The following is a 144,179-nucleotide window of genomic DNA, read 5'->3' on the forward strand; positions in this document are numbered from 1 at the left end:
TTTCTCTCTCTCTCTCTCTCTCTCTCTCTCTCTCTCTCTCGCTCTCTCGCTCTCTCTCTCGCTCTCTCTCTCTCTCTCTCTCTCTCTCTCTCTCTCTCTCTCTCTCTCTCTCTCTCTCTCTCTCTCTCTTGTATTTTCCAAGTCCACCCCTGGCAGGTTGTGATTTCCACTGTCAGAAAATTGCTTTTTCAATATCTGTCTCTCTAATTATGAGGCCTGCTAAAGGGGTCGTGCCACCAGAATACCAATAAATGTCTCAGGGTTTTTCCTCTTTTAAATACTATTTTTGATTATTTAAAGTTTAAAGGAACAAACAATATACACTGAAATATGCAGGTGCTTGGCTATAATCACCATCGTATTACTCACTGGTTCATCAACAGTGCAAGTCTCAATGCTGTGTTGTTTTCAAATCAACAACAACAACAATGGCAGTGTGTTTTAAAACATTTTTACAGCTTACAGCTATAGGTTTCCTTCTATACCCTACTTGCAATATCAACTAATTATGAGATTAAATACATTCGTTTGTGAGGTGGGATGCTCTCTTTACTCATGTTCATTGTTTATTTGAGATGTCCAAAAATGAACATTACTCAGATTTAGAATATAATTTTCTCATAGGGCCTGACAATCTTTTTTTCATTTTTTCAGCGTGAATACAATTATATATATATATTATGCAACATTCAATATTTGTGCACCAATATACCATTTGTGGGAAGAGGAAATAAGCTATATGGACACTGTTCTGTAGGTCTATCACAACTCATCTTTTTTCATCACTATCACGTCGAAAGGGTTAATTGTCCTCTCAGCGGTTTCGGACTACTTGATTGACGTTTGGAGCGGTATAATGACAGTATCCTCCAATAAACAAACGGTCAGTGTACCCCACGTGGGTGTTCTGAATACTCATTGGTTACTTGCACCAGCGTTAATTGTGACTGGGTCGAACCCCACGTGGAGATTTCATTCAATTGTTGAACAATTCCATTGTACCCCCACGTACTATTGAAACATGTAGGCTACACTTAGTGTATATACAATTATAACATGGTTAATGTAGGAGTGTCAAACATATATATATATTAAATACAATGGGGGCTTCAACTGCACTGCTACACGAATGAACCGAACTGAGTAGCAAATGTACAGTCACGGTGAGAAAATCAACAAGGGTGTTTATTTTACTAATATCATTAGACTATTTATACAAGAGGAATGGGAAAACTGTGTATGTCATTGGTCTGAAATGTTTTAGCACCAGCAAACAGCTTTGACCTTCTTTCGTTAGACTGGGTAGGCTAGATGCGTTGTTCATAAATAAGGACAGAAAGGCGAAACCTTAGCTCCAGTCCTATGCTGGCTTGATCAACGAGAATAGCGAGATACTCCCTTCTCATTCTGTCTAGCAAATGTCCCTTTAGTTTCTCCCTCAAGAAAACAACTCCGCTATGTCCTGAAGATCAGGCGAGGATCAGAAAAGACGGTGGGAGTGAGAGGAGAGCAGTGTTGTAAAAGAGTAGGGCAACGAACGAGACAAAAGAGGCTGCGGCTGCATTGAATGTGGTAGTGTCCGTCTCGGAACCCACATAGTATAACCTAGCCACATTTGCTCTTTATTCTAGGTGAGAATACCCCGGGGAGGGGAGTATTTACGAGAAGAGAAGGTGAAATTTTACTCATTCGAAGTGCGTAGTCACGAGGACTCTAAACATCTAGTCGTGGACTGGGTGCATCTTTACTACATCGAATGTAATTTTTCTGTGAGTTGAACATAGACCGGAACAAAGGGAGTCTTGAGCAAGGAATGAGCGAGCCGAGACTAGCTTTGCCATTACCGCCTCTGAAACCAAGCCAAATGCGTCTCTGAAACCGACAATATAACGTCTTCTCCATTTCTGTCGGAATCTTTTTGACCATAAGAAAGGAAGAAGATAAAAAAAAAAAAAAAGAAATCGGCGCCCAGAATGTTTCCTCAAAACCGACCTCCGGTAAGTAGGCTATACGATTAGCATGTAACGTTCGGTAATTGTTCTGTTGGAGCTATTCTATAAAACCACTGCGATCGAGAAATTATTATCTAATCTTTCTCTGTCTATTGAAGTGAATTTATTTGAAATCAAGGAAACAACTTGAGCAAGAATGCATACAGAGGTAGGTCCATAAACTTGCAACATGAGGAATTGTTACATTTTATCTCTTTGTCATTGTGTCCATGCTATTTGTATCCGGAATTTCTTTGTGATCATGTTGGTCAAAAAGTAACACATGCGGCAACATTGCAAACCCTTTCTCAATCTACGTGTAGTACTTGAACGATGAGAGAGGTCAAATATGGGTCTGTTATTATCCACACTAAGCAGAGGGGATTTATACCGCCAGAATCTGGCAAAACATGATAACTTGAGTGAACCTCATTTTGTGCAAATTCTGGTCTTCTGTCGTTGGTATTAACTTTCAAGTATCGGATTAGAACGTTGTACCTCGAGTTATCCAAATGGTAGGCTGTATTGGCCTAGACCTAGATGATGGAGTGTATAGGTTTGTTTGTCCTTTCCACACTCGGCAGTCAATTTGAGGGGTGAGTCAACTATAGGCAAGGGCTTGGGTTATTGACACATTTACTGAATTATCTACCCCAGTGAAGTGTCACTCATTGTTTTCAAGAATTTGTTTTTCTCTCTGGCATTCATCTCATTGATGATGTATGTGCTTTTGATTTGTTTGATTTGAACAAAAGTATCAGGCAGTCCATAAATGAGGTTTTCTAGACACCCAGTACCAGGAACTGTACTCTGAATTGACTTTGAACTGTTAACTAAATATTTGTGCTATAAACTTTACTCATGTCACGTGTAATATTGTTTTTTTATGTACCTGTTCTGTGGAATCAATACATAATTTTTGCGCAAAAATACATTACATTACTTTTATATGAAGTAGCCTATCAATTAAGTTTCTATTTGAAACGGAGTAACCCTCGTCTCTCCTCCATGCCAACCATACACCCCACCCTGAGAGTGCTTTCACATCCATGTCCTCCTAGGAATGGCGATTAGGCCCTAATGCTGAGTATGACGCCATGATTCATGGTCGGAGGCAGGGTGGGGAACAGAGGTTAATGGGGCACCTTTGTCCCTAGAACACATACAGTGCCTTCAGAAAGTATTCACACCCCTTAACTTTTCCCACATTTTGTTGCGTTACAGCCTGAATTAAACATTTATTAAATTGAGATTTTGTCACTGATCTACACACAATACCCCATAGTGTCAAAGTGGAATTTTGATTATAGAACATTTTAAAAGCTGAAATATCTTGAGTCAATAAGTATTCAACCCCTTTGTTATGGCAAGCCTAAAGTTCAGGAGTAAAAATGTGCTAAACAAGTTGAATGGACTCATTCCGTGTTCAATGATAGTGGTTAACATGATTTTTGAATGACTACCCCATCTCTGTACCCCACACATACAATTAGCTGTAAGGTCCCTCAATCGAGTAGTGAATTTCTAGCACAGATTCAACCAAGACCAGGGAGGTTTTCCAATGCCTCGCAAAGAAGGGCACCGATTGGTAGATGAGTAAAAATAAAGCAGATGCTGAATATCCCTTTGAGCATGTTGAGTAGGCTTTGGATGGTGTATCAATACCCCCAGTCATTACAAAGATACAGGCGTCCTTCCTAACTCAGTTGCCGGAGAGGAATGAAACTGCTCAGGGATTTCACCATGAGGCCAATGGTGATTTTAAAACAGATTTAATGGTTGTGATATAAGAACTGAGGATGGATCAACAACATTGTAGTTACTCCACAATACTAACCTAAATGACATAGTGAAAATAAGGAAGCCTGTACAGAATAAAAAATATTCCAAAACATGCATCCCGTTTGCAACAAGGCACTTAAGTAATATTGCAAAAATGTGGCAAGGAAATGAACTTTTTGTACTGAATACAAAGCATTATGTTTGTGGCAAATTCAACACAACACGAGCATGGTGGTGGCAGCATCATGTTATGGGTATGCTTGTCATTGGCAATGACTAGAGAGTTTTTCAGCATAAAAATAAACGGAATACAGCTATAAGCACAGGCAAAATCCTAAAGGAAAACCTGGTTGTCTGATTTCCAACAGACACTTGGAGACACATTCACCTTTCAGCAGGACAATAACCTAATACACAAGGCCAAATCTACACTGGAGTTGCTTACCAAGACAACGTTGAATGTTCCTGAGTGACCTAGTTCAGTTTTGATTTAAACCGGCTTGAAAATCTATGGGAAGACTTGAAAATGACTGTTTGCAGTGATAAACAATCAACTTGACAGAGCTTGAAAAAAAAAAATGAAAAAAGAAAGAATAATGGGCAAATATTGTACAATCCAGGTGTGCCAAGCGCTTAAGAGATTTACCCCAAAAGACTCACAGCTGTAATCGCTGCCAAAGGTGCTTCTACAAAGTATTGACTCGGGGTGTGAATACTTATGTAAATTACATTTCTGTATTACATTTTCAATACATTTTGCTAAACATTTCTAAAAACATGTTTTTACTTTGTCATTATGGGGTATTGTGTGTAGATGGGTGAGACAATAAATCTGTTTAATCCATTTTGAATAAGTCAAGGGGTACTTTCTGATGGCTAGGACCAGACATTACACTGTTTTTAATCAATAAACCCTTGTACATGTAGTTGAATTGGGTTCAAATGGATTCTGCTAGTAATTTTGATTTCAACTTATATTTGCCACTTCCTGAGGAAATTCGACCTCTTCAGATTCTCTCTGTTCTATCCATACCATGCCCATAGTACCCTGACAAACTACACAAACTGAATGCGCCCCCAGCCCAGCCAGCTGTCGGACTAGAGGGAGAACAGAACGTGGCGCTGTGGTTACAGCTCTTAACCCAATCCCTCTCATCCACCAACTCCACACTACATCCCCTGGGGAGCTAGCTACCAACCACAGCTCAAATGTATGGTTATGCATCCTGGATGGAGTGGGGCGCTGGGTCGGGAAAGAAAGCACAGGTTCTGTTTCAGTTTAACCACAAAAGACTTTAAACACTGTGAAAGCCTGTCCCTCCAAAGTAATCGGCTTTCATTAAGGCTTGTTTGGAAGACCCAGGGAACAATTTATCAAACTATGCTGAACAAAAATATAAACGCGACATGCAACAATTTCAATATATTTAATATAAGGAAATCGGTCAATTGAAATAAATTCATTAGGCCCTAATCTATGGATTTCACATGACTGGGCAGGGGCGCAGCCATGAGTGGGCCTGGGAGGGCTTAGGCCCACCCATTTGGGAGCCAGGCCCAACCACTGGGGAGCCAGGCCCAGCCAATCAGAATGAGTTTTTCCCTACAAAAGGGCTTTATTACAGACAAATACTCCTCAGTTTCATCAGTTGTCTGGGTGGCTGGTCACAGACGATCCCGCAGGTGAAGAAGCCGGATGTGGAGGTCCTGGGCTGGTGTGGTTAGACGTGGTCTGCGCTTGTGAGGCCGGTTGGGCGTACTGCCTAATTCTCTAAAACAACGTTGGCGGCAGCTTATGGCAGAGAAATTAACATTACATTCTCTGACAACAGCTCTGGTGGATATTCCTGCAGTCAGCATGCCAATTGCACGCTCCCTCAACTTACGACATCTGTGGCATTGCGTTGTGACACAACTGCACATTTCCGAGTGGCCTTTTATTGTCGCCAGCACAAGGTGCACCTGTGTAATGATCATGCTGTTTAATCATCTTCTTGATATGGCACACCTGTCAGGTGGATGGATTATCTTGGCAAAGGAGAAATGTTCACTAACAGGGATGTAAACGAATTTGTGCACAACATTTTAGAGAAAGCTTTTTGTGTGTATAGAACATTTCTGGGATCTTTTATTTCAGCTCATGAAACATGGGACCAGCACTTTACATGTTATTTTTGTTCAGTGTATATATAATCCTTTTATGGAACATTTGTTTCTCAAGTTCCCTTTAATGTGGAAAGCATGGTAGAGTGGGTATACTAAACTGAGTATACATTCACCTGGTCAGTCTGTCATGGAAAGAGCAGGTGTTCCTAATGTTTTGTACTCACTGTATATGTAATAGAATATAAAGCCAGAAATGTGCTATTGCTAGAGTCGTTCTTACGATTTATTATACTTTTTTTCAAAACCCTGGGATGCCATGAATGAAGTTCAATTAATGTTTAGGTAAACACCTTACATGCAGATGTCTGAAAAACATCCTTCCTCATTTGGTTACATAGCAGTGATCCATTGATTTGATAACCTTTGCTGAGGCAGGCAGACTACTTAGTATAGCCTGACCAAGGAGACCAGCTCCACCTTACAGTTCCTGGAAATCAGCATAATGCGGACTAGTAGTAGATGTGTCAGCACTGCTGTTCTCAATGCTTAGCATCCAGTTCCCTTTACCAGTAGTGTTTGCCGGCCAAGAGTACTTAGCACCTCTGAGCAGAGTGCTGGACGTAATTTGCGAACTGATTCTACATGTAGAATCGCACAACAATGTCGGCAGTCAGACATCCTGAAACACACCACGCTAGACAAACGGCAGATCAACATTCGGTGCGTGTGTGTCTGGTCCCTTAGGTCAGCTCACCTAACCAAACTCTGCTATGGAAATGCACCATAGGTAGATCTACAGTCACACCTAATGATTAAGAAATCTGTCACTCAGTCACCGGAGAGGAAGTCCCAGCCTCCCGGTGATTTGAAATCTGAAAAACATCACCACCTACTTCCTTCTTAACAAAGCCCCAAGGTTAGAAGCTTCAAGGCTCCCTATAGTGATTCATAATCAGTCTTTTTGTGCATGTATCCATTCCACCCCCACCCCCTGTCCTCTGAGGTCCAGTAATGCCAGCAGGCTCCTGGAGCTCCATTGGCCCAGTCAGCAGACCCCCCTGCTCTCCCATCAGGCCCTGATTGATCCAGGACTCCCACTGGGCTGATTCTGGAAGGGTCCACTTCAGCAGGGCTGGGGAGTGATGGGCTAGGAGAGAAGGGCTGGGGAGTGATGGGCTGAGGAGGGAGGGCTGAGGAGGGGAGGGCTGAGTAGAGGATGGAGGCAGAAGGACAAGCGGAAGGGAGACCTCACCCCGTCGCCCCCACAGACCCAGCGTGTGTGAGGCACTTCCTGTAACCCAGCTTGCTTTAGCTCTTTATTTCCAGTATTCGATTAGATGGCCGCCTGCCTGCCAGAGGAAAGGTTTTTGGGCCAGGTTTGCACCAGCTCTGGAGGTGTGGCGCTTAAGTCTGAGCCATGGAAAGAACAAACCGGCTGTGGGTGGGTTACCTAAAAACGGAAGGCCCTTACAGCAATTAACACAGCTGACATCCAAACAGTTCTGGCCCGCTTATATACACTGACAGCGGGGAAATTTGAATAACAAGCTTTCAGGAGGCGAGAGGGGAAAAAAGAGCAGGAAGGTGTAGCGCTAATGAAAGCAGTGCCTAGCAGCCCTCCCCTTACTGAGAGAAGTGAGAGACAACTGGGACATTTCTCTCACTTATTCACTCCCACATAACAGCAGAGATCCTGGAGGTTGTGATCAATTGTGTGTGCGTTTGTCTACATGTATTTGTGTGCGCATGCGTGTCTGTTCGCATGTCATCCACCCACTGAGGTGCTTTAAAATGCAAATAACTGGTTTGTTGTTGACTATCGTGTTTGAGTAATTTGATATGAGGCTTGAACTTCAAACGCTTTCTGCAAGGACAATATATTGCCATGTTTCATGGTTGTTGTGTTTAGTCCTTAGGGGAATGCTTGTGGGAGAGCGGAGGGGGGCAGGGGGCTGTTACCCTAATAAGGTCCTCACCTGATGGATGGGGTTAGGTCTGCCATGCCCTCCTCCTCACTACTAGGTCCCCAGAGACAGGCAGGCAGTGCCCCAGCAGAGAGGGAGCATGGTGGGTGTTTACTCGTAACGATCGGCTCTGTGGGAAAGCACAGTGTAATTCGCAGGATGTTTCGTTGGCTAGGTTGGTTTCCAGTTATTCTGTTGTTGGAGACTGGGAGGAAGACTGCTGGGCCTAGAAGTGCAGGGAGCATAAAGAACTGAAGTCCTCAAGGGGCTTCACCTTTGGTTTGTGTGTGCGCATGTGGTTTGTGTTTTTGGGAGAATCAAGGAATGTGAGGTCATAGTGGTTTGGTGGTATTTTGTTTAATTAGAAGGGAGTAAAAGGAAAACAACCTTGATTGCATGCAGGGAATGCCACACTCACAGTTCCTTAGAAGGGTGTGTGTCTGTGCATGTGTGTGCATGTCTCGCGCTCTCTCTCACTCTGTGTGTGTGTGTGTATATGTGTGTGTCTCTTTCTCTGTGTGTGCTAACATGTAGGACTTTAATAGCAGCCAGACTCTCTATATGAAGCATCAGTCATTTGCAGCAGCAGGCTGTGTGTGCAGCCCTGCCAGCCTAGCTCCAGCCCAGCCCCCAGCGGTAGTCTTCCCTGGCTGGGGATCACGTGATCCCGGGTGGCCCTGTAGGCCTTCCTCCCGCCTGTTTTTAAAGGCACATTAAAGACAACTTAGGCCTGATTAGAGCTATTACTGTCCCGGGATGCCACTTCACCTCTCCTCTCCTTTCCACCTCTCCACTCCTCCTTTCCACCTCTCCACTCCTCCTTTCCACCTCTCCACTCCTCCTTTCCACCTCTCCACTCCTCCTTTCCACCTCTCCACTCCTCCTTTCCACCTCTCCACTCCTCCTTTCCACCTCTCCACTCCTCCTTTCCACCTCTCCACTCCTCCTTTCCACCTCTCCACTCCTCCTTTCCACCTCTCCACTCCTCCTTTCCACCTCTCCACTCCTCCTTTCCACCTCTCCACTCCTCCTTTCCACCTCTCCACTCCTCCTTTCCACCTCTCCACTCCTCCTTTCCACCTCTCCACTCCTCCTTTCCACCTCTCCACTCCTCCTTTCCACCTCTCCACTCCTCCTTTCCACCTCTCCACTCCTTTCCACCTCTCCACTCCTTTCCACCTCTCCACTCCTCCTTTCCACCTCTCCACTCCTCCTTTCCACCTCTCCACTCCTCCTTTCCACCTCTCCACTCCTCCTTTCCACCTCTCCACTCCTCCTTTCCACCACTCTACCACTCCCAGCCTGGGCCCGATTTAATCACTACAATTTATTCCTTGCTGAGCTGGACCAGGGCAGATTACTAGGGGACTCAGGGAGGAAGGTGGCTGATCAGATCACTGCCTAACTGCCTATGGTTCCTTTCCCCTGATGATGCTCTCTAGCCTCTGGCTCTTCCTGGCAGGATGGAACATGGCTGTTTGGAGCTTGGCACATTCCCTGACTTCCTATAGGGACAAACAGGATTAGTTGGAGTAATCAGAGGGATTGCATTGTACTGGAGAGTAAATGTTGAGTTGAAGTGATCACTGTCCCTATCTGCCTGGCTGGCTGGATGCCTGGGTGGGTGATTGGGTAATCCAATGGTGATCAGGTCAGCAGTGTGACCTCTGACATCACACACTTAACCAGAGCAGCTGACCAGTGAGGTAGAGGGGTCAGAGAGTCACCTGACTGCTAATGAAGGGTCTGCTCTGCAGCACTCCACTCTTTCTGCAGGCACCTACTCTGACGTTGGCCTGAATCATAACAGCACCTGGGCGTCAGAGCCAGAATGGCTGATGTTAGCAGAAGCCCAGGCAGCAGTTTCCTCGGTCTTCATAAATCTCCCCCATCACCGAACGTAACTACTCTCAACTACTGGTCCAGCCTCGATCCCACACTCCCCATTTCTTTCTCAGAAAGGCTCTCTCTGCACCTGTTCTCTGGAGCACACACCGAGGTGAAAAACAAGAAAAAAGGGAGTGGAAGGTGGAGAGAGAAGGGCAGCAGTATGCCCCCTCCCCCTCCTTGCCTCTCCTCCTTCCACAAAATGGCCTTGGTGCTCTTGTTCCTGAGGCGTCTTTCTCTGGCCTGTGAAGAGTAATTTGTGTGTGTGTGTGTGTGTGTGTGAGAGAGAGAGACCCTGTGTGTGACCCTGCCTGTGCTCAGAGGGAGGATCTGGCCAGCAGATTGAGTTGGAGCGCAGGCAGGCAGAGGAGCTCATTAGAGGCTGGAACAATGAGCAGCCCCTCTCCTGAACCTCAGTGGACCTGAGGGGGTATACTACGATTAAAGCTAGATCTACTCAGGGATTTCTAAAGCTAGCCAGCTTCAGTTAGCTTCACATTCCAGCTCTGGCTTCATCCTTACTACGACACATGCTTTTAGCGGTGCCGTGCAGATCCACACTGCAGTCACATGCAGGACCGAGCGCTGAATTCATTCAATAAGTCCTCTCTCTCTCGACCTCTCCCTTCCCCAGTTATCCCTCTCCACCAGGGAATCCAGCAGAACGAACAAACCATCTACTTAATGTGACTAAAATCACTTTATAAACCAATAACATGCTTCTGCATAGGGCCCATGAGTGGAGCTATACCCACTCAATTATTTCCCCTAGACACACACACACCACCTCTGTTCTCATTTAAAGACAGCAGTGGTGTGAACGGCCTGTCCTATATCCTTCACTGTAGCTTTAGCACCAGGGCAGAGGGGTGGGCCTCCATTGACAGAGACCCAGAGAGACAGACAGACAGTCGCTAGCCCAAGGTCCGGCCCATTGTCTGGCTGTCCTGCATCATTTCCTCTGAGGCCCTGCTAACTAATTGCTCAAAGTCCCGCAGAGAGGGACTAGAGAGGAGGGCCAGGCTGCTTGGGGTGCTACTCCAGAGAGGAGGGCCAGGCTGCCGGGGGTGCTACTCCAGAGAGGAGGGCCAGGCTGCCGGGGGTGCTACTCCAGAGAGGAGGGCCAGGCTGCCGGGGGTGCTACTCCAGAGAGGAGGGCCAGGCTGCCGGGGGTGCTACTCCAGAGAGGAGGGCCAGGCTGCCGGGGGTGCTACTCCAGAGAGGAGGGCCAGGCTGCCGGGGGTGCTACTCCAGAGAGGAGGGCCAGGCTGCTGGGGGTGCTACTCCTGATGGGGTCCCCCCTATTCTCCCTCGCTCCTCTCCTTTCTTCCAACCCAGACTTAACATTAAACAAGTGTCTTAATTTGGTCAAGAGCCCCTTGTTCCCCCCTCCCTCCCGCCCTCCAGGTTTCCCCCGCCCTCCAGGTTCCCCCCTCCTTCTCGCCCTCCAGGTTCCCCTCACACATCTGGCCCTGACACTGTTTTGTCCCATCACAATGGTTCCTGTCTCCCCTGGCCTCTCCTGGTTTCCCGACAGTCTCCCCCTCATCCTCCCTCCCCTCGCTGTGCTCACACACACCATCACACACCCCTCCGTGTCTTTCAGCTTTGTCCTCCAGCTCCAGCTCACTCATCATGGCTCTCCAACTCACTCCCACTGCTCCCCATGCATACAATCACATCTCTCATAGGACCCACACACAGAGATGACTAGTGTTTGGCACACATCTGTTATTAGATTAATACGTGAAGGATGTTGACCTGACTTGGAATTTAAACATGCCGTGATAAAATGTGAACAGGAATAACATTATTACCAAATCACCACAAAATATACTGGTTATGTACAGGTAACTGTCAAAATAATGGAAACACTTGAGTAAAAGAGGGATACAAAGTATATTGAAAGCAGGTGCTTCCACACCGGTGTGGTTCCTGAGTTGATTAATTAATTAACATCCCATTATGCTTAGAGTCTTCTCTCATAAAAATGCTGGGCATGCTGTTCATTTGGACATTATTTTGTCTGCCATGGCTATGCCCCCATAGGATGACAATGCCCCCATCCACAGGGCACGAGTGGTCACTGAATGGTTTGATGAGCATGAAAACGATGTAAACAATATGCCATGGCCGTCTGTCACCAGTTCTCAACCCAGTTGAACCCTTATGGGACATTCTGGAGCGGTGCATGAGACTGCATTTTCCACCATCAACAAAACACGAAATTATGGAATTTCTTGTGGAAGAATGGTGTTGCATCCCTCCAATAGAGTTTCAGACAGTGGTAGAATCTATGCCAAAGTGCATTGAAGCTGTTCTGGCTCGTGGTGGCCCAATGCCCTATTAAGACACTTTATTTAGGTGGTTCCTTTATTTTGGCAGTTACCTGTATTTAGAGTCTGAAAGATGTTCACACTTATGACAATATATGCTCACATTGCTTGTCTTTTATGCGTAGGCACCTCTTCAGCCACCCCCTGGGTCTTCGGCGTCGGCGGCGGCAGCTGCTGCTGCGGCGGCTGCAGCCTCGGGAGCCCCCCAGGCCCTGAAGCTCACCTACCCAGAGACCCTGGACCGCATCAAGGAGGAGTTCCAGTTCCTCCAGACCCAGTACCACAGGTACACAACCTCCCCTAGTACCCAACTCGGCACTGCAGCCTTCTCTCGCTCTCTCTCTCTCTCTGTGTGTGCGTGTTTGTTTATGTGCTAGTTTACAGCTTATGTAGCTCACAGGGGCCACAAGTGTTTGGAGAGCTGCTTAACATCTTATTAGGCTTCCATGACCAGAAGCAGGAGTGGGTTGGTTATATACTATATCTGTTCTAGAACGCCCACAGGACCCAGCCTTAGCTTGTACTGAGGGGGAGGAAGAGGAATGAGAGGAGAGGTGAGAGAGATACAGCAAAGTACATTGGAGAAACGGGCCACGGAAAGGAAACGAGGGAAAACCACAACAATGGATGGAGGCTCACAGGCTTTCTTCATCCTTTTAGTTTGTAGATGAACTGGGACATGCATCTTCTGGATATCGTTAACCGTAGATGAGTCATTTTTTAATGGGTTTCAAGGCTTTGAGAGAGTTTTCCTTCTGTAGGCTACTGGGCATTGGGGGTGGGTTGGCGCTCTGTTGTTGGGGGAAGGAGTTTCAGAAGATTGAGACTCCACAACAATACGCAAACGTGTATGTGTGTCTCTCAACGTGTGTCTGTGTGTTATGATGTGTGTGTGTGTCTTCCTCTATGTCTCTGTATCTGTGTGGTTAATGTGTAAGAATGTAGCTGGCCTGACTGGCTTTGACTGTGGGACTCTAGCTGTCAGTGTCGTCCCAGCCTGCCTCGCAGCCTCAGCCTGCTCTGCCTCTCTCTGTTCTCTTGGCACACCTTCACACGGTCCCCCGCTTTGATTCCACCAGCCAGAATCAGCTATTCCACCCTCTCCCCTGGCTAACTCCTATTGTATGGCCCCCTCTCCCTCCACCCAGCTCCCAGGAACCGGCTCAAAGGCTCCCTGTACAAACAGGGGGCCAGCGTTCAAACAGGCCTGGCTGATTCGAGATATACCTTCCGGTGGCGCTGCACGGTGGTGACTCGTTTCTCTCAAACAAGCCAGCATTTTTCTTTGTTGGTTCCCTTTCTTGTTCTATTTGATACCCTAATGTGGATAATTCCCATGCCCCTTTGTGGATTATAATTGTACAGACGTGATCACCAGCAAATAAAATAAAATAAAATAAATAAATATATGTTCAGAAACAGGAGACTGGCAATCGCAACATGCTTCTTCCTTATAAAATGCGTACTGTCGGGCTCACCTGGAGGTTTACCGACAGGTGTGCGCTGGAGCTCCCTGGGGAACGGAGATGTGCTCCGCTACAACAGGGACAAGCTACTCCTGCTAAGGCACACTGTGAGGACACTGTGAGGACACTGTGAGGACACTGTGAGGACACTGTGGGGAGAGGGAGTATTTTCCAGACATACCGGATTATATTAAAAGAGAAACCAAAACGCAAACGAGGTAAGAAGGGCGGAGTCAGGCAGCCCGTCAGAGCCAGAAACAACCTCCCAGCTATCCTCCTAACTAACATACCTTCCCTGTCAAAGCATCATGATGACCTTGCTTCCAATGTCAGATACCTCAATGAATACAGAGAGAGTTGTCTACTATGTCATCAAAACCTGGCTAAAAGACATTCATGATGGCAATGAATTTAAAATAAAGGCTTTGGAACCACAATTAGAAGAGACAGAGATCCCATTATCACCAAAGTCACTAGGGGGAGGCGTTTGCATATATATTAATGACAAATGGTATAAGGATTTTACTATAAGGGAATCCTTTTGCAGTGGGGATGTGGAAGTCAGTATCGCACCACAGTGCAACAACAGTCTGAGCCAGAACACTGGCCTGGTCAGGCAGCTCGACCCCGTACTCCTACTCTCCCTGATCCCATTCTATCAGGCTTTCACCTGCTAGACCCATGGATTTTATAGACTTTATCAGTCACAAGCTTCTACTTATGCAATGCCTTAAAAATGTGTATGTGATTTGAGACCATGTGACCGTACAGACAGGTGTGTGGGTCTTCATTGGCCGACCTACACAATGTTGCACTTCAGGTCATAAAACATCTGAAGCAAATCGAACCAAATTGTATTTGTCACATGCACCGAATACAACAGGTGTAGACTTTACTGTGAAATGCGTACTCACAAGCCCTTTCCCAACAATGCAGAGTCAAAAAGTACAAAGAATTTGCAAAAAAGGAGATGGTAACACAATAACATGACAGTAACAAAACTATATACAAGGAGTACCGGTACCGAGTCAATATGCAGGGGTACGAGGTAGTAGACGTAATTGAGGTAATATGTACATGTAGGTAGGGGCAAAAGTCTGTGCATTAATAAAAACTAAATATGAATTGGCAAGAAACAAGCTTGCTGGATTAACACAATCTTTCAACTATAAATTGCATTCTGTGACAGATTCTACTATAGCATTCTATACATAGCATTGCATAACACTTTGCATAACACATAGTGTTATGCAAAGTGTTATGCAAAGCATGTTTAGGACAGACACCAGTCTATTGGATTAGGGGTGACCTGCTTAGCATCCCTCAGCAGACAGACAGGTAAGCTGCAGGTCTCTCGCCACAGAGGATCTCATGAGCATACACACCTATTACTGACAGACTAATCAGACGTACTCTAGGTAAAACACATGGCACACGGCACGCACACACCACAGCGGACAGAGACCGACAAGCTGAATGCAGCCTCACACTCAGACCTGGGTTAGAAATAGCAGGGTTTAGGTTAGTATTTTGGCTCTATTGATGGTGGCTGGAGCCTGATCGCTGTTGCTTAGATGGATTAGGAGGCAGGAAAGAGACCGAGGTAAAGGGATTAGGAGTAATGGGCTGTGTGTGTCTTTCCTGGTGTTTGTGTGTGTCTTTCTCTCTCTCTCTGTGTGTGTGTGTGTGTGTGTGTGTGTGTGTGTGTGTGTGTGTGTGTGTGACCTGCTTGTTCTGTGTGTGTGATACAAGATACAGTAAGTGGATCCCATAGAAGAGGAAGAGATTCATTAAACCTAGCTAGATGTGTGGGTCACTTGTACTGCATAAAATATACTTGTTTGTGCCTGCCAAGTTAGTTGTGTGTGTGTTCTGCAGCTGGTCTTTTAAACAACCTCTAATCAGCAGACTGGAGGGAGCTGTTGACATGGGGCTCTCATTACAGTAACCCCCCCCCCCCCCCCCAAGGGTCTGTGGTGACTGGGGAGTGTGTGACATAGAAACACAGTTTCCATATGAAGGTCGGTGTCGGCCCACATCTAACATAGTGTGTTGATGTTGTTGTGTATGGAGATCTAGAGTGAAGGAGAGGCTCTCATACTGTTAACATGCTGCCACTCAGAGAACAGAGTACCCACTTCTCTCCACTGCTCTGGCACTATCACACTGTTTTGATACCAGGACTGTGTGTGTGAGAGCTTGGGCGGATGGAACATTGGGTTTATGTCAGTCTCAGAGTTGTGTGTGGCAGAGCCTGTCTTTATGGGAGTGTGTGTGACTGAGCATGTGTTTGGTGGTGGTTACTGGTTGGTGCTTAAGTGAGCAGGGTGGGTCTGAGCATGTACTCATGAAAGGACAGTCTGTCTACAGTAAACTAGTCTCACGTGTGCACACACACTGTCTTTACAGTAAACTCATACACACTGTCTTTACAGTAAACTCACACACACTGTCTTTACAGTAAACTCACACACACTGTCTTTACAGTAAACTCATACACACTGTCTTTACAGTAAACTCACACACACTGTCTTTACAGTAAACTCACACACACTGTCTTTACAGTAAACTCACACACACTGTCTTTACAGTAAACTCATACACACTGTATTTACAGTAAACTCACACACACTGTCTTTACAGTAAACTCACACACACTGTCTTTACAGTAAACTCACACACACTGTCTTTACAGTAAACTCATACACACTGTCTTTACAGTAAACTCACACACACTGTCTTTACAGTAAACTCACACACACTGTCTTTACAGTAAACTCACACACACTGTCTTTACAGTAAACTCACACACACTGTCTTTACAGTAAACTCACACACACTGTCTTTACAGTAAACTCATACATGCTAGTTAGTACAGAGAGCAGGGAGGGCTCTGCATGTGTGTGCCCACACCCTTGAAAGGCTACACTGAGTGGGCCGCTGGTGTGTGTGTGTGTGTGTGTGTGTGTGTGTTTGTTTGAAAGAGGAGGGGGGGGGGGGGCTGAGACGGAGGGAAAATGTGCTGCGTTACTGCAAAGAGGAAAAGCTCATTAATAGTTAATTAGATGTAAAATGAACATCTACACACCTGGAGGGGGGTAAATGGCCTTAATGTACCCCGAGCACGACAATACTAACAACCATCCATCAGCCTGCCTTCCCCGGGCGCGCCTGTCCTACTCCACACCGTACGGTATTCATAAGACTTTGCACTGAACTTCATGTTACACGCATGCATCTGTCGTGTATATTATTTTCCCTCTAGCTGTCAGTGGGGTGTTTGTGTCCAAGCCTTGACGCGCTCATTGGGAACAAAGTGAAGAAGACGACCTTGACTCGTCCAATAAGAATCGCTCATTTTAATCTTATTTTGCAAGACGTTTTGAAATGTTCCATTGCGTGCCCTAATGAACTCCAGGCAGGTGTGTGGGTAGGAGAGGTGGCAGCAGAGGTTTAGCATAGTCATTAGTCACCTGCTGCTATAGCTCTGACACACAGTGGAACCATACAATGTACTCTGCAATACACTATGTTATTTTAATGAGACCACGTTTGTTACACTATGGTATTTTAATGAGACCACGTTTGTTTTGATTGAGGTATAGTGTGTGTGTGTGTGCGCGTGTGAGGGAGTGTGTGGGCACTGCAGTGCACAAACATGCCTCTGTGTGATTGTGTGTGTTAGTGTAGGTCTGGTTGTGTGTGCTTGGGGTAATGGTTCTCTGCTGACAGAGCTGTCTGAGTGCTGGCAGGCTGCAGTTTTGTAGAGCATTCCGATTATCACCTTATCTGCTGTCACGTGAGGAGAGATGGGGAGAGCAGAGCATGCTGACACGTAGCAGACTCTATCTCTCTCTCTCTCTCTGTTTCTCTCTTACTTTCACTCTCTCTCTTTCTACTATCTCTACCAGGGGTTGGAACCGGTTTAGGGAACAAACCCGAAAATAACAAAAACATTTGAGGAACAGAACCAGAACTGGGAACAAAAGGGATCTCTAGTGTTCCGGAACAGAACCATTCTTTTCAAATCTTGAGAACTGGTTAATTATGTTATTTCTCGTTCCAAAGATATTCCTAATATCTAGTATATCATTCTGTAATTCAGAGAAGTTATTTTCACTCCCCTCTACTCACCTGTGAAATTTCAGTCGCATCTCGTGCCTGCACTTAACTGCAATTAAACATGTAAACAACTACCTTACCCATTCCATAGCAAGCTGCTCTATCTGTGCTAATTGGTAGGGTAAATTCATGAGCTAAACGATGTTGATTTCACAGGTTAAAAAATGAACGAAAAGGAACTATATGAACCATTACTTTTTTGGGGGGTTCGAACCGGTTCAGAACTTTATTATGCTGGTCGGAACACTGGCACGGAACGAAAAAAAATAGGGGTTCTGTTTGGAACGGAACAATCTTTCTCTCTCAATCGACATATACCCACACACCATCCACTCTCGCCTTCTTTCTATACACTCCCTCCCTCTATACACACACACACTCTCTCTCGCTCGCTCTCTCTCCCCTCTGTCTGAATGCTGCTGAGCCAAGGACAAATTATTATAGGCAATCATTTCTACATGAAATACTCCCTCCCCCACCCCTTCCTCACTCTACTTCTCCCTCCCTTTATGCTCTTGCGGTCACTTAATGACATGGAGAAACACAAATACGCACAGTCGCACACACAAAATGAGATTCCCCCACATACACATTAGGAGAGAATTGTGCCATTGCTTTTTGAATGTGATCCTATCGTCTGCACTGAATTCACAATATAAATCTATGAATATATTTGCCTGTATATGTGCGGTATATTCCTCTGCTGTTGTATGGTATAGATGGGCTGATATGAAGGTCAGACATTACTAATGAAGGGTGTATGTTGTCTGTGACCTTTGGGATTTAATTCAACATTGGCCTCAATGAATGCACTTTCCCACTGAATCCCCGTCTGGATACCACATGCCAGTCTGTCAAGGCATTGAATACAGAACCAGTCTTCTGAACTCTTGATAACCTGGCCGTATGAGAATCCATCTCTCCTGCCCCCCTCATCTGATCTGACCCCCTCCCTCCCCAGAGTCCTCTGGAACCTCAGTACGGGCTCTCCAATTCACTCAGCTCAACTGTTTCCTATACTTTAATTACATGCTGGAGATCCATTAAACATTATGAAAAAATTATAATCACCCTGATCTGAGAACAGTTATTGTCCTAATCCCAGGATCGGTGTTCGTATATGTCGCCGGTGTTAGCATGCGTTTCCATCCACACAACTTGAGGAAAGTCACCCTCGGAAATGCCCAGCCTGGCCCTTGTCTAGGTGAACGGATACGGATAGAATCGTCACTTTTCAGAAACCCTGCCATGGGTGACTTCTGCAGGGAGGCTAGTCCACTGTAATAAAATCTATTAGGGGAATGAATTTAATCCCCCAAGCTCTCACCCGCCCTCACCCATCCCTCAATCTCCTCCTCCTCCCGTCTCCTCCCTGGCGGTGATAAATGAGTCAATTATGGGTGGCAGCGCGGGCCTTCTGAAGGGGAGCGGATGTGCTGTTATTACCTGTTGTAGCTTGGTAATGTTGCAGTATTAATCATATTCTAATTTCCCAGGCCCTCGCTGCTCTCCCCCGCATAAATCTGCTACACGCAAACAAGTCGGCAGCGTGCCCGCCGGGGTGAAATACAACCCTGGGCTGGGGAGGATGGAGGATGTGTGTTATAGAGGACACGGGAGGTGTGTGTGTGTGTGTGTGTGAGAGCGTGTGTGTGTGTGAGAGCGTGTGTGTGTGTGTGAGAGCGTGTGTGTGTGTATTATAGAGGACACAGGGGAAGGGAGGTGTTGGCTAGTTCCTTAAAGGAGTGCTGTGTGCGTGCTTGGCTGAGGATTCCTGGGGTCCCATGGTGGGTCATGGTCACAGCAGGGTGACTTGGCAAAGACAGAATGATTGAGAGAGGAGGGGTCTGACAGAGGGACAAACGGACAAATGGAGGGAAGAAGAGCAGGAGGAGGGGACTGATAAATATTGAGAGGGAGGGGACAGACCGAGGGCAATTAGAAGGGGGAGGCGGACAAATGAAGGGAGGATAGATGGATGGAGGTAGAGGCGTGTCCCTGCCCTTCAATGACACCTTGGTCCTAGGAGAGACTGCAGCCATGGCTGGTCTGTTCTGGCTGGGAGGCAAGCGCTAAGTGTGAGCTCAACTATTCCTGGTGTGTTCTGAAGCGATAATGACACATTGCAGGTGTCTGCAATGCCTACTAAACGTGGACGTGTGTGTGTGTCTTTGTGGGGGTGTAGAAACTTTTTGAATTATATTGTATGAAAACATTTGAACAGGGTGTGTATTATTATATAGTTATAAATCTAACTTCCTCTTCCTTACAGCCTGAAGATGGAGTGTGAGAAACTGGCCACCGAGAAGACTGAGATCCAGAGACACTATGTTATGGTGAGACCCTCAAACACACAGACAACGCACACTCCATCCACAACCTTGGGTGTTGTAGCAAACACCATGCTGATGATTCTTGTCTGCAGGAGAAGAGTTTAGATGTATTGTGTTGTTTCCCCAGACAGAGCAGAAAGGCAGGCAGGCAGACAAGACATCTCTGTCTCGGGTTACACACAGCCAGTGGTCTGTCTGTTGACTACACTACACCACTGATGCCAGCATCTGGCAAGGGATTAAACATCACACCCACTGGAAACCACATGGACCACACATGCATGCACACGTATTGACTTGTGTGTGTGTTGTCTCCAGCCCAGATATGGGTAATCCTCCACATTCCCTTAGAGCAGGCGGTGTTCAGACCGAGGCGGTGATCAGAGAGCGCCCTAACCACAGCTGACTGTGTGGTGCCAGGCCCCACTGTTGCAAAAGGCCCCGGCGCTCTACCCATTTCTCTCTTCTTTTTTTGGGCTCAGAATTTTGGAGTCTGCAAGTCGCCTAGCAACAGCTCTGAATCTTGGCACAGCGGCAGAACAAACAGCCAGCTGTGTCTCTCTCTCTCACACACACACACACACCCACACCTTTCTGTAGAATATAGGGGGAAATAGTCCGGCCCTGCTCCCTTAAAAGCTCTGAGCTTCCATCTCTTTATTTCTTCCACCTAGCTGACAAACCACTCACTTCTTACTCCTCAACCAACCCTGTTGAAAATGACATGTTAGAATGTCACATAAGAGATGTCTGTTTTTAAAATGATTTGAGCTCTGCCCGATGATGATTTTCCATCCTTGTTCTGAACTGAGTGATTGACACATACCATCTCTGGGCTCATATGCCAGGTTGGCATAGCTTGGAGCTGAGGGCACAAACTAAATGAAACAGAACCAAACGACTCGTCCACTCATCTAGCCTTGAAATATGTATTTTTTGTAGATCTACATATATGCAAATGTTTAACCATCAATTTACGTCTCATTTTTACAGTATTACGAGATGTCCTACGGCCTTAATATTGAAATGCACAAACAGGTAAGTACAACCCCCTTCCATTGTCATCTCTCCCCCTCTCCCTCCCTCCCTTTCTAGTCAACCTGGGTCTAGAGGAGTAATGTATGCTTGTGAACTGGCCTCCAGCACAAAATGCTAATCCGCACTTGATGGACCCATGGCACTGTGCTGCTGCTGCATTAATAGGATCTGCAAACAGAATTCTTATTTCTAGACAGACAAGAGAAGAGGATAGATGTGCCCTTCCTTCCTAAAGAAGCCGGAACATCCTCTTTTGTCTCCTCAAATATCCTCTCTATTACTGCTGCTGACTTTACCCTCCTCCTCCCTCGATCCCTCTTTATAACCTCCTCCTATGTCTCTCTCTCTCCCTCATACCCCCCCCTTCTCTATAACTATCTCTCTATACTCTTCTGTCTCTATCCCCTTCTCTTTCTCATACTCTCTCTCTCCTTCTCTGCCCCTCTCTGTTTCTTTTCCTCCCTCTCTCCTGCAGGTATACAGTCCATACCGAATTTCCCTTTAAATCAGGTCACTGCCTTCAGAGCGTCTGCTCTCTCCCTTCGTTTCACCATCTCAATCGCTCTGATTTTGACAAGCCACACCAATCACCCTCCTTCCTTCCTTCCTTCTCGCTCTCTTTCTAGCTCTCCCTCTAGCTCTCCCTTCTCCTCCTCATGCATCCTGCCTCATTGGCTGTCATTTCCTCAAACGCACAAGAGCCTCCCCCGCCTCCTCCCCTCTCCCCCCTCCCCCTCCTCCTCCTCTTCTATTCATTTCCCTCTCCCATTTTGTTCTCCCCTCTTTATCCTCTTTCCCTTGCTCTCTCTCTTGTTCCCCCACCACCCTGCCCTTCTCTCCAATCTCCCTGGCTCCCTCTCTCCTGAAGATGACATTTAGTAGTTGGCATTCTCCAACAAGAAATCATTGTGTTTCCCTGGGGAGGGCGCTGATGGATTTATGGAGGAGAGTGCTGAAGGGTGGGCGCTGCCTGTCTGCACAATAGAGGGAAGAGGTGGAGGTAAGGGGGGGGGGGGAGAAGACGAGGGGGAGAGGAAGAAGAGTGTGAAGGAGGATGTGGGTGGGAGTTCACCACAGCATCAATAAATCACTTAGTAGAGAATGGTGTGTGGCTGGCTGGCCGGCCGGAGCGAGAGGAGAGAGGGAAACGGTACAGCAGAGCCTTGCTGTCAGCAAGACTAATGACCCCCAGTCATAATGATGTTGTCATCATGATCTCTGCATTCATATCATTACTGGCTTTAACCGGCTTGTTGGGGTTCACCGCTAAATGAATGAAGGGAGGTAGGAAGGGAGATGGGGAGAGCTGTGTGGATCAGAGAGGCAAACGCCCATGGCTAAGCCCACTGACCCCCAGCAGGTAGGCATGCACACACAGATGCTGGCCATGAATATTTTAGCCGGGCTCCCTGGCAGTGTTTGGATTTGCATGGACCAGATGTGAGGTGCTGAAATATTTACCACACTGGCCCTTGCAGCCAGACCTGCTCAGGTTTGGGGGTGTGTGTGTTGCTTTGATGAGCACACACAAACACATAGTGTCCTCCCTCACACACACTCTCCCCCTCTCTTTCTGCAGACGGAGATCGCCAAGCGCCTGAATGTGATCTGTGCCCAGCTCATCCCTTTCCTGTCACAGGAGGTGAGACACACACACACACGGTCATGCATATTAACACATCAGTAACACATTCAGTATCTCTCTGACATCCACCCACAGACTCAGGCGTGCACATGCATGCTCCTAGTAACCAAGAACTCACAGTATAACATTCAGACATACCGCTAGGGAGCAGGCACACACACATTAAAACAAATGCTGTAACACAGAGTAAAAACATTAATACAAGTCCCATGATGGTAGTGACTGCCCATTAACTGCTTATCACTTATTAACCATCATTTATTCACATTACTTTTAATAAAATAATTATTTCATTCCAAGTCATCATCTAATCTCTATATGCTGTCTGACAAAATCACTATTTTAGTAGTTCTTCAAAGTAAATAAAGCATACTTTTATGACAGAAAAAAAACGAACAAAATGGAATTCAAATAATTAAACCGTTGTCGGTCAATAAGTTGTTAAAAAACAGAAACATTTCGGTTAATCACTTAGCACTAGCTTCAAAGTAAAAAAGTAATTCCTTCAAGACTTGGTCCTCCTAAACATTTGGAACCAAAATTATTTTCCAATCATTTCATTCTGAACAGAACTATAATATTTTTTGTTCCGACCAGCAAAATAATTTTCTCAACCGGTTCGAACCAAAAAAAAAGTACTGGCTTATATCATTCCTTTTTTGTTCCTTTTGAAACCTATGAAATATACACTTTTTTACATTTAGCTCGTCATTTAAATGACTTCACCAATCAGTGCGGATAGAGCAGACTACTGTGGCGCGGGTGAACGATTTAATCTGTATAGGAAAGTCCTTGAGAGCAAATTGTATTTTGCCGTAACAGCATGGTTTAATCATAATGAAAGACAACTACACACACTGTGCTGCCAGTCAGTGTAGGGCGCGAGATGCAACTGACATTTTGAGAGTGAGGAAAGAGGATCGAGGAAGCTTGCCTTGAAGTACACAGTTTTCATGGGCCTTGTTTCGTGTGCACCTGCCGACTTGACATTGTGTTTTATTTTTCCCGAGTGGGAGCTGTGGTGCTTGGGGAAGAGGGAGTGCAGGACCTGCTGCCTTGGCGGCCTGCTTGGCGGCCTGCTTGGCGGCTGTAGCTTCTTTCTTGACGTTCATGTGGTTCTCACAAAGCTCACATGCTAGATCCAGTGGGATGCATTGTGCTGAGGATGAATTGTGCAAACACTCTTATTTATTTTACATCTGTACACCGTGAGTGTTGCTTTACCACTCTCTCTCCATCACTGATGTGGAGTACAGCTCCGCTGGTATGTTGTATTGCGGAGAGTGGGGCAGCTCCCGCGTTTTCACTGTTCTGAGCAGGCTAGTCTTCTTTGCAATCAACTTGTCTGCCAGGGAAATTGATGTGAAGAAGTTGTCCATGGTCACATTTCTGCCTTTGCCCATGTAAGGCTCCACGAGTCTCAAAACCGCAGTCTAAGACAGTCGCTCACCCGCTGGCCTGGTTTTATTTTCCCCTGAAATGGAAAGCCATTGAGCCAAGTACTAGGTTTCGACATCACTGGCTAAAACCAAAACTTAACTGAAGTCACATGCACCATTATCAGTTTCCAACTGGTTTATATCACCCATTCATCCATTGATGACAGAATAGCATGTTGTAATTTTACGTTTATGTTACTAGTTTTTGCTTAGTAGCCAAAGCAATGTTGCCGCACGAGTGGTCATGTGCTGAATGCATGGACAGCACAGATATTCTTGGGAAAAGAGCTGCACTTCTTGGATTTTGAGAGTTATCTGACAAAGGTAAGTGTCATAGAAACGGCAGAATATGCTCTTTCAGATACTATATAGAAATCACAATGTTTTACCTGCATGTGACTCTGAAGGAGGATTTGATAAAGTGATGCTCCTTTCCCTTCATCTTACAAGCTGCACCCATCTCTTCATGTACAATTTGACAACTCATAGGCCTAATATTGTCACTCATCAGATTATTGTCAATGTAATCTTGTCTATAGACTAACTCTTATTATGTGTGAAATGAGTTTAGGTGTAGTTTCGAGGGGCCGGCTGTGAAGCTGACTGGCATCGTTTGTTTCCCACTCATCAACTTGGATAGAGTCAAGGATATGTTTTGCATTATTCTAAAGGCCTGCTGCAACACACAGCATGTTTTCGTTTCCCTTACAATACATTTGATCAGTAATAGAGTTACAGTAAATAAAACAGTCCTGTAACAGGTCCTTTTTACAAAGTAAAACGTAAAAGAGAATGGTATCAACCTGCAAGCCATGCGGTCATACAATTACGCCTAATTTAAATTTGATTGTGAAGTAACTTGCACAAGTATCGCCCATCCATCCATTTGTCATTCATTCAGAGGTCAGGCATCATTTGCTTTGCTGGATAGACTCAATGATATGTTTTGCATTATTCAAAAGGCATACTGCAACATGTAGCATGTTTTCATTTCCCTTACAATAAATTCAATTAGTAATAGAGTTACAGTAAATAAAACAGTCCCATAACAGCTTATTTTTACAAAGTAAAACGTAAAAGAGAATGGTATCAACCCGCAAGGCGTGCGGTCAAATTATTTGCTGCTGATAAATAGGCATAAAACAAACTCATCATTACACTATTGTCTTTCTAAATTAAATCAACCTCTTCACCCTCCTCATCATTCAGTTAGGTCTTTAAATTCAATTGTGAAGTAAGGTGCACAGTTATCGCCCATTCATCCATTTTGTCATTCATTCAGTGAGGAGAGGGAGACGCATTAGCGCCTGGCTGGGTACCAACGTCCTACAGTTAGGAATAGGTGTGGGGGGAAAAAAGGCTCTAAATACGTTTTTGTTTTTTATTTCAAAATTCTGACAAATGAGCAGTGTAAAATACAAATATTTAGGAAGTCAGGGAAGGAGCAAGACAGCTTTTTTTGGGGGGCAGTATTTTATTTATTTACAAAATCAAACGTGGGTGGCCGTTGGCCTATGGCGGTTCTAGTGTTAACCGGTTCCCATGCTGTTCCGGAACAGTATAGATCACTTTCGTTTTTGGCTCGGCTTCTGTTCCTAAATTAATTTAGTTATTTTCTGGTTTTCGGTTCTGTTCCCTGGACCATTTCCAACCCTTGCTATATATACCACATGCTGTAATGATGCTCTTTGAAGTTGTATTTTTATTGAATGTATTTGCATTTTGTTAAAATGCACACTTTTATCTTCAAGTTTCCCCTCTCCCCATCTCACTGTTACCTTGGCTTGTCCCACAGCACCAACAACAGGTGGTCCAGGCCATGGAGCGCGCCAAGCAGGTGACTATGGGGGAGTTAAATGCGTCGATAGGGGTACGTGGACTCCCTCCTCTACCTCATACAGTGTGTACCTCCATCCTCTCATACGTCTCTATTTTGGTTATTTTGTTTGTGCTCTGTGGGTAGCCAATTCCCCCTCCTCCCAGCATGCACACAGGCACATACATTCACGCACGCACGCACGCACACACACACACACACACACACACACACACACACACACACACACACACACACACACACACACACACACACACACACACACACACACACACACACACACACACACAATTGGTCACTTAGTGCGGGTTTGACTGGAACAGGCTGAGATGAGTCTGCTAGGAAATGGAGAGGGAGAAGAGAAAGAGGGATGAAAAATGACACTGCTGTGTGCCAAGCGACAACTCAATGGCCTCACCAAACCAGAGGACTTTCAAATGACACATCAATTTTTACAGTCTGAGAAAGGTTCTCCCCCCCAATGTATTTTAGTGTTATGTGAAGAAATACAATTATTTTAATTAACTGAAAATAATAAAATTATTTGAGAGATTATGATTTTCTTGGCATTTTTACATCACATCTTTTTAACAATCATGCACTCCATGGCTTGAGTTTGTGGCAGTCTTCTCTCTCCTAGGGAGACTCTCCTCCCCTCCACTCTCCCTCCATCTTGCAGGAGCCCATGCATGGTGCCATCCATCACTGGAGACACACCTCTCTCTGTATACCTCTCTCCCTTCAGCCCCTGTCCAGCCCCCATCCAGTCTACCACTAACCCAGTAGACCAACTCAACCCCTGCATTGTCCCCCCCCCCCCCCTCCTTTTCTCTCCTCCCTTCAGCAACAGCTGCAGGCGCAGCACCTCTCCCAGCACGTGGCCCAGGGTCTGCAGGGTCTGCACAGTATGCAAATGGGGCCCCATCCTGGGGGCCTCCCTCACCCTGGCCTGGCGCTGGGCGGAGGGTCTGGCCTCTTGGCTTTGTCTGGGGCCCTGGGGGCCCAGCTGGCTGCGAAGGAGGGCCACGAGAGGGCCCACCTGGAGGCTGCCGCTGCTGCAGCCGCCGCAGAGCACCACAGAGGTATGGGCTGGGACGGGGACAGGATGGGGAGCAGGATAGAGAAGGACGGGGCTGGTAGGGATGGATTAGACTGAAAAAGAATGAGATGTGTAGGGTTTGGTCTTGGCTTGGCTAGATTGTTGGAGCTGGTTGGGTTGGGCTAATAATGTGTGAAATTCATAGTGATATGCTAAAGAAAGAGACATTTCATGAAAAGACCATGTGTGTGAGAATGGTGATAGTCAAGTTGTATTGTGTTTGCTCTGTTTTGGCTGGCTGCGGGGACGCGGGGCGATGCTGCCCATCATGGACGTAGACCGTGAGGCTGGACCGGTGAGAACGCTACACCCAAGTTCCCTACACCCAAGTACACTGCAATATTGTACAGTTCACCATATTACACTTCACATCGATGCTCTATCTCCCTCATGGACACTGAGCCCCAGTCGATGATGTGTGATTTGTCCATCAAATTTAGCCGTGGTGGTTATGAAGTTGACATGGTTTATACAGTTCCTCTCACCTCATTATCGCCTTCTCCTCTCTTCCTCCTCCCTCCCTTAGAGCTCTATGTCCAACGGGGATAAGGGCCGTTCAGCAGACTACCTCAGCAACGGGAAGAAGAGGAGGGCAGATGAGAAGGAGTTCATGACAGACTATGTTAGTATGCTGCCACGCTGAGAAGTTGATTAGCAATTGTGTGTGTTTGTGTCACATTAATTCAGTAATTAGGTGTGTGTGTGTGTGTGTGTGTGTGTGTGTGTGTGTGTGCGTGCACATTTTTTAACTAATACCCCACATCCTGATTGCAGGGCAGTGACGCAGATAAGAGTGATGATAATTTGGTGGTGGATGAGGTGAGTTGGCCTATCTTTGCATCTCGGTTCAGATCCCCTAAATCACTCTGATAATTGACTGATTCAGATTGATGCGAGAAACACTGTGGGGCCATGGCTGGTAGACTAACCCCCCCACCCATCTCTGTGCCCCCTCGTCCCCCCTCCAGGACCCCTCGTCCCCCCGCAGTGTCCACTCCTACTCGTCCAGAGAAAACGGCCTGGACAAGTTGCCCCCGTCCCGTAAAGACGCCCCTCCCCAGGCCAGCCCCGCGTCCCTGGCCTCCTCCAGCAGCCAAGCCTCCCCCTCCCGCAGCAAGGACCGGGAGCCACCGGTATGCTCAGGATCAGTCCATTACATGCCTTTATTGTGAGACACACACACACACAGCTTCATACAGTTATGCTCAGGGTCAGATGAGTGCTTGTACAGTGAGGGGAAAAACGTATTTGATCCCCTGCTGATTTTGTACGTTTGCCCACTGACAAAGACATGATCAGTCTATACTTTTAATGGTAGGTTTATTTGAACAGTGAGAGACAGAATAACAACAAAAAAGAAAAAGAAAAACACATGTCAAAAATGTTATAAATTGATTTGCATTTTAATGAGGAAAATAAGTATTTGACCCCTCTGCAAAACATGACTTAGTACTTGGTGGTAATCACAGAGGTCAGACGTTTCTTGTAGTTGGCCACCAGGTTTGCACACATCTCAGGAGGGATTTTGTCCCACTCCTCTTTGCAGATCTTCTCCAAGTCATTAAGGTTTCGAGCCTGACGTTTGGCAACTCGAACCTTCAGCTCCCTCCACAGATTTTCTATGGGATTAAGGTCTGGAGACTGGCTAGGCCACTCCAGGACCTTAATGTGCTTCTTCTTGAGCCACTCCTTTGTTGCCTTGGCCGTGTGTTTTTGGGTCATTGTCATGCTGGAATACCCATCCACGACCCATTTTCAATGCCCTGGCTGAGGGAAGGAGGTTCTCACCCAATATTTGACGGTACATGGCCCCGTCCATCGTCCCTTTGATGCGGTGAAGTTGTCCTGTCCCCTTAGCAGAAAAACACCCCCAAAGCATAATGTTTCCACCTCCATGTTTGATGGTGGGGATGGTGTTCTTGGGGTCATAGGCAGCATTCCTCCTCCTCCAAACACGGCGAGTTGAGTTGATGCCAAAGAGCTCGATTTGGTCTCATCTGACCACAACACTTTCACCCAGTTCTCCTCTGAATCATTCAGATGTTCATTGGCAAACTTCAGACGGGCCTGTATATGTGCTTTCTTGAGCAGGGGGACCTTGCGGGCGCTGCAGGATTTCAGTCCTTCACGGCGTAGTGTGTTACCAATTGTTTTCTTGGTGACTATGGTCCCAGCTGCCTTGAGATCATTGACAAGATCCTCCCATGTAGTTCTGGGCTGATTCCTCACCGTTCTCATGATCATTGCAACTCCACGAGGTGAGATCTTGCATGGAGCCCCAGGCCGAGGGAGATTGACAGTTATTTTGTGTTTCTTCCATTTGCGAATAATCGCACCAACTGTTGTCATCTTCTCACCAAGCTTCTTGGCGATGGTCTTGGAGCCATTCCAGCCTTGTGTAGGTCTACAATCTTGTCCCTGACATCCTTGGAGAGCTCTTTGGTCTTGGCCATGGTGTAGAGTTTGGAATCTGATTGATTGCTTCTGTGGACAGGTGTCTTTTATACAGGTAACAAACTGAGATTAGGAGCACTCCCTTTAAGAGTGTGCTCTAATCTCAGCTCGTTACCTGTATAAAAGACACCTGGGAGCCAGAAATCTTTCTGATTGAGAGGGGGTAAAATACTTATTTCCCTCATTAAAATGCAAATCAATTTATAACATTTTTGACATGCGTTTTTCTGGATTTTGTTGTTGTTATTCTGTCTCTCACTGTTCAAATAAACCTACCATTAACATTATAGACTGATCATTTCTTTGTCAGTGGGCAAACTTACAAAATCAGCAGGGGATTAAATACTTTTTTCCCTCACTGTATGTATGGTGAGGCATGCTCAGCCCACATACTTAGTTCCAGTGATGGTCCTTCCATTCAGCCTCATTCTGTGTCAAGGATGCTCACATCCCATGTGACCCTAGCCTTACTGAATTACTGCATTTCTACACACCCACACTTTGACATGACCTCGCTTCAGAATAGATAGATCCTAGATACATAGAACAGCAGTGATACAGAAGCCATCTGTTAAATATTCCATTCCAAATGGTTTCTCCATGTGTCCTTCATGTAACTCCACAGCATTAGCACCTAGTGTCTCTCTGGTAACTGTGGTGTGATGAAAGGATATCTCACATTCACATCACACTATCTCTCCTCTCACACTCTCTCTCGTTCTCTTTCACACTTCTCGCTCTACCTCCCTCCTCCTCTCCCCCATCTTTCTCTACCTCCCTCCTCTCCCCACCTCTCTCTACCTACCTCCTCCTCTCCCCATCTCTCTCTCTACCTCCCTCCTCCTCTCCCCATCTCTCTCTCTACCTCCCTCCTCCTCCCCCATCTCTCTCTACCTCCCTCCATCTCTCTCTCTCTCTCTCTCTCTCTCTCTCTCTCTCTCTCTCTCTCTCTCTCTCTCTCTCTCTCTCTCTCTCTCTCTCTCTCTCTCTCTCTCTCTCTCTCTCTCTCTCTCTCTCTCTCTCTCTCTCTCTCTCTCTCTCTCACACAGAGGGAGAAGTCCAGTACCCCAGGTATGAAGCCAGGCACCCCCCACGGTTCCCAGGACTCCTCCACCCCCGGCCCCAGTGCCCCCCCACAGTTCCGCCCCGTCCCTGGCAAACCTGGCATTGACCCTCTGGGTAAGACCAACCACAAGACCATCATGGATCACATGTGTATTGCAGTTTTCACTAGGTTTTTTAAGTGCCTTCAATACCAGCCTTGATCATTGATTATCAGATGATTTTATCTGAAGCAGCCTACAGTTTCCATCTACATTCAGTATTTGAGTCCATGCATGAATCAAAATGGTAAGCCCTGTTCTAACCAGCTGAGCTATACAAACTGCCCTTGACGTGGGTTAACTGATGTGCCTGCTGCTGCCTGTGATTGTGAGAGAAGTGGATTTTCAGCAGGGAGATTAAGAGAGGTGACGGACTGTGACGCTGAACTCTTTCATCATTAGGCTGTTTCAGTCTATTGCAATGCATCAAACTCCCCTCCCATTCAGTAGTCAAGTGGCTCCACCCATAGCTCCATACTGCTGTGTGGCAGACCAGCCAGCAGAGTGCAGTAGTGCTCTGGTGATGTTCTCGCTACTGTGGCAGAGAGCAATGTGTTTGACCCTGTTTGATGTGGAACCCTACATAGAGGGTCAGAGCTGGCTCCCAGGCTGGCTGTTTACACAGGGTCTCCTCTGTCTTATCTAACAGTGTTAACTCTATCAGCCACACTAATTGGAATGGTAATCATGGCCTTTCCCAAGACAATTAATAGACCCAAGATAGGTAATAGAATGAGAATAGAAAAATTAAACTGGATCAATTCAACCTGATCAACTTTTTTCGTACTGGTCCCCCATAACCCTGGCGTTGCAAGCGCCATGCTCTACCAACTGAGCCAAACTGACACTTATTTGTTTTTGTCGTTGATTATTGGAACAAAGCAATACAAACTTCTCTTTGTGCCTCCTCTCCATCTCTGTATTCATAGTTCTAAGGTGAACATCAGCTACTGGTCTCTGTTGGATTCTAGCTTTCTAGGTTAATTTGCTTTGTCGCTTTCTGCATTATCGAATCTTAATTTCCTCCCCAATTTTGATCTTGTCTCATCGCTGCAACTCGAGTCATTCATCCTCCAAAACATGACCTGCCAAACCGCACTTCTTAACACCCGCCCGCTTAACCCGGAAGCCAGCCACACCAATTTGTCGGAGGAAACGCTGTTCAACAGCCTGCCGGCACATGGCCCGCCACAAGGAGTCGCTAGACTAACCCGGATGAAGCTGGGCCAATTATGCGCCGCCCTATGGGACTCCCGATCACGGCCGGTTGTGATACAGGCCAGGATTGAACCCGGGTCTGTAGTGACGCCTCTAGCACAGCGATGCAGTGCCTTAGACCGGGAGGCCCCTGATTCTTAATCTTATCTTCTCTCTCCCTCCCGCCCCCTTTCTCCTCTCCCCATCAGCTCTGGGTCTGAGGAATCCTCTGGCGGTGCAGGGAGCGTACCCCCCCGGGGCGTTTGGCCTGCCCCCTCCAGGGGTGAACGGGGAGCTGGCGGGGGCAGCAGCAGCCTATGGGGCGGGGCTTCACCTGGTCTCCCCCCAGATGAACGGCTCTGCAGCCGCCGCCGCTGCAGCCGGATATGGACGATCACCAGTGGTGAGAGGGGGATGGGGTAGTGATGATAAACGGAAAGAGAGGGAAGCGGAATATATACAGTTGAAGTCAGAAGTTTACATACACTTAAGTTGGAGTGATTAAAACTTGTTTTTCAACCACTCCACAAATTTCTTGTTAACAAACTATAGTTTTGGCAAGTCGGTTAGGACATCTATTTTGTGCATGACACAAGTAATTTTTCCAACAATTGTTTACAGACAGATTATTTCACTTATAATTCACTGTATCACAATTCCAGTGGGTCAGAAGTTTACATACACTAAGTTGACTGTGCCTTTAAACAGCTTGGAAAATGATGTAATGGCTTTAGAAGCTTCTGATAGGCTAATTGACATCATTTGAGTCAATTGGAGGTGTACCTGTGGATGTATTTCAAGGCCTACCTTCAAACTCAGTGCCTCTTTGCTTGACATCATGGGAAAATCAAAAGAAATCAGCCAAGACCTCAGAAAATAAATTGTAGACCTCCACAAGTCTGGTTCATCCTTGGGAGCAATTTCCAAACGCCTGAAGGTGCCACGTTCATCTGTACAAACAATAGTACGCAAGTATAAACACCATGGGACCACGCAGCCATCATACCTCTCAGGAAGGTGGCGCGTTCTGTCTCCTAGAGATGAACGTACTTTGGTGCGAAAAGTGCAAATCAATCCCAGAACAACCGCAAAGGACCTTGTGAAGATGCTGGAGGAAACGGGTACAAAAGGATCTATATCCACAGTAAAACGAGTCCTATATCGACATAACCTGAAAGGCCGCTCAGCAAGGAAGAAGCCACTGCTCCAAAACCGCCATAAAAAAACAGACTACAGTTTGCAACTGCACATTGGGACAAAGATCGTACTTTTTGGAGAAATGTCCTCTGGTCTGATGAAACTAAAATAGAACTGTTTGGCCATAATGACCATCGTTATGTTTGGAGGAAAAAGGGGAAGCTTGCAAGCCGAAGACCACCATCCCAACCGTGAAGCACGGGGGTGGCAGCATCATGCTGTGGGGGTGCTTTGCTGCAGGAGGGACTGGTGCACTTCACAAAATAGATGGCATCATGAGGAAGGAAAATTATATTGAAGCAACATCTCAAGACATCAGTCAGGAAGTTAAAGCTTGGTTGCAAATGGGTCTTCCAAATGGACAATGACCCCAAGCATTCTTCCAAAGGTGTGGCAAAATGGTTTAAGGACAACAAAATCAAGGTATTGGAGTGGCCATCACAAAGCCCTGACCTCAATCCTATAGAAAATGTGTGGGCAGAACTGGAAAAGCGTGTGCGAGCAAGGAAGCCTAGAAACCTGACTCAGTTACACCAGCTCTGTCAGGAGGAATGGGCCAAAATTCAACCAACTTATTGTGGGAAGCTTGTGGAAGGATACCCGAAACGTTTGACCCAAGTTAAACAATTTTAAAGGCAATGCTACCAAATACTAATTGAGTGTATGTAAACTTCTGACCCACTGGGAATGTGATGAAAGAAATAAAAGCTGAAATAAATCATTCTCTCTACTATTATTCTGACATTTCACATTCTTAAAATAAAGTGGTGATCCTAACTGACCTAAGACAGGGATTTTTTACCAGGATTAAATGTCAGCAATTGTGAAAAACTGAGTTTAAATGTATTTGGCTAAGGTGTATGTAAACTTCCGACTTCAACTGTATCTGTGTACATGCACTTGCACACTGAGTAGGCTTTTATTGACAATCCAATTGTATGACCTCATAAACCAGTCATATCTCTTCATGGTATGGACTTAGTATTCACTGTGGGAAAACAGTAGAAATCTACTGTGGTTTTGAGAAGGCTTTCTGGGACTGCTCTGTCAGATGCCTGAGCTAACATTCTTTGTCCTTGTACTCCAGGTGGGCTATGAGTCTCCTCACCCCCACATGAGGGTCCCAGGGTTACCCGCCAGCCTGCAGTCCGCTGCCTCAGGGAAACCGTGAGTACTGTTCTCTCTGCCTCTGCTACCACAGCCTCTTATACGGTCATCACACCCTCTTATTCTCTGACCACAGCACAATTTTACTGTTATGTCTTCATACTCATTTGTTGCTATTGTAGGCTTTTATTGTCTTGAGGGTAACCTCAAGTTTCAGCCTTGTTAAATGCACAGTCCAGTCAAAAAACTTGATTTTCCTGTGTTTTTATATATATTTTCACATTATGAGGTTGGAATAATCAGGGGTGTGGACTCCAGTAACATGACTTGGACTCGATTCTGACTCCAGTCACAAATTTGAAGACTTGAGACTCGATTTGATAGAAAATAAAATTACTTGACTTGGAGCCTCAAGACTAGGGACTCGTCTTTGACTTGAGACTGATGACTTGAAATTCTGGCCAGGTTTTGTCACTCATTTTGTGGCACGGAGTCTCTGTGGATTACTCTCCTCGCAGCCAGAGACAGTAGCTGCTGCATCGATTACGCAAACTCTGCCCTCTGATTGGACCAGCTAACTGTTAATCAACACAGGTCAGGCGAGGCAGCGCAGTGGTTCTCAAAGTGAGATGGTTTTGGTGGGTCGCGAGTGTGAAACTGAATGGGAAAAAATATATATTTTAATAGGCTACCATTTGTATTTTCTATCTTTGTCCATTTGATCTGATTTATAATATAGGCCTACGGTATTGCACTAAATTGTCTCAAAAACATCTCATCTGTGTTTCAGAACAAAAAAATTGCACGTCTTGATTGTTGACCAATGACCAGTCATCAGCAAAGGCGAGTGCGCATAACCAGAGATTAGTGACCAGAAAGCTCTTGCTTACTTTTCTCTGGTTGGCAAAAACAAAATATGTTTATATTATTCATATAAAATACAGTTTAGAAATCTACTACTGAGGCATCTTTGCCAGAACAATAATAGGCTACCTGGCGATTTCATTGATCATTTTCATATTTCAGATAGGCCTAGTTTGGGTGGCTACTGGCTGTATGTCTAAAGGTAGCTGTAACATCGCACTTCCTTCAATATTATGGGACGAAGATGTAACATATTCTGGCGAATTAATTATGGTATTTGTGAGGAAGAAGGGCTACCCAGTTGGCAATGAGCATTCTGCGGGCAGGCGGCCCTCCAAAGTGATACCACGAGGCGCAGACAGACCATGCGTTCCACCCTATTACAGTTAGGCCATATGATTCTGCTTGCTCTGGACAGAGAAGTGACACGATATCCCTAGTTAATATTGGCAGCTAACATGAATGACTTTCAGATAAACTGCATTTTACACCTGCATTTGTAATTCTATATCTTGCGTTTTGTAAATGCATTGCCATTTATGACTCCAATGACAGGCTACATTTGCGCGCACTGCTTTTTGGGGGTCGCGGGTCAAAAAGTTTAGGACAGCTATAGGGTCGGGTGCAGCGCAAACATCAAATTGTAGGGAGAGAAGGTTGCCATAAACATCTAGCTCCAAATATTATTTGGTGACAATATTAACCTCTTAAGGATCGGAACCTTTTTTCAATTTGTGCCCAAATCTAACTGCCTGTAGCACAGGACCTGAAGCAAGGAAATGCATATTCTTGATACCGTTTGAAAGGAAACACTTTGAAGTTTGTGGAAATGGGAAATTAATGTAGGAGAATATAACACATTATATCTGGTAAAAGATAAGCAGCAGTGTGTGTGTGCAAATTTTCAGATCGATCCAGTGAAGCATTGCAATACTGGACTATTTTGTATCAAGTCTGCCCAAATGTGTCGAATTGGTCAATTAATACATTTTCAAGTACATAACTATAGAGAACATACATTTTGTATTACCATATCATTTTTGTAAGTTTACACACTCCCAGGAATGTCATACATGATGGATCATTAGCTTATACACCAACTTTCACACAGCTAGATGGCCGGGCGGGGTGGGTGTGGAGCCAGAGACAGCATGGGTTTAAACTGTAGAACCCAATTCCTACATTTGAATATAAAAATTGATTTGATCAAACAAAACAATGCTACGTTTTATCTCTGGGACCCTTAGGATGACAAATCAGAGTAAGATTACTGAATGGAAGTACATTATTTACCTTCAGAGGTGAATGTATCAAACCAGTTGCCGTGATACGTTTTTTATTGTTGTGCACTCTCCTCAAACAATAGCATGGTATTTCTTCACTGTAATAGCTACTGTGAATTGGACAGTGCATTTAGATTAACAATAATTTAAGCTTTCTGCCCATATAAAACATGTCTATATCCTGGAAAGTTTGCTGTTGTTTACAACAGTCATGCTAATCACATTAGTGCACGTTAGCTCAACCGTCCCGTATACGGGATCCAGTAGAGGTTAACTGGTTACTTTGCACGCTCACCGGCAATGGAGCATCAAATCAAATCAAATTTTATTTGCCACATGTGCCGAATACAACAGGTGTAGACCTTACAGTGAAATGCTTACTTACAAGCCCTTAACCAACAATGCAGTTAAAGATTTTTTTTTTTAAGTGTTAAGAAATAGATAAGTAAAAACATTTGAAAATAGCAAATAATTAAAGAGCAGCAGTAAAATAACAATAGCGGGGCTATATACAGGGGGTACCGGTTCAGAGTCAATGTGCGGGGGCACCGGCTAGTTGAGGTAGTTGAAGTAATATGTACATGTGGGTAGAGTTAAAGTCACTATGCATAAATAATAAACAGAGTAGCAGCAGCGTAAAAGAGGGTGGTGGGGTGGGCAATGCAAATAGTCCGGGGTAGCTATGATTAGCTGTTCAGGAGTCTTATGGCTTGGGGGTAGAAGCTGTTAAGAAGCCTTTTGGACCTAGACTTGGCGCTCCGGTACCGCTTGCCGTGCGGTAACCGAGAGAACAGTCTATGACTAGGGTGGCTTAGAGTCTTTGACAATTTTTAGGGCCTTCCTCTGACACCGCCTGGTATAGAGGTCCTGGATGGCAGGAAGCTTGGCCCCAGTGACGCACTACCCTCTGAGGACCCATGCCAAATCTTTTCAGTCTCCTGAGGGGGAATAGGCTTTGTCATGCCCTCTTCACGACTGTCTTGGCGTGTTTGGACCATGATAGTTTGTTGGTGATGTGGACACCAAGGAACTTGAAGCTCTCAACCTGTTCCACTACAGCCCCGTCGATGAGAATGGGGGCGTGCTCGGTCCTCCTCTTTTTCCTGTAGTCCACAATCATCTCCTTTGTCTTGATCACATTGAGGGAGAGGTTGTTTTTCAACTATTACTAGCATAGGCCTAGCTACTGGTCTTATGGTATGTCAAAATTGCTTGAAATTGATCATTTACTTATGAAGCTTACATTTGGAATTTGTTGTTAAACTTAATTCTTACATATCAAAATGTGTTAGACAAAATAATGAAAAGGGCTGTCTGGTAACCTCAACAAATAGACAAATATTTGTAGTTGAACAAGTCATTGTATGTATAGATTTTTTTTATTTCTACTTGACATGAAACTTGCCTTAAATAAACTTGTCTTGACTTGACTGACTCTTAGAATGCACGACTTGACTCGAGACTCGACCCGTTCTACTTGGGACACGATTTGAGACTCTTGTGACTCGAGACTTGCTTGTGACTCGAATAATAGTGATTTGGTCCAACTCTGGGAATAATATTGTAAAAATTATGATAATGCCCTTTTCGTGTAAGAGCTGTTTGAAAAGATCACCTGATGTTTTTGGTCTGCCTGGTGCCATCATCAGGCGGTAAATTAGTTAATAGACCAATAAGAAAGAGCGTTCCAAACCTCTCTGCCAATAGCAGCTAGTTTTGAATTTTCCCCTCCCCACTCAGACCACTCCCAGAAATTACTCTTTGCTAAGAAGCTATTTTTGTTTCTTTTTGACAATTATAATTGAAAACAATCACAGTAAGGTACTTAATTGTTACCCAGAAATGATTTGATATCGAAATAAAAATGACTGCATTGGATCTTTTTAAAGTAACAACTACTGTAGAACAGCACATTTCACTGCACCTATCCAGTGTATGTGACAATAAAATGTATTTATTTATTTTCTTCTTCTCCTCCCACCTTCCTTCCTCTGTATTCTCACTCTCCAGTGCCTACTCTTTCCATGTAAGTGCGGATGGACAGATGCAGCCGGTGCCTTTCCCTCCAGATGCCCTGCTGGGCCCGGGCATCCCGCGGCACGCCCGTCAGATCCACACTCTGAACCATGGAGAGGTGGTGTGTGCCGTTACCATCAGTACTTCCACACGCCACGTCTACACCGGCGGGAAGGGCTGTGTCAAGGTGTGGGACATCAGCCAGCCTGGAAGCAAAAGTGCCATGGCCCAGCTCGACTGTCTGGTGAGTGGACACACACACACACACTGTGCATAGAGACACAAACGCACTGACACCAAAGAGATAGCAGAGGACGGAGAGAGTAAAGGAAGGACGCACTCAAACAGTGGTCATGAAGGGACAACTTAAAATGATACAGAGACGGGCAGTTTAAAAAAAATGCTTTCCAGTGTACATGAAAAATGTATGTACCAAGTTGTCTTGAAGGGAAATGTTCCTGGGTGGAAATGTTTTACTCTGGTGGTACTGCTGAGGCTGCACTCCTTAGAGGACTTCATTATTCTGCTGTCATATTATTAATACACTGCTCAAAAAAATAAAGGGAACACTTAAACAACACAATTTAACTCCAAGTCAATCACACTTCTGTGAAATCAAACTGTCCACTTAGGAAGCAACACTGATTGACAATACATTCCACATGCTGTTGTGCAAATGGAATAGACAACAGGTGGAAATTATAGGCAATTAGCAAGACACCCCCAATAAAGGACTGGTTTTGCAGGTGGTGACCACAGACCACTTCTCAGTTCCTATGCTTCCTGGCTGATGTTTTGGTCACTTTTGAATGCTGGCGGTGCTTTCACTCTAGTGGTAGCATGAGACGGAGTCTACAACCCACACAAGTGGCTCAGGTAGTGCAGCTCATCCAGGATGGCACATCAATGCGAGCTGTGGCAAAAAGGTTTGCTGTGTCTGTCAGCGTAGTGTCCAGAGCATGGAGGCGCTACCAGGAGACAGGCCAGTACATCAGGAGACGTGGAGGAGGCCGTAGGAGGGCAACAACCCAGCAGCAGGACTGCTACCTCCGCCTTTGTGCAAGGAGGAGCAGGCGGAGCACTGCCAGAGCCCTGCAAAATGACCTCCAGCAGGCCACAAATGTGCATGTGTCTGCTCAAACGGTCAGAAACAGACTCCATGAGTGTGGTATGAGGGCCCGACGTCCACAGGTGGGGGTTGTGCTTACAGCCCGACAGCGTGCAGGACGTTTGGCATTTGCCAGAGAACACCAAGATTGGCAAATTCGCCACTGGCGCCCTGTGCTCTTCACAGATGAAAGCAGGTTCACACGGAGCACATGTGACAGACGTGACAGAGTCTGGAGACGCCGTGGAGAACGTTCTGCTGCCTGCAACATCCTCCAGCATGACCGGTTTGGCGGTGAGTCAGTCATGGTGTGGGGTGGCATTTCTTTGGGGGGCCGCACAGCCCTCCATGTGCTCGCCAGAGGTAGCCTGACTGCCATTAGGTACCGAGATGAGATCCTCAGACCCCTTGTGAGACCATATGCTGGTGCGGTTGGCCCTGGGTTCCTCCTAATGCAAGACGTGTGTCAGCAGTTCCTGCAAGAGGAAGGCATTGATGCTATGGACTGGCCCGCCCGTTCCCCAGACCTGAATCCAATTGAGCACATCTGGGACATCATGTCTCGCTCCATCCACCAACGCCACGTTGCACCACAGACTGTCCAGGATGCTCTAGTCCAGGTCTGGGAGGAGATCCCTCAGGAGACCATCCGCCACCTCATCAGGAGCATGCCCAGGCGTTGTAGGGAGGTCATACAGGCATGTGGAGGCCACACACACTACTGAGCCTCATTTTGACTTGTTTTAAGGACATTACATCAAAGTTGGATCAGCCTGTAGTGTGGTTTTCCACTTTAATTTTGAGGGTGACTCCAAATCCAGACCTCCATGGGTTGATAAATTTGATTTCCATTGATAATTTTTGTGTGATTTTGTTGTCAGCACATTCAACTATGTAAAGAAAAAAGTATTTAATAAGATTATTTCATTCATTCAGATCTAGGATGTGTTATTTTAGTGTTCCCTTTATTTTTTTGAGCAGTGTAGTTGTGAATTTTATGTTGCTCACCTCACACAGTCACATTTGCACCCTATAATTACTGGAGTTATTTTCTGTTACCCAATCAGAATAGGGATAACTACATCCGCTCCTGCAAACTCCTCCCCGATGGGCGGACCCTCATCGTTGGAGGCGAGGCCAGCACACTGTCAATCTGGGACTTGGCCACACCCACTCCCCGCATCAAGGCGGAGTTGACGTCGTCTGCCCCGGCCTGCTACGCTCTGGCCATCTCCCCCGACAACAAGGTCTGCTTCTCCTGCTGCAGCGACGGAAACATCGTAGTCTGGGACTTGCACAACCAGACCCTGGTTAGGTAAGGAGAGGAGAGGAGGAGGAGAGGGGGATAACGAGGAAGATGAGGAGAGGGGGGAGAGGAGTAGGTTAGGAGGGGTAGAGGGGGGAAATATTGTGGTCTTGGACCTTCACAACCAGACCCTGGTCAGGTTAGGAGAGGTGAGGAGGTTAGGAGGGGTAGAGGGGGAAAATATCATAGTCTGGGACCTGCACAACCAGACCCTGGTCAGGTAAGGAGAGGAGTAGAGGGGTAGGGCAGGAAAGGAGAGTAGAGGTGAAGAGGAGGAGGATAGGGCAGGAGAGGAGAGGAGGAGAAGGAGAGAGCATGGCCATGGGCTATATGACTATGGATCACATCTGAATGGCTGGGGGTTGATGTTGAATGTGTCTGCTCCCCAGGCAGTTCCAGGGCCACACTGACGGGGCCAGCTGTATTGACATCTCCAACGATGGGACCAAACTGTGGACGGGGGGGCTGGACAACACAGTACGCTGCTGGGACCTGAGAGAGGGACGACAGCTGCAGCAGCACGACTTCACCTCACAGGTACTGACACCAGCTGAGACTAGATCAGGGCCAGTATCCACAAAGTGTCTCAGAGTAGAAAATTGGTTCTAAGTGCTGAGAATATACATTTGACTCCTACTCTTATGGGTGAAAATAAAAGCTATGCATGAAGCCTCTTTAGTCATGAGGCCCACCTAGACGACAGATATTTAGGACACCTCATGAGCTGTCCTAACCAGGTAAGAGTTACCAGCAGGTGCCTTGATAATAGAAAAATGCAGCGAGTCAGTGGTTCCTGCGCCACATGCAATTGCTTTGGAGTTGTTGAAACAATGTTTTGATATGATCAATCCATATACAATCTAGGCCTACCTGCAACAGTAGGCCTATCTCTTGTGCTTTTGACAATGATTTCACAAGGCCTATTTCACAAGATATACCTAAATACTTATAACTAATAAATAATCACATTTTTCTTTAGATGATTTAATTAAACTATGTACATGTTATTTCAAGTTATCCCTTTGGAGCTCAATTTCACATTGTAAAAAAAAAAAGCCTACATTGGGCATGCCTAGAAATTGGCATCGAAGGCTTATGTTAACTTTGTTTGTGTTCGATGAAAATGATAGACCTTTCAAATGTTTTATGCAACATTATCAGCAAGTGACTTGATGCCTACTGTGCCAAAGCGATTTAGTTGTGTGTTTAATATAATGGTAATATTATAAAAATTCCACTTTTAACAACCATCAGTTGGTTTTAAAAAAAAGGTTATGCATGCCAACGTACGGTGCCGTGACAGTATTTCCCCTCGTTCTGATTTTCTCTATTTTTAAATATTTTGGAAACTAAAGGTTATTAGATCTTCAATCAAAACCTAATATTAGATAAAGGGTACCTGGGTGAACAAATAACAACCAATTGCATAACTTTGTTTATTAAATACATTTAAAAAGTATCAACACCCAATGCCCCTGTGTGAAAAAGTTATTGCACCTTTACACTCAATAACTGGTTGTGCCACCTTTAGCTGCAATGACTGCAACCAAACGTTTCCTGTAGTTGATCAGTCTCTCACATCCATGTGGAGGAATTTTGGTCCACTCTTCCATGCAGAACTGCTTTAACATTTCAATCTGGTTTAGGTCTGGACTTTGACTAGGCAATTCCAGAACTTTAAATGTGTGGCTTTTCAGCCATTCTGATGTAGACTTGCTTTTGTGTTTTGAATCATTGTCTTGCTGCATGACCCAGCTGCGCTTAAGCTTAACCATGAATTCTACTCTGTATCAATTCTCTGATACAGAGCAGAATTCATGGTTCTTTCAATGATGGCAAGTCGTCCAGGTCCTGAGGCAGCAAAGCATCCCCAAACCATCACACTACCACCACGCTGGACCCATGTCATCCAAAAAGTTAAAATGTTGAATCATCTGTCCATAGAACATTCTTCTAGGAGTCTTGACGATCTTCCAGGTGCTTTTTGGCGTTTTGGACGACATGGGTCTGGTGAAAACCAAACACTGAATTCCATAGTAAGAACCTCCATACCAATGGTCAAGCATGGTGGTGGTATTGTGATGGTTTGGGGACCTGGAAGACTTGCCATCATTGAAGGAACCAGGAATTCTAGGCTATAGTCACATTCACCGTATAAGTTTTGAAACATGCTATAGAGTTCACAGCTGGCGATGCCTTATCGCGATTGGTTATTCCCAATAATTTGCAACCATGTCAATGAGCGTCATCACTATCTTTCCTTTGCAGTAACTGTTGTGATTACCAGCTGAGATAAACCTTTGTGTTGATTTTACTCCTGGCTCAGAGTTTGTCTGAGCAGTGTCTTAACATCATCCTAAAACCTACTTTGAGCTGGGAGTGTTTTTTAGTGTTGAAAACGGTTTCAACAGGATTCCTAAGACTTTTTCTGAGATGCTATGTGGATACGGCCCCAGTAATGTATTTCACTTGTTAATATATATGGAGTGGCTGCGGTTCCGGATTTTCTGCAACCCGATTTGCCGTAGCTAAAGATTTCTGCGCATGTGCAGGATGTTTTTTACGTACTGCTGCCAACTCCTCTGCCTCAGTAGTGATTGGAAGTTCAGCTCTTTTTACTGACTCTTTTTTTACTGAACTCATTCAATCAAAATAACAAATCTTTCGACTCATTTGATTCAGTAATGCCAAGAGCACGCAGGACCCCCTACCGGCAAACAATGAACTAAAAACTTGAATCATGATTCTACAAGCTTCTTGTTCACCAAAGGGGGCTTATTGTAGCTGACATTTGTGACTGATACTTCTAAAAGTGTGCTTCAAACAATGTACATACAATTATTTATTGATGGCTTTGAAACAAGTTCTAGTTGTGGCCACAAAGGACTAGATTGTGAATGACTCTTGACGGAATGCTCTCTGCTTGACTGCCGCGAGGGAGATTAGCACAATATAGTTTGAACTGCAGCAGCCCCCCAAACGATTCGTTCTTGAGTTCCAGTGTTGAGCAGAGGCATGTGTTTGTTTTGGTTCTACAAAGCTGTGTCCATCGATAACATTCGCTAATCAATTGCATTCAATTATCAGTTCTAAACAATTATTTTTCTTTGTCTAACTGTTTTCACAGCCACAGCCTAATATATAAGACCTGTCGCTCCATTCTGTATCACTTCACACATGATGCTGCTGATGGTCTTTGTCAGATGAGCTCCATTCAGTCGTGTAATGAGCTTTCTCTCTCTCTCATCCTCTCCCTCCCGCCAGATCTTTTCTTTGGGCTACTGTCCTACAGGAGAGTGGCTGGCAGTGGGTATGGAGAGCAGTAATGTAGAAGTGCTGCATGTCTCCAAACCAGACAAGTACCAGCTGCACCTCCATGAGAGCTGTGTGCTGTCACTCAAGTTTGCCTACTGTGGTACGTACCACACTCCTAATTGTTCCATTCAAATGTTTTCTTGTGTAATCTTGAGGACAAAATACAATTTTAGCCATTTAGCAGACGCTCTTATCCAGAGTGACATACAATTTAGTGCATTCGTCTTAAGAAAGCTAGGTGGGACAACCACATATATCTCAGTCATAGTAAGTACATTTTCCTTCAATAAAGGAGCTATGAGCAAAGGGCCAGTAGGAAAATAAGAAAAAGGGAGGGAGGGAGGGGGGGATTGGGATTATTTAAAATACTATTTGAATGGGTAGGGTTAGCCTGAAATTACACTCTCACAAAGCATAAGTCTCTTTCTCCTTGTATGCAACAAACTAGCCATCCCTCTCTGTCATGCTGCATCTCCTCTGCCCAGAGTATATCTCTTCATCTCCCATTGTGTGTGTCTTTGGTTCTGCAGGTAAATGGTTTGTGAGCACAGGCAAAGATAACCTTCTGAACGCATGGCGGACACCCTATGGATCAAGCATATTCCAGGTAGGTCCCCGCTTTGATTTACTAACTGGTTTGTCTCTTACACTTTGTCGCTAGTGAAATGCTATTTCAAGTGCATTTGTTGGGTTTCTAGTTATTTAAGCCATTTATACTATTTATTATATAAATCCCTTTTGTGTAATGATGGTATTGTCTCTGTGATTATGGTTGGTTTGTGTAATGATGGTATTGTCTCTGTGAATATGGTTGGTTTGTGTAATGATGGTATTGTCTCTGTGATTATGGTTGGTTTGTGTAATGATGGTATTGTCTCTGTGATTATGGTCGGTTTGTGTAATGATGGTATTGTCTCTGTGATTATGGTTGGTTTGTGTAATGATGGTATTGTCTCTGTGATTATGGTTGGTTTGTGTAATGATGGTATTGTCTCTGTGATTATGGTCGGTTTGTGTAATGATGGTATTGTCTCTGTGATTATGGTCGGTTTGTGTAATGATGGTATTGTCTCTGTGATTATGGTCGGTTTGTGTAATGATGGTATTGTCTCTGTGATTATGGTCGGTTTGTGTAATGATGGTATTGTCTCTGTGATTATGGTCGGTTTGTGTAATGATGGTATTGTCTCTGTGATTATGGTCGGTTTGTGTAATGATGGTATTGTCTCTGTGAATATGGTTGGTTTGTGTAATGATGGTATTGTCTCTGTGATTATGGTTGGTTTGTGTAATGATGGTATTGTCTCTGTGATTATGGTCGGTTTGTGTAATGATGGTATTGTCTCTGTGAATATGGTCGGTTTGTGTAATGATGGTATTGTCTCTGTGAATATGGTCGGTTTGTGTAATGATGGTATTGTCTCTGTGAATATGGTCGGTTTGTGTAATGATGGTATTGTCTCTGTGAATATGGTCGGTTTGTGTAATGATGGTATTGTCTCTGTGAATATGGTCGGTTTGTGTAATGATGGTATTGTCTCTGTGATTATGGTTGGTTTGTGTAATGATGGTATTGTCTCTGTGATTATGGTCGGTTTGTGTAATGATGGTATTGTCTCTGTGAAATATGGTTGGTTTGTGTGTAACTGGAGTCTTCTTTTTGTTTCTCCAGTCAAAGGAGACGTCTTCGGTGCTCAGCTGTGACATCTCTCCTGATGACCAGTTCATTGTGACGGGCTCGGGTGACAAGAAGGCCACTGTGTATGAAGTCATCTACTGAGGAGGGAGTGCTCTGATTGGATAAAGTGGGGGTGATGCTCCCCTGGCGCACCAATGACTGTAAAGAGTGGTGGAGACAAGACACACATTGTACTTTGTTGTTTTATTTACTTTTGTAAAGGATGCAGATGAGGGCGTGGATATCTGGAACTTTGACCTTAAAAAAAAATGCTCAGAAAAAGCTGGTAGTCTAGCGACACAAAAAGTGGGATTCCTCCAAAGAACTCTTTGTTTTTTCCCCACCTTTTTTTATTTTCTTTTTTTTTAACAAAATGAAACCTCTGTAGTGAACAAAAAATTAGCAAAAATAAATGCATTATTTTTTTAGCCTTAGAATTCTTGACGAGCGGTAGGACCATGGTGTGTGCACAGAGGGAGATAAGGGGGTTGTAAGTGCTGGAGGGGGGAGGGGGGAGGGGGGAGGGAGGGGGGGGGGGGGGGGGTGACCACAGTTTTGTGTGTAGCCTAGCCCAGTCCCTGCTCTGCTCGTATCACTGTGAATGTCTGTACTCATCTAGCAGATGGTATGGCGGACAGACAGTTTGCTGTGAGATTCCAATGACTAAACGTGGTTAGATTCAGCAGCAATATGATTGTATTGTAATACATGATAAAAGGACAGAACACTATCCAGGATATGAAACGAAAATATGTGTTCACAGTATTCTGCAATTTCAGGGAAATGGCTACTTACTACATCAACACTCAACAATGACATGTTTTCTATTGTATTTGTTAGGGCACATAGACAGGTATTTTCACTACTGCATCGTGACCTTTGAACTCGGTATATATCAACTGTAAATAAAGCTCTAAAGGCAAAAAAGGACATGGGTCGGATTTGCTTAGAGCCGGGGAGAAAAGTGGTATGATTCATTTGTACATTGTAGTTTTGAGTATCTCTTTAAGTGCATATTCCCAAGAGAAACAGGACTGTGACTAACCACCATACAGGGCTGATGGGTCTGGAAAGGTTGGTAAGATGTCTGCAGCCACACAGCTCAGTGGGAGCTTTGATAAGAGTCTGGCTGACTGTCTGCTGCTTTTAATGTCATTGTGTCCTCAACTGGAAGTGAGCCCAAGGAGGACCTGCCTCCAACTTCAGTGTCCTCTCAACCCTTCCCTACACACACCCTGTGTACTCTCACTCTCTCTATAGAGTACAGTTCTGCTCAGAACAAAGCCTCAACCATGAGTAGGACTTATATCCAAAGGTGGACATGTTCCAGGAGTGGGCAGTTCTGCCTGTGTACAGATGGATAATGATAACACAATGTGTTCAAAGCTACTGAGTGCCCCCTGTAAATCTGAACGGTCTGAAGAGTACATGTTGAGAGAGTATACCAGCTATGTCATGGAGGCCCCCCAGGGCCATGTCTTCTAATGGACTCTCATTAGGAGTGGGATGAAGTGGCCATGGCCTAGACAACATTTACCTGGAGGAGCTGGGGATTATGGGATGGTGGAGGTACCACATTCTCTCTAGCTGGGGAGCTGGTGTGTACTGACCAAGGAATGGACCTGTGGGGCAGGTGAAAGATGGGAGGGTCTGGGGGAATGATGTGGGCAAGAGTAGATCTAGGTGATGTAATGAGACCAATAAAATATTTTGTATGGTTCTTGGTGTTTTCATACTGTACTGCACGTCTCCAACATTCAAAACTGCATTCTTTAAGAAAAATAAATACTCAAATGGTCAGCGGCACTTGAAAAAGATGAACACTTTATTTTTCTTTTCATATGGGAAATTTGTCAGGAAGGAAAACAATGCTTTTTTTTTTTTGTTCCTTGGCATTAAATGTAACTAAGCTCTAGAGCTCCATTCAATCCGTAGCGCTGAAGACCTGTGCTACAGTGCGGTATAAATTTAAAGGCAATGTTCCCACTTTTGCGCAGACTTCATTCACAGTAAACACTGCATATGTCGGCTCGATCGAAAATGACCTTTAAATTTCAATTGCGCTACGGCTTGAATAGAGCACTTAAAACAAAAGTAATTAACTGTCGAAACAGAGAAAGGAACAGAGAAAGCAGGGGCTGTGAAGGTTTTAGTGACCACGTTTACATGCACTCCAATATCCCATTATTATTCTGGATACTCAAGTATTGTTTTTGAGTTGACACACAAACATCATATCCCGTTTACAATAACCCAAAAAGGCTTGTATCCCGGTTATGAGAAACCCGGATAAGATGCCTGGGATATGCTAATCTTAGACGGGCTACTGTGGTATATAAACATCTTATCCTGTTTACTGTTGTTTTTCGCGGTCTGCACAGGCTCCATCGTAGTATTTCTTGTACAACATATTGGAAATTTGTCAGGAAGGAAAACAATGCGTTTTTTTTTTTGTTCCTTGGCTTTAAAAGTAACAAAATAAGAGCTCTATTCAAACCGTAGCACTGAAGACCTGTGCTACAGTGCGGTAGACATTTAAAGGCAATGTTCCCACTTTCGCGGAGACTTCATTCACGGGAAACACTGCATATGACCTTTAAATGTAAATCGCGCTACGGCTTGAATGGAGCACTTAAAACAAAAGTAATTAACTGTAGGAACAGAGAAAGCAGGGGCTGTGAAGGTTTTAGTGACCACATCCTGTGGCATATAAACATCTTATCCCGTTTTCCTGTTTTTCGCAGTCTGCACAGGCTCAGTTTCACATATCATGGGTGTTGTGTGATGTTTTCATCTGATTGTCAAACAAATCACTTCAAAAAGTAGGCTACCTCTGCAGTTCTTTCCACCATAATTCCATAATTTATTTTGCTGATATTCCGTACATGAACGTATAGCTTACTGGCTACTTTCACCCCTAATTTAGACAAGTTTCTGCTTATTTCTGACATTTGGTAGGCCAGATTATAATTTCTGACATTTGGTAAGCCATTTGTTTGTCAACTAGTTAGGAGAAGCTGCATGAATCTGTCATAACTTGTTGCCACAGAATACTAAATAAAGTAGTGCTCACCAGAATAATGTCTTACTTACATCAATAGAATGAATACATTAGTAATCTAGTTAACACCGGTAAAGTTGTCTTTCGTTTAGGGACCGGGGAGAAAACGCAATAACTCAAACAGTGGAACGATTGGTCCTGTGCAAAATGTCTAAATGTCATCAGTTTGACAAGTTTTAAGGAATTGAAAAGCTGAGAAAATGAGGAAACGCGTTTCTAAAAAGAATTCAGTTCGTCTTGGCTACATATTTTATGTGGTTGAAATACTGTCTGCTTGCATAAGTGTCAAAGATAACACTACACGTGCATTTGCATTTTCTCAAGAGATATTTCTCACTCCTGTTCCTTACAAAATTAACATTTGTTATATCATTTTACTGCAAGAAATGCATAATTCTGCAGGAGTTAATATATTATGCTACATGTGAGAGGTCATAGGCCTACAGTCAGTGTCCAGATTTCAGTTGCTATTCCATTTAACCCATATGAACTTAAATGAGGAATATTCTGTTTATTCATGGTTACAGGGATACTCGTGAGTGGGCTATCAAAGGTGCATGTAAACAGCTTATCCCAAATAAGACCTTTAAGCGGGATATGAGCTACTATCCGGAATATATGTATGCATGTAAACGTGGTCAGTGAGCTGAGAGACTGTCGCCCGCAATTACATCTGGTAAATATGTGTGACCAATAAAATGTGATTTGATTTTGGGTTGAAAGAGACTGTCTATGGCTGACAGGCAGTGAGAGTGGGAGGCAGGCATCATATACTGTAGACTTCCCAATGTCTCTTCACCTTTCCCCAACACAGCCACATGACCTAACACCTGCTGCTGTATACTAACTGACTACAGACTGAACAGAAACACTGAAATAGCATTACACACTAATGACTGAAAACATACATAAGTACGGTTATCACTTCTGCTTGAAACGGGAACAAAAGCAGGAGTCAGAACAAGCCTTCCCCAAAATGGTGGGCCAGTTTCAGAACCCCTGTGTTGTTGTGAAAGGGTAGTACAGTCCACTGCCTGTCACCATCACCAAGGAGGACACATCAGATTTAAAAAAAGAATAAACAAAGACATAAATATATTTCCCTCAACCCCCTTGTGTGTTCCACTAGGTCGTGGAGTGTGTGTATCACTTCCTCTTGCTCTCCAAGGCCAAAGTACAGGCGTAGGCAAACATAGCTTTCTCTTAAAACATAAAGCAACCATTACTGCAACAAAACGACTATTAAAAGTAGCTTGAGCGTGACTTAAAACAAATCTACACATTAAGCTCTGTGACAAGTTCTATTGAAGCAGGGTTTTGCAATATACATGGATATCATCAATTTCCTTATTTGCTACACGTTGAAGCATGTAGTATTAAACAGGGAAGTTAAATGAGCATTAAGTTGTGAGCGGTGTCAGGAGAACAATCCATTGGTACGCATTAAGATGAACAGCACAGCACAGCACAGCACAGTGTTGCTCCTGTCTGTTTAGTGTTTGTGGCACAGGGGCCCGCTGAGACTCAGATTGACTCTGCTCCTCATTAAACGTGGCCTTTGTGAGACGAAAATAAAATAGATATTAGGGGAGTGAGACGGGGAGCGCTGCTATGAATATTTAATTGGGTGCAAGGCTGTGTGTGTGTGTGTGTATCTCTTTGTGTTGTGGGTATATCTCTGGGGCAGAGCTCCAGCACTTCTCCAGCCCGGCTCACAGTGCTAGCTCTCCCAAGCTCCTGACACACTTGGCTGGGGAGCTGTGGCATCATTAAGGGTTCCACTGTCTGACTAATGAATCGATTGTCTGGTATTAGTGCTCCTCGCTGCAGCTCCCAGAGTGGCACGCTCCTCCTCTGGGGTTTCCCTTCTGCTGAGCTCTTAATCGGAAAACAGCACTAATTACCCTCCTCCTTTTCTCACTCTCTCCTTCCTTCTTTCGTTATCTCTAGCCCTCTGTCTTCCTCTAACTCTCCCTTGCTCTCTACACATCTCTCCCTCTTTCTACCCTGCCTCATCCTCAGGGCTATGGTGGGGGTGTAGGTGCTGGGATGAGCAGCTAGCTGAGATTGGGTGAAGGAGGAGGAGGAGGAGGGGTGTTGTAGTAGGGTCCTTTGGGAGCCGGAGCTGGGGAGCATTGCTACTGTACAAAAGAGCCATAGTAGCCCCCACCTGCCCTGCTGTAGGCCAGAAGTAGGTAACCCCACCACCCCCCCTTATTTCCTGTTCTCAGTAGACCACCTCATACACGGTGGCCTTCTTGTCTCCAGAACCAGTCACTATGTACTTATCATCCGGTGACACGTCACAACTCAGGACAGACGAGGACTCCTTGGACTGAGAGAGAGGAAGAGAGGAGAGCGGGAGGGGGGAAAGAGAGACGGAGAGAGGAAGAAAGAAGGGAAAAAGTTGTTACACATCAGTGACTCATCCATGAACTCTGACGTGGACCTGCCAAAGCCTGGTCATTATCAGCAGGTGTAATAACACTCAGCTGCACACAGCTACATGTCTTAAACAAGAGGGTGAAACTGAGTTTAAACAGAGAGAGAGACTGATAAGGAGTCACAGACAGTATGAGACAGACAGAGAGGTACAGTAAGAGACAGATGTGTGTTTACTCAGGAACACAGATCGGTCTGGGAAGGAACACACTTCCACAGTGGTGGGTGAGTGACAGTGATTAGGAGAGATCTCCCTGAGGGTCCCACATTGCACCACACATCCCTGCTCTACTCAGGAAGCTAATGTCTCACTCGCCTCTCATGTCTCTATAGTGCCGTTTATGCCTGGTTCTAACATGCGTCCTTTGTCCTGATCCTGTCCACATTCTGATTGTGCCCACATTTTTAGACAGGTGTAGTTGATTAAAAGACGCTTTGTGATCTGATTGTGGTCAGATCTTCCTGACTACTTCCGGAGGTTGGCTCCTCATAGCTTGTATCTGGATATCAATCAAGTGTAAACCAATCTTGATGGTAAAACCATTTAAATCATCATTATGCCGGTCTCTAAAATCATTGACAGGTAGCACCATGGACTTATGGCATCAATAATTGTCTTAAAATAAATACATTCATATTATTTTGAAAGAATATCTGTCAGTTAATCTGCATACAGGAGCCCCGTTTATATCTGGTTCTAACATGCGTTCTTTGTCCTAAACGTGTCCACATTTTTAGACAGGTGTAGACAATTAAAAGATGCATTGTAAACTGATTGTGATCAGGTCTTCCTGACCATCTCCTGAGGTAGTCAGACACACGTTGTGGACAGTGAAACCAACATTATCCCGCCCTCTAAAATCATTGACATGTGGCACCATTGACTTATGGCATCAACGTGTCTTAAAATAAATAAATACATATTATTTTGAAAGAATATCTGGACAAAGGACGCATGTTAGCACCAGGTATAAACCAGGCTTGTCTCTATGTTGGTCCACTACAGAGTTGGCTCCTTATAGCTCAAAATGCCCTAATAACGCTAGCGTGTATTATCAGAGGAGGCTGGTGGGAGGAGCTATAGGAGGACAGGCTCATTGTATTGGCTGGAATGGATTATTGGAACAGTATGAATCATATGGAAACCACATGTTTGACTCCATTCCATACATTACAATCCAGGCATTACAATGAGCCCGTCCTTTTATAGCTCCTCCCACCAGCCTCACTGATTACCGCCTAGATGTATTAATTGAATCAAAATAGGGCACAAAATAAAATGTTTTTGTTTGGACACAATAATCAGAATAGTCAATAATATATTATGGTCTTTCTGATGTATTATTGACCATTCTCTACTTTACAAGGGTTTTAGATCCCCACAGTAATGGTAATTGCTACACAATACATGTTTCATAACAGACAATGGTGCCTGTAACTTTTCTTCTTCTTCATGTCTGACAGGCAGAGTGATGTCAACCCAGGTTCTTAAACAATCCACCCAAAACCACCAATTCCTATGATTTACAGGGTTAAATAACTCAAATATGTGAGAACAATATTTTTGTTGACAAATGTTTCATTTTGTCGTTATAACAAGGTTGGTAGCAACATGTGAAAATCGTTGTGGAAATCTGTTTCAGATCAAGTCGACTACAAAACCCACAATGCAATGCTCTCTCTGGGCGGCTGGCGAGCTAGGTATCAACTTGTCTGCAAACGTAGCTACACACAAATATAGCAAAGTCAATATTAGCATGTGAAGTAGCTAGCTACCTGTAAAATCGCCTAAACAAACTGCAATTTAGGAGTCTACAATCTCAACCATGTTCAACTTGCAGTTCGTCTCAGTCTACCTCAGAGCGCAGGGTGCAGACGTTGCTATGGTAACAACGGCCCTTTCCAACAGACACACAAGGTGCATTGTGTGCAGGGTTGCCAGGTCTAGCTAAATTCTACAGCGAATGACAACTCAAACCCGATCACAAGGCCTGAAAACGAGCCCAATTGATCACAAGGCCTGAAAATGAGCCCAATTATTATTATTTTTCGCAGCAAGAGAGGAGTTGCCACATTTATCCAATAGATGTATATTAGCTAGCTAGTGCAGTTGGTTGTTCTCACGTCACGACGTGCGCGCGTCCTGCGCTCCTCTCAGACTCAGCTGCCTGCTATACTGCTCTTTCAACACACTGTGAATCCCAAACCAACCCCTCGCCCCTACCAACTCGCTCACAGGGCCCTCTGTGTCACGTGTTGCTGACGAAACTCTGAGCGTGACTGCCAGAGAGTGGGGAGGGGATCAATAAACCTTTTTTATTTACGTCATTTAGCAGACGCTCTTATCCAGAGCGACTTACATGAGCAATTAGGGTTAAGTGCCTTGCTCAAGGGCACATCAACAGATTTTTCACCTAGTCGGCTCGGGGATTAGAACCAGCGACCTTTCGGTTACTGGCACAACGCTCTTAACCACTAAGCTACCTGCCGCCCATTTTTGGGACACACTCCTAATTTGAATGATGCAATTCATGTTCTACTTTTAAATAATAAAACAAGCATTAAATTCAAATTAACAAATCTCAACAGTTGTTTTGCAAGATATAGACCTCAGTAACAGCTAATAACATTTAATTTGGGAGGTATTTCATTTGTCAAGTCTCGAAATCCAACAAACAAATGCACTTGGTATATAATTAAGCACCACTCTCCATTGTGCAAACTCAAAAAATAACATGGTGCTTTATGGGATTAAATTTAGCTCTGAAGCCTTATGGGATTAAACTTCACTCTGAAACTGGCAGCGTTGCTGGCTCGGTCAAAGTGGTTATCGTAGGGTCTAATTAGCCCCTACCTACACCCGCCATCATTTTCACTCCCCCAGCTTTGGGACACTTGTGCATACAGTGGAGACACGCGGGAACGCGCAAATGGAGGGCCAAGGGGAAGAGGTTGATTTGGGATTCAGTGTCACACACCTCTCCGGCCCTCCCTCCCCACCACTCAATCAGCAACAGCCTGCCTCACTGCCTGATAGTCACCAGCAGCAGGTCGCACTGTCACAGTGAAATTCATATAAATATACAGTACCAGTCAAAAGTTTGGATACACCTACTTATTCTAGGGGTTTTCTTTATTTTTACTATTTTCTACATTGTAGAATAGTAGTGAAGACATCAAAACTATGAAATAACACATATGGAATCATGTAGTAACCAAAAAAGTGTTAAACAAATCAAAATATATTTTCTATTTGAGATTCTTCAAAGTAGCCACCCTTTGCCTTGATGACAGCTTTGCACACTCTTGGCATTCTCTCAACCAGCTTCATGAGGTAGTCAAATGGAATTCATTTCAGTTTACAGGTGTGCCTTGTTAAAAGTTAATTTGTGGAATTTATTTCCTTCTTAATGCGTTTGATCTGGCCACGGACCCCACTTTGAGAACCCCTGTTCTAGACAAGTATGCCCATACCATCTATTGGCTGACTTGGCGGTCTGGAGTGCAGGTAATTGTTTTACATTTACATTTTAGTCATTTAGCAGACACTCTTATCCAGAGCGACTTACATTAGTGCATACATTTTTTTTTAAAGCGTTATGAAATGTGATATTGTCTTATCCCCTATCTCCAGTGATGAGAACCTTATAGGTATGACAAGTTCCTAAACGATTTCCTGATTTCACAGACGGACGACTTAGAAGTGGTGAAAATAGTTATTTTACCCACTCATAGAACATAGACTATCCTCAAACTGACAGGAGTTTCATGTTTCACAGCTTTCAGAACCACAGAAACACAGGGAGCTGACTCTCTCTCCGACTCTCTCTACATTAACTGAATAAAAAATCCCTACTACTGTACCTCCATTCTCTGTCTCCACCAGGCTCAGGCTCTGTCTGTCTGCATCAGACCTCTCATCCTATCCCCAGATGGTTCCCTAGCCCTGCTCCTCTCTCAACCCATCCCTCCTTTGAACCTCTACCTCTCCCTCCTCCCACTTCTCTCCCTCCACTCTCCCTCCTCTCTCAATCTCATCCTCCTCCCTGCATCCCCTCCCTCCTCCACATGACAGGTTCATGTCACCAGGGCTGTCAATCAGCAGGTCACTTGTGAGAGAGGCCTTGTTGACTGACAGACACGCTCACAATACAGAGAGAGAGACAGGGAGGAGGGAGAGAGGAGGGAGAGGTACAAGGGGATGAGGTAGTGATGAGTGAGAGTAATTGGAGGGAGGAGAGAGGGGGGTATGTGTGTACATGAGAGAGAGAACGAGAGAGAGCGAGAGAGAACAAGAGAGAGAGAGAGAGAGAGAGAGAGAGAGAGAGAGAGAGAGAGAGAGAGAGAGAGAGAGAGAGAGAGAGAGAGAGAGAGAGAGAGAGAGAGAGAGAGAGAGAGAGAGATGAATCAGGGGAGTAAAAGCGAGCAAGAGAAAGAAAGCGAGAGGAAGTAGCAGAATAATACCCTTTACAGACATAGAACGTGTCGATAGCGACAACTGATAATCTTTAAGACAATTTTAAAAAGTGCAGCATCAGAAGCGTCTGTACTTTTTCAGACAGTAGAATTCTGCTCCGGCATAGAATGTTCTGTATTGTTTCTCTGACGACAATAAATGTTCCTGATTGCTGTGTTGTTTTTATGCAGTTTTTTATGGTAGGGTAGCTAGATGTGTTTTCTTTCGACTAAATGTCTTGGTAAGTCACGGTATTTAACAAACGTAAAAACATTTTTTAGGAGAGAGTGGTCTGCGCGCAGGCAGGCAGGAAGCGTGCAGGCAGCTCAAGATTATTTGATTGACAGTCCTGGTCACCTAATGATGGATGTTAATCCCACTTCAGAAGTGGCATTCCTTTACAGACAAGTAAAATGTCAGTTTAGTGGCGCTTCGAAACTATCTCCAGAGAAGGTTTCGTGTCTGCATTTAAAAAGCTGTAGTGTATGTACCCTTACAGACAAACAAACATGCCGTAGCCGAGGTGCTTTCAAGGTGTATCACAGTGTGAGAGAGACAGAGAGAGAGAGAGATGCGAGGGAGAGTGTGAGACGTCATGCAGAGGGAACTGAGAGGCATTTGGATAATAAAGCAGATAGCCTCTGTGCTCATCAGAGCCCTAGGGAGACACTAACCAAGGCTGCATATTCCTCCCTCCCTGCACTAGACTAGCAAACAGAGCCCTAGGGAGACACTAACACTAGACTGCAGATTCCTCCCTCCCTCCCTCCCTCCCACACACAACCCAATATCTCCCCTTTAACTGGTCTTCCTGTAGCTCATCATCACACTCATACATACCCAGCACAGACATAGCCTAAAGTGTGTGTGTGTTGCAGTCTGTTCTTTGTCTGATAAACCCCAGTAAATCACCTTGAATCATATCTGTGATAAACAACTTGTCTTTCAACCTCTGTCCCACCCTCACTCTCTCACAGTGGGAAACAGCTAACTTTCTGCAATTCTACACATTTCATTTTGCCAGAGAGAAATGTGCAGTTTTATAGCTAATCTCATGCTATTCTATACATTTTTGCCATGTTGCAGAGAGAAAATGTTGCTGTTCTAATCTCATGTTATTCTATACATTTTGCCATGGGGCAGAGAGGAAATGTTGCTGTTCTGAAGCTGATCTAATGCTATTCTACACATTTTGCCATGAGGATGAGAGAAAATGTTGCCGTTTTAAAGCTAATTTCCTGTAATTCTACACATTTTGCCACCAGTCTGAGAGAAAACTAGGGGTCCCCCAACACCCCAGGGGGCTGCGGGGGTTTGTGCTACGCCAGTGCTCTCTCTCTCTCTCTCACACACACACACACACACACACACACACACACACACACACTCACACACTCACACACTCACACACTCACACACTCACACCATCACACTGATGGGAACAGGAGAATATTAGAAGATTGGGCTATTGATTGGAGTTGGTCGTGGGATAGGGAAAAGGAATTGAGTTGGGGTGGGATAGGGTTAGTGTTGGGTTCACTGACGGTACAATACCATATGAGTATTAGCCATAGGGCTATACTGCCTCTCTCTCTCACCTGGAAAATACTGGCTCCATATGGAGTCCTCCATGCATTCAGCAGATTGTCCTTCCCTGTGCTCACAAACCACTTGCCTGAAACACACACACACACACACACGTTATACTTCAGAGTTAGCTGATGTATGCAAGCACTATACATCTCATTAGGAGAGTGTGTGTGAGTGCCAGTCAGAGTTCTGAGCTTGTACGTACCACAGGAGGCGAACTTGAGTGAGAGCACACAGCTCTCATGGAGGTGCAGCTGGTACTTGTCTGGTTTGGAGACATGCAGCACTTCTACATTACTGCTCTCCATACCCACTGCCAGCCACTCTCCTGTAGGACAGTAGCCCAAAGAAAAGATCTGGCGGGAGGGAGAGGATGAGAGAGAGAGAAAGCTCATTACACGACTGAATGGAGCTCATCTGACAAAGATCATCAGCAGCATCATGTGAGATATGATACAATAGAGAGGAGCATAGTGACTTGTCTGATAGAGGCTGATGTGTACAGTATCATATTAAGGTGCAGTCTTCTCAGAAAGACAGTACTGAGTTGGTCTTAGCTAGTGTCAGCTAGTCTTACAACGTCTCAGGTGCTTCATCAGTACCTGTGAGGTGAAGTCGTGCTGCTGCAGCTGTCGTCCCTCTCTCAGGTCCCAGCAGCGTACTGTGTTGTCCAGCCCCCCCGTCCACAGTTTGGTCCCATCGTTGGAGATGTCAATACAGCTGGCCCCGTCAGTGTGGCCCTGGAACTGCCTGGGGAGCACAGACACATTCAACATCAACCCCCAGCCATAGTCATATAGCCCACTGCCCTGCTCTCCCCCCTCCTCCCCTCCGCTCCACTCTCCTGCTCTACCCTCTCCCTCTACTCTCCTCTCCTCCCCCACCCTCCTCCCCTCCTCCTCTCCTCTGCTGCCCTCTCCTCCTCATCTACTCTCCTTTCCTGCCCTACCCTCCCCCTCTCCTCTCCTCATTCTCTTACCTGACCAGGGTCTGGTTGTGCAGGTCCCAGACTATGATATTTTCCCCCTCTACCCCTCCTAACCTCCTCACCTCTCCTAACCTGACCAGGGTCTGGTTGTGAAGGTCCATTACCACAATATTTCCCCCCTCTACCCCTCCTAACCTACTCCTCTCCCCACTCTCCTCATCTTCCTCGTTATCCCCCTCTCCTCCTCCTCTCCTCTCCTTACCTAACCAGGGTCTGGTTGTGCAAGTCCCAGACTACGATGTTTCCGTCGCTGCAGCAGGAGAAGCAGACCTTGTTGTCGGGGGAGATGGCCAGAGCGTAGCAGGCCGGGGCAGAAGACGTCAACTCCGCCTTGATTCGGGGAGTGGGTGTGGCCAAGTCCCAGATTGACAGTGTGCTGGCCTCGCCTCCAACGATGAGTGTCCGCCCATCAGGGAGAATCTTACATGAGCGGATGTAGTTATCCCTGTTCTGATTGGTGGAAAGAGAGAACATATGTATTGAACAGCTAAAACAAGCAATATGATTGGTTAAGCCTTTTAAAGTTTGTGTCCACTCACCAGACAGTCGAGCTGGGCCATGGCACTTTTGCTTCCAGGCTGGCTGATGTCCCACACCTTGACACAGCCCTTCCCGCCGGTGTAGACGTGGCGTGTGGAGGTGCTGATGGTAACGGCACACACCACCTCTCCATGGTTCAGAGTGTGGATCTGACGGGCGTGCCGCGGGATGCCCGGGCCCAGCAGGGCGTCCGGAGGGAAAGGCACCGGCTGCATCTGTCCATCCGCACTTACATGGAAAGAGTAGGCACTGGAGAGAGAGAGGAGGGAAAAAAAGAGGGAGGGAAGTAGGAGAGAATCGAATGAGTGCCAACCACTGAAATCGAAATCTGTATATTATTACAAACAGTAATGCAAAAGCATTGAAGACTGTCAACACCGCAATGGCAATAGCAATTGAGAAATATTCACCCAAACCTTGGCAATTGTTTTTTACACAATAGTCATTGGTAGAATGCAAAAGGGAAGATTGTATTACAGGGGCCAGAGTAAGAGTGCTATTTCCAATGGCCGATCAGTTAGGGCCAGGACGATACCAGTATAGCGATACTCGTTATTATCGTGGCAAGAAAACAAAACACAAAGCGGATTTAACTTCTTTAGGAAAACAGCCTTAATGTTGGAAACAAACATAATTATGTTGTCATCCAGAGTCACATTTATTTATTTTCCAAGCTATAACACACAATATTTTACATACATTTTTATTTTTGACATGAAAATAAAATATTGTGATAATGGTATCGTCCCGGTCCTACGATCAATAGCATAGCGACGCCAAGGTTGTTGTGTAATTTTAGATCGAAATTGGGAGAGCTTGCTGCTTTGCTCCATCTAAAACAACAACAACGGTTATTTATGTTTGGATGGATGTGGATGGAGGAGAGGAGTGACGTACGGTTTTCCCCCGGAGGATCCACCAGGCAGTGAGGAGGACAGCCCTGGGGCCCTGAGGTGGGACCGAGGCTCATACGCCACCTGGAGAGCCTAGGAGTAGGACCAAGACATTAGGAGGCCCTCAAAATTGTCAAAGACTCCAGCCACCCTAGTCATAGACTGTTCTCTCTGCTACCGCACGGCAAGCGGTACCGGAGTGCCAAGTCTAGGTCCAAAAGACTTCTCAACAGCTTCTACCCCCAAGCCATAAGACTCCTGAACAGCTAATCATGGCTACCCAGACTATTTGCACTGCCCCCCCCACCCCCACCCTCCACCCCATCTTTTTACGCTGCTGCTACTCTGTTAATTATTTATGCATAGTCACTTTAACTCTACCCACATGTACATATTACTTCAACTACCTCAACTAGCCGGTGCCCCCACACATTGACTCTGCACCGGTACCCCCCTGTATATATAGCCTCCCTACTGTTATTTTATTTTACTTCTGCTCTTTTTTTCTCAACACTTTTTTGTTGTTGTTTTCTTTTACTTTTTTATAAAAAAAATAATGCACTGTTGGTTAAGGGCTGTAAGTAAGCATTTCACTGTAATGTCTGCACCTGTTGTATTCGGCGCATGTGGCCAATAAAATTTGATTTGATTTGATTTGATTACTAAAATAATCATCCTGTGTTATTCTCAGTAAATCCTAATCTCATCAAATTGTGTGAAATCTTGACAATTCATCCAACACAAGCTTTCAAACCAGTTACTACTACAGAAACATTGTCAAAACAGAAGGTTTTGTTTTAAACCAGTGATGCATATCTTCCATCCTTCAGGGCCACAGTGTTTACAGACTTACTTTCTTTCCTTATAATTAGTAATTGATTCAGACCTGGGCAACCAGGTGGGTGCACTAACTGGTCAATTAGGTACATAATTGATCAATTAAGTGCCAGGAAAAGACGAAGACTATAGACAATGCTGACTTTGAGGTCTGGAGTTGTGGACACCTGTTTTAAACAGAGAGACCAGTGAGGCGCGGTAAATAACTCACCAAGGGGCTGCGGGTGTAGGCGCTGGCGACGGCGCTGATCTGGGGCGAGAGGGTTAGGGTGCCCCCGAAGCCCCCAGGACTGGCTAGCTCCCCATTGAGGCCTGCGTGTGACACCACCCCAAATTGAGCCGGGTACAAACTGGGGGGCACAGACAGAGGACTGCGGAGAGCTGGCGGGAGGGGGGTGAAGAGAGGGTGGGTGAGAACATTTTACGTCACTGAGGACCAGAGAGGTCGGAGAGGTGGGGTCTACGGAGAGTTGTGTTGATGATTTCTTATACTATAACATGTCTTTATTGCTTTAGGCAGACTGTGGCTCATAGACTGTACCACAGGAGCACATTATCACAGTAGGGGTGAGTTATAATGGTATTATGAGCAGAATAAAAGTATAATTATGGTATTACATGGCTATATGATCACAGTAGGGTAATAGGATGTTATAGCAGTGCTATAATAACAGGGGCACAGACAGAGGGTATGACAGACAGACAGGTGTGTCTGACTCACCCAGGGGGTCAGTGGAGGAGGCAGACCTGCTGACCAGGCGGAGGCAGGACGTACTGGGGCCGGCGGGGCCGGGGGTAAGAGCCTCATGGTGAGACGGGGACGGGGTGCTCGACTTAGACAACGAAGACCCAGACTTCTCCATCTAAAGAGAGGTAAAGAGATACAGTCATGATACACCGTCATACAGATAAGTAAGTGATGAGTACTTTAATTTGTTGATGTTGGGCACCATGATAATGCTTGACAATGAATGTATAATACCTGTGCTGGGTCCTTGGCCTTGCCCGGTGTGGGGCTGCGTGGTAGGGGGGAGGACGGGACCACCCCGGGACTCCTGGGGGACCCTGGTAACTCCTTCCTCAGGGTGGGGGCCCGGTCCAGACCGTTCCCATGAGGGGAGTGAGGGGGGCTGCCTGCAGGGGACGTGGGCTCCTGTTGACATAGACAGATAAGGGACTCCAGGTCACCCCAAAACCACTGAAGACCGCAGCTTCACATTAGCTGTAAAAAATTTCTAAAGCTGTAAGATTATAGACATTATAGATTACTATAGTGTCTGTATGGATTGAAGCACAAGTGTGTATGAGGCCTGTACGGTACCTCCCTGCCACAGCCACCTCAATAAAACCATTCCCATCTGCTCCCAGTGTGCTGCAGTCAGCACTTCTCCTGTAGCTGTGTTTGAGCAGTGCAGAACACACATCCACAGACTGTACTAGAACAATCACCAGAGACACTCCCTCTCACACACCCATTAAGAACATTTGTCAAATTCTCAAATTGTTCTGTATGCAAAAATCACACAAGAGACTTTCCCGCTTTTGTGCATTGTGCTGCGTAGTACCAAATGCAGAAAGCTTGGATAAAACATATTTTGGTACACTGCATGAAGTATTTAAAGAATTTAAACATTCTGAGGGCATAAATAAAGGAAGCACCCTGCTGCTATCTGATGAGAGGAGGGGTGTCTGTGTGTGTAAGTGTGTGTGTGTGTGTGTGTGCCTGCTTAAGCATATATGTGTCTGTTCCAGAGCTGTGTTCAACAGGGAGAAACTTTACTCACTAGGAATGGAGCGAACATTTACATTTAGTCATTTTTAGCAGACGCTCTTATCCAGAGCGACTTACAGTTAGTGAATACATTTAGAATTTTTTTTTATACTGGCCCCCCGTGGGAATCGAACCCACAACCCTGGCGTTGCAAATGCCATGCTCTATCAACTGAGCTACATCCCTGCCGGCCATTCCCTCCCCTACCCTGGACGACGCTGGGCCAATTGTGCGCCGCCCATGAGTCTCCCGGTCGCAGCAGGCTGCGACAGAGCCTGGATTCGAACCAGGATCTCTAGTGGCACAGTTGCCTTAGACCACTGCGCCACTCAGGAGACACGAACAGCAGCTAACTCACCATAATCTAAAGTGATTGGTGTCCTCGTTATGAAATTATCAATTTTACCCTGTACATTTAAAAATGACCATATACACTGATTGTTTAAAGCAAAACTACCAACACTATCGCTGATGGTGAACCTGAACAATCAATTATATTGTAAGCCCCGTTCAGCAGTTAGGCTATAACCAGATGAGAGTTGTGTATACGAGAGCGCGTTTTTATTCCGGTAAAAAACCATTTTCAACAGTGCATAGATAACAATAACCTTGCAAATTACATAGGTTGTAACTCAACTAATAAATCCTAATATCACCCAAGCCATTTTAGTATCTGAACGCTGAAGGTGCTGCGCAGATGTGCAAGATCAGCAACAGGCAGCCTACCTCGCGTTGGTCAGTGCGCGAAGCTGGGCACAGTGCGCAATTTGACTAGGCTACTAATATTGCCTGGGGTTATTCGGTATGCAAAATTACTTGTTGATCAATGACTCAACACTTTCACTTACACTGAAGGAGAGAGGACGCATTAGTTGTCACAAAAAATATGAGGTATTTTCAGAAGATAGATAATTTTTTATGTGACAAAATGTTTGTTTACTTTGTAATTTTTTCCTTTGGGGAGGGCTAGAGGTACACTACACAAACTCATACAATCTCATACTCCGTTCGCATTTTCCTGTTGGCTGCCATCAAAAAATAGGTACATAAATATAAAGTATTGATCATTTTGATCATATTACAGAATCAAAAAGTAAAAATAAACCCAGTATGCAAAGGAAAATAAAAACAAAAGTGAGTCTCCACCCCCAACCTCCCATCCCAGTCCCCCAACCCCTCCCATCCCAGTCCCCCAACCTCCCATCCCAGTCCCCCAACCTCCCATCCCATCCCAGTCCCCCAACCCCACCCATCCAACATGCCTCCAAAGAACAACCATGTCTTCCACCACTCCCCAACCAATATATATATAGTTTATTTGAATGTGTTGGGCTTTAACAGAGATGATTCTTTACAGAGTCAAGTGTATTTGTCCAGGCCTCAATTGTTGCTTGACTAACACCATTGATTCTGGCTGTGGATAATTCTAATGTTATAACTTCTAATAGTAACTGAATCCATATTTCTCTCTATACTCAGTCAGGGGGCGGAAGAATCATTTCTAAACATATTTAGGATGGGGCAAAATGCTAGTGCCTCCTACTTCTTTCCCTCTTCATTTTATCCGGGATCGCTTACGTTGCCTTATATATTTTTTAATCGCACTATGGATTTTAATCGCACTAAGGATGTTAGTCCATCTACTGAGGTCGAATTTAATTGATTTGAACATTCTGTTAAAGTTTCTAGCAATGGTTTTCTCTAAGGAAGGAAATATATTACACCCAAATATTTTAAATGGGAAACGATTTGGATTCCATAAGTAGAGATGAAGTCCTCCATCGGGGTCTTGAGAGGCAGTAGGTCTGATTTGGTTAGACTAATTTAATAGCGATGAAGCTGAATTTATCTATGATCTTCAATGCATTTGGGAGCGATTGAGATATATTGTCTAGATATAGTAAATTATCGTCCACGTATAATGAGATGAAGTGATCAGGGAAATTGGTGTTATTTACTTCGATTGACGAATTGCCTGGGCCAAGGGTTCCATGGATAATACAAATAGCAAAGGAGAAATCAGATCGCCTTGTCTGCTGCTTAAAGTGATTCTGAATGGATCAGAGCAGATATTGCCTGTTATAATTATGGCTGAGGAATTGGCATATTTAGTATTTTAATCATATTAATGAAATTGGAGCCAATTCCCATATGTTCCAAGATAGACCAGAGATATGACCGTTCTAGTTTATCAAAAGCTATGTCTGCATCAGGAGATAAAACAGCCCAAGGAGCTGTTGTTTCTGATAAAGCATTTAAGATATGTAATAGTCGACAGAGGTTATCCGAGGATAAACATTTTTTTAACAAACCCACTTTGGTCCATGTGGACCAATTTGGGTAAGTAAGTCACATGACGACAACATTTTGGAAAACGGTTTGATATCTGTGTTTATCAAGATAGGGAACGATAGTGAGAACACTGGGTGGCATCATTACCTTTCTTTTATAAAAGTGAAATTAGTGGTGTATTCACATCTCTCACAAATGAACCTTTGTGAACAGCTGTGTTAATCATTTCGAGCAATAGTGGACCTAATTGATTTCTAAATGTTAAATAGACCTCAGGGGGAATACCAACCCATACAGGCGATTTGCCTTTATTTATTCTATCCAATGCCCTTTTGAGTTCATTGAGAGAGATTTGGGGTCCCAGCGAGGTGGCTTCCTCTGTTGAGAGAAGAGGAGTTCTTAATTATGTTAGAAAGGACTTAGTCTGACATGGTGTGGATTTACAATCAGAGGTGTACAGTTCTTTATAGAAGCGGGATCATCTTTGATTCAGTCAGTCAATACGGAAAATTTCAAGAAATTTGAACGTTTCTTCAAGTGCAGTCGCAAAAAACATCAAGCGCTATGATGAAACTGGCTCTCATGAGGACCGCCACAGGAATGGAAGACCCAGAGAGTTACCACTGCTGCAGAGGATAAGTTCATTAGATTTACCAGCCTCAGAAATTGCAGCTCAAATAAATGCTTCACAGAGTTCAAGTCACAGACACATCTCAACATCAACTGTTCAGAGGGGATTGTGTGAATCAGGCCTTCATGGTCGAATTGCTGCAAAGAAACCACTACTAAAGGACACCAAAAGAAGAAGAGACCTGCTTGGGCCAAGAAACACGAGCAATGAACATTAGATCGGTGGAAATGTGTCTTTTGGTCTGGAGTCCAAATTTGAGATTTCTGGTTCCAACCGCTGTGTCTTTGTGAGATGTGGTGTGGGTGAATGGATGATCTCCGCATGTGTAGTTCCCACCGTAAAGCATGGAGGAGGAGGTGTTATGGTGTGGGGGTGCTTTGCTGGTGACACTGTCTGTGATTTTTTTTAGAATTCAAGGCACACTTAACCAGCATGGCAACCACAGCATTCTGCAGCGATACGCCATCCCATCTGGTTTGGGTTTAGTGGGACTATCATTTGTTTTTCAACAGGACAATGACCCAACACACCTCCAGGCTGTGTAAGGACTATTTGACCAAGAAGGAGAGTGATGGAGTGCTGCATCAGATGACCTGGCCTCCACAATTCCCCGACCTCAACCCAATTGAGATGGTTTGGGATGAGTCGGACAGCAGAGTGAAGGAAAAGCAGCTAACAAGTGCTAAGCATATGTGGGAACTCCTTCAAGACTGTTGGAAAAGCATTCCAGGTGAAGCTGGTTGAGAGATTGCCATGAGTGTGCAAAGCTGTCATCAAGGCAAAGGGTGGCTATTTGAAGAATCTCAAATATAAAATATATTTTGATTTGTTTAACACTTTTTTGGTTACTACATGATGTGTTATTTCATAGTGTTGATGTCTTCACTATTATTCTACAATGTAGAAAATAGTAAAAATAAAGAAAAACCCTTGAATGAGTAGGTGTGTCCAAACTTTTGACTGGTACTGTAATTCTAACAATATGGTGTTCAGAGTATCAAAAAACGTAGGATCATATGAATTTGGAGCGTATATATTAATAAAGGCAATTTTGACAAAGAACGTAATATGAGCAAATCATTTGAGTGAACTGGCAATTCGTAATGTTTGAATCGATTTTCTGACCGATGCATGCTACATTTGGATCAGTTTGGGTTCTGCGGACCGATGATGCACTTGTATCTTAAACATTTTAATCGGGGACCCATGCGTATCGGTGAATTGTTACATCCCTACTATGACTCATTGTTTGTTTTGCTCCAGCAGTTACATGGGGTTGGATGACGTTGCATGTAGTAGGTGCTGATCTAAGGCAGTTTAGCCTTTTCCCTCTGACGGGTTTGGTTAGAATTGGGAGAGGATAAGCTGATTCTAGATCTGTGCCTACGTGCGACTTGGTTATTCTTACCTCGTTAGAGACATCCACCACCAGGTTATCCTCACTCTTGTCCCCATCACTGTCCTATGAGACACAGAGGAGAGAAGGTCAGGCACACACTCTCTCTCACATAAACATCATTGCCCACCCTTCACTCCTTCCCTCTGTCAGGCGTACGCACAGACTAACACACACATGCACACACACTACACACACCCAGGCTTGCACCCATACACAGATATGCCCACCCCTCCCTCTCTCCCTCTGTCTGTTTGGCCATATCACTACTTTATTCCTCTCGCTCCCTCCCTCTCTTTTTCTCCCCCTCTCTCTCTGGGAATTGTGGTGACATGGATGGCACTTAGTCACCATGGCAACAGTGCGTTGATGTGATTATGGCCTGATATTTCCATTGACATCACGGTGGAGTGGCATCACCCCTTAATTATATTGAGCCAGATCAGGGCCATGGTGGAGAGGAGAGGAGACTATTCCTGGACATAGACAGATCGGAGCTAGGAGAAAAACGTCCTGGACATAGACAGACCGGAGCTAGGAGAAAAACATCCTGGACATAGACAGATCGGAGCTAGGAGAAAAACGTCCTGGACATAGACAGACCGGAGCTAGGAGAAAAACATCCTGGACATAGACAGATCGGAGCTAGGAGAAAAACATCCTGGACATAGACAGACCGGAGCTAGGAGAAAAACATCCTGGACATAGACAGATCGGAACTAGGAGAAAAACATCCTGGACATAGACAGATCGGAGCTAGGAGAAAAACATCCTGGACATAGACAGATCGGAGCTAGGAGAAAAACATCCTGGACATAGACAGATCGGAGCTAGGAGAAAAACATCCTGGACATAGACAGATCGGAGCTAGGAGAAAAACATCCTGGACATAGACAGATCGGAGCTAGGAGAAAAACAACCATTACATAATGTAGTACAGAGAGGCTGATGATCAACAGAGCTCCCTGTCCTCCCTTCACGAGAGGCTACATTGATGTGATGTTTGAGGCAGTTCTCATAGAGGAGCTATGTCAATCAGAATACTCACTCCACAGAGAGAGATCATGTTCACTAGGGTAATCTATTTTGGCCATCGTCATTGCATGTCTTACACTTCCAAGCTAGCATAATGTCTGTGACCCCTGGTTGACCTGTGATGTCAGAGACTTGGGACTGATACAGCATTAATACTTCAGTGCGGGTTTAATTGAATGGGGTACGTACGTAGTGAGGTGGGAGGGGCTCCTTGTCATCACAGCGCCTCCTCTTGGTGTCGCCCCCTCCCTGAGAGGAGGAGTACCCTCCCGACGGGCCCTGGCGCTCCTCCACTGGCTGGCTGTCTGTCGACGACACAGACTTACTCTGCACACACACACAAACACACGCATAAAAGAGAGCCGACACACAGCAGGTAAGTCATACAGAAAATGCAATCAAACAACATATAAAAAGTGAATTAACTTCCTCCCTGACACAGAAAAGTTAATATGACTCAAATATGACTGATCATTTTACAAGAAGCCCATTTTCTGGCTATTTATACTAGAAAGAGCATGGTGGTAATCACCATAACAGAGGAATAAAACATCAAAGTGGAGTATTATTTCTGGGGTCTATGTGGGCCAACTCTATTCTCTTTCATCGGTTGACTCCTACGGAACGTTCTGTTCTTGCGAACTGTGGAGGACACAGGCAGGAAGCTGGTTGGACGGATGAGACCAGAACACACAAAGAACCACAGTTTTCTCAACAAACTCCCAGTCTTCTCCTCCATCTGTCCCCCCTCTCTTCTCTCCCTCTCTTTTTCTTTATTCCTCTCTATTTAAAATAAAAAAATGTAATATTGGCAGGACTTAACAAATACCAATTGATATGCATCTCTCCTTCCTTCCTCCCTCCCTTCCTCCGTCCATATTTTGGAGGATGTTATCACAAACCCGACCTCTTAAAGATTGGTCTTTAAGATCAGTACCGTTGGTAGGGGGGGTTATAAGATTACATATGGAATTGTTTTAAGATGGTCATACTATGGATCATTTAGCTGTTTGATTTAGAATTTTTGGTCCCCTTCAGGTATATAAAAAATATATAAATAAATTATTTGATAAAATATTGAATTTGGACTTTACTACTATAGCCCAGAGAAACGCATTGAATAACAAATTCATAAATGGCTAAAAAAGACAGTCAAAAAATACTTTGTTTTATTCTTTTTTTTTGTTCCCTTTTTCTCCCCATCTTTGTGATATCCAATTGGTAGTTACAGTCTTGTCCCATCACTGCAACTACCGTACGGACTAGGGAGAGACCAAGGTCGAATCCCATGCGTCCCCCGAAACACAACCCTGCCAAGCCGCACTGCTTCTTGACATACTGCTCGCTTAACTCGGAAGCCAGCCGCACCAATGTGATGGAGGAAACACCATGCAGCTGGCGACCGAAGTCAGCTTGCAGGCGCCCGGCCGCCACAAGGAGTCGCTAGAGCGCGATGGGACAAGGACATACCAGCCAGCCAAAACCTCCCCTAACCCGGACGACGCTGGGCCAATTGTGCGCCGCCTCATGGGTCTCGCGATCGCTGCCTGCTGCGACACAGCCCGGGATCGAATCCGGATCTGTAGTGACGGATCCAGATCTGTTTATTTTTTTAAACACATTTAACCCCTTTTTATGGGTAGGCACAACACTACCTTCATACTTCCATACAGTTTTTAAAACCGGTATCGGTTATCTTCAGACAAGTCCTGTGACACTTGTGGGGGACGTAGAGCAAAACGGAGAGAATGAGAATCTCTCCCCTTTCAACAGTGGGGTCACATTATTTTGTAGCCCAAACGTTTCGGACACTACAAACAGAATTTGGCACATCAACGGTACCGACTTCAGTCAAGTCCCCTGATACTTATGGGGGTCGCAGAGCCAAACAGAGAACACCATTGTGTTCGTGAGAGTCTCCCCTTTCCATAGAGTGGTCATAACTGTTCGGACGCTACAGACGTTTTCGTGAGAAGATCGATTTTCTGGATGTCTCTTGGTCTGAAAAACACCGCTCTAGCTCTGCCACATTTCACCACAGATGCAGAAGTGCGACACTGGGGGATGTGGTGGATTGAGACGCATCCAATGCAAAAAAAACTGATACCTCTAGCTTAAACTGACCGATTTTGATGGGGATAAAATAAAATAAAGTAACTTAGACTGACGCACCAGTGCTTCAATGTGCGTCAATCGAGCATATTAAAAGATAAAAAGAAAGAAAGAAAAGGCTATTGCAAACTTCATTCATTTTCCCTTTCTTATAAAACAAAGAGTCAAAAGTTTCCCATTTTACTTACTCCCTTCACTATAGAGAATGCTCCCTATTTTATTTATTTATTCTCTCCTCTCCTCCCACTTTCTGTTGTTATCAGAGTGAGTGTGAGGGAGGGCAGCTGTCTAGTAGTCTATTGGTCTGTCTGTTCCCTCAGTTCCAACACACCAAGGTTATATTCAACCACAGAGTAAGAGATGACCATACTACTAGACCCATACCACCATAATATTGTCTACATAGAACTGACCAGTGTTCTATTGGGCATGGTTGCAAAGCTACCGGTCATTAACCAATGTTACCGGAATCTTCAGTAATTTTCGTAATTAACAGTAAATCCATGGCAACTTATCGTAACTTTGGTAATTTATATTTGAATAACTTTTAAAAAATGTATTCATATGGTATACATTTTTTATTGTCCACATTGTCCATGAGTTTCTAGTAGATACATCATATGGTTCAAGAGAAAAATAGCCTAATTAATGAAAAATGCATCTAATCAACAATGGCATTATTTTCAATGACCTCTGCAACTCGTCCAACTATTGACTTTTTTCACAACTGCCACCAGTTTAACGCCAAAACATCGACAACAAATACATATTGACATTGTGAAATAAATAAGTGTGTAAAAAAAAGGTTACTTCATGCTGAAACCCTCATATTAAACACCAATGGTATTCACTAAGATGATGGTTTAAATTTAGGACAATGTTTTACAGCTTTGTCATTAGATTTTTGTTTTGTTTTCATCATCTTATTTAATTACTTCATATAGGTCAGAGATAATTACATATACCTGTGATAATCTGAAGTACCCAAAAGGGCCACTAGATGTCTTGTGATACATTATATAAAATCCTTGAAAGATACCAAAATTCTGTGAAATTCTGCCAAACTCCGAAAGTTTCCAGTAATATACCCTCTCTTTGTAACCCTACTATTGGGCCTTGGTTATGGAACAACAGCACGGTTCTACTGTTGTACTGTTCTACTGTTGTACTGTTCTACTGTTGTAAGGTTCTACTGTTGTACGGTTCTACTGTTGTACTTGCTTTACTAACTCTAGTGCTGGTCCTATTAATGGAAACTCTCCAACAAAACAGACCCTTTTAGAGTACCTCTGTAGCTCAATTGGTAGAGCATGGCGCTTGTAACGCCAGGGTAGTGGGTTCGTTCCCCGGGACCACCCATACGTAAAAATGTATGCACACATGACTGTAAGTCGCTTTGGATAAAAGCGTCTGCTTTTTTTTTCACATAAACACACACTCACTCACACATACATACACACGCACGAATGTATACGTGTGACATGCACGCACAAGCACACACACACACACACACAAACACAGAAGCATACACGCGGCATGCACACACACGCACGTGAGCATGCACGCACGCACACACACACACACGTTGGGGTTACTTACCCTGCTGGGTGCAGCCTCTGTGGAGGGAACAGAGACAGGGGAGGAGCAGTAGAGCGGAGGAGGGGTGAGCAGTAGAGCGGAGGAGGGGTGAGGGGTAGAGGGGAGGAGGGGTGAGGGGTAGAGGGGAGGAGGGGTGAGGGGTAGAGGGGAGGAGGGGTGAGCAGTAGAGCGGAGGAGGGGTGAGGGGTAGAGGGGAGGAGGGGTGAGGGGTAGAGGGGAGGAGGGGTGAGGGGTAGAGGGGAGGAGGGGTGAGGGGTAGAGGGGAGGAGGGGTGAGGGGTAGAGGGAGGGGAGGAGGGGTGAGCAGTAGAGCGGAGGAGGGGTGAGGGGTAGAGGGGAGGAGGGGTAGAGGGGTAGAGGGGAGGAGGGGTGAGCAGTAGAGCGGAGGAGGGGTGAGGGGTAGAGGGGAGGAGGGGTAGAGGGGGATTGACGTCAGTATAGATAATAATAACAACAGCCCCACAGCATGCCAAGGTCAACCTGAAAAAGGCCTGTCCCAGTGCAATAAAAACACAAGCTTTGTATTGTACATGTTTCCAATCTGCAGCGCTGCCCTCTCTGTCTCTGTCTCCTCTCCTCTGAGACACAATGCTTTCCATCTTGCCATTCATTCATTCAGCACTCATCTGTCTGCTCAGTCTCTCTCTCATTCTTTTTCTACACCAGGGTCCTACAGGTTTAACATCTAGCCACCCTCCATCAATATACGGCCTTGCAGGCAACAGAGTGACATTTGTTAGTTGTTCTATGTTTAATGAGCGTTGTTCCTCAAGATGTTCCGCCACCCTTGAGTTCAATAAACTTCAACCAAGTGGTTATTTTGTATCAAAAGCTGAGATATTCCAGTACTACAGTTCTTCACCAGTGTCCTTCATGTGGAGGTCAGTCAGTGAGTCGTACCTCTTAGGTGCTCAGGGTCCAGGTGGTTGCGTTCATCCTTGGAGGCCAGGTGGGCTGAGACCCCCAGGGCTCCAGTGAGGGCCAGCAGACCTGAGCCTCCCCCCAGAGAGAGGCCTGACGGGTGGGGAGTCAGGGGAATACCTGGGGTGTGGTGAGACAGGTGCTGGAGCTGCTGCTGCTGTACACCAGGGAGACAGGGCAGGGGGAGGGGGAGGGGGGAGAAAGAGGAAAGAGAGAGGGAGAGAGAGAGAGGACAGGGAGAGAAAGATTGGAGAGAGAGTAGAGCAGAGAGAAGAAAATAGGACGGGGGAGAGATGGAGAGAGAGGGAGGACAGGAGGAGGGAGAGAGACCGGGAGTAGGAATAGAAAAATAGAGAAAAGATAGAGCAACAGAAAGAGAGAGAGAAAGAGTGGGGCAGAGAGATTAAGAGAGAGAGATAAATTAGTAGACAGAGGGAGAGAACAAAGCAGAGGGAAAAAAAGAGAAAGGATGGAGGGAGAGGAGAGGAGGGGGGTACAGACAGATAAAGAGAGGCTATTTTCCTTGGGTCTTATTACAGCTTGTTTGTGTGTGTGTGAGTGTGTTTGTGTGTGTGTGTGTGTGTGGGAGCTACAGTGGAGGGGCTTTCCGGTGAGAGCTTGTCTGAGCTCTGATCATATTACACTCTACTTACACCCCAGCACTTTAAACACTGCAGAGAGAGGTGTGCATGCCACTGCCTGTAGACTGTGTCTTTGTGTGTGTGTGTGTGTGTGTGTGTGTGTGTGTGTGTGTGATGATGTTGATAGTGTCGCTGTTGGGGGTGTGAGGGTTGTCATGGTGACAAGAGGTGACCAGAGGTGACTCACCCCGATAATGGCGTTGAGTTCGGCCATAGTGACCTGCTTGGCCCTCTCCACTGCCTGGACCACCTGCTGTTGATGCTACACACACACACAAACATTATTTATCCCGCTGTGTGCTGCTCATTACATATACATACACTATACACATACACTATACAGTCATGGTCAAAGGTTTTGAGATTGACACAAATATTAATTTTCACAAAGTCTGCTGCCTCAGTTTTTATGATGTAAATTTGCATATACTCCAGAATGTTATGAAGAGTGATCAGATGAATTGCAATTAATTGCAAAGTCCCTCTTAGCCATGAAAATGAACTTAATCCCCAAAAAACATTTCCACTGCATTTCAGCCCTGCCACAAAAGGACCAGCTGACATCATGTCAGTGATTCTCTCGTTAACACAGGTGAGAGTGTTGACGAGGACAAGGCTGGAGATCACTCTGTCAGGCTGACTGAGTTAGAATAACAGACTGGAAGCTTTAAAAGGAGGGTGGTGCTTGAAATCATTGTTCTTCCTCTGTTAACCATGGTTACCTGCAAGGAAACACGTGCCGTCATCATTGCTGCTTGTAAGATTGCACCTAAATCAACCATTTATCGGATCATCAAGAACTTCAAGGAGAGGTTCAATTGTTGTGAAGAAGGCGTCAGGGCGCCCAAGAATGTCCAGAAAGCACCAGGACCATCTCCTAAAGTTGATTCAGCTGCGGGATCGGGGCACCACCAGTGCAGAGCTTGCTCAGGAATGGCAGCAGGCAGGTGTGAGTGCATCTGCACGCACAGTGAGGCGAAGACTTTTGGAGGATGGCCTGGTGTCAAGAAGGGCAGCGAGGAAGCCACTTCTCTCCAGGAAAAACATCAGGGACAGACTGATATTCTGCAAAAGGTACAGGGATTGGACTGCTGAGGACTGGGGTAAAGTAATTTTCTCTGATGAATCCCCTTTCCGATTGTTTGGGGCATCCGGAAAAAAGCTTGTCCGGAGAAGACAAGGTGAGCGCTACCATCAGTCCTGTGTCATGACAACAGTAAAGCATCCTGAGACCATTCATGTGTGGGGTTGCTTCTCAGCCAAGGGAGTGGGCTCACTCACAATTTTTCCTAAGAACACAACCATGAATAAAGAATGGTACCAACACATCCTCCGAGAGCATCCATCCAACTTCTCCCAACCGTCGAAGAACAGTTTGGTGACGAACAATGCCTTTTCCAGCATGATGGAGCACCTTGCCATTAGGCAAAAGTGATAACTAAGTGGCTCGGGGAACAAAACATCGACATTTTGGGTCCATGGCCAGGAAACTCCCCAGACCTTAATCCCATTGAGAACTTGTGGTCAATCCTCAAGAGGCGGGTGGACAAACAAAAACCACAAAATTCTGACAAATTCCAAGCATTGATTATGCAAGAATGGGCTGCCATCAGCCAGGATGTGGCCCAGAAGTTAATTGACAGTATGCCAGGGCAGATTGCAGAGGTCTTGAAAAAGAAGGGTCAATACTGCAAATATTGACTCTTTGCATAAACTTAATGTAATTGTCAATAAAAGCCTTTGACACTTATGGAATGCTTGTAATTATACTTCAGTATACCATAGTAACATCTGACAAAAGTATCTAAAAACACTGAAGCAGCAAACTTTGTGAAAACCAATCCTTGTGTCATTCTCAAAACTTTTGACCACGACTGTATATACAAAAGTATGTGGACACCCCTTCAAATTAGTGGATTCGGCTATTTCAGCCACACCCGTTGCTGACAAGTGTATAAAATCGAGAACAGAGCCATGAAATCTCCATAGACAAACATTGGTAATAGAATGGCCTTACTGAAGAGCTCAGTGACTTTCAATGTGGCACCGTCATAGGATGCCATCTTTCCAACAAGTCAGTTCGTCAAATTTCTGCCCTGCTAGAGCTGCCCCGGTCAACTGTAAGTGCTGTTATTATGAAGTGGAAACTTCTAGGAGCAAGAATGGCTCAGCCGCAAAGTGGTAGTCCACACAAGCTCACAGAATGTCCTCAGGAAGCAACGTCAGCACAAGAACTGTTCGTCGGGAGCTTCATGAAATGGGTTTCCATGGCCGAGCAGCCACACACAAGCCTAAGATCACCATGCGCAATGCCAAGCGTCTGCTGGAGTGGTGTAAAGCTCGCCGCCATTGGACTCTGGAGCAGTGGAAACGCGTTCTCTGGAGTGATGAATCACGCTTCACCATCTGGCAGTCCAATGGACGAATCTGGGTTTGGCGGATGCCAGGAGAACGCTACCTGCCCCAAAGCATAGTGCCAACTGTAAAGTTTGGTGGAGGAGGAATAATGGTCTGGGGCTGTTTTTCATGGTTCGGCTAGGCCCCTTGGTTCCAGTGAAGAGAAATCTTAACGCTACAGCATACAATGACATTCTAGATGATTCTGTGCTTCCAACTTTGTGGCAACAGTTTGAGGAAGGCCCTTTCCTGTTTCAGCATGACAATGTCCCTGTGCACAAAGCGAGGTCCATACAGAAACGGTTTGTCGTGATCGGTGTGGAAGAACTTGACTGGCCTGCACAGAGCCCTGACCTCTGGGCTGAATTGGAACACCGACTGCGAGCCAGGCCCAACATCAGTGCCCGACCTCACTAATGCTCTTGTGGCTGAATGGAAGCAAGTCCCTGCAGCAATGTTCCAACATCTAGTGGAAAGCCTTCCCAGAAGAGTGGAGGCTGTTATAGAAGCAAAAGGGGGGACCAACTCCATAATAATGCCCATGATTTTGGAATGAGATGTTCGACGAGCAGGTGTCCACATACTTTTGGTAATATAGTGTATAATTTACCTGACATATGTTTTGTAATCTCATTTACAAACACACCATTTGCCACATACTGTTCACATAATACAAATATCAGAACAAACACTCGCTGAAGAAAACACACACAAGAAAACAAACTGTACGCACATGCAGTACAAATGTATGCACTGATTGAGCTAACAGACACACACACACGGACAAAGTCACACATACCCACACAAACATACGCAGCAGGACTACACACTCAAACGACCCAAAAACCTATTTACTCATTCAAATGCACACACACACTGCGTAAACACACACACAAGTGAGGATACACACACAGAGGCAGTATTGATCAAGGTAAAACAGTCGCCAGCTCTGTGACCTTCCCTTCAGTGGACACACACACACACACGCAAACAAACAAACACTGTATTATAAGGCCAGTGCAGCCAGGTTTTACCAACAATTGTTGAATCACCACATTTTTGTCACAAACATTGTAGTCAATGGGATTTGGGTCAAACATATTAACCCCAGTCAAAATAACATGGTAAGAAACTGATTTGGGTCATTGTATATGCGTTGATAGATCAAATAACTACCATGAGTTATTGAACAAAAGGGCAATCAACCATTCACAAAAACAGTGTATACATTTAAAAGGCAATCTGGCTAATATAAATGAATAGTAAAAAAAAGATTACAATTATGGAAACAACATGTTCATATGTCTTGACAAACACAGACCAATATGTTCATATGTCTTGACCATGTGTTAGCCATTATAAAGATGTGTGTATGTGTGTCAGTGATACTTACCTCCTGAGATAGGAAGGGGATGATCTGAGCACAGATGGCACTGAGACGCTTCACAATCTCCGCCTGCAACACACACACACTTCAGTCTCATCTTATGTTTCATACAAGGTAATATAGCACAACATTATTCATGCCCTTAGGGTAATATGTTTCAGGGAAGCAGCAGGAGAAACATACACATACATCAATGAAAGTACAGACCCTTTGTCCATACCATCTCATACAATTATCAAAGTTAGATCATTTCATTGAGGCAACTCCGGTTAGTAAACATGTGATGGAGGTAGTTTGGTGACAACTTAGCTCCTCAAGCTCATGCCTAGGCTTTAGATCAGCGGGCTAACACAGTCATGTGGCATGCAGGTGACCTGATTTCAAACCCAGCCTACCACAAGTGCATGAGAGAGAGATAAATAATACAGAAAGAGAGAAAGTGTAAGAGAGGCTTTGAAAGGCCAGCTATGGTATTAGACTCCACTTTCTCATGTAGCTCTCTCCCTCTCCTCACTGCATTCTATGCCATTCTTTCATCCATTTTCTCTCGCTCGCCCAGGCCCATTGAAAATTCTCTCTCTAGGTGTGAGGACATTGAATTGTTGTCTATTCTACACACACAGCCTAACACACACACACACACACACACAAGGAAAAGCACTAACATGGCAACACACACGACATACGGTCGGAAGGAAAATGTACAAATGAGCATGCACACACACACACACACACACACTACATGCCTCACCTATTTCTGCCCTGAGACTGCCCATTCTGTTGTCTTCTTCACTCAGGCATTCTCTCCCTCTTTAACAGCCTTCCCACTGAGCCATTATTACCCTATTCATCCTTTACCTTCCTTCATCTCTCTCTATCCTCCCTCCCTGCCTGCCTCCCTCCGTGATGGCTGTCTATCTATTTGTGTGTCCTCCATCCCTCCAATCTAACACATGTATCTGACTCACAGAGGAGACAAACGAGATTAGAGGACACAGGAAGTCCTGACACCCCCTCTACACTGACTGACAGGATCTTATTTATACACCCATCTCAATACAGGCCAAATTATACAACACAGCTCTCTGATAGATACATCACTCTGTTCAAAGGGGAAAGAAGACCTAGCTAATTATATAACATGGATGTGTGTGCGTGCAGACTGACTAGTGTGTGTGTGAAAGGGAGAGAGAGGAAGGGAATAGTATTTATAGAATAATTAACATATTACTTATGTTGTGCTGCTCAGTGAAAGCCGGTAAAGCAGGTAGGAGGGGCACAGGAATAGGGACTCTCCTATTGACCTTGAGACAGAGTGGGTTTATTCTCACTGGACTGTGTCTACAATAAACTGTATTGATACTGTGCAACAGTAATACATGTAGCTAGACACAGACAGAGATGCAGTTATAAGAAATCCTGCTACGCCCTCCGTCGAACCATCAAACAGGCAAAGCGTCAATACAGGACTAAGATCGAATCCTACTACACCGGCTCTGGCACTCGTCGGATGTGGCATGGCTTGCAAACTATCACAGATTACAAAGGGAAACCCAGCCGCGAACTGCCCAGTGACGCAAGCCTACCAGACGAGCAAAATGTATTCTATGCTCGCTTCGAGGCAAGCAACAGTGAACCATGCGTGAGAGCACCAGCTGTTCCGGACGACTGTGTGATCATGCTCTCCGTGGCCGATGTGAATAAGACCTTTAAACAGGTTTACATTCACAAGGCCGAAGGGGCAGACGGATTACCAGGGCACGTACTCAGAGCATGCGCTGACCAGCTAGCAAGTGTCTTCACTGACATTTTCAACCTCTCCCTGACCCAGTCTGTAATACCTACATGTTTCAAGCAGACCAACATAGTCCCTGTGCCCAATAATGCCAAGTTAACCTGTCTGAATGACCATTGCCCCGTAGCACTCACATCTGTAGCCATGAAATGCTTTGAAAGGCTGGTCATGGCTCACATTAACAACATCATCCCAGACACCCTGGACCCCTCCAACTCGCATACCGCCTCAACAGATCCACAGATGATGCAATCTCTATTGCACTCCACACTGCCCTTTCCCACTTAGATAACAGGAACACCTACGTGAGAATGCTGTTCATTGACTACAGCTCAGCGTTCAACACAATAGTGCACTCCAAGCTCATCACTAAGCTAAGGGACCCTGGGACTGAACACCTCCCTCTGCAACTGGATCCTGGATTTCCTGGTGAGGGTAGGCAACAACACATCCTCCTCGCTGACCCTCAACACGGGGGCCCCTCAGGGGTGCGTGCTTAGTCCCTCCTGTACTCCCTGTTCACCCACGACTGTGTGGCCGTGCACGACTCCAACACTATAATTACGTTTGCAGACGGCATAACGGTGGTAGACCTGATCACCGACGACGATGAGACAGCCTATAGGGAGGAGGTCAGAGACCTGGCAGTGTGGTGGCAGGAAAACCACCACTCCCTCAACGTCAGCAAGACAAAGAAGCTGATCGTGGACTCAGTGGTGGAAAAAGTACCCAATTGTCATACTTCAGTAAAAGTAAAGATACCTTAATAGAAAATTACTTCAAGTAAAAGTGAAAGTCACCCAGTAAAATACTACTTGAGTAAAAGTCTAAAAGTATTTGGATTTAAATATACACAAAATGAGCAAAAGTATGAGGACACCTGCTTGTCGAACATCTCATTCCAAAATCATGGGCATTAATATGAAAGTGGTTCCCCCTTTGCTGCTATAACAGCATCCACTCTTCTGGGAAGGCTTTCCACTAGATGTTGGAACATTGCTGTGGGACTTGCTTCCATTCAGCCACAAGAGCATTAGTGAGGTCGGGCACTGATGTTGGGCGATTAGGCCTGGCTCGCAGTCGGCATTCCAATTCATCCCAAAGGTGTTCGATGGGGTTGAGGTCAGGGCTCTGTGCAGGGCAGTCAAGTTCTTCCACACTGATCTCGACAAACCATTCTGTATGGACCTTGCTTTGTGCACGGGGGCATTGTCATGCTGAAACAGGAAAGGGCCTTCCCCAAACTGTTGCCACAAAGTTGGAAGCACAGAATCGTCTAGAATGTCATTGTATGCTGTAGCATTAAGATTTCCCTTCACTGGAACTAAGGGGCCTAGCCCGAACCATGAAAAACAGCCCCAGACCATTATTCCTCCTCCACCAACCTCTACAGTTGGCACTATGCATTGGGGCAGGTAGCGTGGCATTGCGCATGGTGATCTTAGGCTTGTGTGCGGCTGTTCGGCCTTGGAAACTCCTTTCATGAAGCTCCGACAAACAATTATTGTGCTGACGTTGCTTCCAGAGGCAGTTTGGAACTCGGTAGTGAGTGTTGCAACCGAGAAGATTTTTATGCGCTATGCGCTTCAGCGGTCCCGTTCTGTGAGCTTGTGTGGCCTACCACTTCGCGGCTGAGCCATTGTTGCTCCTAGACATTTCCACTTCACAATAACAGCACTTACAGTTGACCGGGGCAGCTCTAGCAGGGCAGAAATTTGACGAACTGACTTGTTGCAAAGGTGGCATCCTATGACGTTGCCACGTTGAAAGTCACTGAGCTCTTCAGTAAGGCCATTCTACTACCAATGTTTGTCTATGGAGATTGCATGGCTGTGTGCTCGATTTTATACACCAACAGGTGTGGCTAAAATAGCTGAATCCACTCATTTGAAGGGGTGTCCACATACTTTTGTATAAATAGTTACTTAAGTATCAAAAGTAAATGTACTTGCTCAAATATACTTAATTATCAAAAGTAAAAGTATAAATCATTTAAAATTCCTTATATTAAGCAAACCAGATGGCACCCTTTTCTTATTTATTTTTTAAAAATGTACGGATAGCCAGTTGCACACCCCAACACTCAGACATAATTTACAAATGAAGATCCCTGATCTGGCGGACTTACTTTGTGTTTAGTGAGTCCGCCTAGATCAGAGGTAGTAGGGATGACCAGGGATGTTATTTTAATAAGTGTGTGCATTGGACCATTTTCCTGTCCTGCTAAGCATTGAAAATGTAACGAGTGCGTTTGGGTGTCAGGGAAAATGTATGGAGTAAAAAGTACATTATTTTCTTTAGGAATGTGGTGAAGTAAAAGTTGTCAAAATTATAAATAGTAAAGTAAAGTACAGATACCCCCCAAAAACGATCTACGTAGTACTTTAAAGTATTTTTACTTAAGTACTTTACACCACTGCGTGGACTACAGGAAACGGAGGGCAAGCACGCCCCCATTCACAATGACGGAGCTGTAGTGGAGCAGGTCGAGCGCTTCAAATTCCTGTGTCCACATCACTAAGGATTTATCATAGTCCACACACACCAACACAGTCGTGAAGAGGGCACGACAATGCCTCTTTCCCCTCAGGAGGCTGAAAAGATTTGGCATGGGCCCTCAGATCCTCAAAAAGTTCTACAGCTGCACCATTGAGAGTATCTTGACTTGCTCCATCACCTCTTGGTTTGGCAACTGCTTGGCATTCAACCGTAAGGCGCAACAGTGGGTAGTGCTGACGGCCCAGTACATCACTGGGGCCTAGCTCCCTGCCTTCCAGGACCTCTATACCAGGCGGTGTCTGAGGAAGGCCTTAAAAACTGTCAAAGACTCCAGCCACCCAAGTCATAGACTGTTCTCTCTGCTAACGCACAGCAAGCAGTACCGATGCACCAAGTCTGGAACCAACAGGACCCAGAACAGCTTCTACCCCCAAGCCAGAAGACTGCTAAATAGTTAGTTAAATAGTTAACCAAATATCTACCCGGACTATCTGCATTGACCCTTTTTGCACTAACATTTTTTTGACTCATCACATACGCTGCTGCTGCTGTTTACTATCTGTCACTTTATTCCTAGTTATATGTACATATCTACCTCAATTACCTCTTACCCCTGCACATCAACTCAGTACTGGTACCCTGTGTATATAGCCAAGTTATCGTTACTCATTGTGTATTTATTATTACTTTTATTATGATGAGTTTCACTTTTCTTATTATTTCCTTATTTTCTTTCTCTCTGCATTATTGAGAAGGGCCCGTAAGTAAGCATTTCACTGTTAGTCTACAAAGCATGTGACGAATAAAATTGTATTTGATTTGATTTAGACAGAGAAACTAATCATTTAGTTGTTGACGAGCCAACAACACAACCATGACTGCAACTGATCCTGGATCTGTCAGACCAAAGTATTGGCAGCCTGCTACAAACAGAGATCGCACTGCTTCCTCTCCTTAATCTCTTTTTCACTCCCTTCCTTTCTCTCTCCCCCTCTTTCTCTTCCACCAGCGTAGGCCAGGTGTCAGCAATAACAACATGGACTTTCTCTGCCAAACGAGTGCATAGCATGCTGACCACACCGCTCGCGTTACGTGCGCGAGTGTTGCAAAATAAATGTACACATACATGTTTTCAATAATTTCATCCAAACTGCTCGCGTGCGTCAACGAGCGTCTGCGTAGCCAGGCGTTAAAATAGTACCTGCTTCTATTTGTGATGCTTGACGCGCTGCAAGTCCCGCCTCTCCCATCTCCTTATTGTTTTTTAGGAGCATATACCCACGTGGCTATTTGAAAGCTGAACTGAGGTCCACACTCCAGTCCAGTTGGTGGTGGTAATGCACCTTAAAGTTGGTTGCAAACCGCCATTTCAAGTCAGAAGAAGAAGAAGCCTGAAGGAGGAGAGATTACTAGAAACTAACTAAATGTCGCCTTTTATCTGTGGACTAATTGTCAGAGTAGAGAACACACGATTTTGTGTGACTGAAAATGGGTCAAATTCTACAAAGATCCAGGAAAAAAAAGGACCTTTCAGGTAAAATAACAACCCAATGTTTATATCCCAGGACAAATTAGCTAGCAACAGCAAGCTAGCTAGCTTGCCCGGCACGTGCATGCCTGGTGTAGTCAGCATGTAAGGGAGTTTTGGCAGGGCTGTGAATAGAGGGATGGATGGATGAATGGGTGGATGGATGGATACAAAGGAGGAAGAGAGAGCTGGTCAATAAACACCTGAGGATAAATAATCTGCCAACAGAACACTACTGTCTCTTTGTCTGGCAGAGAGGGGGCGAGATGAGGAGAGGAGAGAGATGAGGAGGAGGAGAGAGTGAGGAGGAGAGAGATGAGGAGAGAGATGAGGAGGAGAGGAGAGAAATGTGGAGGAGAGGAGAGAAATGAGGAGGAGAGGAGAGAAATGAGGAGGAGAGGAGAGAGATGAGGAGGAGAGGAGAGAAATGTGGAGGAGAGGAGAGAAATGTGGAGGAGAGGAGAGAAATGTGGAGGAGAGAAATGAGGAGGAGAGAAATGTGGAGGAGAGGAGAGAGATGAGGAGGGAGATGAGGAGAGAGAATGTCAGTCTATCTTACGCTACATTTAGAACAGAGCAGCAAATCACCCTAAATTCTTACAAAATGAGGGAGGAAGAGAAGATGGATGAGAGGGAGGACTGGTGTGTGGAGCACACCAGTCAATCACTGCCTGAGGGAGACACAAACACGAACTCATGCACACACACACACAGGTACGCACGCGCACACACATACACACTCAGCGTGCTCCCCCATCACCAGATATGTTTCAGAGTCACAATTAATACAGTGATCTGAAACACCGGAGTCATTACTGAGACTCTGAAACTAATGCAAGTGGATCATCAGTATGACATAGACAAGCTGCAGTAAGCTTTCCTGGAGCATTTACTTTATAACATGATGAAAATGCTTTGCTAATAAAGCTTTGTGAAATTGAATGTGATTGGAGTGGGGGGGGGGTTGATGGGGAGCAATGGTGCATTTGGGCAATGCCAGCTGTGTCTTTCCCTGAGCCCCAGTGTGGCTGTGCTGGTCAGCTTTAGAGGGAGGGAGGGTGTGTGTGTGTGTGTGTGTGTGTGTGTGTGTGTGTGTGCGTGCGTGCGTAGATGTGGGTGTGTGTTATGTGTGTGAGTATTTTATTTTATGTGTTTGTGCGTGCCTTCCTGACTGCAATGTATCTCAGTGTATGCTTGCATGTTTAGCAGGAGTCCCCCCAGTCCCACTCAGCCCTGTAACACCAGAGAGAGAGAGAGATCCTTGTCAGCCAGCCCTAGTCTAGCCTTATCTCCCTCCCCCTGATGCCTAATGGCACTGCTCTCCTCTCTCTGCAAACACTTCAAGACAAATATTAGTAACCAATGACGCGCTAACGAGCCACTGGTTGTGGCCACAGATCAAAAAAATAACTGATCTCTCTCTCTCTCTCCCTCTCCCTCTTTCTCTCTCTCTCTCTCTCTCGCTCTCTCCCCCCCCCCCCTTCCTCTCCCTCCTGGGCAGAGCGCCAGCCCCCCTTCCCTCCTCTCTGATTGATGGCCCCTCTATTCGGGAAGAGGAGGAAGAGAAACATACAGAGGGAAAGAGGAAAGGAGAGCAGTAAAGCACACATTCACAAGCATGCACACACACACTGACAACAAACACAAACAGTGCAGAACAGAGCACACACACACACACATAGACCTATGTACTGAGCAAGCAGACTCACACAGTGAGACCCATCAAACAGTTTGTTTACTATCCTTGTGGGGACCAAAACATTTATTTATATTCAAAATCCTATTTTCCCTAACCTTAACCCTAAAACTAAACCTAACTCCTAACCCTAAGTGTAACCCTAACCCCTAAGCCTAAAATAGCTAAATGTCTCCACTTGTCTGAATTTTCCTTGTTTTAATATCCTTGTGAATACATCTGGTCCCCACAAGGATAGTTAAACCAAAACACGCACACACACAAAACACACACACACACACTGAAAACACACAAACAGCGGCTCTTAAGCAGACAGAGAAGCCTTTATAGGGCATCTGTAAAAATGCAGTCCTGCGGACAAATTTCTGCCTGAGTCCCAGTTCTTAACAATATCTCTCCTAGGCTTCCCAGCAATATAATGCGCTTACCCATTACTCTGACGTTCATATTCACACACTGCCAGCTTACCAGCTTGGCCTGACAGACTGCTACAGCTTTAAACTCCTGTCCACCACAAAGCAATTATACAATACACAACTAGCCCCGTACACTGGCCACACACACAGAACAGATACATACACACACTGTGGAAGCACACACACATATACACCATGGTAGTACACACACAGCTGAAAGTCACTGGAGTGTACCGTACCGTACAAACGCAGACACATACTGACACACACATGCAGGCAAACACAGACATTTGTTTATGCTTTCAGTCTCACACACATGCATGTACATACACACACACCTGTAAACACGCACACAGATGCATTCAGGCACGTACACATACACACACAGATGGGCTCACACACAAACACCCAGCAGGGCATGTGCAGCTACTCAGAGGCCTTTTGATCGAGTGACAAACCCATTATGCTAAAAGGCTAGCTCCCTGGGAATCTCTCTCTCCCTTTCCAAATGAGCTTTGTTACACACACACACACACACACACCTCTGGATTCAGGTCATAACGCCAGCCAAGCACAACCAGAGGAGGATGTGTATTAATCTGAATTACATAGAAACATGCACTGGGCTGTCTGAGCACATAGCTAGCGGTAATTAGGCATGAGCGAGAAAAAACACACACACACACATATATATATTATGCAGATGCTAGAGCACACACATACTCACACACTTTTCATAAAACCCTCTCACTTTCTCGGTCTCTAACTCTCTCTCTTTCTCTCGCTTACACACACATATGGATGGAACAGGAAGGAGCGCCAGCTGCTTCATCTGTCCTTAGGAGTCTACTGGGGATAGAGCAGAGCAACTCTAAAAACATCACACACACCCCAGCCTTCTGTAGGCAGTCATCACTAACTACAGTGCCTTCAGAAAGTATTCATACGTCTTGACTTATTACACATTTTGTTGTGTTATAGCCTGAATTAAAAATATATTTTTTCTCTCTCACCAATCTACACACAATACCCCATAATGACAAAGTGAAAACATGTTTTTAGAAATGTTTGCAAATGTATTGAAAATGAAATACAGAAATAGCTCATTTACATAAGTATTCAGACCCCTGAGTCAACAATACATGTTAGAATCAACTTTGGCAGCGATTACAGCTGTGAATCTTTCTGGGTAAGTCTCTAAGAGATTTGATTGTACAATATTTGCACATTATTCTTTTTTAAATTCTTCAAGCTCTGTCAAGTTGGTTGTTGATCATTGCTAGACAGCCATTTCAGGTGATTTTCAAGCCGATTTAAGTCAAAACTGTAACTAGGCCACTCAGGAACGTTCAATGTCGTCTTGGTATGCAACTCCAGTGGGTTATTGTCCTGCTAAAAGTGGTCTTCCAGTGTCTGTTGGAACGCAGACTGAACCAGGTTTTCCTCTAGGAGTTTGCCTGTGAATAGCTCTATTCCATTTATTTTCATCCTAAAAAGAACTCCCTAGTCCTTGCCGATGTCAAGCGTACCCATAACATGATGCAGCCACCACCATGCTTGAAAATATGAAAAGTGGTACTCAGTGATGTGTTGTGTTGGATTTGCCCCAAACATAACATTTTGTATTCAGGACATAAAGTTAATTTCTTTGCCACATTTTTTTGCAGTTTTACTTTAGTGCCTTATTGCAAACAGGATGCATGTTTTAGAATATTTGTGACTTGTTTCAGGAAACTAGGTGTATGTTGCACATCACTACTTCACAGGAGAAGCAATTCAACGTAAAACCTTTTTTAAAATTAAAATGCATTTGTGGGCAGAAATGCCTTCTGGAACATGTGAACTTTAATTTGCCTTAATAACTAACTTGTATGTCACCGGTAACGAATAAAATTGTTAAATTATGAGCCTAGTTGGTTTAGCCACGGAAAAAGACAGGAACCTTCCCGCTAGCCAAGAGATGAGTTCGGATTGGTCTGCCATGTAGCATTCTTCTGTCTATGAGCTGCTCAGTATGTGTAGATAATCCTTTCTACTGCGGCTTTTTTGAAAGATATCATGAAGAACTGCAAAAGTGTTGCTACTGCTCTCCACTTTCTGGAGGACGATTGTGCCATGCTGACTCTCTCTGACTCTGAAAATGAATCAGACGATGAGGAAATCCCTGATTTAGGTAAAAACATTTTCATTGAACCAGATATTGTAGTCTTCTGATGACAGTGATGGGGAAGAAACGAGGATCAACAGTGTTGTTGTCAAGGAAGAAGTTGACCGAGTTTTGAAATCAGTGGAATGCCCGGTGGATGCAGATTATGATAGCTAATGAGATGGAGAATATTCAGGCGTTAGATTGAAAATAGGCGAAGGGAGTCGAAAAGAGAACACACAGAACGCTGTTGTATAAAACACCTGTCTCCGGATTACATCTTCAAACTGAGGGCAACCATGGCATCCGTGACAGAGAGGGAGAAGCGTTCATTCATGTATATGGTTAAGAGTCTAGCTAGCTACATTTTCAGATATTATACGTTTCTCATTTTGTCAAAGTAATTTTCATTGCAAGTTAAAGCGTACTGTTAGCTAGCCAGCTAACGTTAGCTGGCTGGCTCGCTAGCTAACGTTACGTGTATGATCTATGTAGTAATATTATTAGTATCTCAGAAATCCATTGCATGCATTGCTAGTTATAGCCTAATGTTAGCTAGCTAGCTAACATTAAACCTAGTTGGTTAGCTTTAGCTACCTGCAGATTTATGCATGGTGGCTAGCTGGGATTATTGCCGCGTTCAGAACAACTCGGAAATCTCAGATTTCCAACTTCAGCGCTTTCAAGACAACTGGGAACACTGAAAAAAATTAGCTCCGACTGGGAAAAATAGTTTTGAACGTCATCCAACCCGGAATTCCAACCCGGAACTCTGACCTCTTTCTAGAGCCCCAACTTTCTGACATGAAGATCACTGACGACGTCATGATTTGACCTCGTATTTTTCCAATTGTCTTGAAAGCACTATTAGGTTCATTGTTTAGCTAGCAAAGCTAGCTACATATCTAAACAAAAGACTCCACTTCACCAGATGATTACATGACCGACCCATCAGGTTAGCCAGGTGTGTCTGGGGGTGATTACGGTCATCTATTATATTTCATGAACATGTGTACATGTCTGGACAATAGTGGCTGTGGGGTGGTTATAGCATTTCTTTCACATGACCCATCAATTTAGACAAGTGTGTCTGGGTAAGAATCATCTAATAATTATAAAATATTTATACAATATTTATCTGGACACTTTCTATTTTGATATTGCTACTATGCAAGTAACCATTTCACTGTACCGTTTACACCTTCTGTATCCTGTGCATGTGACAAATAAACTTTGATTTTATTTGATATCGTGTGTGTTTACCAGAGACGGTAATGTGAAGAACAACATGACCTGCACCAAAGTTAGATTAGGATATAGGCCAAGGACTAGATAGTGTATTTATGCTTCTACTTTCACTACTTTCACCACTTTAAGTTTTGATATCTTTGGTTGTTTACTACACTACCTTACTCACTCTGTTTAGCACATGGCCTCAAGTGAATCCTTAAAGATGGATGAGCTGAGGCTTAAGAGGGTGTGAACGATGCTGAATCGGTGTAAACAAAGAAGAGCTCTCCAGTAGGTGTACCAAAACTTTCAAGGGCCATTTTCTCAAAAGTGGGGTTACAAGTTTATCAACTTTTAAAGCAGAATTACTTTCCCATTGTTCCTCAACTGCAGTGTATGATATACCATACCTGAATCAGCCTCCTGTGATCGAGCTGATCTAGGGTGTAATCATTAGTCCAACAGTTGCAAATGAGAGTTTCTATTAGACAAATTCAAATATGTTTATACCCGTTTCATTTAAGAATGAATACACCCCTGATCACACGCAAACACAGTTGGCTTTCATAGCAGTCACATAAAAACAGCATGATCACTTTGCTCATTGTATATACACTGCTCAAAAAAATAAAGGGAACACTAAAATAACACATCCTAGATCTGAATGAATGAAATAATCTTATTAAATACTTTTTTTCTTTACATAGTCGAATGTGCTGACAACAAAATCACACAAAAATGATAAATGGAAATCAAATGTATCAACCCATGGAGGTCTGGATTTGGAGTCACCCTCAAAATTAAAGTGGAAAACCACACTACAGGCTGATCCAACTTTGATGTAATGTCCTTAAAACAAGTCAAAATGAGGCTCAGTAGTGTGTGTGGCCTCCACGTGCCTGTATGACCTCCCTACAACGCCTGGGCATGCTCCTGATGAGGTGGCGGATGGTCTCCTGAGGGATCTCCTCCCAGACCTGGACTAAAGCATCCGCCAACTCCTGGACAGTCTGTGGTGCAACGTGGCGTTGGTGGATGGAGCGAGACATGATGTCCCAGATGTGCTCAATTGGATTCAGGTCTGGGGAACGGGTGGGCCAGTCCATAGCATCAATGCCTTCCTCTTGCAGGAACTGCTCCAGCCACATGAGGTCTAGCATTGTCTTGCATTAGGAGGAACCCAGGGCCAACCGCACCAGCATATGGTCTCACAAGGGGTCTGAGGATCTCATCTCGGTACCTAATGGCAATCAGGCTACCTCTGGTGAGCACATGGAGGGCTGTGCGGCCCCCCAAAGAAATGCCACCCCACACCATGACTGACCCACCGCCAAACCGGTCATGCTGGAGGATGTTGCAGGCAGCAGAACGTTCTCCACGGCGTCTCCAGACTCTGTCACGTCTGTCACATGTGCTGTGTGAACCTGCTTTCATCTGTGAAGAGCACAGGGCGCCAGTGGCGAATTTGCCAATCTTGGTGTTCTCTGGCAAATGCCAAACGTCCTGCACGCTGTTGGGCTGTAAGCACAACCCCCACCTGTGGACGTCGGGCCCTCATACCACCCTCATGGAGTCTGTTTCTGACCGTTTGAGCAGACACATGCACATTTGTGGCCTGCTGGAGGTCATTTTGCAGGGCTCTGGCAGTGCTCCTCCTGCTCCTCCTTGCACAAAGGCGGAGGTAGCAGTCCTGCTGCTGGGTTGTTGCCCTCCTACGGCCTCCTCCATGTCTCCTGATGTACTGGCCTGTCTCCTGGTAGCGCCTCCATGCTCTGGACACTACGCTGACAGACACAGCAAACCTTCTTGCCACAGCTCGCATTGATGTGCCATCCTGGATGAGCTGCACTACCTGAGCCACTTGTGTGGGTTGTAGACTCCGTCTCATGCTACCACTAGAGTGAATGCACCGCCAGCATTCAAAAGTGACCAAAACATCAGCCAGGAAGCATAGGAACTGAGAAGTGGTCTGTGGTCACCACCTGCAAAACCAGTCCTTTATTGGGGGTGTCTTGCTAATTGCCTATAATTTCCACCTGTTGTCTATTCCATTTGCACAACAGCATGTGACATTTATTGTCATTCAGTGTTGCTTCCTAAGTGGACAAATACTTATTTCCCTAATTAAAATGCAAATCAATGTATACATTTTTTTACAAGCATTTTTCTGGATTTCTTTGTTGTTATTCTGTCTCTCACTGTTCAAATAAACCTACCATTAAAATTATAGACTGATCATTTCTTTGTCAGTGGGCAAACGTACAAAATCAGCAGGGGATCAAATACTTTTTTCCCTCACTGTATCTACGGGCTCTAAAACCAGCGTGATGGCACGCTGGTTTTTCACCCAGTAGATAAGGGAGTTTATCAAAATTGGGTTTGTTTTCAAATTCTTTGTGGATCTCTGTAATCTGAGGGAAATATGTGTCTCTAATATGGCCATACATTTGGCAGGAGGTTAGGAAGTGCAGCTCAGTTTCCACCTCATTTTGTGGGCAGTGTGCACATTGTCTGTCTTCTCTTGAGAGCCAGGTCTGCCTACGGTGGCCTTTCTCAATAGCAAGGCTATGCTCACTGAGTATGTACATAGCTCAAAGCTTTCCTTAAGTTTGGGTCAGTAACAGTGGTCAGGTATTCTGCCACTGTGTACTCTCTGTTTAGAGCTAAATAGCGTTCTAGTTTGCTCTGTTTTTTTGTTAATTCTTTCCAATGTGTCAAGTAATTCTCTTTTTGTTTTCTCATGATTTGGTTAGGTCTAATTGTGTTGTTGTTGTTGTCCTGGGGCTCTGTGGGGTATGTTTGTGTTTGTGAACAGAGCCCCAGGACCAGCTTACTTAGGGGACACTTCTCCAAGTTCATCTCTCTGTTGGTGATGGCTTTGTTATGGAAGGTTTGGGAATCGCTTCCGTTTAAGTGGTTATAGAATTTAACGGCTCTTTTCTGGATTTTGATAATTAGCGGGTATCGGCCTAATTCTGCTCTGCATGCATTATTTTGTGTTTTTCGTTGTACACTGAGGATATTTTTGCAGAATTCTGCATGCAGAGTCTCAATTTGGTGTTTGTCCCATTTTGTGAATTCTTGGTTGGTGAGCAGACCCCAGACCTCACAACCATAAAGGGCAATGGGTTCTATGACTGATTCAAGTATTTTTAGCCAGATCCTAATTGATATGTCAAATCTTATGTTCCTTTTGATGGCATAGAAGGCCCTTCTTGCCTTGTCTCTCAGATCGTTCACAGCTTTGTGGAAGTTACTGTTGTGGAAAATAACCACTATACTTTATTAAAAATCAAAGTTCTTACAGAGTTTTTGTTGCATCAAGAATGACTTTATTTTTAATTCAACACAGCCAGGTCAATCTGCAGATTGGAAACCCCTCTTACTCTCTCCCTCCAACTTATATATCCCCTCTTCAGTTTCCCGCTCTTTTATTGCTCCGCCCACTTCCTTTGTCTCTGAGGGCGGCTAAACTCAACTTTTATTATGCACATAATACTCCAACCAATAACTCACTCCCCTGTCTTGCACACACACTCATGTTTAGTTTAAACATGACAAGGCCCTAAATCCTTGAAACATACACAAACCCCACACACACAGTAAAATGACCCAATTCAATCCTGGCCCAGTAACAAAGAAATCTAACTCTATGTTATTGATTAACCCAGTTCTACCTCATAGTCCATTAAACTCTACAGTTCATTAATAATAATTCACCACATTACCTGTGGCGCTGATGTTTAGGCAGAGGTATGTATAGTTTTTTGTGTGCTCTAGGGCAACAGTGTCTAGATGAATTTATATTTGTGGTCCTGGCAACTGGACCTTTTTTGGAACACCATTCTTTTTGTCTTACTGAGAATTACTGTCAGGGCTCAGGTCTGACAGAATCTGTGCAGAATATCTAGGTGCTGCTGTAGGCCCTCCTTGGTTGGTGACAGAAGCACCAGATCATCAGCAAACAGTAGACATTTGACTTCAGATTCTAGTAGGGTGAGGCCGGGTGCTGCAGACTGTTCTAGTGCCCTCGCCAATTCGTTGATATACAGTGAGGGGAAAAAGTATTTGATCCCCTGCTGATTTTGTATGTTTGCCCACTGACAAAGAAATGATCAGTCTATAATTTTAATGGTAGGTTTATTTGAACAATGAGAGACAGAATAACAACAAAAATATCCAGAAAAACGCATGTCAAAAATTTTATCAATTGATTTGCATTTTAATGAGAGAAAAAAGTATTTGACCCCCTCTCAATCAGACAGTTTTCTGGCTCCCAGGTGTCTTTTATACAGGTAACGAGCTGAGATTAGGAGCACACTCTTAAAGGGAGTGCTCCTAATCTCAGCTTGTTATCTGTATAAAAGACACCTGTCCACAGAAGCAATCAATCAATCCGATTCCAAACTCTCCACCATGGCCAAGACCAAAGAGCTCTCCAAGGATGTCAGGGACAAGATTTTAGACCTACACAAGGCTGGAATGGGCTACAAGACCATCACCAAGCAGCTTGGTGAGAAGGTGACAACAGTTGGTGCGATTATTTGCAAATGGAAGAAACACAAAATAACTGTCAATCTCCCTCGGCCTGGGGCTCCATGCAAGATCTCACCTTGTGGAGTTTCAATGATCATGAGAACGGTGAGGAATCAGCCCAGAACTACACGGGAGGATCTTGTCAATGATCTCAAGGCAGCTGGGACCATAGTCACCAAGAAAACAATTGGTAACACACTACGCCGTGAAGGACTGAAATCCTGCAGCGCCCGCAAGGTCCCCCTGCTCAAGAAAGCACATATACATGCCTGTCTGAAGTTTGCCAATGAACATCTGAATGATTCAGAGGAGAACTGGGTGAAAGTGTTGTGGTCAGATGAGACCAAAATGGAGGTCTTTGGCATCAACTCAACTCGCCGTGTTTGGAGGAGGAGGAATGCTGCCTATGACCCCAAGAACAACATCCCCACCGTCAAACATGGAGGTGGAAACATTGTGCTTTGGGGGTGTTTTTCTGCTAAGGGGACAGGACAACTTCACCGCATCAAAGGGACGATGGACGGGGCCATGTACCGTCAAGTCTTGGGTGAGAACCTCCTTCCCTCAGCCAGGGCATTGAAAATGGGTCGTGGATGGGTATTCCAGCATGACAATGACCCAAAACACACGGCCAAGGCAACAAAGGAGTGGCTCAAGAAGAAGCACATTAAGGTCCTGGAGTGGCCTAGCCAGTCTCCAGACCTTAATCCCATAGAAAATCTGTGGAGGGAGCTGAAGGTTCGAGTTGCCAAATGTCAGCCTTGAAACCTTAATGACTTGGAGAAGATCTGCAAAGAGGAGTGGGACAAAATCCCTCCTGAGATGTGTGCAAACCTGGTGGCCAACTACAAGAAACGTCTGACCTCTGTGATTGCCAACAAGGGTTTTGTCACCAAGTACTAAGTCATGTTTTGCAGAGGGGTCAAATACTTATTTCCCTCATTAAAATGCAAATCAATTCATAACATTTTTGACATGCATTTTTCTGGATTTTTTTGTTGTTATTCTGTCTCTCACTGTTCAAATAAACCTACCATTAAAATTATAGACTGATCATTTCTTTGTCAGTGGGCAAACGTACAAAATCAGCAGGGGATCAAATACTTTCTTCCCTCACTGTATATGTTGAAGAGGGTGGGGCTTAAACTGCATCCCTGTCTCACCCCACGGCCCCGTGGAAAGAAATGTGTGTGTTTTCTGCCAATTTTAACCGGCACACTTGTTGTTTGTGTACATGGATTTTATAATGTCGTTTGTTTTTCCCCCAACCCCACTTTCCATCAATTTGTATAGCAGACCCTCATGCCAAATTGAGTCAAAAGCTTTTTTGAAATCAACAAAGCATGAGAAGACTATGCCTTTGTTTGTCAATTAGGGTGTGCAGGGTGAATACGTGGTCTGTCGTGTGGTAATTTGGTAAAAAGCGAATTTGACATTTGCTCAGTACATTGTTTTCACTGAGGAAATGAAGTAGTCTGCTGTTGACGCATATCCCACGGTAGTTATTTCTCTCTCTCTCTCTCTCTCAAATTTTGGAAGAAATTCATTTCTCTCACTTTGAGTCAACTACTCACCACATTTTATGCACTGCAGTGTTAGCTGTAGCTTATAATTTCAGTACTAGATTCATTATTCTTCTCTGCAGATCCTCTCAAGCTCTGTCAGGTTGGATGGGGAGCGTCGCTGCACAGCTATTTTCAGGTCTCTCCAGAGATGTTCGATTGAGTTCAAGTCCGGGCTCTGGCTGGGTCACTCAAGGACATTCAGAGACTTGTCCCGAGGCCACTCCTGCGTTGTCTTGGCTGTGTGCTTAGGGTTGTTGTCCTGTTGGAAGGTGAACCTTCGCCCCAGTCTGAGGTCCTGAGCACTCTGGAGCAAGTTTTCATCAAGGATCTCTCTGTACTTTGCTCCGTTCATTTTTCCCTCGATCCTGATTAGTCTCTCAGTCCCTACCGAAGGAAAAACATCCCCACAGCATGATGCTGCCACCACCATGCTTCACCGTAGGGATGGTGCCAGGTTTCCTCCAGACGTGACGCTTGGCATTCAGGCCAAAGAGTTCAATCTTGGTTTCATCAGACCAAAGAATCTTGTTTCTCATGGTCTGAGAGTCCTTTAGGTGCCTTTTGGCAAACTCCAAGCGGGCTGTCATGTGCCTTTTACTGAGGAGTGGCTTCCGTCTGGCCACTCTACCATAAAGGCCTGATTGGTGGAGTGCTGCAGAGATGGTTGTCCTTCTGGAAGGTTCTCCCATCTCCACAGAGGAACTCTGGAGCTCTATCAGAGTGACTATCGGGTTCTTGGTCACCTCCCTGACCAAGGCCCTTTTCCCCCGATTGCTCAGTTTGGCCGGGCGGCAAGCTCTAGGAAGAGTCTTGGTGGGTCTAAACTTCTTCCATTGAAGAATGATGGAGGCCACTGTGTTCTTGGGGACCTTCAATGCTGCAGAAATGTTTTGGTACCCTTCCCCAGATCTGTGCCTCGACACAATCCTGTCTCGGAGCTCTACGGACAATTCCTTCGACCTTATTGTTTGGTTTTTGCTCTGACATGCACTGTCAACTGTGGGACCTTTATATAGACAGGTGTGTGCCTTTCCAAATCATGTCCAATCAATTGAATTTACCACAGGTGGACTCCAGTCAAGTTGTAGAAACATCTCAAGGATGATCAATGGAAACAGGATGCACCTGAGCTCAATTTCGAGTCTCATAGCAAAGGGTCTGAATACTTAATGTTTTTCATTTTTAATAAATTTGAAAACATTTCTAAAAACCTGTTTTTGCTTTGTCATTATGGGGTATTGTGTGTAGATTGAGGATATGTTTTAATTTAATCCATTTTAGAATAAGGCTGCAATGTAACAAAATGTGGAAAAAGGGAAAGGGTCTGAATACTTTCCAAATGCACTGTATACCACCATATCCCTGAGCCTTCTGAGAATGTACAGTCGTGGTCAAAAGTTTTGAGAATGACACAAGGATTGGTCTTCACAAAGTTTGCTGCGTCAGTGTTTTTAGATATTTTTGTCAGATGTTACTATGGTATACTGAAGTATAATTACAAGCATTCCATAAGTGTCAAAGGCTTTTATTGACAATTACATTAAGTTTATGCAAAGAGTCAATATTTGCAGTGTTGACCCTTCTTTTTCAAGACCTCTGCAATCCGCCCTGGCATGCTGTCAATTAACTTCTGGACCACATCCTGACTGATGCCAGCCCATTCTTGCATAATCAATGCTTGGAGTTTGTGGGTTTTTGTTTGTCCACCCGCCTCTTGAGGATTGACCACTAGTTCTCAATGGGATTAAGGTCTGGGGAGTTTCCTGGCCATGGACCCACAATGTCGATGTTTTGTTCCCCGAGCCACTTAGTTATCACTTTTGCCTTATGGCAAGGTGCTCCATCATGCTGGAAAAGGCATTGTTCGTCACCAAACTGTTCTTCGATGGTTGGGAGAAGTTGCTCTTGGAGGATGTGTTGGTACCATTCTTTATTCATGGCTGTGTTCTTAGAAAAAATTGTGAGTGAGCCCACTCCCTTGGCTGAGAAGCAACCCCACACATGAATGGTCTCAGGATGCTTTACTGTTGGCATGACACAGGACTGATGGTAGTCCTCTCCGGACAAGCTTTTTTCCGGATGCCCCAAACAATCGGAAAGGGGATTCATCAGAGAAAATGACTTTCCCCAGTCCTCAGCAGTCCAATCCCTGTACCCTTTGCAGAATATCAGTCTGTCCCTGATGTTTTTCCTGGAGAGAAGTGGCTTCCTCGCTGCCCTTCTTGACACCAGGCCATCCTCCAAAAGTATTTGCTTCACTGTGCGTGCATATGCACTCACACCTGCCTGCTGCCATTCCTGAGCAAGCTCTGCACTGGTGGTGCCCCAATCCCGCAGCTGAATCAACTTTAGGAGACGATCCTGGTGTTTGCTAGACTTTCTTGGGCGCCCTGAAGCCTTCTTCACAACATTTACATTTACATTTACGTCATTTAGCAGACGCTCTTATCCAGAGCGACTTACAAATAGGACAACAATTGAACCTCTCTCCTTGAAGTTCTTGATGATCCGATAAATGGTTGATTTAGGTGCAATCTTACTAGAAGCAATATCCTTGCCTGTGAAGCCCTTTTTGTGCAAAGCAATGATGATGGCACGTGTTTCCTTGCAGGTAACCATGGTTAACAGAGGAAGAACAATGATTTCAAGCACCACCCTCCTTTTAAAGTCTGTTATTCTAACTCAATCAGCATGACAGAGTGATCTCCAGCCTTGTCCTCGTCAACTCTCTCACCTGTGTTAACGAGAGAATCACTGACATGATGGCAGCTGGTCCTTTTGTGGCAGGGCTGAAATGCTGTGGAAATGTTTTTTGGGGATTAAGTTCATTTACATGGCAAATAGGGACTTTGCAATTAATTGCAATTCATCTGATCACTCTTCATAACATTCTGGAGTATATGCAAATTGCCATAATAAAAACTGAGGCAGCAGACTTTGTGAAAATTAATATTTGTGTCGTTCTCAAAACTTTTGACCACGACTGTATAGCATGGAATATATAACTAGCTGTCTGCAGACCTAAAACTTCACACGCGATGATATGACTTTATTGCTGCCGACATTTCCTGTATAACACTACATAGAGTGGGGGAAAAAAGTATTTAGTCAGCCACCAATTGTGCAAGTTCTCCCACTTAAAAAGATGAGAGAGGCCTGTAATTTTCATCATAGGTCACGTCAACTATGACAGACAAATTGAGAAAAAAAAATCCAGAAAATCACATTGTAGGATTTTTAATGAATTTATTTGCAAATTATGGTGGAAAATAAGTATTTGGTCACCTACAAACAAGCAAGATTTCTGGCTCTCACAGACCTGTAACTTCTTCTTTAAGAGGCTCCTCTGTCCTCCACTCGTTACCTGTATTAATGGCACCTGTTTGAACTTGTTATCAGTATAAAAGACACCTGTCCACAACCACACGGGGGGACCTAGTGAATGACCTGCAGAGAGCTGGGACCAAAGTAACAAAGCCTACCATCAGTAACACACTACGCCGCCAGGGACTCAAATCCTGCAGTGCCAGACGTGTCCCCCTGCTTAAGCCAGTACATGTCCAGGCCCGTCTGAAGTTTGCTAGAGTGCATTTGGATGATCCAGAAGAGGATTGGGAGAATGTCATATGGTCAGATGAAACCAAAATAGAACTTTTTGGTAAAAACTCAACTCGTCGTGTTTGGAGGACAAAGAATGCTGAGTTGCATTCAAAGAACACCATACCTACTGTGAAGCATGGGGGTGGAAACATCATGCTTTGGGGCTGTTTTTCTGCAAAGGGATCAGGACGACTGATCCGTGTAAAGGAAAGAATGAATGGGGCCATGTATCGTGAGATTTTGAGTGAAAAGCAAGGGCATTGAAGACGAAACGTGGCTGGGTCTTTCAGCATGACAATGATCCCAAACACACCGCCCGGGCAACGAAGGAGTGGCTTCGTAAGAAGCATTTCAAGGTCCTGGAGTGGCCTAGCCAGTCTCCAGATCTCAACCCCATAGAAAATCTTTGGAAGGAGTTGAAAGTCCGTGTTGCCCAGCGACAGCTCCAAAACATCACTGCTCTAGAGGAGATCTGCATGGAGGAATGGGCCAAAATACCAGCAACAGTGTGTGAAAACCTTGTGAAGACTTACAGAAAACGTTTGACCTGTGTCATTGCCAACAAAGGGTATAAAACAAAGTATTGAGAAACTTTTGTTATTGACCAAATACTTATTTTCCACCATAATTTGCAAATAAATTCATTAAAAATCCTACAATGTGATTTTCTGGATTTTTTTTCTCATTTTGTCTGTCATAGTTGACGTGTACCTATGATGAAAATTACAGGCCTCTCTCATCTTTTTAAGTGGGAGAACTTGCACAATTGGTGGCTGACTAAATACTTTTTTTCCCCACTGTATGTAACTCCATTAAACTAAGGTGTCAGTGTTCCTACATATCAGTTGTCCTCCTCTCTCTCCCAGTGAGGCAGGAAGGTGTGTGTTGTGCCGCGCCTGCTGTGTTGAAGCCACCATGATGCCATGGCTGATCAGTGATCACCATCTCCACGGCAGGAAGGGAGGGAGGGGCAGACAGAACACACACACACACACACACAGACATATACTATCAGATCAGTTGGTATGAGCAGCCCTGGTGGCAGATGGCTCATTCCCTCCAAATCCTCCCTATACACCCCTCCCTGATCAGTAGAAGCTAAAGGGACTACTGACTCCTGTAGACAGCGAGTGACTGCTTGATGGCTCAATTAATGGCAGCAGCACACCACGTGATGGCCCCGCATGTGATAAGGAGGAGAGTAATGGCACACGGTTGAGGCTGGGAAGAGAGGAACTAAGAGCAGATACTGTTAAATCTATTCATGATTCATTATTCCTTGCTAGAGCTCAAAGCTCCCCTTGTCGTTTCTTGGTGCACTCTTGCTCTTTTTTTTTTTTTTGACTTTCACCCTCTCTCTGGCTCATCCTTTCTCTCTCTCTCTGGCTCATCCTTTCTCTCTCTCTCATCCTTTCTCTCTCTCTCTCTGGCTCATCCTTTCTCTCTCTCTGGCTCATCCTTTCTCTCTCTCTCATCCTTTCTCTCTCTCTCTCTCTGGCTCATCCTCTCTCTCGCTCTCTCTGGCTCATCCTTTCTCTCTCTGGCTCATCCTTTCTCTCTCTCTCTCTGTCTCATCCTTTCTCTCTCTCTCTCTCTCTCTGGCTCATCCTTTCTCTCTCTCTCTGGCTCATCCTTTCTCTCTCTCTGGCTCATCCGTTCTCTCTCTCTGGCTCATCCTTTCTCTCTCTCTGGCTCATCCTTTCGCTCTTGCTCTCATCCTTTCTCTTTCTCTGGCTCATTCTTTCTCTCTCTCTCCGGCTCATTCTTTCTCTCTCTCTCATCCTTTCTCTCCTGGCTCATCCTTTCTCTCTCTCTGGCTCATCCTTTCTCTCCCTGGCTCATCCTTTCTCTCTCTCTCTCTCCCATCCTTTCTCTCTCTGGCTCATCCTTTCTCTCTCTCTCATCCTTTCTCTCTCTGGCTCATCCTTTGTCTCTCTCTGGCTCATGCTTTCTCTCTCTCTCTCTCTCATCCTTTCTCTCTCTCTGGCTCATCCTTTCTCGCTCTCCGGCTCATCCTTTCTCGCTCTCCGGCTCATCCTTTCTCTCTCTCCGGCTCATCCTTTCTCTCTCTCTCTCTCTCTCATCCTTTCTCTCTCTGGCTCATCCTTTCTCTCTCTCTGGCTCATCCTTTCTCTCTCTCAGTCTCTCTGGCTCATCCTTTCTCTCTCTCTGGCTCATCCTTTCTCTCTCTCTGGCTCATCCTTTCTCTCTGGCTCATCCTTTCTCTCTCTTTTTTTACTATCTCTTTTTCTCTCTCATATCACACTATTTAATTTCCCCTCACCCTCTCTCTGTTCTCTCTCAAATGTATCTCTTTCGCTCTCTTGCTCATCACCTCTCTCTCCCCCTCTCTCTTTTCCCTGTCTCAGCCCTCCTTCTCCCGTGTCCCCTGCCAGCAGGCTCCCTCCCCCTCTCTCTCTCCTCAGCTGCTCTCTTCGTCACTCTCATTCCCCCCCCCCATTCTTCCTCTCCCTCCCTCAATTCCTCTGTTTCTAGAGTAGCACAGGCATATCTCTGTTCATGTCTCCTCTGTGGTGACAGTAGAGCTGACAGTGGAGCTTTGCCCTGCCTGCCTGGCTACTGGCTAACGGCACATATTCACTATGGTTCTGGGTCCGTTTGGTTCTGTGCCTAGCTCTGGATCTGGGTCCAGTATGTGGACTGCTAAACACCACCGGACAGTTTCACTGCTCTCCGTGACGATGGAGTAGAATGAGCCTGTAAGTCACCTTGAATGAAGACGTCAGTCAAGTGGATAATGCGCCACAACGCACACAGAAAGGGACGTGGGGTGCCTGCCAGGACTCTGCTGCTCACACACACCAAACGAACGAACGAACGCACACACACACAAACACCCTACTGCGACGAACACACACTCTTTCAGAGAGTATGATAAATACTACAGTTCATGAGTGTGAAACAGTTTGAGGGTGTGTGTGTGTGATAGAGAGAGTGGCTTGTGTCAGAAAGGGCTGAGAGGGATGGTGACTGTGGTGTCTGCCCTATGCTGCTCCCTGTAAAGACCATTACTGGAAGAGACCAGACACAGACAACACACACAGTAATACTGACATACAGTAACGTCTCACTTACCTGCTTGTGCATCTCTATGTTTAGCCCATAGGACATCTCATAGTACTGTAGGGAGAGAGAAACAACAACATTCAATAAGTACACAGAGGTAATAGATTAAATATAATCAGGTGATCAGGTGTGTGTGGGTCTGTTCATGTGTGCATGGTGGAAATGTGAATGTGTGTATGTCGTTGTCAGTGTCTGTGTGTATGAGGCTGTGTTTGTCTGTCTCAGCACCAGTGTGGGTGTGTGTACACAGTAATAACTTCCATCCCGGGCTGGAGAGACGGGGGATCATTGTGACATAGCCAGTCTCAGCAGGCACATGAACAGCACTGAGAATGATTTCCATCCTGACTTCTCCCTCTCTCCCTCTCTCCCCCCCCCCCCCCTCTCTCTCTCACTCCCTCCCTCCCCCTTCCTCTGTCTCTGTATCACTCTCTCTGTCTTTGTCTCTTCTCGCCCTCTCAGAATCTCTTTCTATCTCTCTCCATCTCTTGATCACTCTCTCTCTCTGGCGTATCTCTATCTGTTTCTCTCTCTCACACACACACACGTACGATGCATGCACACACGCGCGCTCACACAGTAGACACACATGCTCACACAGTACACACACACTCACACAGTAGACATACACGCTCACACAGTACACACACACGCTCACACAGTACACACACACGGTCCTCTTGAGCCTTCCTTCCTTTGTCCATCTCTGAATCCTCTCCTCTCTCCAGCATCATAAAAGCCATGTTCTTTTGTGCCATCTCTCCTCATCATGTCCTCCCTCCCTCTACCTCTCCATCCATTCCCCATCTCTCTCTTTTTCTCTTGCACTCTAACCATTCCTTTTAATTCTCTCTCTCTAACCATTCCTATTAATTCTCTCTCTCATATTAGATAAGTAGGTTCTGAGGACCAGTATGCTAATGTAGCCATGTACTGGACAATGTAAGCCTCTTCACAGAGCAGTCTGTATGGATGAATAAGGACTATGTAAAGGCTTTAGAATACTCTACATAGCATGCTATAGGCTGAAAGACACTGTGTATAAGGCTCTATAGAGAACCACCATTGCTGGACCCATGCAGAGAGGTGAACAATGTGGGAATGGAGTACTGTAATGAACATATACACAGAGTATACCAAACATTAAGAACCTTCCTAATACACAACCCATGTCTCATTTATCTCAAGACTTAAAACTCCTGTCTCTTCTCCTTCATCTACACTGATTGAAGTGGATTTAACAAGTGACATCAATAAGGGATCATAGCTTTGGATTAATCTGGTCAGTCTATGTCATGGAAAGAGCAGGTGTCCTTAATGTTTTGTACACTCAGTGTATATTTATGTATTTTATAATATGCATGGATTTATAAAGAATATGTCTTAATGTGTGTGTGTGTGTCTGTCTGTCTGTCTGTCTGTGTGAGGATACTCCTCAGGCAAAGTCAACACTGATAGAGAGGCAGGCTGAATTAATTAAATGGCATGAAAGATCAAGATACTATACCATCCACACATGATCCTTAGCATGCAACACACTGCACTACAAGGAATCTGTCCAGCTTAACCACACCAAAATACATCTCTGTCATGTCCTGCATATTCTCAATAATCTAATCTACCCTCATTCATTTGAATGGTTCACATTCCTATAACTCTCCAGACATACTATTCCAAGGATGTACTATCATTCTCAGCCGTATAAAAGAACAACGCTAAAATCCCCATGCAGGCTTATGATCCCAGGTGAAAAAAGAGAAGCTGAGCTAGCTAAGAGGCCCACACTACAAAACAACAGCAGGCAGCCACAGAGCTGTTCTTACATTTAACATTTTAGTCATTTAGCAAACGCTCTTATCCAGAGCGACTTACAGTTAGTGAGTGCATACATTTTCATACTGGCCCCCCATGGGAAACGAACCCACAACCCTGGCGTTGCAAGCGCCATGCTCTACCAACTGAGCTACAGGGGACTGATCAAGGCTGATCTCCTACAAACAGATAGCAGAGCAGAGCAGTGTTGTTGTAGCATTGTGCATGTTTCTCTGTTCTGTTTCTTAAATGGCTTCATCTTCCTAGCTGCCTGCCTGACTGTCAGCCCCCCGTCCCCCTCCTACTCCCCCACCGACCACCATTATATAATCTCCCTCTCGTGTCAGGGCATTCTCATTGAGCGCTATGTGTATAATACCTGGTGTATGCATGTGTATATTTGTGTCAGTCTGGAGCAGCTTGTGCACGACATGTGGCAGAGCGACAGACAGAAAGAGAGGGTGAGACAGAGATGAGGGTGTATGTCGCAGTATATAGGTTTGCCTGTGTGTGTGTGTGTGTGTGTGTGTGTGTGCGCGTGTGCGTTAACTGGATGGCGAGGATCCACCATGTGGCTGGGTGTGTGTGTGAGTGTGTTGGGCCCTCACGCTAGACCCTGCTGGGTCACTGTAGTGAGACGATGTCTGTTTGGCTAACTAATCTCTAGTCATGTGATAGTCCTAAACCATCGACAACATCACCCCCACTCAGGCTTTCTATTCCCTTCTCTAACACACAGTCATCTGAGCAACCAATGCATAAAGCAGTCAGTCCTTCATATTTTTCTCTCTCTCTCTCTCTCTCTCTCTCTTTCTCCCTCCCTCCATTTCAGTGTGACTCATCGTGTTGAGTGAGTGTCAGAGTCTCGCCAGCCAGCCAGTGTCTTTACTATTCTGTTAAATCTCCAGACTTGTGGAGTGCATCTAATCCAAGGTGATTTGGCTAAATGGTGTGTGCGTGTACGTAGACTGCACTGTTTATCAGCGTCCCTCAGGTGTGCCTTTCTCTCCACTTCTTTCTCTCTCCTCCCACAGCAACAGATACCATCAGTGTATTAATAAATTCATTAGCAAGCTGTTCTCACATGTCCTTAAGACTAGCGAGGTCTGACTTTTAGCTCTGTATTAACTCCACATAGGGAAATTGATTCATCATCAGAGTTGGAGAAATAACCAACCAAAATGGATTGACCTTGGAGTAGCCTTTCTCATTGGGCCTAGTATGAGGAGGCATATGTTGATGGTGCCACCAGCAGCCAATCTTTGTGAAGATGTGTGTTCTGCTGTGTTCCTGCATGTTATCAGACAGTCCAGGCAGGTTTAAGACTCTTAAAACAGCCACAATCCTCAGCTACATCTGGACCCTTTTCTTTCTCCCTAAATCCTCAGCTCACACTATCATATGTCTTAGAGACGGTTAGCTTACTGGGGAGCATTCATTTTACAATTCTATGCTCGTCCCTTCCCCTCTCCCCCTCTGCCCTGGTTCTCTCCTTCCTCCCCTCCCCTCTTCTGACACTCCCTCCATCTCTCTCTCCATCTCCCTCTCTCCATCTCTCTTTGGCAATCTGTGACTGTAATGTTCCTGAAGAGAGGACAGTTTGTCAGGCTGATTCAGACAGATAAGCTGGGGGTGGAGTAAGCAGCTAAGAGTAGTGCATTAATCCACCCCACTCACACACACACCCCTCCTGCGGGGTTATATAGCACGCAAACGCACATGAACACACAGGGTTACAGTGGATGTGTGACCACATGGATGGTCATTAAAACTGGAACCCTGCAGATCCCTTCTATTTCAAACACAAACACTACACACAAATACTAACACACACACACACACACACACACACACACACACACACACACACACATAAAACCAACACAAATGACACAGACATATGCCAACCTCTTCTGTCTCCCTGTCTCAGGCCTGACACTGACAGACACCTCTCAGTCTCTGATTAGACAGTGAAACAATACGGTCTTATTTAAAGGCCCAGTGCAGTCAAAAACGTGGTTTTTCTGTGTGTTATATATATTTCCACACTCTGAGGTTGGAATAGTACTGTGAAATTGTGAAAATTATGATAATGCCCTTTTAGTGTAAGAGCTGTTTGAAAAGCCTGCCTGAAATTTCAGCAAACCTCTGCCAATAACAGCTAGTTTAGATTTTCCCCCTCCCCACTCAGACCACTCCCAGACAGTCCTAGCAAAGTTCTTGCTTGAGAAATTGCCCTTTGCTAAGAAGCTATTTTTAATTTTTTTTTTTACCATTTTAATTGAAAACAATCACAGTAAGGTACTTAATTGTTACCCAGAAATGATTTGATATCGAGATAAAAACGTCTGCAAATACAGATTCCAGGAGAGCTGGGAAATCTGAGCCCCATGAATTATAAATACAACAGCCAGAAGCACAAGGCGCCCACAGACACCCCTCTTGTGAGAGTGTGAGTGTGCGCGTGAGCGTGTTTGAGGAACACTGTGGTAACACACTGATCATGTCTCTGTAGACTACCACAGAAGACTAACAGAGACGGGTTCCATATAGCTTATGCATAAAGCTGCAGCGTGCGTTAACCAAACGTATAAAACACCCCTGCTGCCTGCTTATGCTTTGACCTTGTTTTATGGAGGCAACATTCCAATATTTTGCTCCAAATGAATCCTGATGTCTATTCCATGCTAAATATCATCATCATCAGCCGAGTCATAAGTCATTCCCTGGAAGTAGTACGTTAGCGGGCGGGAACATCACGTACCTTGTTTTTAAAGTTACAGAATAATGAATGACAGAAGCAGTCTAAAGAAAGACTGGGCTGCCTGTGCAAACAAGTCTTAAGTCTACTGTCTTAACTACCTAAATATAGCCTTCTGGTGTTAGCTCCACTGTGGAGCCACTGAGACCTTGTTACTTCACATTATTTACGTGTCTGTGCTCGCGCTCTCTTTCTCCATCCCTCTCTTTTCCTCCCATCCATCTCAGCCACTCTATCTTTGTCGTTCTCTGTCTATCTCTGTTGGTTTTGTCTCTCTGTCTGGCAGCCTCTCTTTTCTATTTTTTTCTCTCACTTTCTCACTCCTGAGCCCCTGTCCCTCCCTCTCACTTTCTGTTCCTTACACTCCCTCCCTCCAGATCACTGCCCATACAGTGGGGAAAAAAGTATTTAGTCAGCCACCAATTGTGCAAGTTCTTCCACTTAAAAAGATGAGAGAGGCCTGTAATTTTCATCATAGGTACACTTCAACTATGACAGACAAAATGAGAAAAAATAATCCAGAAAATCACATTGTAGGATTTTTTATGAATTTATTTGCAAATTATGGTGGAAAATAAGTATTTGGTCAATAACAAAAGTTTCTCAATACTTTGTTATATACCCTTTGTTGGCAATGACACAGGTCAAACGTTTTCTGTAAGTCTTCACAAGGTTTTCACACACTGTTGCTGGTATTTTGGCCCATTCCTCCATGCAGATCTCCTCTAGAGCAGTGATGTTTTGGGGCTGTCGCTGGGCAACACGGACTTTCAACTCCCTCCAAAGATTTTCTATGGGGTTGAGATCTGGAGACTGGCTAGGCCACTCCAGGACCTTGAAATGCTTCTTACGAAGCCACTCCTTCGTTGCCCGGGCGGTGTGTTTGGGATCATTGTCATGCTGAAAGACCCAGCCACGTTTCATCTTCAATGCCCTTGCTGATAGGAGGTTTTCACTCAAAATCTCACGATACATGGCCCCATTCATTCTTTCCCTTACACGGATCAGTCGTCCTGGTCCCTTTGCAGAAAAACAGCCCCAAAGCATGATGTTTCCACCCCCATGCTTCACAGTAGGTATGGTGTTCTTTGGATGCAACTCAGCATTCTTTGTCCTCCAAACACGATGAGTTGAGTTTTTACCAAAAAGTTATATTTTGGTTTCATCTGACCATATGACGTTCTCCCAATCCTCTTCTGGATCATCCAAATGCACTCTAGCAAACTTCAGACGGGCCTGGACATGTACTGGCTTAAGCAGGGGGACACGTCTGGCACTGCAGGATTTGAGTCCCTGGCAGCGTAGTGTGTTACTGATGGTAGGCTTTGTTACTTTGGTCCCAGCTCTCTGCAGGTCATTCACTAGGTCCCCCTGTGTGGTTCTGGGATTTTTGCTCACCGTTCTTGTGATCATTTTGACCCCACGGGGTGAGATCTTGCGTGGAGCCCCAGATCGAGGGAGATTATCAGTGGTCTTGTATGTCTTCCATTTCCTAATAATTGCTCCCACAGTTGATTTCTTCAAACCAAGCTGCTTACCTATTGCAGATTCAGTCTTCCCAGCCTGGTGCAGGTCTACAATTTTGTTTCTGGTGTCCTTTGACAGCTCTTTGGTCTTGGCCATAGTAGAGTTTGGAGTGTGACTGTTTGAGGTTGTGGACAGGTGTCTTTTATACTGATAACAAGTTCAAACAGGTGCCATTAATATAGGTAACGAGTGGAGGACAGAGGAGCCTCTTAAAGAAGAAGTTACAGGTCTGTGAGAGCCAGAAATCTTGCTTGTTTGTAGGTGACCAAATACTTATTTTCCACCATAATTTGCAAATAAATTCATTAAAAATCCTACAATGTGATTTTCTGGATTTTCTTTTCTATGTTGGCGTAGTGGAGAGGGGTATATTTGTAAAGGCAGACTGAGACTTCCCTCTCCACGTTGTCTGATTGATGCCTGTGAACCAGCGGTGGTGCGTAGGTGTAAATAGAATAGAACTTACCATGATGTAGTGTCTCTGCATCTCTGTCTTCTCACTGGCCAGCTTCTCACACTCCAGTTTCAGGCTGTAGAGAAAGAGAGAGAACACACACACACACACACGTCAACAAACTGATCTAAGGCAGGACCTACCCTGCTGCAGCTCAACCTGAATCTCTCCTTTGTGTCAAAGCTGAAAAAAGGTTATGGGTCTAGATCAATTAGACAAAGAGACCGATGGGATCCAGGCTGCAGTAGGAGAACAACGTTAGTTTCAGCACACTGTTCACTGCTGTGACGAGAGAGTTATGGCCATGAGTATTCAGCTCATGCTGTGAAGCTGGGCTCTCAGCACCAAGGTCACTGTCTGGAGGTCAACTCTTCTCTGCTATGATATGGAAGAATAGACCAATATCACCACACCCTGCTAGCCTGTGACATCGAGCATAGGAGTCGGCAAAACAGCACAAACAGATCTGGGACCAGGCTTGCACCCTGCCACTGTGCCAGGAAGACTATGATGGATAAGATTAGAATCTCTACCTGCATTTGATCTGCCTGTGTATGACTGTGTTATATCAACCATATAGTTCACTGCACCCGTCCTTGGCTTTCACATACACCACATACAGTATTATTAAGCCTGACGTCTAATCTAGATCGTGTAATATTCCACAGACTAATAAGTGGAGCAGTAGAAGTGCGGCAGTGGTTCCCAGGGGGATCCCCCAGTCCTTTGGAGAGAGGAGGGGCAGTTCCCGCCTGAGGTACATACATTCATATAGGACACAATCCTCAGACTCCCATCTTCAGACACACAGATACATGGATAGCACAGACTTTTACTTCTATTGTGCATAAACATCAATACACGATAGAAGTAAAAGTCTGTGCTATCCATGTATCTGTGTGTCTGAAGATGGGAGTTTTGGATTGTGCCTACATACGCCTGCATGGGGTAAGATGGAGGGTGGTGTGTATATACTATCTGTATAGTCTATAAGGGCCTGAGGTGAGGTGGAGGGTAGAGTATACAGTACCTGTGGTATTGAGCCTGGAGGAACTGGAACTCCTCCTTGATGCGGTCCAGGGTCTCCAGGACTGTGAACTTGAAAGACTGGCCAGGCTGAACAGGGACCTGGGGGAGAGAAAAGAAAGGAGAGAGAGGAAAGAAGAAGGGAGAGTAAGGTCACTTCAACACACACCATAAAAAAAACATTGTCGTTGCGCTCTTTATCTCTCTGCCCCCCTCTTTCACAAACACTCTCTCGCTCTTCTCTCTCCTACCACCCTCTTCTTCTCTCCCGTTTCCTTCTCCTCTCTCTCTCCTGACTGTCTCCCTCCCCCCTCTCACATTAGCATCTCTTTCCTCTCCTCCCTCTCTCCTCACCTCCCTCTCTCCTCTGCTAGGATGCTTTTTTCTAATGTATTCCTGCCTACAAAGCTCTGAGAAGGGAAAATGTCAAATGAATAACTCATGGTGAATCACAAACATTAAAACGGCACTGTCTTTCACCTGCTAAAAGCAAAGAATCTCAACAAATGCCCCCCAGGAGAACCCTGCTTCCCCCTGGAGCCCGTCTGAAGCACTTTAGGTGTTGTTCCCCTCGCTGTGTAGTTGGGGGAACACAAACACAGCAGGGATGTTGTTTTAGAGGCAGAGCGATATAACCGGGAAGGAGGTGGTTGTGGGGGGTGGAGCAGTTAGCTTATTAGTGCCGGCTATGCAGCATGATAAATGTTCATTGGATGGGGGCAGGGTAAGTGTCTGTTGAGGTGGGGGGGGGGGTGGGGGGGGATGTCCATAGGGGGAGCAGTAAGGAAGTCCGGGGGTGCAGGAGGGGGACTAGGACTATGATCTGGAGGTAGAAGCTATTGGCCAGTCTTTCAGTTTTTACCATGATGCTCCTGTACTGCCCATGTCTGTGTGATGGAAGCAGGATGAACAGTACATGGCTCGGGTGGATGGGGTCCCTGATGATCTTCTTGGCCTTCCTGTGACACCTGGTGTTGTAGGTGTCCTGGAGGGCAGCAGAGTGCACCCAATGGTGCATTCGGCTGAACGTATCACGCCCTGTAGCGCCTTGTGGTCAGCGGCGGTGGAGTTGTCGTACCAGGCTGTGATGCAGCCCAACAGTATGCTCTCAATGGTGCTCCTGTAGAACACTGAGGGCCCTTGGGGACAGGCTGAATTTCTTCAGCCTCCTGAACTTGAAGCTTTTGACCGTCTCCATGGCAGCCCCATTGATGAGGATCGGGGCGTGCCCAGCCTGGTTCCTCTTGAAGTCCACAATCAGCTCCTTTGATTTGCTGACATTGAGGGAGAGGTTGTTGTTTACTTGGCACCACTCTGTCAGAGTGCCTACCTCCTCTCTGTAGGCCGTCTCGTCATTGTTGGTAATCAGGCCTACTACTGTCATGTCGTCAGCGAACTTGATGATGGAGTTGGACCTGTGTGAGGCCATGCAGTTGTGGGTATACAGGGAGTACAGGAGGGGACTGAGGACGCACCCTTGTGGGGCCCCCGTGTCGAGGATCAGTGTGGAGGAGGTAATGTTGCCTACCTTCACCACCTGGGGGCGGCCCATCAGGAAGTCCAGGACCCAGTTGCATAGGGAGGAGTTCAGTCCCAGGGCCATGAGCTTTGTGGTGAGCTAAGGGGGCACTATGGTATTAAAAGGCCCTGCTGTAATCGATGAACAATATCCTCCCATATGCATTCCTTTTCTCCAGGTGGGTGAGGGTAGTGTGCAGTGAAACAGCGATTGCGTCATCCGTGGAACTGTCGGGCGGTAGGCGAATTGGAGAGGGTTGAATGTGTCAGGGAGGGAGGAGGTGATGTGGTCATTGACGAGCCTCTCGAAGCACTTCATGATGATGGAAGTGAGTGCTATGGGTCGGTAGTCATTCAGTTCAGTTATTTTCCCTTTCTTGGGCACTTTGTAGCTGAGGGGATGGAAGTGTCATGAGGGAGGGACATACTACTGAAACACACATACAGGCACGTGCACGCACACACGCACACACACAACTGAGGCTAAAAAGATCATGCATTACATTTGACATTTTAGTCATTTAGCAGACGCTCTTATCCAGAGCGACTTACAGTTAGTGAGTGCATAAATGTTTCATACTGCCCCCCCGTGGGAATCAAACCCACAAACCTGCCATTGCAAGCGCCATGCTCTACCAACTGAGCTATAGGAGGCCCTATGCATGCCATTGCTCAGTGTTATTCAACCAAATACTCCCGATCAGTGGTGTAGGCTGCTTACCTCACCTCACACGCCATGACCTCACTTTAGTCTGCACAACTCTATCTGTCCATCTCTCTCCCTCCTCTCATTCCCTCACTCCATCCCTCTCTCACCACACCCAGCCCTGAGAGCCAATATCAGACTGCTCCCCTTTGCCCTTCTCCGCTCCACCTCTTTACCCTCTCTATCTTCTCTCTGCCTTTTTCCTCCCCCTTTCTTTCCCTTCTTCCCACAGCATAGGGTGCGAATCCTGTCTGTCCAGAGGCTAGCTAGGTGGCTAAAAGATTGCCTGTTTCAGTAGGAGCTTAATTAGTCTAGACAAGGAAATTCAATTAAATTTCAATTAGGCTAATGGTGGAGGTCAGACACTCTGTGGGCTTTCCAGTAATTAAGCTGAGGGTTGTGCAGCTCAGTTTGTCCCTAGTGCTGTGGCTGTGTGGCGGCTTCCTGGACTGATGGGCTCCACTCAGTACACAACCCCTGAGGGGGAGGGGCGGCTGCCGACTGAGCCCCACTGACCTTCATTCATACCATACTGTTCTGACACACACGCAGGGGAGGGGGGAGGGAGGGAGATATGCCATCTCTTCTCTAACAAATCGTCCGAACAGACAGTTGACCACCACAGACTACATTCCAGACTGACCACTGTCCATTTTACATCAGCACTCACTCACAATAACACATTCCTCAATGTAGTCAGGTTTTCTGTATGGGTCAGGTTGTGATTGTCTGTCTCAGACAGAGAGAGATATGACTATAGACCCAGCGGGTTCTCATCTCAGTGTGGCTCAGTTGGGCCCTGGTGGTGTCAGACAGCATGGGGGATCCTGAAACACCAAACAGATCCGGTTAATCTAGGAGAGGAGGGGAGGGAGGGAGGGGGGAGACAGACAGGCCAGCCATGTGGGACGACAGCAGTCAATCACAATTTAGAGGAGCTGGAGCAGAGCTGGAGCAGGGTGAGCCGAGAATTTAGAAGGATTATCTATGGGTGGGGGGGTGGAGGCAGGGAGAGAGGGAGGGGAGAGACAGGGCCAGGAGATCACATAACAGTACAGAGCCGGCAGCTGGGCCACAGCCCTCCTCCCTCCGTCCGTCCACTCATCACTCCCCCTAATCTGTCCATCAATCACTGGGGGAAACATTTGATTTAGGCCGCTGTTTCTGGGCTGAAACAGATGCGGGTCTAGGACTGATCGGGACTGCAGAGCGTCTGTCTGCTCTGTGGCATACTTTCTGTTCTGCCACCCTGCCCGCTCCCTCTCTCCCTCCCTCAGTCTTTCTCTCTCCATCTCCCTCTCTGGCTCTCTCTTTCTCTGTTTCAGACAGGCTGGGGAGAGAGATGTTCAGAGGGGCATGAAATAATCATCTGCTGGTGAAATATTTAGGGTAAAGGCACATGAATAGATGAAGAGTACCAAGTGTAGAAGGGAAGTGTTCATGTGATCTCCGGTGTAGGAAACGTGTGTGGGTGGGTGGGTGTGTCCTACACATCACTCCTGTTCTCTCTTTTTATTTTTCCCTCCACTCTTTCTCCTCTGGGTGTCCCCCTCTCTCCTCTTGGTCTGGTGTCTCCATCTCTTCTGTCCCGCTCTCTCCTCTCGGTCTGTTGTCTATCTCTTCTCCTTACTTCAGGAGTTATAGAGCTCTGGTCTGGGTCTGTCCTGTGTAAAGGCTGGCTGATAGCAGGCTCCAGGAGGCTCGACTTTGTAGGGACTAGGGCTAGTGGGGTGGGACACACCCACCAAAGTCCTAAGAGGAGTAGAGGATGAGGACACACACTTTCAGGGCAGTCAGCAGCAACATCTTAGCTGGAGCGGAGCCCTCATTTATCACTTGAAGGTTTTGATACATTTTAGTAATTTAGGGTTAAGTGTCTTGCTCAAGGGCACAGACAGATTTTTCACCTAGTCGGCACGGGGATTCGAACCAGCAACGTTTTGGTTACTGGCCCAATGCTCTTACTTGCTAAGCTACCTGCCGCCCTTTGATACCATGGCACTAGCCAGCCTGCCACTTAGTCACAATACATTGTGGTGAGAGGCAAAAGCCAACGCCATCCAATACTGGATTAGAAATGGAAGGATTGGCGGTGAAAAGAGGGCTTGGAGTGGATCCAAAATTTGGTCAGATCAGCTCTTTTTATAAAAACCAACAAAGGCTTTGACTGAGGGGAGAATGAGTGTAAGGATTGGAGAGCACAGTTAATTTGGATTGATGTGTTCATAATTGACTTCATAAAGAACCTGTTTGTTATCTGAAATGTAAACAGGTAACAGTATGGATGAAGATGATGGTTACATCTGCCAGAAAATATCCATGATGTACCTGTATTTAATTAAAATCCTGATGCATGAACAGGAAAACAAGCTCCACAATACAGATGTATCCAGAGGAAAACAGGCGAACAACCCAAAAGCAAGAGAGAGCTAACGCACGCACACCACCACTCGCCCTAACCTAATTAAGGGAACATATGTGATTTGTGCAGCCAGATATTTGGCGTTGGTTTGTTTACTTGGCCGTAAAAACAAAGTGTTACCCTGAGAGGCGCAGAGAAGTGAGACCAGACCCAGTACACAGACAGCTCCCAGCTAGAGTATTAATATGGACCTATTGGTCAGGAGGTGGAACACATAGGCCAGACTTAAGGCTAGATTTACTAGGCAGATGAGAGATTACTGCTGTAACACTGGCACCCTGGTGAAGCAGTTAGTAGTATGCTCTCTGTCCCTGCTGTATACACACACACTGGACCTGTGTCCCTGTCTGCCTGTGGTATGTCCCCTCCTGTGTGAGTCTACTCCCATTAAATCAGGATCAGTCCAGGGCCAGATCAACTCTCTCCAGACACCTATCACAACAGTCTCTGGGGGGGTCGTTCAGTCAACAAACACACACACACACACAACTCAGTCTAAGCGTGCAGGAGCTAATGTCCACCACCCAAGCCTGCAACATCCAAAAAACAAAAACAAAACTCTGAACTGCACCAACAAAAATATGTCAACTACAAGGATTCTGTCTGTGTTTAACATAGTGTAATGCCATGTTCATTTTAGTCCATGCTGTGAGTCCCTACAGGTAAAGACAGAGTGGTCTAGTCAGTGGATGTACTGAGAATCAGCTAGTGTTTCACAGACCTCAAAGTAGACTTTAGCTTTAGCACAAATCTAGGCTCAGATTACCTACCATACCTCTAATTTTAAACTCATTAGGGGGGTTGTAGTGGTTGTGGCAACTGCTACCTACTCTGTCTATGTAGATAAGGACCGTGTCCATCTATCCATCTATCCACTATCAGGCCTGCCTCCCATGGCTCTTGCTGCAGCGGTTGGAAATGTGTGTTTGGTAACTGTGGAAACTCAGGGCGTGACAGCTCAAGCATTCACAGCCTGGTTTTATTGTTCTTGGCCTGGGCTGGCGGTGGTTCACAGTAGGGTGGGCGATATTACGATAGTATCGTCTATTGAGGTCAGCCATCGTCAATGGTGACGACATTGTGATGTGACAGACTATACTTAACCCATTTCAACATGACTGGCCTCGCGCCAGTCATGCAGTGCACAGCAGGGCAGTGCATGGGTGACAGTCTGAGTAAATTGCCTATATTCCTATTTGCTATCGCCCATTTAAATTAATATGTTTTATTTACAGAATGCAACAGAACAATGTAGACATGGCTAAGTTCCACCAAAGCAGCGCTAAATGTCTGGTCAGAAAATATGTTTTCGTTTTTTCTCTCTCTCCAATAGTGGATGATTTTTCCCGCTGTGCTATTTCATGATCAAACAATGAATCTATCTCAGAAAGTTTTAAAGGTGCTACATATTGCATTTCTCCCCCATGTGTAAGCTATGTGAATTGCAAGAACACTAGGCCGCATTCAAAACAAATCTCCCCCTCCTCCGCATCTCATTTCACCTTAACATGGTGGAGACTCGCGCTTCAGTTTTTACTTTCGGTTTCGTCCACCAGTTTTAAAACCGATGTAAAAACTATATTTTTAGTTATAGAAAATATATTTCACAGTGATTTAGATGGTACAATGATTCCCTACACTATTCAGTGCTACACTATTTTTTTCTCTCACATAAACTGAAATTGAGCGGACTGTGTAGATTTTTAGCATCCAGGAAATGACCATTGGTCCCTTTCCCGGTTTCCACTAGATAAACACAGCCAAAACAGTTTTCCCATTTTGTCAACAGAAGCCAGCAATAGGCGAATATCACAACACCATGAAACACTATCATTCCACTATTATACTGTGAAACACTATCATTCCACTATTACTGCAGATATATGATGGACATTTCAGAAATTACATTGCAAAAATATAAATCCTATGTGTAGCACCTATACATTGTTTTTGAATAACCTACAAATATGGTAGGCTTAAGGTAATAATGAGAGAGAGAAAACAAACAATAGCAAGATAGAAACATCTAATGAGAAATGTTAACAAACCTGACAGTTGAGCAAAGCAGTATATGAGAGAAAATATGCTTGCGTGCATGCATGCATGCAAGGCCGAAAGAAAATCCCTCCTTGACATTGTGAAACAAACGGGCAAAATCCTAATAATTTAAATAACATAAAAGCATTAAGACAAATTAAGTTATGAAAGCAAACAATACAAAGATGGAAAAATCGAATGAGAAGTCTAAAGAAAACTGAGGCTACAGCTGAGGAAAGTTTATGAAATAACACGATGTGTAAACTAGTTCGCCTGGGCCTATTTCCATATTATTCTAGCAATGTACAACCTACCTTCAAAGCCTAGTACCCTAGACCTAATAAGAGAGGATTAGGCTAAAATGCTAAACAGTTTTTAATTATCCAGTTCTGAGGACAGCAGAGTTGCTTGTTCTGTCTGCAGCCCATGATGATTTACAACCCATTGCACAATGCACAGCCAGCGAGGCTCTTTGACAGTGTCACTCGCTCTATTTGCGCGCTGCAGCACACACATACATGCCCACACACACCCCAGTCGTGCCACAGATTCACTAAATATATTTGGTCAATGTCGGGATTTATCTCATCCCTCCCATAGCATGCGAGCTCGCGCTGGCATCTTTTAAAAACGTGTTTCTGGGGGGGGGGGGGCTATACCAGAGTATAGCAATAGGGGGCTATACCAGAGTATATCACGATGTTTAATGAGTACATAATAATGATGTGACAAAGATTGACATCGCCCAACCGTAGTTCACAGAGCAGTTCCTCACTTCAGCCGCAAGCATCCAGTGGAACCAATTATGTTAGACTGTTTCTGTTTGCCTTGTAAAGCAGCCCTGGGTTTAACCCTTTAGGAGGACCACTGAACAGAGAACAATGTCTCTTTTCCGTCACAGGAGTCAACACATCACAGTGGTGTTGCCATGTCTATGTGGTTTATGTTTTCAGTTATCATTTCAAAAGGCCAGTGACATTTGTGAGTGATAGGGGAGATGGAGGCCCTTTCTTCTCTTCTTGGTCTTGGATGGTACATACAGGATGTATACAGATACCGCTAGTCAAGTCCAGTGAGTCTGACGTTTAAATTATCTGGACATTCATATGTTTCATTGATACAAAATAAGACATTGATTGATAGGATATTAATAGTATAACAAGATGAGGCTTGGGATACATACAAAACATGACTACCTTTGGAAAATGAGATGCAAAGAAACTAGTCTCTTGACAGTAATGGGTACAAGGGGCTATTTCAAAGTCTACGCAGTCACCCTCTTTTCCTCATTCTCTCTCAAGCTCACACACACACACGCACACGTTCCTTGCACCCTCACTCTGTGCTGTAGATCCCATTACACCAGTAGGCAGCAGAAGTACAATTCCACTGGCAGCAGCAGTATGTATTGATCTGTTAAGGTTGGCTCAATCTGGAACCAAACTTTATCACAAACACCGTACAACTCTGAACAAAATCTCTGAAGGGACTAAAGAGAACAGAGACTGAGTATAGTCCTATAACCTGTGTGATCTCCTATTCATTTCCATTTCTAATTCACAATGCCTCGGTTCTCTTTCAATCTTGCTTCCATTCTATTCCACTGATTTGCATTCTCTCTGTACATATAATTGATTTCACATGCCCCCTCTTCTGAAAATGTCGGCTATAATTCTCTGTGATTGCAGGCTGAAAACGGAGTGTTCACTGACACATTTGCACCAGATACAAAGACACGGACAACAAATCTGACTATAGAAACTAGACCTCGTATCTCTCTTTCCGCCTCTCTCGCATGTATGGTCAAAGCTACCCCCTCTTCCAGCTTCATCCTTCAGTTCCTAATACTGTAGTTCAGTAAATAATGAGAGGAGGGTGGTAGGGAGAGAGGGGACTGAAGGGAATACCTTCCACTGCCTTCTAACACACTATCCTTGGACACATAAACAAAGATACAGCACAGAGCGCACGCACACACACACACACACACACACGTTTGTTTTACTATCCAAACAATTGATTCCCATTCAAAATCCTATTTTCCCTAACCCTAACCCTCAACCTAATCTCAACCCTAACCTTAACCCCAAACCCTAACCCTAATTGTAACCCCTAAGCCTAAAATATACCTTTTTCCTTGTGGGGACTGGCGAAATCCCCACAAGGATAGTAAAACCACACACACACCCACCCTCCCCTGTCTTTCCCCTGTCAGCTGCACCCAGGTGCTGTTGAGAGGTAGTTGAAAGGTAGTTGTGTGGGTGGTATAGCTGACTCTCACATCACTCGTGTGTGTGTATATGTGTGTGTGTGTGGGTGTGACTGCATGCGTGTGTTTGTGTGTGTGTTAGAAGGAATCTCTTCATACACCCTAACTGTTCCATGTTTCTGTCCCTCTCAGTGCAGTCCCCATCTCTGTCCCTCTCAGTGCAGTCCCTGTCTCTATCCCTGTCACTGAACAGTCCCCGTCTCGGTCTCTCTCAGTGCAGTCCCCGTCTCTGTCCCTCTCAGTGCAGTCCCCGTCTCTGTCACTAAGCAGTAGTCAGATAAAGAGAAAAAGAGGGCCCACTTACCGGATGCCTGCCCTGAGGGTACATGGTCCCAGGAGAGGATATGTTCACAGTCTGTTTGATGGCCAGGTCAGTGCCCGTCCCCTGGCCCTCAACTCCTCTGCCCTCCACCAGGAACACAGCCCAGTCCAGAGCTTTCCCCCTGCTTTGGTGTGGTCTCAGGCAAGGTTGGAGAGAGCAGTCCTCCCTCCTGCCCAGTCCTGCTCTCTTCTCTTCTTTCCGTTCAGCTCTGCTCTGTCTCTGTCTGACACGGAGCCTGTCGACACAGCTGGGAGAGCTCTGTCTGTCAGTGCATCCGTCAAACGAGTCTCACGGTAAAACAAATCCCCACACTCACACTCAGGCTCCTTTTCCTTCTTCCCGTTTCCTCGGTATAACCAAAGTCTCACTCTCGTTTCTCTCTCTCTCGCTCTGTGATCAGTTAGAGTCCACACGCACTGACATGGCAGTGAAGCTTGAGCGTTACACCCAAGTACCCCCTCTTTCCTGTCCCTTCACCAACCCCTCCAACAAGATACAAACACTACACTCCTCCATCCAAATTCACCTACAATCTACAGTACCTCCAGCCCTCTTCTTCTCATAGGAGAGAGCAGAACCTGAAACTGAAGGGTTGCCTTCTCTGTTGGAATACAAAATAAATAAAGAAAAGAGGGTGAAAAACTGACAGAGAGCGAGCTTTGCCTTTAATCTAAATAAAAAAAATAAAAAAACAGGAAAGCAGGAAAGAACAGCAGGTCACTAGAAGATCCAGTAGGATTTTCAGCAGGGAGCCCTAGACTGTAATATATTGTGCCTGTTGGCTTCAACATAAACAAGACAGCCTGCTAAAGCTCCCTTTAAGGTGGAGCGGCTGGGATACAGTGACACCAACACGGAGATATATAGAGATCCCCTTTCAATTGTAGTCAGATGGACAAAGCAATCAGCCATGCACAAAGAGACAGGCACAAACAGAAACACACATCCTCACACACTATCGTTACAGATACGAGTGCACACACACTCGTAAACGAACCACTCACACAAACACAGATAATTAGTCATTCTGAAGAGATAAAAAGGTATGTCAGTATTCTAATTCACACACGCACACACGCTGACAACACACACACAAAAACACACTCACACAGAGAGAGAGAGGGATTTCACAGATTTCAATACCCCTGTATTTATTTGAATGTCAAGAAGAAAATAGTCCTTTCAGTACATAAATGTATCCTCAGCAAAGAACTGGGTCTACAATATATAGGCTATGTTAAACATACAATGTCGAAAAATGTCTCAAGACATACTAATAATGTAGCGGTTATTTCTGCTCAGATATGTTCTCCTTCTCTCTTACAGGCAGTAACTGGCGTTATTCGTATCCCTAACTAACCCTCACTCCCCTCTCACATTGTTTATCCATCCATCTCTTCATCTCACACACTTCATCATCCATAACTAATCAGCCACCCCACCCCGCTCCTCTCCCTGAGGTAGGTATTCCCTCACCCTCCACCCCTCCTCCCAGGCAGGTAAGGGATTGCACTAATCATAGTTATCTAATTGCAGGGATTAGGCAGGTAATTATTCACATGACTCTGAGTCTGTTTCCCTGAGAGAGCTGATCGAGAGCACAGGGTTCAGGGCTGATAGGCTGTCTAGTCTACATAGGGCTGGCTGGGTTGTGCTGGATAAACAGGGCTGGGTGCTGGCTAAATATGGATGACTGTGTTCATGTCTACACAGGCACCTTGAGATGGGCCTGAGAACACAAGTATAGCGGTCACACAGTATGGTGGTCAGCTATTGTAGGTGGTACCAGTGTTTTTGACCAGTGTTTGTGATTCTCCATACTCAAGTCTATACGGCCCTTATCCGACTTAAATAACCCCTCCTTTACTGACCCCTCTACCTGCTCTTGCAGTGTATAATCTACTTAAGCAAGTCACATTTGCATATTATATTCTTATTCATATCTTACCATACTGTATGAACTTGATTGATGTCAGGTGGTGATCTATAGACACAAAACAAAGACAATAAAATCCTTACTGTATGAGTAGTCTACCTGCACGCTAGTCTGATTAATCAGCCTTACAAGGCAGAATGTTGAATAAAATTACATTTAAACTTACTCTACCGGTTGTATGTGCGGTTTGTTCTTCAGCTGCTCGAAATTTGAGACAAAATATCCACAGGAAAGTATTGTTTACCAAACTGTTTAGAGAGCTGGTAGGTATATGGTTCATTTAGGCACTGAGGTAAGATTAGTTTTATACTGGATAATCTCTCGTAAATAGCTATTGAACCTGGGGGGGTGGAGAACAATCAACACCTTTTTGTGTGTGTATTTTTAATTTCTATTTTTTTTTTAATTCTGATTTCAATCTTCTAAAAATCTCTAATTAAATTCATGGCATGCTTGGTTCAATAGCTATTGATGAGAGAAAAACGAATATCCAATATAAAACTAATTTAGCTCAGTGCCGAGCCAGATATCTACCAGCAATCAAAAAAGTTGAGTAAACAATAGGACTACTTATCTGTGGATATTTAGTCAAACATTTATAGCAGCTGAAAGACAAACCACACAGAACCGGTGAGTAAGTTGAACCGTAATTTTATTAAACATTCTGGCTTGTAAGGAACATTTACACGATTTTGTGGGCATTCGTGTCAGGTAGTATATACCAATTACTGTGTATTACAGCCTGATTAATCAGACTACCTGCATGCAGGATTGGCCTATAATAGCCATTTTTATAGTAATTTCATGGCATCTCCCTAATTAAAAAATAATAATAATACAAAAAATTCTCCCTAATGACAAAAGTTCTGTCTGCATCAATCTCACCTCTCAGGAGGGCTTCGAACCTACCTGTGACCACAGTGTGCATAATGATATCATAGCCTACCTTTAGTCAACAGCGCTGCAACATTATTATATTTCTATAGACGTGCAAGCTGTGGGTGATACTGTATCAGATTGCAATCATATTTGCCTTCGTTGGCAGTTGAAACTATAAGCCTAGTCAAGTGAGTTACCCCGCTTTTTTTTCAAAATACACTCATGTAGTTTGTTATCTAAGCGGCATCAAATAAATTCACTCAATCAATGATGAAAAAAGAACCAGCCTAAACATATAATATTTTTTTTAAAGGACAGCCCTAGCTGTAAACAACTATGTACAGATAACATAACTGTGACGAGACAGACCAACATTAGCGTCAAGGCATGATACCCTCCTCTGAGATGATTCAATTTGAGGAAACAAGAACATACCGTAATACTTCAGGACCACCTTAAAAGCTTGCCACTGTCAAAGTGTCTAATCGCTCTCTGATTGGTCGAGCGTGGTGCCTACTTTAGCCAATAGGCACCACTTTGTCCCACGTTCGGTCTTGACATCATTGTGAAAGTCTGACCAATCATGGCTTGGATGGCCAATGACTGGCTGTGGGCGGTGGTTGAGAAGTCTGTGAGGATTGTGTGCATTGAAGTTCCAATTTATTCTGCACACACACATACCTTCACCGACTCCTGCTGTCAGTCATGCTACATAAATGCTCAGTAAATTATGCCGTTAATTTCAATTCTTCAATAAGGACTGCTGTATTCAAGCTGAGCGGGTAAGCTTCCCACCCATTCCCGCAGTCCGAATAAAAGATTAGAAATTCAGTGAGGGAGACTGGAAAAATTACCCTTATGTTATTTTCAAAGCTGGAATGATTCTGTTTACAGTATCCTCAGATGGGACCATTCCATGGCATGGACAGAATATGATGTGTGTGTGTCTGTGTATTTCTTATTCTGTCAACATAAGAAGATTTAAGACAGCGAGGAGTCTCTCTACTATACTTTTTTTGCATCTGCAACCTACAGATTAGTCGCAGACTAACGTTTGTTGATGCAGTACTCTGTATTTCTATAACATGTTACTGTAAAGCAATGCAGAGGTCTCAGAACCCAGAGCTTTGAACTCACTCCAGCTGTCTGCTTTGAAAGCCTCCCCGTTTGAAACAGTGTTGTCACTCTGTCCCTGTCTATGACTCTGTTATCTGCTGCACACACACCAACATAAACACACAGAGTTACACACACTTGTCAGTAAGCATCGATCGCTCTGGTAGATGAAGCCTATTCCATGAGAAAGTGTTTTCCACCTTTGGCCCTGTACCTCATTGCCTACAGCCACCCTCAGAGTAGTGACTCACCTCTCTCTCTCCCTGATTCAGAGGGGTTGGGTTAAATGAGGAAGACACATTTCGGTTGAATGGATTCAGCTCTCTCTCTCTCTCTCTCTCTCTCTCTCTCTCTCTCTCTCTCTCTCTCTCTCTCTCTCTCTCTCTCTCAGCTCTGAACACAGCAGCTCCTCCTTAGTTCACAGTAGCACACATTCAACTGTTGCAGATTTCAACCTCAAAGGACAAATACATTAAGTGAAATACAATGGCAGTTGAAAAAACCATTCCCTTCAAATGTGAAACTCTGGACAAGCTGGATGTTGATATTGGGTGAACAGTTCAAATGAAAATGATGTGAACAGCGTCCATGTGTTTTACCTGTACTGTGTCCTCAGGTCCAGAGCGCTAGCACTCCCCTGACCCAGCAGTGAAAACATTTGGCTATTTGGGTGTGTTCATGTGGACATTCCCTTTCACACTGCCAATTAGGTTTATCCCACTTATATCCTGTTGGATTTGGAGGTGGGGGTGCACAGTTGAGCCTGTATCTACAAATGTGTTTGTCAAATCGCAGGTGCAGCGAAATGCTTGTGTTTCTAGCTCCAACAGTGCTGTAATACCTAGCAATAAAATTAAAATAAAAAACACAATACACACATAATGAAGAAATATCAGAATAAGCAATGTCAGAGACCGGAATATAAATATATGTACATAGAATGTATATAAATATATACATATAATGGTGTATTTTTGTATGTACACATTATTAGAGTGACCAATGGTCAATGACTATGTAAGATACTGTACATAGGGCAGCAGTCTCTATGGTGCAGGGTACAGTACCAGGTGGTAGCCAGCTAAAACAGTGACTAAGGTTAGTGGTGACTGTTTAACAGTCTGTTTGCCTGGAGATAGAAGCTGTTTCTCAGTCTCTCGGTCCCAGCTTTAAAGCATCTGTACTGTCTCTGCCTTCTAGATGGTAGCAGGGTGAACAGGCTGTGGCTGAGGTACTTGATGATCTTTAAATAAAATCCCAAGTTCAAGAAACATTGGGAAACGGTAGCACAACAAAACATTTTTTTTTTTAAACATCACCTCATTTCACCTTTTTATTTTCGGCCAGCCAGGCTAACGTACTTCAGCAGTTATGCCTTAATCAAAGCATCAAAAGATGTGCCAAAGCCATTGTTTTTTTTATATGCAGGTGCCTGGGTGATAATTACAATTGACCACACCTGTGTGAGGGCGGTACATAGTGGTAATAAAAACATTAGTGAACCAACAATTGTTACAAAATACACGATATATACAAAAGTATGTGGACACCCCTTCAAATTAGTGGATTCGGCTATTTCAGCCACACCCGTTGCTGACAGGTGTATAAAATCGAGCAGTCAACTGTAAGCGCTGTTATTGTGAAGTGGAAACGTCTAGGAGTAACAACGGCTCATCCGTGAAGCTCACAGAACGGGACCGCCGAGTGCTGAAGCGCGTAAAAATTATCTGTCCTCGGTTGCAACACCCACTACCGAGTCAGCACAAGAACTGTTCGTCGGGAGCTTCATTAAATGGATTTCCATGGCCGAGCAACCGCACACAAGAAGACCATGTGCAATGCCAAGCGTGGGCTGGAGTTGTGTAAAGCTTGCAGCCATTGGACTCTGGAGCAGTGGAAACGCATTCTCTGGAGTGATGAATCACGCTTCACCATCTGGCAGTCTGACGGATGAATCTGGAGAACGCTACCTGCCCCAATGCATAGTGCCAACTGTAAAGTTTGGTGGAGGAGGAATAATGGTCTGGGGCTGTTTTTCATGGTTCAGGCAAGGCCCCTTAGTTACAGCATACAATGACATTCTAGATGATTCTGTGCTTCCAACTTGTAGCAACAGTTTGGAGAAGGCCCTTTCCTGTTTCAGCATGACAATGCCCCTGTGCACAAAGCGAGGTCCATACAGAAATGTTTTATCGAGATCGGTGTGGAAGAACTTGACTGGCCTGCACAGAGCCCTGACCTCAACCCCAATGAACACCTTTGGGATTAATTGGAACGCCGATTGCGAGCCAGGCCTAATCGCCCAACATCATTGCCCAACCTCACTAATGCTCTTTTGGCTGAATGGAAGCAAGTCCCCGCCCGCAGCAATGTTCCAACATCTAGTGGAAATCCTTTCCAGAAGAGTGGAGGCTGTTATAGCAGCAAAGGGGGGACCAACTCCATATTAATGCCCATGATTTTGGAATGAGATGTTCGACGAGCAGGAATCCACATACTTTGTCATGTAGTGTACATAGAAATACATATACAAATACACAGATCAGCAGAATAAACTTGATAAATAGCATTTAGGTATCATGATGACATGTAGGAAATGTGAGACATTCCTATTGCACAGTAAAGCCTACAAAAATAGATGCTTTTGGGTATAAAAAATTGACATCTGGATAGAAAGATTGTAATTGAATTGAAATACATAAACAGAAAAAATACAGAGCAGCCATATAATCTACAAATGTCTGAATGAGAAATCCAAATTTAGACCTCGAAGATGCATAGTATTCAGTGTTGTGCACGCCGAGGAACTTGAAGCTTTTGACCCTCTCCATTGTGGCCCTGTCAATGTGGATGGGGTCGTGCTCTCTCTGCTGTCTCCTGTCAATCAGCTCCTTCGTTTTGTTGACGTTGAGGGAGAGATTATTTTCCTGGCACCACTCCGCCAGGGCTCTCACCTCCTCCCTGTAGGCTGGCTCATCGTTGTTGGTAATCAGGTCTACCACTGTTGTGTCATCAGCAAACTTGATGATTGAGTTGGAGATGTGCGCGGCCACACAGTCATGGGTGAACAGGGAGTACAGGAGGGGGCTGAGCATGCATCCCTGTGGGGCCCCTGTGTTGAGGATCAGCATGGCGCAGGTGTTGTTGCCTACCTTAACCACTTGGGGTCGGCCCGAGTGACGTCACCGATTGAAACGCCAACTAGCTAGCACCACTAACTAGCTAGCCATTTCACAGTGGTTACATGTAAACACTCCAGCCAGCTTGTCTGCACAATACCCCATAACGACAAAGCGAAAACAGGTTTTTAGAAAGTTTTGCAAATGTATTAAAAATGTATTAAAAATACAAAACAGAAATACCTTATTAACATAAGTATTCAGAACCTTTGCTATGAGACTCGAAATTGAGCTCAGGTGCATCCTGTTTCCATTGATCATCCTTGAGATGTTTCTACAATTTGATTGGAGTCCACCTTTGGTAAATTAAATTGATTGGACATGATTTGGAAAGGCACACACCTGTCTATATAAGGTCCCACAGTGGACAGTGCATGTCAGAGCAAAAACCAAGCCATGGGGTTGAAGGAATTGTTCCGTAGAACTCCAACACAGGATTATGTCGAGGCACAGATCTGGGGAAGGGTATCACATTTCTGCAGCATTGAAGGTCCCCAAGAATACAGTGGCCTCCATCATTCTTAAATGGAAGAAGTTTGGAACCACCAAGACTCTTCCTAGAGCTGGCCGCCCGGCCAAACTGAGCATTCGGGGGAGAAGGGCCTTGGTCAGGGAGGTGACCAAGAACCCGATGGTGACTCTGACAGAGCTCCAGAGTTCCTCTGTGGAGATGGGAGAACCTTCCAGAAGTACAACCATCTCTGCAGCACTCCACCAATTTGGCCTTTATGGTAGAGTGGCCAGACGGAAGCCACTCCTCAGTAAAAGGCACATGACAGCCCTCTTGGAGTTTGCCAAAGGGCACTTAAAGGTCTCTCAGACCATGAGAAACAAGATTCTTTGGTCTGATGAAACCAGGATTGAACTCTTTGGCCTGAATGTCAAGCATCACATCTGGAGGAAACAAGGCACCACTCATCACCTGGCCAATACCATCCCTACGGTGAAGCATGGTGGTGGCAGCATCATTCTGTGGGGATGTTTTTCAGTGGCAGGGACTGGGAGACTAGTCAGGATCAAGGGATAGATGAATGGAGCAAAGTACTGAGAGATCCTTGATGAAAACCTGCTCCAGAGTGCTCAGGACCTCAGACTGGGGGCGAAGGTTCACCTTCCAACAGGACAATGACCCACAGCCAAGACAACGCAGGTGTGGCTTCGGGACAAGTCTCTGAATGTCCTTGAGTGGCCCAGCCAGAACCCGGACTTGAACCCGAACTAACATCTCTGGAGAGACCTGAAAATAGTTGTCCAGCGACGCTCCCCATCCAACCTGACAAATCTTGAGAGGATCTGCAGAGAAGAATGGCAGAAACTCCTCAAATACAGGTGTGCCAAGCTTGTAGCGCCATACCCAGAAGACGAGGCTGTAAATTCTGCCAAAGGTGGTTCAACAAAGTACTGAGTAAAGGGTCTGAATATTTACAGTATGTAAATGTAATATTTCAGTTTATTTTTAATACATTTACAAAAATGTCTAACAACCTGTTTTTGCTTTGTCATTATGGGGTATTTTGTGTAGATTGATGAGGGAAAAAAATATTTAATACATTTTATAAGAATGTGGAAAAAGTGAAGGGGTCTGAATACTTTCCGAATGCAGTGTACGTCTCGTGTCTGAGCCGTTGAATTGCTACTCTACTTTGTTCCTGTTCTGTTGTTTTGCCTCTTTGATTGGCTTATGGAGGTCGTAGCTGGTCTGTTTTGTACACATCTATGTTCCCAGTCACGGTACCATGGTTAAATGCGGTGGTTCGCAATTTCAGTTTTGCGCGAATGCTGCCATCTATTCACGGTTTTTGGTTTGGATAAGTTATAATCGTCACAGTGGGAACAACATCCTCTGTACACTTCCTAATGAACCCTGTCACCGAGTCAGGGTTTACGTCGATACTATTCTCAGAGGCGACCTGGAACATTTCCTATTTCTTGAAGTATAGATTCCGATTGGTCAGACCAACGTTAAACAGTCCTTACCACAGGAGCTTCCTGTTTAAGTTTTTGCCTATAGGTGGGAAGAAGCAGAATGGAGGCGTGATCTGATTTGCTGAAGGGAGGGCGGGGTAGGGCCTCGTAGCCATCCCGGAAGGGAGAGTGTTGATAGGCTTTTGGTAGCATTTTCCTCAGATTTCCTTTATTAAAGTCTGCAATAAATGCTCCCTCAGGATATTCGGTTTCCAGTTTGCACAGTCCAGTGTAGTTCCTTGAGAGCCATCGCGGTGTCGGCTTGGGGGGGGGAATATACACAGCAGTGACGATGACCGGAGAAAATTATCTTGTGAGGTAATGCGATTGCATTTGATAGTGAGGTATTTCAGATTGGGAGAGTAATATACTCTGAAGCGGTGGATGGTATGCACGCCGCCTGTGTTTTGATATGAATGTGGAGAATCTCCAGGAAACAAGACAAGCATCCAAACTTGGATCAGGCTCATTTCCATCTCACTACCGCCTCCCGCTCACACACGGACGTGTGTTGGCAGCTACTCATATTTGTGTGTGTCTGTCTCTCTCTCTCTCTGGGTCCTATAAAGCATACATGCCTGCTGGCGTTTTGTGCCTGCATACAGTTTGAGGTTGTGGGTTTGCATGCATGTTACTATTGACATATCGGTTATATGTTGCTATCTTTGTTCAGTGCTCCCTCTTTCCTCTATGTGTATGACTGTGTAATATATCACACATACAGGTATAATAGGTAGCAGGCAGCCTAGTGGTTAGAGCGTTGGGCCAGTAACCGAAAGGTCGCTGGTTCGAATACCCGAGCCCGTGAAAAATCTGTCTATGTGCCATTGAGCAAGGCACTTAACCCTAATTTGTTCTAGGGGCGCTGTACTACCATTGCTGACCCTGTAAAAACAACACATTTCACTGCACCTATCCGGTGTTTGTGACAATAAAACACTCTTTTGTACAATATGGTGTGTATGACGTATCTATAATGTTGTTGTATATACTGTATGTGTAGGCGTATATAAGCGTATAAATATGTACAGTACATATGCCTGCCCTCCACAGTAAATCTCCTGTTTGTCTGTGTGAGTCAGTTTCCCTATGAAGCCAGCCAGCACATTCTTGGTGCGGCCTGTGAGTGGAGTGCTGCAGTACTTTCCTCTGGGCTATGTACTGTACTCTGATCACGCTGCTTGGCTAAAGCCAATTGTGTGACTAATTGGGATTCAGGCAGGCTGCAGTGGATAACAGCTTTTTTCACTGCCTGACTCTGTGGAAGACTAGAGTGTATGGCAGTGTCGAGGGAGGACAATGTAAGTTATGCATAAGACAAAATACACACCACACACACAAACACACACACACAAACGTGCATGCATACACACATCCTGCATGCACAAACACGCAGTGTGCATGTCACACACAGTGACAAAACCCAATGGTCATGTGCATACATTTGGAACAAATACGTAACATCTACTATGACCATGTATGTACCCATCATTCTATTACAGTTACTTTTATATTAAATATTTTATCTTTGCAGGCCATTTGTCTAGTAATATCTTCCAGTGAATGTGTGTTTGGTTCTGTCTCCCTGTCTACCTCCTTGCCTTCATCAGATGTCTGATGCTTCTCTCTCTATAAAACAGTCTCACACCAGGATGCATTCATGTAAGTGTAAAATGTACTGGCAGGGATTCTAGTGACCAGATGCTGCGAGTGAGTGAGTGCGTGAGTGAGTGCGTGAGTGAGTGAGTGCGAGAGAAAGAGCAAGAGCATGTGCCTGCTGGCTGAGGGGCAGACGGTGGATGTCAATGTTGAAAATTTCATGATGCCATGTTAGGAAAATCCTTGGGGGAGCTCTGTTGTTTAACTGGCCCAAAACAGCTGGGCTCTAGAGTACGGGAGAGTGTGGACAACACTGACCACGTTTACATGCACACCAATATCCCGTTATTATTCGGGATACTCAAGTATTCTGTTTTTGAGTTGATGCATATAAACATCATATCCCGTTTTACAATATCCCGAAAAAGCTTGTATCCCAGTTATGAGAAACCTGGATAAGATCAGCGGCAATTTTAGCATGTAAATCTTGGTTGGGCAAACAAACAAAACATTGTGGGATGCATGCCAGCAAAGCCACTACACAACACAACACTAAACAATACATTAATTGCACTATAATGGTGACAAACGGTGAACACAAACTGTTAGGGCCTACATAAAGCTGTCCCAACAGCAGATTCCCAACAGCAGTCCCAACACCTTACCACTGCTACACCTGGCTATCAGTGGAGCCTTGTCTGGCAGCGAAACAGTTCATTCAGCCTCATTTACTGCCTTTAAAAAGAAAACATAGCTGATATGGCTGACTTGCTTAAACAAATGTGGTTTCTACTGACAATTGAGATGTACAAACTATGGCATAAGGGGACGACAAGCGGCGATCCATAATTTCGATTAAGACATTAATGAGCGAGCTAGGACGGACGTAGTCAATATACAGTGTGGGAAAAAAGTATTTAGTCAGCCACCAATTGTGCAAGTTCTCCCACTTAAAAAGATGAGAGAGGCCTGTAATTTTCATCATAGGTACACGTCAACTATGACAGGCAAAATGAGAAGAAAAAAACCCAGAAAATCACATTGTAGGATTTTTAATGAATTTATTAGCAAATTATGCTGGAAAATAAGTATTTGGTCAATAACAAAAGTTTCTCAATACTTTGTTATATACCCTTTGTTGGCAATGACACAGGTCAAACGTTTTCTGTAAGTCTTCACAAGGTTTTCACACACTGTTGCTGGTATTTTGGCCCATTCCTCCATGCAGATCTCCTCTAGAGCAGTGATGTTTTGGGGCTGTCGCTGGGCAACACAGACTTTCAACTCCCTCCAAAGATTTTCTATGGGGTTGAGATCTGGAGACTGGCTAGGCCACTCCAGGACCTTGAAATGCTTCTTACGAAGCCACTCCTTCATTGCCCGGGCGGTGTGTTTGGGATCATTGTCATGCTGAAAGACCCAGCCACGTTTCATCTTCAATGCCCTTGCTGATGGAAGGAGGTTTTCACTCAAAATCTCACGATACATGGCCCCATTCATTCTTTCCTTTACACGGATCAGTCGTCCTGGTCCCTTTGCAGAAAAACAGCCCCAAAGCATGATGTTTCCACCCCCATGCTTCACAGTAGGTATGGTATTCTTTGGATGCAACTCAGCATTCTTTGTCCTCCAAACACGACGAGTTGAGTTTTTACCAAAAAGTTATATTTTGGTTTCATCTGACCATATGACATTCTCCCAATCCTCTTCTAGATCATCCAAATGCACTCTAGCAAACGTCAGACGGGCCTGGACATGTACTGGCTTAAGCAGGGGGACACGTCTGGCACTGCAGGATTTGAGTCCCTGGCGGCGTAGTGTGTTACTGATGGTAGGCTTTGTTACTTTGGTCCCAGCTCTCTGCAGGTCATTCACTAGGTCCCCCCGTGTGGTTCTGGGATTTTTGCTCACCGTTCTTGTGATCATTTTGACCCCACGGGTGAGATCTTGCGTGGAGCCCCAGATCGAGTGTCACACCCTGGCTCTGGGGACTCTATATGTTGAGCCAGGGTGTGTAGATTCTATGTGTTTATGTTCTGTGTGGGAGTTCTAGTTTGTGTATTTCTATGTTGGCCAGAGTGGCTCCCAATCAGAGGCAACGAGTGTCAGCTGTTGCTGGTTGTCTCTGATTGGGAGCCATATTTAAACAGTCTGTTTCCCTTAGTGTTTGTGGGATCTTGTTTCCGTTTGGTTGTTTCTGTGTTAACCGTAGGACTGCACGTTTCGTTTATTGTTTTGTTGTTATATTATCACTTAAGATAATAAAGTTAAGAATGTTCGCAACTAACGCTGCGCATTGGTCTACTCTCTACGACGATCGTGACAGAAGATCCCACCACTCCATGACCAAGCAGCGTGTCCAGGAGCAGGCAGCCTGGACATGGGAGGAAGCGCCGGGAAAGGAGCTGGAGAGGTTGGCGATGGCCCAGGTGGGCAAAGTGTGGTCCTGGGAGGACATGCTTGGGGGAAAAGGGCCATGGGCTAGGATTAAGGCCCTGGCGAGAGAGGAGCAACGGCGTCAACAGTGTCGTCGTCGGATGGATGAGAGGCAACCCCCAAAAAAATTTAGGGGGGGGCACATGGCATGGACGACGGGGCTGCTGGAGGCAGATAAGGGGCGAATTCAGAAGGCCACCAGGTTACGGGAGCCATTGGTGAGAAGAGGGAAGGAAGATGTAGAGGCGCGGCGAGAGGTACTGAGGTGTATTGCCAGTCCGGTCCGGCCCGTTCCTGATCCCCGTTTAAGGCCAGTGGTGTGTGTTCCCAGTACGGTCCGGCCTGTCCCTGCCCCTCGCACCAAGCCTACGGTGCGCGTCGCCAGCCCGGCCCGGCCTGGCCTGTTCCTGCCACTCGCACCAAGCCTACGGTGTGCGTCGCCAGCCCGGCCCGGCCTGTTCCTGCCACTCGCACCAAGCCTACGGTGCGCGTCGCCAGCCCGGTCCGGCCTGTTCCTGCCCTTCGCACCAAGCCTACGGTGCGCGTCGCCAGCCCGGCCCGGCCTGTTCCTGCCCTTCGCACCAAGCCTACGGTGCGCGTCGCCAGCCCGGCCCGGCCTGTTCCTGCCACTCGCACCAAGCCTATGGTGTGCGTCGCCAGCCCAGCCCGGCCTGTTCCTGCCCTTCGCACCAAACCTACGGTGCGCGTCGCCAGCCCGGCCCGGCCTGTTCCTGCTACTCGCACCAAGCCAGGGGTGCGAGTCGTCAGCCTGGTAAGGCCCGTTCCTGCTCCACGCACCAAGCCAGGGGTGCGCGTCGCCAGCCCGGCCCGGCCTATTCCTGCTACTCGCACCAAGCCAGGGGTGCGAGTCGTCAGCCTGGTAAGGCCCGTTCCTGCTCCACGCACCAAGCCAGGGGTGCGAGTCGTCAGCCTGGTAAGGCCCGTTCTTGCTCCACGCACCAAGCCAGGGGTGCGAGTCGTCAGCCCGGGTAAGGCCCGTTCCGGCTCCACGCACCAAGCCAGGGGTGCGCATCGTCAGCCAGGTCCGGCCCGTTGCTGCTCCACGCACCAAGCCAGGGGTGCGCATCGTCAGCCCGGTCCGGCCCGTAGCTGCTCCACGCACCAAGCCAGGGGTGCGCATCGTCAGCCCGGTCCGGCCCGTAGCTGCTCCACGCACCAAGCCAGGGGTGCGCATCGTCAGCCCGGTCCGGCCCGTTCCTGCTCCACGCACCAAGCCAGGGGTGTGCGTCGTCAGTCCGGCACAACCCGTGCCTGGGTCACCGGTGCCTGGTCAGGTACCGGTCAGCTACTACACACCGGAGCTGAAGCTATCCGCTCCTACGATGTCCAGTTCAGCTCCAGCCAGCGGGGCCAGACCGGACCAGGGGCGCTATGGGGGGATTATTGGAGGGTGGTGGGCAAGCCCGGAGCCGGAACCGCCTCCGAGGAGGAATGCCCACCCAGCCCTCCCCTGTTTGGTTCAAGTTGAGGCGCGGTCGCAGTCCGCGCCTTTGGGGGGGGGGTACTGTCACACCCTGGCTCTGGGGACTCTATATGTTGAGCCAGGGTGTGTAGATTCTATGTGTTTATGTTCTGTGTGGGAGTTCTAGTTTGTGTATTTCTATGTTGGCCAGAGTGGCTCCCAATCAGAGGCAACGAGTGTCAGCTGTTGCTGGTTGTCTCTGATTGGGAGCCATATTTAAACAGTCTGTTTCCCTTAGTGTTTGTGGGATCTTGTTTCCGTTTGGTTGTTTCTGTGTTAACCGTAGGACTGCACGTTTCGTTTATTGTTTTGTTGTTATATTATCACTTAAGATAATAAAGTTAAGTATGTTCGCAACTAATGCTGCGCATTGGTCTACTCTCTACGACGATCGTGACATCGAGGGAGATTATCAGTGGTCTTGTATGTCTTCCATTTCCTAATAATTGCTCCCACAGTTGATTTCTTCAAACCAAGCTGCTTACCTATTGCAGATTCAGTCTTCCCAGCCTGGTGCAGGTCTACAATTTTGTTTCTGGTGTCCTTTGACAGCTCTTTGGTCTTGGCCATAGTGGAGTTTGGAGTGTGACTGTTTGAGGTTGTGGACAGGTGTCTTTTATACTGATAACAAGTTCAAACAGGTGCCATTAATACAGGTAACGAGTGGAGGACAGAGGAGCCTCTTAAAGAAGAAGTTACAGGTCTGTGAGAGCCAGAAATCTTGCTTGATTGTAGGTGACCAAATACTTATTTTCCACCATAATTTGCAAATAAATTCATTAAAAATCCTACAATGTGATTTTCTGGATTTTCTTTTCTCAATTTGTCTGTCATAGTTGATGTGTACCTATGATGAAAATTACAGGCCTCTCTCATCTTTTTAAGTGGGAGAACTTGCACAATTGGTGGCTGACTAAATACTTTTTTTCCCCACTGTAACTATTTGTTTAGCATTTTGAAATGTACAGCGACAGAATTCAGAACATGGGCCGTTCTTACAGTGTTCTCCCTGTACCCCAAGTCAGAACCGTAGGATAAATAAAGGGGGCATATAAGCAGACAAAGAAAGCTCTTATAATAGTCGATGATTACATTTTGCTAAAACAGGTTATAGGCTACATGTGCACCACCAAGTCAGAACAGTAGGCGAAATTAAGAGGGGAAAATAGACCAAATTATTAGGGTGAGGCACATGGGCTACTAACAGCTTACTACACAACATACACTTATTACTTTCTTAGCTACAGTATACATATCTCCCTGGCATATTAAATCATTTATGCAGCAGCATACAATACATTTTTGGACTCACCTTGTTGTGCTGTGCTCACTTGAACAGGAAGGTGGTGCAGCGTTCCTTCATGGGCAAATTTTGTCATCAAAGTCTGGCATTCTCTGGATTTATGGTGCTTTCAAGATAACTGGGAACTCTGAAAAAAACAAGATCGAATCACGATGACGCCAGTAATCTTCAGGTCGTAGCTCTAGAAAGAGGCCCGAGTTCCGGATTTACAATTCTGAGTTGGATGACCATTCAAAATGTATTTTCCCAGTCGGAGCAAATTTTTTCCCCAGAGTTCCCAGTTGTCTTGAACTCACTGAAGTCAAGTTTTCGCAGTTCCGAGTTAACAGTTGTTTTGAGCGCGGCACAAATCATGCTTCATTGACAGCATGGCCAATGTTGAATGTTTATCATTTAAAATTTGGAAAAGAGACCCTTAATCCCAGATTTGGGACCACACAGCCACTCCACTGAATAGCAGGCTAGTGATTGCTTTGCAATGCTTGCAGTTAGCCACTGATTCCTTCCAAACCACTCATTGTTGAATTTGCGATTTCCAACTTGTTGTGTAATGTTTATGTCCAATGGCTGATGAGCACCGATATGTTTGATCTATAATTTCTCTTCATTATTTACCTTCATATGACAAGGATTAAAAAGGATTTGCCAGTAGATTGTCGACTTGATTCATGATGATGACTGCTAGCTAAGATTTTGAAAGTATGATGTTGACATGATCAGTCCAATCAAAGCTACTGTAGATATGTGATTTGACATAATTTTATCTGTGGCCAATGACCTTGAGCCTTCTTGGATGGGCACTTCTAATGTAACTCTATGGCAGCACCCAAGGGGCTTGAATTTTCAAGCTCTACCCTTAGACTTGGTGGTGATGTAGTGTCCCCATGAGTGACAGAACACTGAGCCAATCACGCCGCAAGTAGAGAACATTACCAACACCTACGCTCCGTATTTTCTGCTGGCTGCCCCACCACCACAGAAAGCACTGAGCTAGGCTGAAACACCTGCATTTTGGAGCTGCCTTACTCAAGAAAGCAAAAAAGAGACCATGTTTGTATGTGGCTTTATTAACTCAATTATTATTATTTTTATTTTTTTACATTGTTTGCAAACTGATATGTGACAGATATTAATTCCAAAATAACATGCAAAACAGGCAAGCCAAAAAAATTAATAAATTTGTATTTATTTATTTTGTAAGCTAAAAATGTGGGGCTCTTTAATGACGGGTCACAACAAGATAAGATGCCTGGGATATGCTTATCTAAGACTGGATACTGTGGCATGTAAACATCTTATCCCATTTACTGTTGTTTTTGCAGTCTGCACAGGCTCAGTTTCGCATATCATGGGTGTTGTATGATGATGATTTCATCTGATTGTCAAAGAAATCCCTTCAGAGTAGGCTACCAGCGTAGTTCGTTCCACCATAATAATTCCTTTATAATTTAGCCTACATTAATTAATTTACTATAATTTAAATTACGTTTCTACTTATAATTACCAACATTTGGTAGGCCATATCATAATTTGGTGGGTCATTTTTTTCCCAACTATAGTTTGATACTTGCAGCTTCTTTCTGTCATAACTTGTTGCCCGGAAGACTAAATGAAGTAGTGCTCACCAGAATAATGTCTCACATCGATGAATGCATTAGTAATCTATGTAGTTAAAACTGTTAAAGTTGTCTTTCGTTTAGGGACCGGGGAGAAAACGCAATAACTCCAAAACAGTGGACAGGTTGGTCTTGTGCAAAATGTCGTCATTTTGACCGGTTTTAAGGAAATGAAAAGCTGAGAAAACTATGAAAACACCTTTCTGATAAGACTTCAGTTAGTGTGGAGTGCATATTTTATGTGGTTGAAATACTGTCTGCATTCATAACAGTGTCAAAGACAGCACATTACACACGCATTCGCATTTCCTCAAGAGATGCTGAAAGAAATAAATTATATTTCTCCACTCCTGCTCCTGAGACAAAATTAACATTTGTTGTATAATTTCACTGCAAGAAATAAAAAATTCTGCAGGAGTTAATATTATATTACTCTACATGTGAGAGGTTATAGGACTACACTCGGTGTCCATATTTCAGTTACTATTCCTATTCCATTTAACCCATATTAACTTAAATGAGGAATATTCTGTTTCTTCATGGGTACAGGGATACTCATGAGCGGGATATCGAAGATGCATGTAAACAGCTTATCCCGAATAAAACCTTAAGCGGGTTATGAGCTACTATTCGGAATACTGTGCGCATGTAATTGTGGTCACTGTGTGTGTTTTTGGTTTTACTATCTTTGTGAGGACCAGAAGTCCTCACAAGGATAATAGAACAAGGAACATTTGTGGGGACATTTCGCTGGTCCCTAGGTTCAGGGTTAGAATTAGAATTAAGGGTTTGGGGTTAAGGTTAGGGTTCGGTTAAGGGTTAGGTTTAGGGTTAGAGGTAGAGGTCTTCATGGATCCACCTGTACCCGAATACCCAATACCCAATCCGGGACCCAAGTGGGTCGGGATCCAGAATTCTAAATAATATTACGGTTCTGGGTTGGAGCTGATATGATTGTCAGGGGTCTCGGGTATGTGTAATTTTAACTGACTTGTCTCGAAGGGCCCGTACAGATCCGAATGAGATTGCTGCATTTTATAATTTTGCTGCTTCTCTTGCTTTTCAGGAGAGTGGAGCGTGGCGCTTGTTGTTGGCCAATCATAAGTCATCAAAGTGGCAATAGGCTACAGTCATAGAGCCTCCGTGTGTGGCAAAAGTTAGGAGATATCTAATCAATGGAAGATGGAATTAAAATGACGGAATTAAAGGAGAAGGATAGGCAACAACGACAAAGAGCCAACAGGTAGGCTGCTACTTAATAGTCTGAATGGAGTTGTTTTTTGTAACTGTAGGATGAGAAAGCGCCTGTGGTGTAAAGTACTTAAGTAAAAATACTTTCAAGTACTACTTAAGTAGTTTATTGGGGTATCTGTACTTTACTATTTATATTTTTGACTACTTTTACTTCACTACATTCCTAAACACAATTATGTACTTTTTTCTCCATACATTTTCCCTGACACCCAAAAGTACTCGTTACATTTTGAATGCTTAGCAGGACAGGAAAATTGTCTAATTCACACACTTATCAAGAGAACATCATGGTTCTCACCCCCTTCCATAGACTTACACAGTAATTATGACAACTTCTGGAGGACGTCCTCCAACCTATCAGAGCTCTTGCAGCATGAACTGACATGTCTACCCAATCAAAGGATCAGAGAATGAATCTAGTACTGAAAGCATAAGCTACAGCTAGTTAGCACTGCAGTGGATAAAATGTGGTGAGTAGTTGACTCAAAGAGAGAGCAAGAGCTAGCTATATTTATTTGTATTTCTTTCACTTTCACTTAGCTAGCGAATGCAGCTAGCTAGTTTAGCCTACTCAAGCACCCGGCTCAAACACAGAAGGATGCTATGTTAGCTAACTGGCTATGGCTATCCAACACTGAAACTCTTCCAAGTCAGAGAAGCATTTGGTTTTATGAATTTATTGCCACCGGGGCCCGCCGGTGTAACTGCTAAACTTTTGCTGACTACACTGTACTGCAAGATTGTAGTGGGTTTACTAACACGTTAGTTCTAGTAGCTATGTTGACTATAATGTTAGCTAATATGGTGACAACGATGTAGGCTGTGTGTAGCAGTTAGCAGTTATGATATGAAGGTTTGGCTTGGAAAGGTTTTTTCACCTTCAATATATCCACATTATTTTCCTTCCTCATGATGCCATCTATTTTGTGAAGTGCACCAGTCCCTCCTGCAGCAAAACACCCCCACAGCATGATGGTGCCACCCCCGTGCTTGACGGTTGGGATGGTGTTCTTCGGATGGCAAAAAACCCTTTTTCCTCCAAACAAAACAATGGTCATTATGGCCAAACAGTTCTATTTTAGTTTAATCAGACCAGAGGACATTTCTCCAAAAAGTACAATCTTTGTCCCCATGTGCAGTTGTAAACCGTAGTCTGGCTTTTTATGGCGGTTTTGGAGCAGCGGCTTCTTCCTTGCTGAATGGCCTTTCAGGTTATGTCGATATAGGACGTGTTTTACTGTGGATATAGATACGTTTGTACCTGTTTCCTCCAGCAACTTCACAAGGTCCTTTGCTGTTGTTCTGGGATTGATTTTCACTTTTCGCACCAAAGTACATTAATCTCTAGGAGACAGAACGCGTCTCCTTCCTGAGCGGTATGATGGCTGCGTGGTCCCATGGTGTTTATACTTGCGTACCATTGTTTGTACAGATGAACATGGTACCTTCCGGCGTTTGGAAATTGCTCCCAAGGATGAACACATTTACAACAAAAAATTCTGAGGTCTTGGCTGATTTCTTTTCATTTTCCCATGATGTCAAGCAAAGAGGCACTGAGTTTGAAGGTAGGCCTTGAAATACATCCACAGGTACACCTCCAATTGACTCAAATTATGTCAATTAGCCTAGTAGAAGCTTTTAAAGCCATGACATCATTTTCTGAAATTTCCAAGCTGTTTAAAGGCACAGTCAACTTAGTGTATGTAAACTTCTGACCCACTGGAATTGTGATACAGTGAATTATAGGGGAAATAATCGGTCTGTAAACAATTGTTGGAAAAATTACTTGTGTCATGCACAAAGTAGATGTCCTAACCGATTTGCCAAAACTATAGTTTGTTAACAAAAAATTTGTGGAAATTTGTTGAAAAACAAGTTTTAATGACTCCAACCTAAGTGTATGTAAATTTCTGACTTCAACAGAACCTGAATATGTCCAATAGAAACTCTTCTCTGCAATTGTTGGACTAATGGTTACACCCTAGATCAGCTAGATGCAGGCAAGAGTGTGCAAGGCGGTATTGAATGTGTCACGGTCTGTCACTGTCTGTCACCTTGATTACTCAAATTCCTCTCGACCTGTGCACCTACGTTGTAAACTTTCACTCATAGGCTAGGTTGTAGCAACCTCATGATGGGTATAGGGAAAACTTGAGTATCATGTAGTAGCCTAAACCTCTCAAAGTTACATTGAGCTGGGTGAATGGAATATGAATGACAGTCATCCAATATGCTGTAATTGAAATAAGGCATGCTCATTTAAAAAAAAGTATTGTCCTCCCTCTTAAACATCACCGACCGCCACTGGTGTGAACATCCATGTGAACAAAAGGAGACAGGAACTGCATTACACAAGATCTGGTGCATTACACCAGATATAGCCCTGAAATGTCCTTTGTTCAACAGAAAACTGCATTGAGAAAGGCTTACTCTGTTGTACCCAGCCAAGTCCAAATGTTAAAACAGAACAGTTAAAACACTACAGGCTCTGTTCTGGATCCGGTAATGGAAACTGACTACACAACACACATAAACTCAGCAAAAAAAGAAACGTCCCTTTTTCAGGACCCTGTCTTTCAAAGATAATTCGTAAAAATCCAAATAACTTCACAGATCTTCATTGTAAACACTGTTTCCCATGCTTGTTCAATGAACCATAAACAATTAATGAACATCCACCTGTGGAACGGTCGTTATGACACTAACAGCTTACAGACGGTAGGCAATTAAGGTCACAGTTATGAAAACTTAGGACACTAAAGAGGCCTTTCTACTGACTCTGAAAAACACCAAAAGAAAGATGCCCAGCTCATCTGCGTGAACGTGCCTTAGGCATGCTGCAAGGAGGCATGAGAACTGCAGATGTGGCCAGAGCAATAAATTGCAATGTCCGTACTGTGAGACACCTAAGACAGCGCTACAGGGAGACAGGACGGACAGCTGATCGTCCTCGCAGTGGCAGACCACGTGTAACAACACCTGCACAGGATCGGTACATCCGAACATCACAGCTTTGGGACAGGTACAGGATGGCAACAACAACTGCCCGAGTTACACCAGGAACGCACAATCCCTCCATCAGTGCTCAGACTGTCCGCAAAAGGCTGAGAGAGGCTGGACTGAGGGCTTGTAGGCCTGTTGTAAGGCAGGTCCTCACCAGACATCACCGGCAACAACGTCGCCTATGGGCACAAACCCACCGTCGCTGGACCAGACAGGACTTGCAAAAAATGCTCTTCACTGACGAGTCACAGTTTTGTCTCACCAGGGGTGATGGTCGGATTCGCGTTTATCGTCGAAGGAATGAGCATTACACCGAGGCCTGTACTCTGGAGCGGGATCGATTTGGAGGTGGAGGGTCCGTCATGGTCTGGGGCGGTGTGTCACAGCATCATCGGACTGAGCTTGTTGTCATTGCAGGCCCTCCAGCATGACCCTCCAGCATGACAATGCCACCAGCCATACTTCTTGTTCTGTGCGTGATTTCCTGCAAGACAGGAATGTCAGTGTTCTGCCATGGCCAGCGAATCCCATTGAGCATGTCTGGGACCTGTTGGAACGGAGGGTGAGGGCTAGGGCCATTCCCCCCAGAAATGTCCGGGAACTTGCAGGTGCCTTGGTGGAAGAGTGGGGTAACATCTCACAGCATGAACTGGCAAATCTGGTGCAGTCCATGAGGAGGAGATGCACTGCAGTACTTAATGCAGCTGGTGGCCACACCAGATACTGACTGTTACTTTTGATTTTGACCCCCCCTTTGTTCAGGGACACATTATTCAATTTCTGTTTGTCACGTCTGTGGAATTTGTTCAGTTTATGTCTCAGTTGTTGAATCTTGAATGTTCATACAAATATTTACACATGTTAAATTTGCTGAAAATAAACGCAGTTGACAGTGAGAGGAAGTTTCTTTTTTTGCGGAGTTTACATGATAAGCTGTTTAATCATCTATTTGTATTATTATTCACATGCAAAACATTATAGGCCTTGAGTATTTATTGTTTTACAGAATGGAAGCAAAGATAAGTAAATGGAAAGATAGAAGGGCTGATAAACAGATTAGGTATTATATCCCCCCATCTCTTTCCCTCCCTCACACCCTTTCTTTTTTCTCTCCTTATCTCCCTCACTCCCTCTCCCTTTCCTTACCTGTCTTCCTCTCCCTATCTCTCTCTCCCTCCCCATCCATCCATCCATCCATCCACACACACAGCTGTGGAATGTCCAGGCAGGTTGGCTGGGTGCCTGGGTCATGTCATGCCAATTAAGTTCAGCAGCTAATAGTCTTCCATTTGGGAATATATCCTGTTACAGACAACATTAACCCTTCCCTGAACTGGGAGTAACTAATACACACTCTCACGTGCATGGAAATGGGCATGCATGCTGTGACGAACACATACACACAAGCAGATACACATTAATAAATATTTATGTGTATGTGCATGTGTTTGTTAAAAGCGGAAGTAAAATTTCGGTTGGACTTAGTGGGTAATTGAGCAATAAAGTGATATTTATCTTAAATCGCTCACCAGCCTCCTCTGATAAATATGCATACAAATATACATTTACAAAACACACGTACACACAGCCACAATAATTTATACACAAACCGATACCGACATACATAACACCCCCTCCCCCAATTATGCACATTTAAAACATTTGCCAAATAGAAATCCAGATTTGTTACATCCCCTCTCCCACATTCCATTTGAACATGTTCTCGATATAATCAAAGCAGAACGGCGGAAAGGAGATACAGTACATTAAAAAAAATTGAAAAATATGGAAAGAGAGACAAAACAAGATTGTGGGGTGGATGGATGGATGGTGATGGTGGGATATGGGGAGGGGGGTGTTGAGAGAGGGAACCAGAGAGACATCTACATCATTTGGCCTAATGACACCATCTGGTGGATGGTAGGGACATCAACAGCACACTCACACAGAGGAGGGGAGGGGGTGAAGTGGAATGTTAACTAGAGTTCTGAAGAATTCGGTTCTGGGGGGAAAAGCACTCACATGAGAAAATTCAGTTTTCAATCAAATCAAAATGTATTTGTCACATGCGCCGAATACAGGTGTAGACCTTACTGTGAAATGCTTACTTACAAGCCCTTAACCAACAATGCAGTTAAGAAAATAGAGTTAAGAAAATATTTACTAAATAAACTAAAGTAAAAAAATAAAGTAACACAATTAAATAACAATAATGAGGTTATATACAGGGGGTACCGGTACCGAGTCAATGTGCGGGGGTACAGGTTAGTCAAGGTAATTTGTACATGTATGTAGGGGTAAAGTGACTATGCATAGATAATAAACGGCGAGTAGCAACAGTGTAAAATGCAAATAGTCCGGGTGGCCATTTGATTAATTGTTCAGCAGTCTTACGGCTTGGGGGTAGAAGCTGTTAAGGAGCTTTTTGGACTTAGACATGGCACTCTGGTACCGCTTGCCGTGCGGTAGCAGAGAGAACAGTCTATGACTTGGGTGGCTGGAGTCTTTGATAATTTTTTGGGCCTTCCTCTGACACCGCCTAGTATATAGGTCCTCTGTAGCACCTTACGGTCAGATGCGGAGCAGTTGCCATACCAGGCGGTGATGCAACCGGTCAGGCTGCTCTCGATGGTGCAGCTGTAGGACTTTTTGAGGATCTGGGGGCTCATGCCAAATCTTTTCAGTCTCCTGAGGGGGAAAAGGCATTGTCGTGCCCTCTTGACGACTTTCTTGGTGTGTTTGGACCATGATAGTTTGTTGGTGATGTGGACATCAAGGAACTTGAAACTCTCGACCCACTCCACTACAGCCCCATCGATGTGAATGGGGGCGTGTTCGGCCCTCCTTTTCCTGTAGTGCTGACACTTTTCCCACATGATATAAAGTTTTATTTTCAAAATATACCTGTATAGTGGGCTTCTGTTTTGTATTGAATTCTTATCAGCATGTACAGTATGTGAGCTGCCATTTTGCATTGAGTTCCCTTCAGTGTGGATGTTTCCCTGTGAGAGTAAATGTCAGTGGCATTGAGCGGGCAGCTGCGGCGTTATCTGTTGAGGCTCTGTGGGTTGGACCAATCAGGGATTCCCTCAGGACTGGAGCACTGTGACTGCATGTTCCATAGCTGTCAGCAGCCATTGACTCACCACTAGACACCACTGACTCACACACTGACACTTTCTCTCTCTCACACACACACTGCACGAACACAATCGTGCACACACACACACACACACACACACACACACACTCTATGACTGCAGAATGACACCCCTCTATCATCACACACCAGACCCCAAAGTCCACCCACACACAAAAAATGCATACAGGAAACACACTCCACCCCCAAATGAGACTAATACTACCCTGACTATGTCCCAGTACTTCATGTGGGATTTTGGGGCTTTGTTGAGTCCTCTACAAAGAAAACTCTACAAATATAACTGAACGAAATCAAATCAAATCAAACACATTGCTCTTTATTACATCCTGCCAACCCCCTCCTTCTGTCTGTTTCCAACCCCCTCCTTCTGTCTGTTTCCAACCCCCTCCTTCTGTCCGTTTCCAACCCCCTCCTTCTGTCCGTTTCCAACCCCCTCCTTCTGTCCGTTTCCAACCGCCTCCCAGCTGTACATCTCCCCTCTCTATGACCCTCAGATTCCTCTCTCACTACCTCTCTCCCATTCTCCATATCACTCTATCCCTCCCTCTCGCTTCTTCCCTCCCTATACCTCTCTCTCTACATCCCCCGTCCCCATCCTCTGCCCTCACAGTGGGGCGTGTCTGTGCAGCACCTGACCCCCTGGCCGCCTGTCTCACAAATCTCCCATAGAGCCTCTAATGGCTTCTACACATGCAGCCGTGGCTTGGACAGGACATTATACACTACCACTAAACTACCTGTACTCATTAGACACTGGCTACTGCTGCTGCTTCACTCTCTGTGGATCTCACTGTGGATAGACTGGTGCTGTAGTGTGTGCTTCTACCCTTACCGGTCTTCACCTTCCTGTAACCTGGACTGGAGAGCTGACCTTTACTAATCCAATCACATACTAATCAGTGAATATCTCAAGAGAGTGAGGATGGAGGCATTTCACAGTATTGGAACATGGCCCTAGTTTTCAGTCCATCTTGGATGAGATGGTTCCGTCCTCTGAGTGAGATAATCCAATTAACATGCAGTGCAAACTTGTGAAGTCTTCGGGTGAAATGCATAATTTCTGCAAGATCATTTATGACATTTATCATTTTCTCCCAGATCATTATCACCTACAGGCTAGCCTCATGGCAGGCTATGATGATAAATTACTTTTCTCATCTCATTGCCAGATTATTCAGGATGTGGAGCACACTAGCTCTCATAGTGTAATAATGAGATGATCGACAGTAGGAAAGAGAGCTGAGAGGTCCAGAGAAGGTAGTGTGTAAAAAGTGAGAGAATGTGTGTGTGTGTGAGTATGGTGTGTGTGTGTGTGTCTCTATGCATGTCTGTGTGTGCGCGCGTATGTACACTGGCTTTCTATCACACCCTAGCAGAACCACAGAAGGTTTTATTGGGAAACGCCAGTCAGCAGACACACAGACAGAGTCACAGGCCCCAGTCTGAGCAAGCAGGAAGAACCACACTGGCAGTGCAAACAGACCACAGTATGCCCACACCATAACCAGACACCACTCGCCCAGAGACCACAGCTTAGAGGCAGGCCAGAGCACGGCCCTCTGGGAGTGAAGACTGGAGAGGGAGGGCAAACAGTACTACCATACAGTACTAAGACTCACAGGACTGATTGACTG

General features: G+C 45.1%; 2 protein-coding genes across 2 annotated transcripts; one reads left to right on the top strand and one right to left on the bottom strand.

The window, feature by feature from the left end:
• Positions 1-1,961: 1,961 nt before the first annotated feature.
• LOC311149246 (transducin-like enhancer protein 1) lies at positions 1,962-46,145 on the top strand. Its single transcript, XM_084186337.1, has 20 exons — positions 1,962-1,997; positions 12,192-12,352; positions 19,927-19,990; positions 20,981-21,025; positions 22,605-22,667; positions 25,905-25,979; positions 26,791-27,028; positions 27,255-27,340; positions 27,572-27,667; positions 27,820-27,864; positions 28,014-28,178; positions 30,549-30,678; positions 32,009-32,202; positions 34,084-34,163; positions 38,261-38,510; positions 40,442-40,689; positions 41,070-41,217; positions 43,945-44,095; positions 44,526-44,602; positions 45,668-46,145. The coding sequence occupies exons 1-20, from the start codon at positions 1,974-1,976 to the stop codon at positions 45,773-45,775; spliced, it is 2,448 nt and encodes an 815-aa protein (XP_084042463.1). The 5' UTR covers positions 1,962-1,973; the 3' UTR covers positions 45,776-46,145.
• A 4,816-nt stretch (positions 46,146-50,961) lies between these two features.
• Positions 50,962-117,672, bottom strand: LOC311148935 (transducin-like enhancer protein 4; the record flags this gene model as incomplete). The annotated part of the gene is made up of 20 exons (XM_084185970.1): positions 117,596-117,672; positions 108,344-108,441; positions 107,326-107,389; positions 100,769-100,813; positions 76,668-76,730; positions 73,065-73,139; positions 72,216-72,393; positions 71,317-71,333; positions 67,795-67,932; positions 66,583-66,636; positions 61,463-61,633; positions 61,202-61,343; positions 60,692-60,861; positions 59,648-59,736; positions 58,750-58,999; positions 58,413-58,660; positions 57,825-57,972; positions 57,428-57,578; positions 57,231-57,307; positions 50,962-51,069 (listed from the first exon to the last, which is right to left on the bottom strand). Exons 1-20 carry the CDS (start codon positions 117,617-117,619, stop codon positions 50,962-50,964), a joined length of 2,310 nt encoding a protein of 769 aa, XP_084042096.1. The 5' UTR covers positions 117,620-117,672.
• Between the last annotated feature and the right edge of the window lie 26,507 nt (positions 117,673-144,179).

The sequence above is a fragment of the Coregonus lavaretus genome (genome assembly GCF_964263955.1).
Source record: "Coregonus lavaretus genome assembly, chromosome: 21".
NCBI classification, from domain to species: domain Eukaryota; kingdom Metazoa; phylum Chordata; class Actinopteri; order Salmoniformes; family Salmonidae; genus Coregonus; species Coregonus lavaretus.

Excerpts from the sequence above, each read along its gene's own strand:
- LOC311149246 (XM_084186337.1), top strand. The coding sequence starts at position 1,974 with ATGTTTCCTCAAAACCGACCTCCG. Across the intron at positions 25,980-26,790 it reads AGTTAAATGCGTCGATAGGG|CAACAGCTGCAGGCGCAGCA; the intron begins GTACGTGGACTC and ends TCCTCCCTTCAG. Across the intron at positions 27,668-27,819 it reads AGGAGTTCATGACAGACTAT|GGCAGTGACGCAGATAAGAG; the intron begins GTTAGTATGCTG and ends TCCTGATTGCAG.